The sequence below is a fragment of the Melopsittacus undulatus genome, chromosome Z, assembly GCF_012275295.1.
Source record: "Melopsittacus undulatus isolate bMelUnd1 chromosome Z, bMelUnd1.mat.Z, whole genome shotgun sequence".
In the NCBI taxonomy this organism is placed as follows: domain Eukaryota; kingdom Metazoa; phylum Chordata; class Aves; order Psittaciformes; family Psittaculidae; genus Melopsittacus; species Melopsittacus undulatus.
The window spans coordinates 81,087,524-81,211,491 of NC_047557.1; the positions used below are offsets into that span (position 1 = coordinate 81,087,524).

The 123,968-nt window shown below is 45.8% G+C and overlaps 1 protein-coding gene and 1 long non-coding RNA gene across 2 annotated transcripts; both read right to left on the reverse strand.

The window, feature by feature from the left end:
* Positions 1–62,523: 62,523 nt before the first annotated feature.
* Positions 62,524–63,753, reverse strand: LOC115947030 (uncharacterized). The gene is made up of 3 exons (XR_004081017.2): positions 63,641–63,753; positions 63,440–63,535; positions 62,524–62,786 (listed from the first exon to the last, which is right to left on the reverse strand). It is a non-coding gene; the product is annotated as an uncharacterized lncRNA (long non-coding RNA).
* A 15-nt stretch (positions 63,754–63,768) lies between these two features.
* On the reverse strand, positions 63,769–119,363 carry TSNAXIP1 (translin associated factor X interacting protein 1). The gene is given in 18 exon segments (XM_034073109.1): positions 63,769–63,780; positions 64,244–64,396; positions 99,230–99,339; positions 99,342–99,424; positions 99,757–99,824; positions 100,149–100,306; positions 101,826–101,958; positions 104,367–104,483; positions 104,676–104,865; positions 105,601–105,665; positions 106,253–106,428; positions 107,193–107,325; positions 109,816–110,012; positions 114,745–114,832; positions 117,394–117,476; positions 117,479–117,516; positions 119,012–119,157; positions 119,328–119,363. Coding segments are annotated over 18 exon segments (1,986 nt in total).
* Between the last annotated feature and the right edge of the window lie 4,605 nt (positions 119,364–123,968).

Here is a 123,968-nt window from a genome sequence, read left to right on the forward strand (position 1 = left end):
ACACTTTTTTCTTGTTTACAGAGTGACACTAGTTACCTTTGTTGCAGGTTCACAGTGTACCTGGCAGTCTCCAAGTACTTGAAAGAATAAAAACAAGCAAGTGCTCTGGCACAGCTAACAAAATCTTTGTTTCTGCAAACTTGTTTCCTCTATACTAGGCAACTCAATTTCTGTTATGTTCACTGACCTTTCCCACTCTTAAAAAACTCAAGTCCTTTTACATGACCACTAACTGTACTGTCCTGCTGGGCAAGGGAAGGGAAAGCAAGAGGAAGCTAATTTGACTTTCTTGGGTACCAGCTGAACCTGAGGTCATTCATTTAGTAAACTTGGGCCCACTGTAGGAGAGGATCTGGTTCGAGACCATCTTAAGAACCTGAATGTACACAAGTCCATGGGCCCTGATGAAATCCATCCACGGGTCCTGAAGGAGCTGGCGAATGAAGTTGCAAAGCCACTGGCCATCGTATTTGAAAAATCATGGCAGTCAGGTGAAGTTCCTGATGACTGGAAAAAGGGAAATATAATCCACATTTTCAAGAAGGGGAAAATGGATGACCCGGGAAATTACAGACCAGTCAGTCTCACCTCTGTGCCTGGCAAAATCTGGGAGCAGATTCTCTTGGAAGGCATGCTAGGGCACATGAAAAACAACAAGGTGCTTGGTGACAGCCAGCATGGCCTCACTAAGAGCAAATCCTGCCTGACCAATTTGGTGGCCTTCTATGACGGGGCTACAAAAGTGATGGACAGGGGTGGAGCAGTTGACGTCATCTACCTGGACTTGTGCAAAGCGTTTGACACTGTCCTACATGACATCCTTGTCTCTAAATTGGAGTGTCATCAATTTGATAGGTGGACCACTCGGTGGATAAAGAACTGGCTGGATGGTCGCACTCAAAGAGTTGTGGTCAACAGTTCAGTGTCTGGCTGGAGACCAGTAATGAGTGGTGTCCCTCAGGGAGCTGTGTTGGGACCAGTCTTGTTTAATATCTTTGTCGGTGACATGGGCAGTGGGATTGAGTGTGCCCACAGCAAGTTTGCCAATGACACCAAGCTGTGTGCTTCGGTTGATACGCTGGAGGGAAGGAATGCCATCCAGAGGGACCTTGACATGCTTGTGAGGTGGGCTGATGCCAACCTCATGAAGTTTAACCATGACAAGTGCAAGGTCCTACACCTGGGTCGGAGCAATCCCAGACACAGCTACAGGTTGGTCAAAGAAGAGATTCAGAGCAGTCCTGCAGAGAAGGACTTGGGGGGGTTAGTCAATGAGAAAATGAACATGAGTCTGCTTCAGTGTGTGCTCACAGCCCAGAAAGCCAACCATATCCTGGACTGCATCAAGAGGAGCGTGACCAGCAAGTCAAAGGAGGTGATCCTGCCCCTCTACTCTGCTCTTGTGACACCTCACCTGGAGTACTGTGTGCAGTTCTGGTGTCCTCAACATAAAAAGGACATGGAACTGTTGGAACAAGTCCAGAGGAGGGCCACGAGGATGATCAGGGGACTGGAGCACCTCCTATATGAAGATAGGCTGAGAAAGTTGGGGCTGTTCAGCCTGATGAAGAGACAGATGTTTGAAGACCTCATAGCAGCCTTCCAGTATCTGAAGTCGGCCTATAGGGATGCTGGGGAGGGACTCTTCATTAGGGACTGTAGTGATAGGACAATGGGCAAAGGGTTAAAACTTAAACAGGGGAAGTTTAAATTGGATATAAGGAAGAAGTTCTTTATTGTGCAGGTGGTGAGACACTGGAATGGGTTGTTCAAGGAAGCTGTGAATGCTCTATCCCTGGCAGTGTTCAAGGCCAGGTTGGACAGAGCCTTGAGTGAGGTGTCCCTGCCCATGGCAGGGGGGTTGGAGCTGAATGATCTTAAGGTCCTTCCAACCCTAACTATTCTGTGATTCTATAATCTCTACACCAAAAGTGCATTCTGTGGGTCTAACCCCAATTGTTACTGTTACATACAGCAATATAGTGTACGCAAATAGACCTCTGCATGTTTTGTGTGTTATATGGTTAAGTACAGCAGGATGATTCCGCTTTCAGACAGAGCTCCTGTTTGCCCTCCCTTTAGTATCTGGAATAAACAGTTCACATATGATCCCTTTAATATCTTTGGCCTATTTTTCCCACCAGCAAAAGGGTTAACAACTAACCTTGGCTTTGTGCTGAATTTCTACATGCTCAAGTTATAGTCAGCTGTTCTCCCTTCTCAGACCTAGTCTAAACTGAACATTGGCTAGTCTAAACACTAAAAATAGCCAGTTACTTTTTATAATCTTATTTACACCTAAAAGTACTAAAAGACTTACTCTAGTGAGAAAACTGCATTACTCCAGTATGCAAGAGGTACAATATTCAAGGTTTTGGCTGAGACCTTTTGGCTGTGACCTTATGCCTAAAATGTGGCATGTCTCTTAACTTCACTGGAAGTTAAGAGACATAAAGTGGCATAAGTATATGCCACTATATATAACACTATATTTACATCTGACGCTTTTGTTTGTGCAGCTATTTCTGCCACAAACCTCCCCTATTCATATCCTAACTCAACTCACTTTTACAAATGCAGACATTTGGAACTTCCCCTTAGCTATAAGAAGGCAACTCTTATCCATCAATTTTAACAAATCAATGTATGTTACACAAGTGTAGTTATTATACTCAGCCAAAACCTTGAATATTGTACCTCTTGCATACTGATATTCCTGAGGCAGTATTATCCCAGATTATAATAAGGAAATAAAGACTAAAAGTACTAATACAATAAATGAGAATTAAATTTATAAAATAGAAGCAGAAGGAAAAAATCTGCATGGACTTTACAGCAGGACACCAAAGAAGTAACAGTGTCTCTGACTGCATCTATTTTCTCAAGACGCTAATTGGACAGTTTATTTAGGGAGTAAGTAAGAAAGGGCCCACTGAGACTTCTCAAAGTTTTGAGGCCTTGTCTGAGATGGTTCATTAACATATTGAAATGTAAATCTCTGTCTTTGGGTCTTATCTACAAGCTGGGATGAAAGTTCTTCATAAAGTTATTGATTCCAAGTTTTAATTCTTCTACCAAAATAATTATATAAGGTATTGACTATAGAGTTCGGAACTCACTTTAGCAGGAAGAAAGATGCAGAGCCAGGAATGTGTTAACTGAGGTAGAATAGGGCTAAGTCAACCTTAAAATGCCTAGAAAGGTAAGAGAAATATCTTTGCTGTCACGCTATCATTTAGGACTCCACTGTCCAGGCACGGGAGACAAGGAGATAGGAAGACTGAGCTTACATCATGTGCTAGAAAATGGCAAGAAGTATGTGAGAGCAGGAGCATTAAAAATAGAGTTCTGTGATTTCATGGCATGTGTGAACTGTAGAGGCAAATTAGAAAGCCTTATAGACTTGTTTAGAAGGTGATGTAGCTAAGGAGATATTGTAGTGAATATTTTAACATTTTCTTTCTTGTTTGTTTGGGTTTGGTTTTTGGATTTGGGAAAAATTAATTTATTTTATTGGCAATTAAAATAGAATTCGATGATAAGAAACAAAGACAAAATATTTAAACCACCTTCCCTTTGCCCTTTTGCTTTTTCACAGGTTCAGCTTCATTTCTTTATTCTCAACACTTCTACTTCCTCCCCATGGGTGGTGCAGGGGTATGAGGACTTAGAGCTGCAATCAGTCAATAACTGTTCCTCTCTGTCACTTTTTTCTTCTCACACTCTTACCCTGCTCCAGTTGGGTCCTCCCCACTACATACAGGCTATCACAGACTGCAATAATGTGGGTTGACCGTGGGCCACATTCCTTCAGGATAAACCTGTTCCAGCATGGACTATCTGTGGGCTGTAAAGGAATAAAAATTCCCTGAGCCCTCTTCCACACAGTGCAGGGAGCACTGTGCCAGTGCTTGGAGCACCTCCTCCCCTCTTCCATTGACCCTGCTATCATATATATATCATATGTTTCTCACTTGTCTCTCTCTCAACTGATGTTGTGTAGCATTTTTACCATTTCTTAAATAATTTTTCTTAAAGGGTGCATCTTTTTGGCTGATGGGCTCATTTGTGCCCTGAGGTGGGTCTGTTGGAGCTGGAACCAGTTGTGTCTAGCAAGGGGCAGCCCTGACCACTCCTCCCAGAAGCCACACTTGCAGTCCATTCCATCTACCAAAATGTTGCTTTGTGTACCCAAACCACTAAGATATTGGGTCACTTTCACAGTAATCAGAACTCTAGTATCTCCAGAGATTTCATATTGTACCTTCACTTGAGCTACTCAGGCTGCTTGAAAGCTGATACTCTCAGATTCAGAGAGTAAGGGTTTTTTTAGTGGCTGAAAGTGGCTGGATACACATTCAGGTAACGGTGTAACCCTTGAGCCTCAAAGAGAGCTTGTAATATTTGTGCTAGAAATGGGTAGTCCTTCAACTCACAGCTCAGGAACACAATTCAGGACTGATTTTTGTCCCACAGAGGGCCATGAATGCACAAAGATATGGGTTATGTATATAGATTTAGCAATAATCCCTTCTTGGGGCCATCATTCCTTCTGATTGCCTTAACAAAGTCATAGAATCACAGAATCATAGAATAGTTTGGGTTGGAAGGGACCTTAAAGCTCAACCAGTTTCAACCCCCTGCAATAGGCAGAGACACCTTCCACTAGACCAGGTTGCTCCAAGCTGCATCCAACCTGGCCTTGAATACTGCCAGGGATGGGCAGCCACAGCTTCTCTGAGCAGCCTGTGCTAGTGCCTCACCATCATCACAGTAAACAACTAAATATGTAATCTAAAGTTGGCCTTTTTCAGGTTAAAGTCATTACCTCTTTTTCTACCCCTACATGACCTGTAAAAAATCCCTCTCCAGTTTTCTTGTAGGCCTTCTTTTGGTGACAGTCCAGAAAATGTAAGTCCAGTAGTGCCTTTACTTTTGACTTTGGCTATATATACCAGACAGGAAAATATTTTCATAATATTGTGTATCATCGTTTTGTAGAATAGGAATGAGTGCTACCTTCAGTTTATTTTAATTTCATATGGTATACCAAGAAGTTTGATTAAGAATTTACAATATATGCTAACATCAAAGAAGCACATGCATACATATTCAAAGGGAGAAACTGTTTACTTATTCTGTATATTACTAAATTTTATTCCTCTGAAAATGAGATAAATGTTAAGACTAATAAGGGAGACAGTGCCTCAAGATATGAAGAGAAGTATGTACATGCATCTTACTTCAGTACAGTCTGTTGCTATGAAAAAAATGCAGAGTAGCATTTATGGAAGTAGGAAGATAAATAGTGATTGTGAATTGTTTGGGATCACGCAGCTCATTTTGTGTGAGCTTTTGTGTGAGGCAAGTCCAGCAATAAAGCAAAATCTGCCTGGATACAGGAATAGCGATGGATTATTGTTGATGACATATCCTATGGTGGACAACAGCGATTTACTGATTCCAGAGGAGGGCCATCAAGATGATCAGGGGGATAAAGCACCTCTCCTATGGAGACTGACAATATCACTCCAGTGACAGTGTGACTTTTGTTCACTATGAAATTGGGATAGTTCTGTAAATTTTGAGCAGTTTACACTAGGAAAATATTTGTATTATTTTATTTGGTAGTTATAGCACCATAATAGAGGTCTTTGGTATATAATCCCCTTTTTCCTTTGAGCTTCACTTCTTTGTTGCATTCTTTCTTCTAAGGTATGCCTTGTTCTTACTGTATTGGAACAACTTAAAAATTTAATGCTAAGTTTATGGTTTTGACCTGTTAAACATGTGTGAGGTGTTTAATGACATGTAACACCCAAAGGTATCACACATATTAAAATAAAATTAAAATTTTAATATTGTTGCAACAGTTAATGATCAGTGACCAAACAACATCTTTCTGAACAGAGGAATTGCAAAGTGGCACATTCTCATCAAACCATTATTTTCACATAATGGAAATATTTTTATAATAGCTTTTATATCTGGTGTTTTCAACATTGGTAAGTTATAATGTAAGATACTACTGGCACTTGAACTTTTATTCTCACATAATATAGTTTTGTAGAAATAACGTTCTAACATGTTTTAGTTCACATTCTGAATCTTGATTTTGTCTAGTTTGCAGTGTGCTGTAGATAGAGCATCCGTGAGAATCTCAGCCAGATGCAATACAATTATTTAATTGAATCTTCAGTATTCTTTTAAAGTGTTAGTTTTACATGTCTTTACAGTTCTTTAATCTTAATAATCCAGAGTAGTCATAACTGACTTGTAATAAGCTACAGTTGGTGTTCTATTAAACTGGTTTGTAGGCCCACTAATTCTAAACTGCGGATTACTTGCTTTTATTTTTTTTTCCTACATTGTTTTGAGTAAATATTACAGTAACTCAAAAACTGGAAGATCTTGTTCTCTTCTAAAAGAATAAACTCTGCAGATAATTCCATGGTAGATGGAATAAGTACTAAAAATAACACTGTCTCCTTCAGATTGTCATCATGCATTTCTTGACTAGCTTAGCTCTGAAAAATTACTGCTTTAAGCAAAAGGAGCTACTTCAGCCAAATTCTAAATTTTGAGGTACATTCTTCCTGAAGTTTTAGTACAGGTAATCAGTGACAGTTAGGTTGTTATGGCAAGTCATGTAAGTTCACATGGAGTGTAATTCCATGTCTGAAAGGGAATATAGGATTGTTTCTGATGCATTCTTATGGCATGTCCAGGATAATGAAAAATCTTGCTGTGCCTACATTGCTTGCTCATATCCTTCTAAATGTCACCTATTAGTATTTTCATTAATGTCTACAATATTGCTGTATAGTATTGATCTGTGAGAACAAGGAGAAAATGTTTCAAAGTCACAGAGAGATAGTCTTTAAAAAGTAGTTCATAATATATATCCTTTTAAGTGGAGTAATTCTAAATATTACATTATTTGTGGTTTGGCTAGGGTTTTAGCTGTGACAGCTTTTCTTGCAAAAAACGTACTTTGAATGAAGAGGGTCAAAGGCAGAAGTGTGCCTGTGCTGACAAATTTCTTGCCAGTATCAAACTGGGACTGATTTTCCTGAGTCACTGATTTATGTCTGTCCTATCATTGTGTAAGTGTGCCTCATATACTCTTCAACAGCCAGAATGGTTTTTGGTAGACAGAAAAACAGCACTCTCTTCACCTGTCACCCAGGAGTGGTTTTTGAGGTTTTTGCTTGTGTCCTAGCAAGAGAATGATCCAATGTAAGGATTCCAAATGAAGTTAGAAGTGGCTGGAAGTTTGATACATGGGTTTGGAATGAATACTTGGGAATAGCCACCTTTATAGTTTTTTTTTTTAAGAAAAGGTTGAGAAGCAACTGAATTATAATTATTATAATATTTTCATAATTATAATTTATAATTTTAACTTTATTATTATAATTATTATCTCTATATATGCAAGGACCTGATGAAATCCATCTGCAGGTCCTGAAGGAGATGGCAAATTAAGTTGCTAAGCAACTCATATTTGCCATCATATTTGAAAAATCATGGCAGTCAGGTGAAGTTCTGGACAACTGGAAAAAGGGAAATATAAACCCCATTTTCAAGAAGGGGAATATAGAAGAGTCAGGAAACTACAGACCAGTTAGTCTCACCTCTGTGCCTGGCAAAATCATGGAGCAGATTCTCCTGGAAAGCATGCTGAGGCACATGAAAAACAATGACCAAAGTTTGACTTGCTTCACTAACTGGAAATTTCATGTTTTTTTCTTTTGCTCTTTCTTTTTTCTGCTTAATTACTGTTCAAAAAGGTATTTCCTCCAGTGACTATACATAGTTGGCCTTCCCTTGCTTTAGCTCATGACGAGCTGGTTTCTGTCCTTCATTTTGAAGATCACATCATTAATTCTTGTGTTTTCTGCTGTATAGTGGTGTTTAGGTGGAGCAGGAAGCACTAGAGTCTGATACCACAGTTAGAAATGCTATTTGTGGTACTACAAATATTAATCAGTTTTTATGATTTATTAACAAATGCTCTGGCATTAATTTGGGGTGGAAAAAATATACTGGTATGTTTATTATTCACTATTAGTATTTTTAATTGATTATTATTTCATCAATCAAATTGGCCTGATTCATAATAGTAATAATATCTACAACCAGAAGAACTATTTTTTTTTTCAGATGCTGTGGTAACCTCGTGTCAGTCCCAAGTATTCTAACCCATTTGATCGTATCACAATAGTAGTTGTAGTCATAAGGGAATTCCTGTTTTGGTTATCTTAGGTTTGTAGTTGTGTACAGAAAAATAATCTGAAAGATTGCAAAAATTGCAGAATGGATTTGTTAATAAAGAATACTCTGTGACTACTGACACTTTATATAACTGGAGACTTTAGAAATACAGAAGGCTGACTGCTGATCTCCATACAGCTTTACTCAAAGTAGTTTTAAACCAAGGCTTAAAAAAAGTTTATGAGAAACACACTGGCTTATGTTTGCTGGAACAGTAGATGCTGTTATTTTTATTAGAAGACTTACTTTAATGTCTACCAGATGATTTCATAATGACAGCACAGCAAAAGTTAAAAAGTGATGTGCTGATTCCTGTTTTAGCAGGAATGTGAATGCATACTATTTTAAAGAACAGCTTTCCTGTTGCTGATATTCAGTGTTGAATATTTGTTCTTATGTTGAGATGAACACAAATCTAGTAATTACTCCTGATATTACTGATTTTAAAGTAGTTAGTGCCGCAAAACCGCTAAGAAATACAATCTCTTCAAGGTGATCCATGGACTGAAGAGCAAGATGGTTAAATAGGTGTTCCTTGCTTTTTGGATTAATTTGTCATCCCTCATAGAACACGTAAGAAGTTACATGCAGGTAGATAATAACTACATATACACTTCATATAAAGGCGTGTTGAAACCAGCCAGCAACTAGGCATCCAGCCAGCCACTCATTCCCCTGTCTAACTCTCCCCTGCCTCCAGTGGGATAGGGTAAACAGTTGGGAATGCAAAAGCAAAAGGAAGTTACTGGTTGAGGTAATAGTAAGTGAAGAGATAAAAACCAAGTGATGCAAAGGCAGTTACCATCTCCAACCAGCACATCAATACCCAGCCTGTCTCTGAGCATTGGCTACTTTAGAAAGGCTGCACACACAGTTTTTAATGCTTAGTATGGCATTATATGACATGGACTTTCCATTTGGTTGGTTTGGGTCAGCTCTCCTGGCTGTGTCTCTTCCAAGGCTCTTGTGCACCCCTGGCCTACTTGCTGAGGGAGTCAGAAGCAGAGAGGGCCTTGACTCTCTGCAAGCATTGTTCAGAAATAGCCAAAACACCGGTCAATGTTGTGATCACAAATGTGGAGTACAGCACCATACAGGCTGCTATGAGGAAATTTAATTCTATCCCAGCCAGAACAAGTGCAAGTATACACTGACCCCTAAGCAATGTTTTCAGACTCTAATTCATAACTCTATTATTATGATGTAAATTATTAGACAGTCTTAACATCATTACTGCTTAGTTGCTATTTCAATTTTCTGTAGTCACAGAGCTTTATTAGATCTCTAAAGTGCTTTCAATTACCGTTCTGTTATGCAAAGTAAGTTTCAGTTTCTGTGCACTTCACTGAGATAGCTTGCTTTGAAATTATCCCCAGCTGCATTGTGTTTACACTGAGACTTACACAGTGCAAAGGTGAGTGATAGAGACAACACAGTTGTGTCTTTAGAGGTCTTCTAGACAAGGAAATTTTATAAAAAACAGTAACCGTTAGAAAGTGCTCTTCAGTAACACAGTGGAAGAGCTAGAATGACTGTTGCAAATTGTTAGGCTAGAGCAACTGAACCTGGCACTAGTCATTACTTAGATACAGACACTGATTATGGATTCACAATCCAACATTGTTCAGGTCTGAAAACTGAAGGTATTCTAGATACTAAAGCAAATATTATGTATTTACCTTTTGGTTTTGTTTCTGCTATGATTAGAATTGGATGATGTTTTAAAATACTTTAAACAAATGTTACTTGTCCTTAACTGCTATTATCTGTAGGAAATCTGCATTTTTCACATCCAAATTATTTACATAATTTCCTGAAACCATCTTAAAATCTTATCAAAACTTTGCAAATATATGACTATAAGTTCAAAACACAATGTAATTTACACATCAAAGTCTGCTCTCCACTTTTGAGGAATGCTAACTTAATTTAAATTATGTTAGTTATGGCTGTGCTATCCATTTGCTACAATGGCAAGTCAATGACAGTTAGTTTCTCCTGATAAAGAGTAATTACTTTCCCTACTCTCTTGCATATTCTTTGTCCCTTATAAATGAGAAGATTGGATGAAAGGAAAACTTCATTTAGGTAAAAAGAATTTTAATTCACTAAAACAAAGGAGAACACTCTAGTACAGAGCATCTAAAAGGTATTTTGATGTGGGGAATTAATATTTTCTCTGAAACACAGCATGGCAGTGACCTTGATTAGAAGCCAAGAAGGACATGTTGCTCTCAAGAATAACTAGGTCCTATCTTTTATTTTTAATAGAATCATAGAATAGTTAGGGTTAGAAAGGACATCTAGTTCCAATGCCTTGCCATGATCAGGGACACCTCACACTAAACCATGTCGCTCAAGGAAAAACAAACAAACAAACAAACAAAAAAAACCCGAAAAAAAAACCCAAACAAAAAAAAAAAGGAAAAATAAAAAACTGCAACCCCCCCCAAAACTCCCAAGTCCTCAAATCCAGTTCCTTCAGTTGCTGTATGCCTTATTTTTGCCAAACAGAAGTCTGATTTAGTATTGCAACATCACTGGAATCATCATAGATCCATAAGAAAAAAAGTTGACTTTTTTCACACAATCAAAATGATGGAGAATGTCAGTTATTCAGCATAAAGGCACATTTGAGTATTCTTCTTGTTACACTTAAAATACTAAAATAAGACTGGACTCAAAACTTCGGAAATATTGGTACTTTATACTATATACTGACAGATTTTGGCTCCCTCTAGTGAGAAAATACATAAATAGTCAAGTGGCACGTTGTCTTGTCCGTTCAGACATGACAAGGAAAATCATTCCAGGATGTTTGACTAATGCATTGTAGCAGTTCGATCTGCTACACAAGTCAACTAGCGTAGGACCTTGCTGATGTAAGTTTCAGTATTGGATGATGTAAATTTCTGCACAAATACATGAAATGAAAGGCTGATTTTAAAGACTTCATTGACTGGGTATTTATTTATTCATTTAATTTTTTAAAAGAATAGGGAAACCAAGTGAGAGAAAAAATCAAGGGATTAGCAAAAAGTATATCTAAAGAGAGAACAATAACACTGACAATGGAACAAGACAATGAATGTTGCCAAATGTTCAGCTGAAGAACAGCTTTCAGGATTTTATGGTGTGGTTTAAACTATTTACTTCTCCCAAATGCTCTTTATTGTTAGGGTTGTGAGGCACTGCCACAGGCTGCCCAATGAAGTAGCAAATGCTCCATCCCTGGCAGTGTTCAAGGCCAGGTTGGACAACGCCTTGGGTGACACGGTCTAGCGTGAGGCATCCCTGCCCATGGCAGGGGGTTGGACCTAGATGATCTTAAGGTCCTTTCCAACCCTAACTATTTTATGATTCTATAACAACCTTTCAAAATGTTAATAATTAGTGATAATAATTAGTGATAATAATTTTTCAGATTTTTTTTTAATTTCTGTTTTCTTCTTTTTATTTTCTTCTCCTAGTTAGGGCATGAAAAGTAATACCTCACTTCCAGTTTTCTTCAAAGATCAAGAGAAAATAGACTGTCAAGATTTTTGTTTTCTCCATTCCAACTTATTTAGAACTTAATAAAAGAACATTCTGAGCACTTATTTTTCCCAAATAAGCCTTGGTTTTAAACACAATTTTCTCCAATATTTCTTTAGTTGTATTTTTCAAAACCATAAATAATTTAAAATAAACAGAAGAAAGCCAGAAAGAAGAATTAAAGTAACTGAATATTCCTTTTTATTTTCCTTTAGGTGCATATCTAATAAACCCAGTCTCCTTAACTTACTGTAAATTATCTCAAATTCCAACAGATGATTATTTGGCAGGTGGAAGGGTATGATTATTTTCTGGGTAGGTGCTTGGGTTTTTCTTCTATTGTGAAGTTATGTGAATTTGTGTGTATTATTAAGGTTAATTGCTCTTCAATTTTGATTCCTTTGTAACATACATACATTAGAATGCAGTAGCAAGCTTGAGTTTGAACACTTAAGTGCTCAGAGGACACAAGGACAAAAGTAGAAGGAAGTAAAAGCTGTAATAAAAAGTGTGCTATTGCTTGGCACCACTTTTCCAAAACAAACAGACAAGCAAAGAATGACAACAAACTCTTGTCTCTCTCAAGACAAGAAAGAGGAGGGAACAGGTTTCTCAATGCTCTGTTGATTCTCAGCTTCTTTTTAGTAGGCAGCAACGAGTAACAGTGAAGCTTAAGACCACTGTTTATGACTTATGTTTACAGTCTTTTGCTTCATACCGTCTCTTCAGCACTGAAGAGTGTTTGCACACCAGTGAACATGAGCTGAAGGAACAGAGATGCGTTAATTCATATCCTGATAAAATACTACATTTTTTTTGCTCTTTTCAAAGGTCAAGGGAAAGGATCCTGACAATCATTTTTGTAAGACTTTAGTGGTGTGAATGTTGTGTCATAGAGGGAAGGAAGAATGAGAGTTTGCTATTAAAAGTTAAAGAAATAATGCAGAGTGACAGTCAGATAATTAAGCTGCGCATCCCACAAGTCCACAGAAATCTGTATCAGGGAGAAAAGCTGAGAACTTCTTAAGAAGCTACCATTCTTAGATGGTAACATACCTATCTATATGTGTTTGTAGAGCACATAGAACTGCTTCCAGGAAAGTTAGTATCTTTTCTTTTGCACAAAACATGAGTAAGAGTGAACAAAAAGAAATGTCCAGATAGGATTTTTCTTTGGGTGTTAAAGAAAAGTTTAAGCCTACACTTACCAGAAAACTGATTACTTTGCCTTCGGAAACTGCCTGTCCACAAATGAAGGTGTCAGTGAGAAAGAGCTTATATTGTTTTTTACCTGTGGTTCAGGCTGCATTTTTTTTTTTTTGAAAAAGAGGAAAATTGATTCTTAATTCTACTAGGAACTTGGGAAGGGCATGTAAGATTATTGCCATTTGAGGTAAAGGTGGTGAGCTGTTTGTGACAAGCTGGCCCTTCTGGGTAAAAGCAGAAGAGGAGACTTGGGAACTTGCCCATGTTTTCTTCAGTTGCAGAATGACAGTGCTAAGTTTAACTGCTGTATGAGTAAGAGTTAAGTCAACAGAAGGCAATTAATTTTATAGGAAACAAAAAGAAGCCCAATTGAAAAATTTGCCTGAAAGGACTACCAAGTTATACTTGTTGCTCAGCAGTATGTAGTAGTATACAGCAGAAGAAAGCTGAAAACTAAAATTAAGTTTGTGTTTGATTTCATTGTAGTCAATGATTATAAACATGGAACAAAAAAAAGCTTGTTCTCATAGGTGAGGTTTTCACAATTAATAGGGATCAGAGGATTTTTTTATGTATCATACTGAAATTAGATTCTAAATCATTCAGTAAATACTTAGCTCATTCCATAGGTAGGTATGTAGCTTTTAAAATACCAACATATTTGCACTGTGGCAGCATTTTTAAGAGAATGTCAATGTAAAACTTGCAGAGTACACTTACTAGTGTTTCTTCAATAGTTTTTTGTTTCCTTAGATTAAGATTTTAAAAAGCTTACATTGTATTTTGGATATTAAGTCCTCATTAGGTATTGAAGTGGGATTACTAGCTGTCTTACTTTTGTTCTATGGTTTCTCAGCTGTAAATATAAAATTCCCATATGAGGAAAATGTCTTTCTTAGGTTTTATTTCAAAAAGGAAGCTTGCTCATTATCAGGAGTTGCACTAAAAGGGTGCACAGAGAACAGGCAATAGTATCTCTGCTAGAGTGAAGTGCCTACTTGTTTCCTTATGGGCAGTGAGTGCCCCGTCCCTCTCACGGTTACCCGCCTCCCTCTCTCTCGCCACCCTGCAATACCCCTCCCATGGAGCGCCCCCGTCTCTCCCCGGAAGGATTCTGTGGGAGCGACGGGGAGTCGGGGAAGGCGAGGGATCGCCAATGGGGAGGCAATGTGGATTGTCCCTGATCAATGAGGAGGCAGCGGACCCCCGACCCCGAGTGCTCTCGCCCGCGTGGAAGCAGTGGTCGTTGTGTCTCTCCTCGCCCCACGAATAGGATCCTCCTCGTTAATGTGGCCTTGGTGCAGCTGCGGGGACAGCGCTTCGGGGTCGCAACAAGGTCCTGGGATAGCGCAGCGGACCGCGAGTGACAGGCCGGCACCGCCAGAGCCTGCTGCGGGGTCGGTTTGGTGAGGGGGCGGAGGCCGGTGGGAGGTCCCGGTGTGGCAACCTGGCTGTGCAGGGGCATCCCCGTGTCAGAGCCGGCTGTAGAGCCTGGAAGCGGGCACGGCCCCTGCCTGGGAGGCCAGGGGACACGGTGGGGCCCGTGTGGCTCTGGACGGGGCCAGCGCCCCGAGGCTGTACGGTGCCTCTGACCTTCCTAGGATTGGTAGGTTGGTCATGGAAGCTCCCGGGCTCCACTGGTGCAGGACTTGTTCCTCCTCGCTGACAAATCATGCGCTCACTCTCAGATTGCTGTCATATGGCCTGGTCTCCAGGGAGAAAGACCTCGATGTGGGCCTGTAGACTCACACGGAGTTCGGCAATGTTTCCAAGGATCAGGTGGTGAAGAAGGGAGATCTTGAGCATTTGGGATGGATGAACAAGCAGAACTCTGTAAGGTGGTAGGTGTCATACTCTCAGCTTTGCAAAAGCTTGGAGAAAACTTCCCAAAGATTTTACGCAGGGGTCACACGGACATGCTGAGCTGGTTTGGGACTGGGAGGTTTTTGTAGAATGCAGTGCTGCTGTCAGCAAAAAGGTTGTTTCTTTGTTAGGAAATCGGTAGAACAGAGTGGTAACTGTGGTACAATCTGAAAGCTTAGCCATGTAGCTGGCTGAAGAAAGTTTTGAGTGTTCTCTGCAAAACACATTTTCTCTGTGGCAATGTCTGCAGGCACAGAACAAAGGTTAGCCAGCACAGAAGAGTCTCCCGCCTCAGCTCTGTTCTTAAGGAACATTGTACACACTTCATAACTAACCAAACCATACAAGCAATTGTTAAATTTAACCTAGTTACATGAGTTTTTGCTCTTCAGTCAAATCTGGGATGTTTCTCAACTGGTTTCTTTCTTTTTACTTTACAGATATACCAAAAGGAGAGCAGTAGGTATCAGACAAAGAATGATACACACAGCTGTTCAGATACATCAGATGTTCAGCAGATATTCAGAGCAGATGTTCAGAGACATCATGACTGTTGTGGCTGACAATTGTGTGAATCCTGACATAAAGAGGCTGTACACAGTGATCCTTGTAGAAGGAGCCATGAAGGATATTTACTACTTTGTCAAACCATACAAGTGCACACAGCAGCACGTTCATTTTCTGGCAAAATCAGAAGTGTACTGCTCAGAGGTGTTGTCCTGAGGTGTAATTTTCTCTGAGCGGTCACAGATGGATCAACAGGACCCCATCTTCTAATGCCTGCAGAGGCAGTACTAAGCCAGTAGCAGCAGAATGCTGAGTATAAGCAGTTTCTGAAAATCCTGCTGTTTGTTTTCTGACAATTCAGGAATGAGGAAAGAAGAAAAGGAAGGAAGGAAAGAAAATGTGACATTGGCTGAGCCTGCAGCTATCTCTGCATGTGGGGATGTTCACTCCTGTCTTGCCCTCTGAACTCCATACAGGGCTCAAGATAGACTTGTAGACACTCTCTTGGATAAAGAAAACAGCAGGCTATACCCAGATGATCTTCAACATCGAGGTGCTGATAGTTCTGCTTAAGGCACACAAAATGTGTGCCAGTAAGGCTTATCAGTGAGGCTAATGAGACTCAGTTTAGGTCTGCTTCAGTCTCTCTGTTTCCTCCCACACTTCAGGAGAGCTTACCTTCCTCAGGATGCTGGGATGCAGAGTCTGACCTTTTTCCCTTTAGGAAGTCATGGCTGGGCTGTCACCATGCCTTTGGCTGGCACACAGGGCAGTGCGACCCGCCTGCATCCCCCTGCCAGGCCATCCCCACAAGCATGTGGCTGCCACCCTCTATGCACAGGAGAGAGCAACCATTTTCCAGGCTGGGACCCAGTGTCCCCACTTCCCCTGGCCAGCCTTTCCGCAAGTACACTCACTGTGTGCCCCCAGCCTGCTGGGGACCCCTCGGGGCTTCCCCTGGGCAGCCCTACTTTGATGTACACCCAGTTCCCTCTGGATGCAATATCAACTACCCCATTGCTGCAGGACACTGAGAGTCCCAACCCCCCCTGCTCCTTTTGGGGAGTGTCTTACCTGCACAGGGTACCCCTAACTACCTCAGGGCCTCCAGGCCAGGTTGGGTTTGGGGGATGATATGAGCGGGTGGGAGCTCTGGGATGGCAGCACCATTCTCTCAGCTAATCTTCTGTGATTAACAACATAAATAGCCTGCTTCATCAAAAGCTTGCTTTATTTTTGTGTTTGCATAGTATCATGCTTAAACACAATCTCACAGGTGGATGGGAAGAATGTTAAGTTTCTGAAACTGAAACAAACAGGAATAAGGGACTTTTACACCAGGACGTAGGACATATGGCAGCATGCTTAATTGAACCAATATCTAATCTGGAAGTGACAGAACAAATTATATGATAAGGGCTTTAGGCACATGCACGGGGTTAAGTAGGTCAGAAGTCCATATCAAAGACAACTACTGGCCCTTATCAATTTGCTCTTAAAAGACCTTCCTGGATATGTGCAGAAGAAAGAATGAAGGTTGCATCAGCCATCAGGAGGTGGGATTCATCTTCCTGAAAGTTCTGAAATATGTAAAATACTTGACTATAAGAAACTTTGACTGTACTCACAAGCATGCATGCAGGACACAAAGGCATGCACCCAGTGCTGTAAATAAACTTTTGCTCCACTGACATTGTTCCCAGTTAAATTTTTCTAAAGGTGAGCTCATTTCTCACATCTCCTCTTTTTTATATCTCAGCTGGGTGCTGGCAGAGGGAGGGTATCCACCCTGTTGTCCCTGGCTCTGGGGGCTGGTGATGGAGATGGTGGTGGTGCCCCTGCTCTGCAAGCTGGGTTGATTTTTTTTTTTATTGTATAATTACTACCTTGCATGTTTTTGATTTTTCAATAAAGCCCTTAGTCCAGCCCTGTGGCTCTGGGGTGGGTGACAGGAGACCTGTGTCACCATCGAGGTCGTAGGGCTCTGCCCAGATGGGTGTGCTCAGAAACTCCCCCAAAAAATGATTTGGGGAGATGCCGTCAAGGTGACCAGCGTGACACCCTGGTGATAATGTTCCCTTTCCAGCACTGTGCCCAGAGCCACCCTGCACATCCTCTCTGTTGTGTCTTGTGGGGGAGACCAGGACATGATCCCTGCTCAGCCTCAAGAAGCAGTGGCAGCTTTGGCTTCTCCACCACCCTGGTTGTTCTGTAGGGAGGTGATGCTGCAGGGAAGCCTTGCAGACTACCCTGCCCTTCTCAGCTGGGCAGCAGGGCCATGGCATCGGGCTCCTGCTGCTGAATGGCCCGTGGCCAGGGAGATGTGCAGGGGAGCTCTTACTCTTTCGGCCACGGTCCCTGTCTGGCGGGACGCAGCAGGGCTGTGGAAGCAGCAGGAAGTGAGCAGGCAGCAACCCATGGGTGGTACAGGAATATGGGTGGGGTAAGGACACGGGTGGAACAGGGACACTGGTTGTCAGGGATGTGGGAGGAAAAGGGATACGGGTGGAACAACGGCAGGGGCTCCAGCACGCGGCAGGTTCTGTCACCGGCCGCCCAGCAGCGGCTCTCCTCCCCGCGCGTAGCTCCTGCACTGCATTTCGGACCGGTGGCCGCTGCAACAGCGCCCGCCGGCGATGGCGGTGTCGGGCCCCGTGCAGTCCCACTGCAAAGCCCGCCGCCGCCGCCCGTGCCGTTCCCCGTGCCGCTGGCCTGCCTGCTCCTGCAGGGAGCGCTGCTGGGAGAGGTGCTGTTCGCGGAGGGCATCTGGTATGCGACGCGACCACCCTCTCCCGCGCGGCGCCAGTAGGGCGAAACGCCCCCTACCGGCGACTCGGGAGCGTGCGCCGTCCGTGCTGACACCCCCACGTCGCGCCGCTATTGCCTCGGGCGAGCGCAGAACAGGACTGGGTCGGGTCTGCTTGCGAAAGCCAGAGCGGATGGGGCTCTTTCCCCTTCTCAAAGCCGAATTGTTTTTCACTTGTAGTTCATCCCTACTCGTTTGGGGTTTATCACCTCTGAGGAGCTGGGGTGATGTCCTCCCGGGTCCTGCTCAGGGGGAGCAGGGCAGAGGCTGCTGGAGCCAGGGGTCATCTGAGAGCTGCCCCATCCACCCATGAGGTCCCTACTACTCTGAGGAGGGCTTTGCTTATGGGTTTTTTTACTCCCTGAGTTTTTTACTCCTGAGCCATGTGAACGTGTGTGTCTAGTGGAGTCTAAATTAAAGAAAAAACATAAATATTTAAATGTTTTCTAATGAAATAGAACTTTAAGCTAAATTACTGTTGAATTCCTTCAAGTTTGGTTCAGTTAAGTCACAGACCTCAGAGCACTGTTGGTAGTGGTCAGCTGTGCTGGTCTATGCCTGGTGCTGCCCATGGACTTGGCTGTGCTGCAGAAAGGCAGCTCCATCCTGTGGGTTCCACCATGTTCCCTAGCCTGTTACAGCATCTCCTTATTTCAAAAAATGTGATGTACACGGATGTGACTAAACCTGCTTTGGTGGGTTTTTTCTCCTCCAAGAATGAGGACCACTACAATGCCAAGTGGGTTTTTGGGCCATCAGCAGCAAAACATCATCAGTTCTGACGTTTGTTGAGGATTTTTACAATTTTACTGTTCTACTGTTGTTGTTCTACTGTTGTTCTATTGTTTTGTTGTGCTATTGTTTTACTGTTGTTTTACTATTGTTGTACTATAATTTTACTGTGAATATGCATTTTTTTCCCCCTTGCTTTTTATGTCCCCAGTTTAAAATAAAAAAATTGTGTCCATATCTACCTTGCCCGTGTTTGATTTCTGGGCCAGAGAGCACAGCGTTGCTTCCCAGTATCCTCTGCTTGGGGGTACTTGCTCCCTCTTGTTCAACCCCAGCTGTGTGGTTAAACAATGGTTATTATTATTGCACTTTTCTTCAATTTGCCTCAGTTACGAGCAGTGACAATTTCAGGACAAGACTGCACAAACATATTGGAAAAGACAGCAGTGTCGTGGTTTAAACCAAGTCCCCCTACTCCCGGAGAGTTAGGAAGGAAAATCCAAAGAATGTAGCCCCCACGGATTGAGATAAGAACGGTTTAATAGCTAAGGCATAACACAAAACCCCTACTGCCATTTACTACTACAAATACTAATGATACAGCAAACAGCAAGTGAAAAGAATACAACACCCCACCAGCCACCGACCCATAACTCACTCCACCCTGCCCGGCCGAGCACCATGTGCTCCCTCCTCCATTTTTCTCCAGAGCCCCCCTCCAGCCTTCTCCTTCCCAGTATCATCCTGGGCATCACGTGCTATGGTATGGAATACCTCATTGCCTAGCCTGGGTCAGGTGTCCTGTCTCTCCTTCCTCCCGGACTCCCCTCCTCCACCTGGCTGGAAAAAACCTTGAACAAAAAACACCCTCAAAACATGCTCAAACCATGACATTATCCACCCCTTATTCCATACCATTCACGTCATGCCCAGATCCCACATTTTCAATACACCATCACTCTTAAGTCCACCCCTCGATCATGAGACATCTCTAAGTTGCATCTCTGGACTGATAGCCTGAAGTATCTGGGCCCACCAAAATCATTCACCGTCCCCTTCAGCAGTTCTACAGCTTGCTGCTGGGGACTCCATACAGCTGCCTTCCACCTCCAATGCTTCCAAAGCACTGGAGGGGCCCAGTGGATCAGATACCCGGCTATACTGTCCCACATGCCCTGCCACTCATGGCTGTCCAGACTTGGGGACAGTCTCCTGGTGCTCCTATATCCTTGTCTAACCCTAGACAAGACCCAAACCTGACTCTGCTTAACTTTTGGGATCAGACAAAATGGCCGTGGGTAGAACACACTCTGTGTGTGTGCCAACATGCCGATCACCATTACAATCAGCAGGCAGGTCCCAAGGGCACCCAAAAGCCATTCAAAACCATCAGAACTCTCAGATGATGCTGCTGCACTTGTCACTGGGGCTGATGTAGCTGCCCTGCTTGCCAGCTCTCCCACTATCAGCTTCTCTTCTCCCGAGTCCAGATCCTCCTCCTCTGCCTTGCTGGGAAGTGCTGTGTAGTCTCCTGCATCCTGCTGGGGGTCGGCGGGCGACTTCCGGGGGACACTCTCGGCCGTCGGAGAGTCGGGAACGGCCGCGGGACTCACCTTCCCCGCTGCGTGATCCCCCTGCTCAGCTACCGCCCTGCTCCGCTCCTCCCCCGCCTGCTCCCGCTGCTCTGCCACAGCCGTTTGGCTCCCCGTGCTGCTCTCCCTGGCAGCCTCAGCTGCCGGCAGCTCCCGGGGCCGCTCCTTCCTGGCTTCACGCAGCTCCACACAGACGACGACGAGGATACGGACAAGGACAGCGAAGAGCAGCGGGACGGCCTGGTACAAGTCCAAGTCCACGGCCACGTCCATCCCCCCCTGCTGCCAGAGCCCCACCGTATTACAAGCCTCCGACACAAACACAAACACATCCAATCCATATACAAAGTACCCGGCAAAATCCCGAAACAGCGAGATCCAGAGAAAAACCTCTAAGAGCCAATAAATCAGCATTGTGACAAGAGACCATAAATCCGCTCAGATCTGTTCTTATCTCAAACCCTCGTGCCCCACGTTGGGCGCCAAAAATGTCGTGGTTTAAACCAAGTCCCCCTACTCCCGGAGAGTTAGGAAGGAAAATCCAAAGAATGTAGCCCCCACGGATTGAGATAAGAACGGTTTAATAGCTAAGGCATAACACAAAACCCCTACTGCCATTTACTACTACAAATACTAATGATACAGCAAACAGCAAGTGAAAAGAATACAACACCCCACCAGCCACCGACCCATAACTCACTCCACCCTGCCCGGCCGAGCACCATGTGCTCCCTCCTCCATTTTTCTCCAGAGCCCCCCTCCAGCCTTCTCCTTCCCAGTATCATCCTGGGCATCACGTGCTATGGTATGGAATACCTCATTGCCTAGCCTGGGTCAGGTGTCCTGTCTCTCCTTCCTCCCGGACTCCCCTCCTCCACCTGGCTGGAAAAAACCTTGAACAAAAAACACCCTCAAAACATGCTCAAACCATGACAAGCAGAGAGAGAGAAACTGTGCTCAGGTTCATCCCTTTAGTAATATTGAAAAAATGGTACGTCCAGGCCTGTTTGGATTCTGCTCTGTTAATGGCAATTGCTGCTTCTTACACGGAACCACCAAAAACTTTGTCTTGGAAGCTAATTTTATGATTACAATTGTTTGTACTGAATTAAAAACTGCTTTACAGACAGTGCATTGCTGGAAACCGCTTAATGCACGTGTTTCTTCCTGTTTCCCCATTCGTCATCTTGTGATGTGAGAAAAGAAATGGAGCTTGTAGATCTGCTAGCAACGGGTAAGATCAGTAAGACCACCCTGTAACTCAGTATAACACACTACTAAGTATTTCCATCAACTGTCCCGTAGTTACTAGGTATCAAGAAGCTTTATTTCAGAAAAATTGTGGAGGAGTAGTGACCCATCTGATAATCAAGCTGAGTTTATGAGCTGATTCATGTTTTGGCATCTAAATGCAGGGCCTGATTTTTGAGAGCTTCAATGAACAAGCAAGATAGGTTTTTACACCTCTACAGGATGAAGTGCTTCCTACAACAAATCAAAAGTTTTTCTTTATTGTATTTTTCCCTGCCCTATTAATTTTTCTGACAAATATTCCCAAAGCAGACTTCACCACTTTATTAGGAAGACCAGTGCTGTACTTACAATTCTCAGAGCACAGACAGCTGGTGTGATGCTATGCCAGCCTCTGACAGTTTCTACCAAATAATTTCTGGATTTGTCCTTTCAGTTCCTCATCCCTTATGCTGCACAGATGAAGGACCATGGCTAAGGCTGTCCTTGTCTCCAAAACTGCATGGTACAAGGAGTGAAACCTGCAGGCTTCAGCTGCCCCAGCTACTGCCTCATGCAAGGGGCAAACCCCGCTATCTCTCTCAACTGCTCAGGCCAGCAGAAAGGGCAAACCAAAGCTTGGTCTTGCAGGTGGCCTCTCTGTGCCCTCAGAACTGGAACAGTACACAGACATTCTCTTCTCTGATATGAATACCACACCTTTTCCTTAATAAAGCTACACAGGTTGCAGCTCAAGTATACTAAACAAATTCAACTTTATATGAATCACATCAAATTGCTGAAGTATCAGACACCACATAATGTGGAAAGTATCTGGATTGGAATATTATAAAAAACCTGAAACAGGAAAAAGTATGTCAGAGCTATGATAGCTTAACATTGCCATTTCCTCTGAATGAAATACAGGCTCACAACTGTGAGACAGCCTTTTTACATTTGGTAATGTGCTAGCATCTCTAGCACTGTTCTCCACCTCCACAAAAACTTTTTAGGAATCAGTGAAGTTAAAAATAATGTAAGAGAAAGATTTGGATATTTCTGCATTGTAAATCAAACTAAGCTTTTTATAAAAGTTAACAGGAAAGAAAAAAAAAACCCAACAATTTTTAAAGGAAGTTGGTTTGTTATCACAGCTAATAGCTTTACCAAGTGTCCCAAACTAAGACAATATTGCAACCATAGTGAGGACCCTTTCCTGCTCAGTTACAATTTGGAAATACACAGCCTTTACGAAGAATAAAAATGGTCTTTCACAAAACCATGTCAAAGCTCTTCATAAACACTAATTCCCTAGCCCTTCTTTTATTCTGGCTCTAAGGTAATTATCATCACCTGTTTTTATTTACAGGCCATATTTTCCATTAGTGAGGACTGCCTGCCTCACAAATCTGAGCACAGTGTGCTTTATGTTGCATTTAGATAACGTACATCCTTAAAAACATCATTTTACTGTTGAAAACTGAGACAAATTAAGTAATTCACAAATAAAAGACTGGCACCTTCTGGCATTCAGTCCTGTACCTCAGCTCTCTTCTAACATCCAAAATTACAAAAAAATAGCATACCTGAACAGGTGTTGACTTCAAGAAACACTAAATTCTGTTATCCAATATTTATGAGTTCTACCACATTGGATCTGGTTCTTGATTTATTTAAGAATTTTCTTCTCTTTCTGTAATATTTATTGGAAAAAACAGTAATGAATGAAAAAAAAGGAAACTTCCCTACCAATTCTGTTGTTACTGTTGTACTTGAGTAGATTATAAAGATATGAAAAGCATTAATTTATCCTTTAAAAAGAAGGATGCAAATTTGTTCAAAATTACTTAAAAGTATTTATCAATAATTACTGAAGACAAACTTGCCTCTTACAGATAATTCTATTTGGCTTGGGTCAGCTGGCTGTTAAATGAAAAAAAATAGTTGAACGAGTACACATATAGTTCAGAGAACATGAATAAAATATCTTAATAAAATCAGGGAAATTAAGTTTTTTCCAAGAAAGAAAAAAACACACCTAATTTTTTGTCTTATGATCAGACTCAAATATTTTTGTCTGAGATAAATGTGTGTAACTTATATAGAGTCTGCAGCAAAATATAAAAAGATACCCATTTATTACATTATTTACTACATAAACCTAACACTTTCTGAGTATGGTTCACTGCGGCAGTACATCACCAATTTCCAGCAGAACATAATGTGCACTTGCACAGAATATACCAGTTTGGAACAGCCCTATTCGAACAGCTTAAATATGAAAATGTATTTTTTAAAAAACAATGATGCTATCATTTCTTATTAGTATTGTCTTCAATGTACATGGTATTTTGGGAGAGAGTGGGAAGATGAAGAATAGAGAGCAGAAAGTATGTGTTAATTCCCTAATGATTTTTCTGTTGTTTATGTTGATAGATTATAAATAGACAAGTGCTGGGAAAGCCATTTAATCTTTTTATCACTGTGGGTGAGTTCAGGGCAGATAGACTGCAGCAAGTTTACTGACCATAAGCAGCTGTTTTCCTCCCTCCCATCACCTTCAAATGTGAAGAGGGGAGCTAGTAATTTCCTTTACAATTTTCATCATACAAATGTCCCTTACTCTTAAGATGTTTATTGAATCTTTTCTCTAAGTTTCCCAGCTTCTTTGAGTAACACTTTGTTCAGTCAATTGCAATAGTCTTATAGCTACATAGAATTGAACTACGGCAAGTTGCAGTACACATTTTTAAAAGGTCAGTGAACATCTAGAAACTACTGAGTCAAAAGGAAGTTGCTCAACCACACTTACTCTACCCATTCGTAGCAGAAAGCTAAGTTCTCTGTTAAGGATAGGAGATGTGCGTGCAGTTTAGACACAGTCTAGCAGGGGTTACAGAGCTGCATAGGGGGCAGAAATTCCAACAACACCCCATTTGAGGTTCTTACATGGTACATGTGAAAACTTCACTTGGCTGAATATCTGTCTGGCACAGACACACATACACTTTGAATTATGCAGACGTCAATAAATGGAAACTGAATTTGCTTTATAAATTGCCCCTGCTTTCTTTTCAGCACCACATCACCTGCAAAAATCAAATCAAGGAACACACCAGTGGTACAGCTTGAGGGAAGCGATGGCTCTATTATGTAATTCATATTTAATAGCAATGAAAGTTACTGTTGCACACCATCTGTCAAAATTAAATGGCTCATCATGAACAGCACATAGCCAAGGCTAATGTCACCTTCCAGAAAGATCAAGAACTCCATACCCTACCCCTCTTGCAAGGACGTGCATCATGCCCTGCATCACGTGGTAGTACTGGCGCTGATGGTGCTGTTATCAATGAGTGAGCCAGTCTCGTTTCAAAACGTAAATTTATAAATTTATTAAATTGAGCAAGCGATAGCAAATAAAAAAAATAAAAAAAAAAAAGAAAAACAAAACAGCGCTCGCTGCGCCGGGGAGCCTCCGCTCCGCCCCACACGCGCACACCCGGTCTTTGGGAGGCTGTCCTTTACCCTTCTCAGTTCAAGGCTTCAGCCAATCCTGCTGCCTCCTTTCGCCCGGATGTTGACGTAGCTCTTTTCTATTGCTTCCCTTTGTTGCTGGGAGGGGTCTCATCGTCGAGAAGTTTTGAGAAGTTCTCAGAAGTTTCGAGAAGCGTCCGTTATCAGCCTCACCATCACTGGAACCTCTATTCCTTATATGATGAATGTAACAAGATATAACTTCAAACTACCTAACTCCCCCTCCCTCCACCAGCAGGGGCGCGCTCTGAACTCGATGTCGCTGGCTCCAATCTCAGCACTGGGCTCGGGGCATCCTCTCCCCCTCCAATCCCATGCAACAATACAACTGACCTCCCCTTTATAACTCACAAAGTACAACCACAAAAAAAAAAAAAAAGGAATATGGTTCCACACAGTGACAGTTACAGAGTGTGTCTTAGAGTGTAGCAAGTAATATTTCCCTTTAAACCTTTTGATGAACAAACCCCATACATTACAGTGCTGTTGGTGATGCACAAAAGCTGCTTTAGCTTTTTCCACCAGGCCTAAGATCAGACGTAATCACTGTTTAACTTCACAATGAAAATGATCCACATGCACTAACATGGCACGACCCAAAAAACACATCCTGGGAGGTACTGGCAGGGTATCAGCCCCTTACTGGGAGTGACTGGAACCATGCTGGGAGCAACAGGAATCATGCTGAGAGCCAACTTGGGAGCAACTGGGTTCACATTGGGAGTGACTGGGAGTGTCTAGGAGCACACTAGGGAGAACTGGGATGTACTGGGAGTGACTGGAACTACGCTGAGGGTAACTGGGTCCATGCTGGCAGCAACTGGGAATGACCAGGAGGAACTCAGAATGACTGGAGGTGACTCCACAGGCCAGACTAGGGGCAACTGGGGTCATACTGGGGGTAACTGGGATTAACTGGGACCACACTGGGGTCATTTGGGAGTGACTGGGATGATGCAGGGGACAACTGGCACCAGGCTGGGATCATGCTGGACATTACTGGGTTCATACAATTGGGAACACTCTTGCTTTGTGTGAGACACTGAACTGAAGTCAGAGTCCATCATCCATTGCCTTAGAGATTGGTATGAGAAGCTGAGATGGAACTCCACCGTCGATTGCCTGAGAGATGGGTGGGAATCCTCTGTGCATTATCTCAATATCTCAAGGATTGGTGTGAGCAATTGTTGCCCATTATCGCAGGAATTGCTACAGAAAGTAACAGTTGAAGAGCTGGCTGCAAGGCCAGTGAAACTGGTCCACCAGGAATGTGCAGCACATGACATTAAGAACAGAGGTACTTCATCCCCCCCGCCCCCCCCAATGCATTGTAAAAGGGGAAAAAGCTAATCCCTGGATGAGACACTCTCCTCTGATGCAGACTATGGACCCTGAAGGACTCTCACCACTGAGGGCAATGACTACAGATCCCGGGACACTGCTGGATCCACGGTGGTGACTATCTCTCTCTGCACTCTGAATGCTTGCTTCATTTATCTTTTTTCCAATCTGTCCTATCACTATCCTTTTTTTTTTTATAATAATTGCCTTTTTATAATAAACAAATGGATTGATAATGGTATTTGACCTTGCCTGTGTCTTAATTTCACTTTGGGAATCATGAACAAAATAGGTCCAACACTGGGTTTTCTTCAGTTGGACCCTGACACTTTGCCACATAAAACTCCATCTGTGTACTGCCTCTCTGTGCAGTGCTCTTGGTGTCCTTAAAACCACCTCCAGAAATGCATGTGCCCAGCCCCTTGCTCCCACACCTAAGGTGCCAGACAGAAAGCTGGTGCTGGGCATCACCTACAAATGGTGAGCTCCATAACAGTGTCACCATCATGGTAATCCACCATTGCTTTGCAAACTTAAACACTATATGCATACAGCCACTCTGGGGAGTGCTCTCAGACACCCCAGAAACCAGCTCCCAGTGTGCAAACGTCCGGCTGCTGCTCCTAAGCCTAACATGTCCAGATAAAAAGCTGGTGCTGGGCACCACCTACACATGGTTTGCTTTGGAGCAGTCTTACTAACACGGCAATCCCCCCTTACTTAGCCACCAAAACCAGCATCTGTGTAACTCCCCTCTGGGGAGTGCTCTCAGAAAGCAGAACCCAAAATGCAAAAGTTCAGCCTGCTCTCCTTATCTAAGGTGCCTGAAAAGAAAGCTGGTGCTGGGCATCACCTACAAATGGTTGGATCTAGCATACTGCCACCAGCATGGCAATCCATCATTGCTTAGCCTAAAACTAAAACCCTAAAACTCCATCTGTGTACTGCCTCTCTGGCCAGTATTCTCAGCCCTCCTGGAAACCAACTCACAAATTGCAAATCTCAAGCCCCTGCTCCCACATTTCAGATGCCTAGCAGAAAGCTGGTGCTGGGCATGAACATTGTGACCTCCAGAACTGTACCAACGACATGGATATCCACCCTTACTTTCCCAGCTAAAACTCCATCTGTGCACTGCCTCTGGGCAATGATCTCAGGTGTCCCTGAAACCAGCTCCTGAAGTGCAAGCATCCAGGCCCTGATCCAACACCTAATGTGCCCAGGTAGAAAAATGGTGCTGGACATCACCTACACATGATTAGCTCCAGAACAGTGCTATCAACATGGCAAGCCACCATTGTTTATCCACCTAAAACTCCATCTGTGTACTGCTTCTTTGGGCAGGTCTCTCAGGTGTCCTGCAGCACAGCTCCCAAAGTGCAAATGTCCAGTCCCTGCTCCCTCATCTAAGGTGCCTGGACAGAAAGCTGATGCTGGGCATCAGCTACACATGGTGACCTCAGGAACAGTGACACCAGTATAGATGTCCACCCTTGCTTGTTGGGAGCACAAGTCTCATGTGAAACAGTTGAGGGACCTGGAAGGGTTTAATCTGGAGAATAGAAGGCTCAGGGGGACCTTATCACTCTCTACAGCTACCTGAAAGGAGGATGGAGCCAGGAGGTGGCTCATCTCTGCTCCCAAGGAACAAGTGATAGGACAAGAGGTAACAGCCTCAAGCTGCACCAGGGGAGGTTTAGACTGGAGATCAGGAACAGTTTCTTCCCCAAAGGGTGCTCAGGCATTGGAACAGGCTGCCCAGGGCAGTGGTGCAGTCACCATCTCTGGAAGTGTTCAAAAAAAGTGTAGACAAGGCCCTCAGTGACATGGTTCAGTGATGGCCTTGGCAGTGCTGGAGCAAAGGTTGGACTTGACGATCTTCAAGGTCTTTTCCAATATAGCTGACTCTATGATTTGCAGCCACCCTTTTTATACTGGAAAATGGTGATAAGGTCTCTGCTAAGCCTTCTTTCCTCAAGGCTGAAACAGACCAGCTCTCTCAGCCTTTCCTCATGCAGCTTCCCAGTTCTTGGATCACCTTTGAGGCTCTTCTCTGAGCTGTCTCCAGCATGTCCACGTCATTTCTTTATGGCTGGGAGCAAAACACACCAAAATATTTCAAGTATGGACTGACAAACACCGAGTGAAGCGGAATCATGATAACTTTATCTCTGCTGGTGATGGCCCTGTTGATGTAACCCAGCATCCTGTTGGCTTTCTTTGCTGAAGAAGCACACAGGGTTCTGCAATGGATGGGAACATAGCTGAGAGTTGATTCCCTCTCATGACTAAGAGACATAACAAAGTATGTTTTTGTAACATACAACATAGTGTATTCAGTAGAGCTTATGTTTATGTTAATGTTTATGTTCATTGTGACTGTCAGAAGGAGAAGGAAAACATAGGTGTGCAACTGTTCTATGACTTTCATACTTGGCTGCACCGGCGCACGTGGCTAACACTCTCAATATGGATAACAAAAGAGATCATGAGAAGCTGCATAGTCCCACAAGTAAACAATCTCCTAAAGCCAGTTGTTATTCTAAAGGTATAAAAGTAGGACCCTCTCCTGGCTGAATCTGAAGCATCACCTGCGGGTAGGAATTTTTCCACCATGTAGGAATTTTTCCAGTTACCTGAGATTCCCAGCATCGGTTGCAATGGGGCTTCCCAGTTTCAAGCATGGGCCTGGATGATGATTCAGTGGTAATTGGTCATGTATTTCTTCTTGATCTCTGTTCTGTCTATGCAGTAATGATTTGATGCATTGCTAATTTTCCTCTATAATTTACTTGTATATATATATGTGTATATATATATATGCTTTACTTTATTGTGCTTATTTAGTCTCTATATATAGATATATATCTGATTTGCTTTGGTGTGCTTCTCTGTTTTAGTGTGCTTATGTAGTAAACTGCTCATATTATACAGCTAGCATGTGGTCATTTTGTGGCATACCTTGCCTGTCAGCAGAACAGGGTCCATGGTGACCAGAAAAACCCTTGGGCATTCTGGAAGGCTGCAGGTGAATGTGTGGGTCCTAAGAACCTCCACAAAAGCCCGTTGGGAATTAAGGAAGGTGGAAAAGCCCTGCTGGGCTCCAGCAACAGTGGTGGAAGACTTATCAGGAATTCTGGAAGGCAGCAAGACTCTTGGTGGCCCTTGGAAGCCCCCACAAAGCCCACTGGGCATTCCAGAAGTAGCAACCACCTGGTGGTCTCCAGCAATACCTGTAGAAGCCTGGCAGCTATTCTGAAAAGCAGAAGGACCCTAGCAGTTTCCAGACGTTCCCTCAGAAGACAGGTGTGCCAGAAGGCAGCAGAGACCCTGGCAGTCTCTGGTAAAGCCTGCAGAAGCCTGCCATGCATTCCAGGAAGAGGCAGGACCCATGGTGGGTTCTGTTTAGCTCTGCGAAGCCACTGATAATTCCAGAAGGCAGCAAAGGTCCTGGCAGGCTCTGGCAACACCAGTGGAAACCCACCAGATATCCCACAATGCTGAGTTGTTGTTGGAGCTTCCAGACTAATGATGTCACTGTTGGCTGTCCAGATACAAGGGCAGAAGGGCCCTGGCTTATACTGGTCCTTGTGGTGTTATGGGTAGCTGCTTAGGTGACAGGCAAGTAGCAGGCACCTGGAATCTGAAGCTGCCTGGAGACCATGGTGGTACTCCAGGGACAGAATGTTCCTGGGGTTGCAAGGGGGGAAGAAGAGGTCAGCAAAGATGGGGTCTGGGGCCTAAAGCATATGGCATGTGCAGACATCCTCTGGGCACTTTCCAGTTCCTCACCGCCTTTCCAAAGCAGAAATTCCCACAGAGGGACCCACTAGTCCAGATGTGACCACACCAGTGTTTGAATGGAGGCAGATGAAAACTCAAGATGTCTGGGTTAGCCACACTCCTCCTAACGTAGCCCCATACGAAGGTGACCTTGTTCACTGTGAGCTTGCATCATTGTGTTAATGATAACTTCCTTCTCCAAGTGATGATAAAGTAATGAGGAGAAGTGCTATGCTGAACCTTGTTCCCATTAACAGGGAGGTGCTGATAGGGAATGCAAAGCTTGAGGGCAGCCATACAGGTTTAGGTTGAATTTTGATTTGGACTGTTGCTGTGCTTGGAGGATTCTGTCCTTGAACACCAGCTCTGCCATCATGCCTTGGCAATTGATTCCATCACCTCCACAGCTCTGTCTCCAACAGTAGCAGCTCCAGCTCATCCTGGCTGATGGGATTCCTACACATTTGGACTGAAGCACCCCAGCTGTGGAACCAGGTACATCAGGCATATGAAAACCTGGTACCAAGTGTCCATGACCCCATGTGTGCAAATGCTTTGCTTCACAGCAGAGAACTTGCATAACAATAACTACTTTTCCTTCTTTGCACATTTCCAAGAGTTTATCTTAGGGCAAGAGTTTTTTTTTTTCTCTTGTGATAATCCTGCTTATATATAATTTTCTCAGCTTATACTTTTTCTCTTGAGGCTTGGTCCTATTGTGTCTGACCCTTATGCAACACTGGGTCAAATGTTGCCTGTCCAATAGCAGCTTTTCAGTAAAAGTTCAGGTGTGGTACCCAGAGGCTAGGTCTTCCCTCCAAAGGTGCTACCAAGAAAATGTCCAAGGAGTTGGTCTTTTAAAGAGCCTTTTCTCCGTGTATTCTCCGTGTGTTTTGAGCTAAACTTACTGTTCTATAGGGTTGCTTTGCACCAAATATTCTGGTTTTAAAGGCTCTTGGTGTCCACTAACAATGGAAATGGTTGTTTCACATATAGCAGGACTTACGGCATACAGCAGCATTTCTGGAAATTAATTTGGAGGGGTCAGGAGAGGATGGGGACTCACAACATTTTATAGGGTGGGAGTTAATTGAGACACACAAGGTGAAATACCCTTAAGTGGTGAAGTCCCCCTAAAGCAAAACACTAAATTGAGGTATGCATAAACAAGGATTCTGCAGTGCAATGGGAATCAGTGGGGACCCAGCAGGCACAGGGGAGGAAGACTGAGGAGATGTGAGAGCTGCCTAACCGGCCTCACCAGTGCCCAGTACAGGGGGACAATCACTTCCCTGGTCCTCCTGGCCAACCTGCAGGCCAGCATGCTCTTGGCTTTTTTGGCTACTTTAGGTAGAAAAATATTAAGGGAGACCATGTCAGGAGTTTTGCTGACACTGAGAGAAATGACATATGGCATATGTTTTTAATTTCCTCATACACAACTGCAAGCTATCAGGTTGGTCAGGCATGATTTACCCTTGGTAACACAAGATCTTCCTTTTTAGTTGACTAGAGATCACTCAAGAAGACTAACTGGTGGCACACTCCTCATCAAAGTGATCTTGTACAGCTGGTTCCCTCAGTTGCACTTTTGGCCTCTTTCAAAGGTGGGTGTAATATTTGCTTGTTCTCTCTCCCAAGAGACCTCTGCCAATCATCAGTTTTCAAAAGGGATGTTCCAAAGAAATATTGATCTTCCCTTGTAACTTCCTTACCACTACTCTGCCAGTTGTATGATATGTTTAACTTCTCTAATTTTTATGTATTTTCACCATTCCTGATATGATGACCATTTCTAAGGTCCTCTTTTCAGATGCAGCATGCCCAGGCAAAGACTCTTTCCTTTATTTTCCAATTTTTTCCTTTCCTTACTGTTTATTCATTCAGATTACTCTCACCTTTCCAGTTGCTGCTTTCAGTTTCAGGATGTAAAAGCTTGTCTGTCTTTCAGTAGTGTAATTATCTCTTGTAGACAATTCTTTAATTATGTCTATATCCACCTTTTTGTATCTACCTACTTTTCTTGTAGAAAGGCAACTTCTTTAGAGGCAGCTTGTACTGAGCATATGGTTACAGAATGTGTTTGAAACTTTCATTGTTTATGAAACTTTATCATGCTTTAAGATTTTTTTTCCTTCAAATTGGAACAATCCTTCTGGGGCTGTGTGCAGGCAGTTCTCTAAGGAGAGCAGCTGGGAGATGGTGCAATGGTGCTGTAACATCCACCCGCAGACTTCAGTGAAGAAGTCTGATGTAAGGAAAAGTCATGAAAGTCCAAGGTGGACAATGAGAAAAATGGCGGAGTTGGGGAAGTAAGGTGCAAGGTGGTCCATACAGTGTCATACCTCAAGGGACTGCTTTTCTACTGGTCCAGACCTCCTGAGGAGACACTGCATCATTATCACTTGGACAATGCTGCTATTGCCTTTTCTCTAAATTAAAAAGCACTAAAGTACATCCTTGAAAATAAAAATAATTTTTATTAGGTGCACTTTGAATTCTTCCTCCAAAACTACACTGTGGAACAGCTCCAATTACCTGTACAAATCTTGAAGTTTGGAAGAAAATTAAAAAGCGATAAATAGCTTGTAAGGGCATCTGAAGCTCATTACATCAACTTCGGATACTGAGAGAAGAATGAACAAACCACTCAAGAAGTCAAAGTCAGAAGCAAAGCTCAAAGTACCCTGAAGCATTAATGGACTCCACTGAGCCCATTACTGACAAAGTGTCCCAGGGACTTGTTAAAGAAGGTAATTGGAGGCTGTGATTGTAAGTAGGCAAAGGCATTGGGCAGGTCACTGTAATGCTGCAAAATCCCTCTGTTTTGTTTTATGAGGGAGAAAGGCCAAGTCCTCCCACCCCAGGTCCTGGGAATGCAGACCCTGAGACCCTGAAAATAAAGTTTTACTTCATCAGCCATGGTAGTAGAGGTAACTGCTATAGCCAAGAGGACAAAGACCTCAGTCTTGACAGAGCCCTTGGCCATCTCTACTACATCTCTCCTACACTGTCCTGTACCTGCATCTCTGTCCCTTCAGGTTGGTGACATCCTTCTTCTTTCCCAGCTAGCTCTCCCTGTGGTATTTCTATACCTTCACTGATGTCCCTTTACTCTTGCTGGCTGTTCCTCGAAGCACAAAGCCATGGACTGATCCATACTCCCTCAGAGTGAGCTATTGTAGCACAAGGGTACGCTCTGAGTGACATTTTCTTTCTCACCTCCTGTCTGAACCTTCTAAGATTTTTCTTGTGAAGGTCTTCTTCTTTTCCCACTCCCCAAAAAATCCATTATCTCTGAAATCACCCTTCAAGTAGGTGCACACTCCTGTTGTAGTGCCATAAGCCACCACTTTAACAGCCTAAAGAAGCCCAACCTTTCAGCCTCTCTAAACAGGTTCCAGACCCTCTTCTTGGCATATGTCTTCTAGAGCCTCTTCAGTTCCTCCTCATTTGTCCAGATCAGGGAGCCCCAAGGCTCCTAGGAGCCACCATGTTCCTGCTGCTGGCCTAGCAATATAAACATAGAGGTGACCTCACAGACAACTTCATAACCATGTGCCTCCTACTGTCCATGAGATCCTGAGGCACCAGGTGTGTGAAGGCAGTGGTGCCTCAGGATCTCATGGGACACCACCCACCTCCATCTTGTGGCCTGTGAGCTCATCAGATAAAAACCATTCCTGTTTCAGTGCCATGGGACTGCTCTGGGGCCTCATGATCCTTGCTGTGGCCCCAAGGGGACAAAGAGCATAAGGAAGGGTTGAGGAAAGGTGATGAATATGAGGGTGGTAGATGGTGGGAGAGAGGGTGGTTAGATGTCCAGGTTAGGGTTTAGGGATTAGAATTTGCCTTTCAGGGCTAGGGGTTGGGCAGAAGTTTAGGAAGAGGGTGCTGCCAGCACCTGTGTTCTGTGAAGGGAACCGGGTACACCGCTGGAAACTGGCACCCTGGCTCTGCTGGAGCTCTGGCAGCCTGGGAGGTGGTTCGTGCCTTGGACTCATGACCCTTAGGGTAGAGGCTTTGCTGGGTGGGAGAGGAAGCAAGGGAACTTGCTCAAAGGAAGAGGTCTGCAAATCAAGGACTCTTATGGATATTTCTGAATTCTCCCTGCCAGAGAATTTCTGGTTTCACTTTTCTCTCATTCCTAGACCATATCCCTGCTACCTGTAGGTTTTCTTCTTGGGAGGTGTTCCCTGTCCCATGTCTTTTCCCTGTGATTGCTCACATAATTCATGTCAACCTGTCTGCACCCACCATGGTCCCCCAGAACCTGGGAGGTTTTGAAAGGACTGCCTTGGCATATGTTCCTATTTGAAGGTAAAGTGCAGATCAGACCAAGCCTGATGGATGAGGCTGGTGCTGTCCGTAGGCAGAAGAGTGGCTAAAGAAACTTTAGGATGCAGCTGTAAGACCTACTGATCACTTAAAGTTAGACCTCAAGAGTCTCAATGACTTAAGCATGAGAGCTCCTTTTAATTACTACACCCAAATCCCATCTAAATATGAAACTGAACAGAAAAGCTCATAAAAACTCCTTGTCTTTATAGTAATCCCTGTCTTGAGCTTCCCCTCGAAAAGTCCCCTCAGAAATCTCTTGGGTTGATCTGGAGCTGTGATTAATCCTGACACATACCGCACCCTCTCAACAGAAGCAGCCCACCACCCTGCAAGGGGTCAGTCCCTTCCCCTCACCTCCCCCAGTTTCTGCCATGCAGTGGGGAGCTACCTGCCCTGGCACACAGCCCCTGGGGTGCAGGACCCTGATTGGAAGGACAGCTCAGGGCACCCCTGACTGCGCACACACATTCACACTCTTCAGCCTTTCCCGAGACAAGGGACCTGTCTTGCCCTATCCCTCGGATGGTGCAGCAGGCAAACCCTGCTCCCCAACAGAAAAATGTGCAGAGCTAACACTGTAGCGTTTAATGTCTGTGGACTGGCTGCAAAGCAGTGGGCATATTGTGCCCAATCCCAATGTTTTAGCATTAGAAGATGGTGTTTATGAAAAGTGCAGGCCACAATCCCAAGTCAGCAAGTGCCTATGTGGAGCTCAACATGAACTGAGGATGAAGAAAGCCGTGGGTAAAGAAGCTAAAGTAGCAGTGCAAGCAAGATAAGAAGAAACTGGGATGTGTTAAGACACGAGAGTGAACTGTTAGCAAGTTTTGGAGACTAGACTCTCATATGCTTAATGTAACCAATTGTATCTTAGTTGCTGTGTTAGCTACACTGTATATGTATCCACTAATACAGCAAGCTATTGATTATGTATCCAATCTTAATACAGCCAGTTGTTGTGTATGTATCAAAGTATAATACACTGAGCCATAGTAAGCAGACACAGAGACTAACATGGAAATTCTAGCTTAGCCAATAGCTATGTATAGATAGGCGAGTGGACAAACCAATGCAACCAATGAAAGAGTGTTTAGTAGTACATGGGCTATCAGTAACTATACAAATATAGGCGATCGTGATCAATGAAGTGAACAAGATGTGTAACTCATATTGAGTCGTCCTCTTGATTCCGGTTTTCTCTCCAACATATGTCCACAGAAGTCATGTGATGTACCAGCTCTAGAATATCCGTCCAGGATACTCATCTTAATTTTCCTCCTGCCACAGACTTACTCTGTCAACAGTTGTGAAGATTTCTCTGAGAACAAGTTCAGCTCTGTCCATCCATTCCAGACTACCTTTAACTTCTCTGTCTGGCCTCTCTTCACTCGGTGCCTGCAGCTCCTCTGGACTCCCTCCAGGGGTCCCTGGGACTCCAGGGGAACATCATGTGAACCAGTCTGAAGGAATAACTGATGTTCCCTCTCAGAGCTGGGAGAGACACTGCCTTCCTCCACACCCCCATGTACTTCTTCCTCCTCAGCTTCTCTTTTCTTGACCTGGGCTTCATCTCCACAACTGTCCCCAAATCCATGGCAAATTCCCTCTGGCACACAAGGAAAATTTCTTTTTCAGGATGTGCTGCCCAGTTATTTCTGTTCGTCTTTTCAATTTCAGCAGAGTATTACAGTATCACCATCATGTCCTATGACCACTACATTGCTGTCTGCAAACCCCTGCACTACGGGACACTCCTGGGTAGCAGAGCTTGTGTCCACGTGGCTGCAGCTTCCTGGGGCAGTAGGTTTCTCTATGCTGTGCTGCACACTGTTAATACATCTTCACTACTGCTCTGTCAAGGCAATGCTGTGGACTAGTTTTTCCGTGAACTTCCTCAGCTCCTTTTTAATCTGAGATCCATCCTCCACATTGCAGGAATGAATAGGAAATGGAAACAGGTTTCTGGCTGCACCAGCTCTCTGATGGCTGCTCTGTGTCTATGTTGTACTGCACGGCCAGACAGGGTGAGAACTCTCACCAGGGGGTTGTGGTGTAGAGGCAGGGCTTATGGAAGCCATCCAAGTGCAGGACAGAGGTGGCTTGAGCAGACCCAGAAGGTACCCCAGGTCCACTGTCACCACCAAGTCATCGGCCATCTTTCTTTGGCTATTTCCAGCCCTGGCTGCTTACCCCAGGTTTAAGGGTGAGTTTTACTGTAATGCCATCTCCATCCTCCTGCTGGTCTCAGTGTCTGTATCATGGGAATGGCCAGGTCTGCACAACTTCCCTCCTGGCCAGAGCCTGGCAGACTCTGGAGCAGAGCTGTCTGTGAAGTCCCACAGGTGACATGGTATCTCTGGGACCTTGGAGAGGCAGCCCAACAGGAAGGTCATGGGGTGACAAAACACTAAGTAATGCTGTGGGCATCATGTCAGAGGATCATTCCTCACCCTGAATGTACCCTGTCCTGTGCCGTGCCTGCAGTGTGGGGCTGTGATATCACAGGACACAGCAGTGACAGGGGCCATGAAGCAGCTGTCAAGGAGTGACAGCCAGGACAGGTACAAACAAGCAGTTTATGTACATTTCCTTTGCTCTGCAGGTATGACTTTGGGAAAAGCAAAGCTCATCTGGAATTGGTGCCTGTAAGGAATGTCAATAGCAAAAAGAGCTTCAGGACTTGAGAAAGAAAATGCAGGGCTGCTGCTGGATGAAACAGCAGACATCCATGGGTCTGAGGGACTCGGTGCCTACTTGGCTTTTACAGGAAAGGTCTGTGAGCGATGCGCTCAATGAAGAGGTTCCAGAAGGAGGAGAGAACATAGTTACAGGAGCCTTAGGAAATCCCAGAAGGACAAATTCCAGTCTCTGCCCCTGCACAAGACTCACCTTGGCAATGACACTGCCTGGGTCTATCTGGCTGGGAGTAGCCCAGTGGGTAATGTTTTGGTGTGCTGGAGCTGGGCAGGATGCAGCCATATGACTGCCAGTGAGGCCACCAGCATCCTGACCAAGGACCATGGCCAGGAGACCAGGAGAATGGATGCTCTGGAATACTCCATGCAGATTTCAGATCCCCAATTCAGGCAAAATATTGGAAAGGGCCCTCAGGACCAGAGCATGTTGCCTGTGGGGAGAGGCTGAGGGAGTTGGGTTGTCCAGGCCAGGAAGGGAAGGCTGATGAGGACTTCATCACAGCCTGCCCATACTGATGAGGAGGTCACAGAGAATAGAGCCAGGCTCCTTGCTATTGTGCATGGTGGGATGACAAAAGGCAAAGGGAGAAGGCAAAAGAGGAGCGATTCAGTCAGGATATAGAGAAAAATGTTTTCCCCGTGAGTATAGCTAAGTGCTGCAGCAGGCCACCCAGAGAAGCTGTGGAGTCTCTGTCCTCGGGGGTTTCTAACTTGGACAGAATCAAGCTTTGAACAACTTGCTCTGACCCTGTTTCTGGCAGGTTGGACTGTAGAACTCCTGAGATACCTTCCAACCTCAGTTTTCTTAAGGCTCTATTGCTAACTGAAGCAGAGCAGATATTGATGAGGCATGAATCCTCCAATGCTGTAGGTGAGCATCACAACTAACATCTTCTACCAGCACAGAGAAGCTGACACCTCAGTGTGACTTGCTCTGTGCAGACTGTGGAGTCCTGGGCAGGGAAGATTTTGGGGCATGCAGCTCTGTGAAGGACACAAATGATCTTGTTTTAATGCCTGCAGGCCTGTCAGGCATCAGTTATTGTCTATGAAAATGAAAGTATGCAAAAAATATACAAGCACTTTTTCAACAGCTCAATCACTTGAGTACATTTAAGACCTGATATTTTCCCAAAACGACAAAATGAAAAATTCCAGGAAGTGTATTAATGGTAGGAGAAGAAATACTGATCTTTCTTTGCACTTGTATTACCCCTGCTCTATCTGTAATTTCATCACTCTCATCATTCAGGTGTCTTTGACTCTCCCTATCAAATGGCCATATCTAAAAACTTTTAGCAGACTATCTGGACATATACCCTTCCCATTGCTCTCAGGATTACTCCTTCACTTGCTCTTTGGTCTTCCAGATCCCTTCAACTATCTGCTCTCTGTTTTGAGCTGCAGGAAGCTAGAAACTTGCTTAATCTTTCTAAAGTCCACAGAACCTTAATTGTGTTTATATCTATCCTTTCTTATCTCTCTGTTTAAACTGTTCTACACAAATCACTTGTGAAAGGGAGATCATGCTAGATGCTGCTTAGAACTGGCATACAGCTGAGGAGTTATTATAAAGTGTTTAACTTTTGTTTGTCAGCAGTGAAGAGAAAGTTTTTCAGTTCCTGTGTGCAGCCCAGTTCTCTAAGAAAAGCAGGAGGGAGCTGGTGTAAAGGAGTTGCAACATGCGGCTGCAGATCTCAGTAGAGTTGTGCAAGTTGTGAGGACTTAAAGAAAATTCCAGGAAGACACATGGCTTGTTAGGGCTTTCTGTATCTTAATGAACTCCATGGCCTTTTTGGTGCTGAGTCTATGTACCTCAGCTACTGAGAGGAGACTGAAGAACTCTCTCAAGCAGTCAAACTCAGAAGCAACTTCAAAGGACCTTGAAACATTAATGGGGCCCCACTAAGGGCCATTATTGACAAAGCCTTCCCAGGAACTCACTAGAACAGATAACTGGAAGCTGGCAAAGGCAAAGTGCAACAACTCTGATGGTGAGAAAAAAAACTTGGTTTTCTTGATGAAGGTGGATGGACAAGTCCTGACCTCCAGTCCGTGGTTCAGGCACTTCCAGGGTATCTGGGAATGTGACGCCAAGTGAAGGACAATGGTATGACACCTTCTGGTCTTCCCAGGGGGGTGCAAGAAGGCAATGATGCCCCATGGTCATGATGATGATTTGTCTTCTTAGACCTTTGTGGCAGGGACATCAGCCATAGCCAAGGGGGCAAACACCATCGTTCTGTAAGAAACTATAGACTAGGGTATTGTTTATTAAGATTTATGTTAAGCCCAATTTAAAGAGTAGCCAACAGACACTGATAAGATCACCGCCAGATGCCCAGGAAATCGCTTATGCAAACAGCCAACAGACACTGATAAGATCACCGCCAGATGCCCAGGAAATCGCTTATGCAAACAGCCACCAAACACTGCTTGTGCAAGATACGCCAGAGGCCGAGGAACCGACATGAACACGGAGGTAAAGATGTATAAAAAGGGGCTGTTTGAACTGCTCAGTACGGCAGTTGGCGGAGCGCAGACTCCCGTCGTCCAGTGCTGTTTTTGCTCATATTCTACTTGCTATAATTATTAAAATTTTAATTGGATTATGATCCGTTGTGGTCTCAATTTATAACAGTTCTATCAGGGACCAAGCACCTTGCCAGCGCCCTTGGCCATCTGCACCACAGGCCATGCTGCACTGTCCCATGCCTGTGTCAGATTCCCTGAAGGCTCCACACACCCAATGCTCTTCTGCACCTTTTTCTCATCCCAGTATATCTCTGCCTCTACTAGTGTCTCTCCATCCTCACCACCTGCTCCTTGAAAACACAAAGCCATGGACTGATCCTGACACCCTGTATGTGATATTTAGCACCAAACATTTCTTTACCTTCAACTCTACTCTGGACCTCCAAAGCTGCACTTTCTGGTGATTTTCCTTTCCAATGTTGTTTCCTACAGAAAAAAAAAAAGAAGTTAAAAAATAAGTGCAATCATCTTGGAATGAAATTTTCCATCCGTCTTGAGCAACTAAGCCCAGGACTCTCAGAATCTCCACCCATGATTCCTAACCCTATCTGGGAACAGGGATTCCACACTGAAAGACACTTCTCCAGATGGGGTCACACCAATGCTCAGTCCAGAGGGAAAATTCCTACCCTTGTGAGGATGACCATGCTCCCCCCAGTGCAGCCCTGTGTGCTCATGGCAGCTAAGAAGCCTTACATAGGGCTGACATTTGGGCTAAGCATGACTCAAGGGGTGTGGAAAGTTGTCCGTAGGACACGTGCTGCATACCAGGACTGAGGGACTGTATCAAAATGACGTGGCTTCTGGTTCAATACTTCTTTCAGTGCAAACCCTGACATGGTGTTAAATTCTCCTTTCCATGCCACCCTTCAGGAGGGAGGGTAGCACTCAGAGAGGGCAAGTAGTAATACCATTCTCCAGCCTCTTCTCGGGCCTGGTGGAGCAGTAGGATTGTCAGGACTGCTGGCTTTGGACTGTGACCATGCATTAGGATACTCACTTAGCTTGGAGCAGCTGAACACCAGCATTTTTCTCTCCAAGTGGGTAAGGCAGTGTTGCATCGCCCTTACTGGCAGAAGGCAAAGTGGAGCTTGTGGCTCCTCAAGATGCATGGCACTAACCTGTAGTACCGCGATACATTTGTGAGATGGTAGCGGTGAGCACGAGAAAAACAACATGGCCGACCAGAATCCGAGTGTTGAGTGGCTATAACTCCTCGCATGCCCAGCTGAATATGGCTAATGGAAAGCAAAGTGTCCAGGGACCACGGCTCCCTGCACGCTGCTATGGGCAGTGTTCCCAGCTTTCTGACACTGCAGGGACACCATTGTTGTTCCTCTTCCTCCTCCACAATCCTGCCACTGCACCCGCAAACTGCACTGAGCACAGCCCAGCAATCCCCAGCATGGCTACAGGCAGCCCCCTCCATCCTGCCCAGCTCTCTCCCTGGTATCACCTGCCATTTGCTCCAGTACAGCTCCAGGCAGCCCCATGCACACCCCAGCACTCCATGCCTCTGACAGGGACCCCAGTGATAGAACGGGACTTATTTTCTAGCTGAAACAAACCAAGTTATAGCCAAACAAAACCATACATACATAAAGAAGGAACAAGACAAAAGGTAAAGAACGTTCTTTCTTTACCTATCCAGCTCATTGAACTAGGAACCACTTGCCACAAAGTGCCTCTCCAGTGCATTGAACTAGGAACCACTTGCCACAAAGTGCCTCTCCAGTGCATTGCACTGGGAACTATTCCTCAAAAAGTCAGAAGAGAGGCCAACCTAAGACCATAAAAGGAAGATAATGAGAGAAATTCAACCAAAGGTCAACAAAGGTAAGACCACCAGGAGTTCCAAAGACCCTTGGGAGCTTCACTCAAAATAATCTCTGCTCTAGTGGGTAGTAACCTAGAATATGTGTAAGATATTTAGAATTGTAATATATATGCATGAGATGAACACTCATAAGGAAGAAACCTGTAAGAATCAGCATGCTTGTTAGGTGAAGCTAGCCCACTAAGGTTCATCTGGCACCTTAATAAATAATGCCTGTTTATTAATGCTACATCGGTATTAAGGAGTTTTATTCTCCCAACTTCCAGTGACACTAATGGCCCTACTTCCCTGTCATCAGCCATTGTGCTAGCCAGGGCTTCCCTCCAGTTTCAGCTGACCCGGCGCCAGCTCAACTTCTCTGTCAGTGCAGATGCAGACTGGCAACACTTTGCTGCTACTCTGTTCCTTCCCTGGCTCACACCAGCCCCTCCACTGCCCCCAGGTAAGGTTGTGTCATCATCAGCTTGTGAAATACGAACTCACTCCTCTAAACAAGATAACAAGGTTTTATTGAGGGACAAGTCAATAAAGCTAAAGCAACAGCACTGGGCACATGACCGTAGCCAGAGACGCAAGTGATTAGTATTTGTTACAGGTTTATATACTTTCACTATTGCATTAGTCATATACATATTCATAATTCCCGTGTATAGGCGGGGAATATTATAACTTGCTCCAGGAACTTATTATCTTAAGTCTCCTCCTCTTGGCGTCTGTGCACTTCTCCCCACTGATTGTGGGCAGGGATCTTGAGGATGCAGTAAGCAGTCTTCCTCTTGTGAGTAGGGGTCTCCAAGATGAAGTAAGCAGTCTTCCTCACAGTGTACTTTTCACCTTTAGCACAATTGGATGCCCCAATAATCACAAAACTAGCTGAAACCAGACATATCTGTAATTATTCTGATAACTAGCAAAGATTTAAAACAGTGTGACCTTTCTGCAAAATTTACTGCAGGATGGGCAGGCAAGGAGTATCCCAAGCTAGCAGGTATTTGGAAGGCTCTGTCTCTAAACTAACTGATAAGTAGAAGGATGGTGTGAAATAACTCATTCATGTTCAGTGGGGTCACTAAATCCTGTTATGTCACCAGACTTACAACACAAACACTGTTCTTTAATGCTGAAGATACTTTAGAAGACTAGTGTGAAACAACTCATGTTTAGTGGGGCCACTAAATTCCACAGACTTACAACATAAACATTGTTCTCTTTCTACAACCTAAGTTAAGTTAAAAAGTACTTTAACTCTATATTTTCCAGGCACTAGCTTTTCTTATCTCAAGCCCCCTCACCCCTCCCTTTAACTTTACAGATTCTTTTACTATGTGACTCCGTTGTGCTTAAGAGTTCTGGCCATTTTCAACTTGTCTACTCTTGTGTCTTTGGCGAGCTTTGTTTCTATTATTGTAAACTCTTACAGTTATATGCACATAATCACACCTATGATTTGTGAAAGCCAATACATTCATGTATTTATCACAAGCTTTACTGCCGGCACCTGAGGCTCCTCCAAGCCACAGGGTGCATGCAGCTGCAGCCCAGCAAGAGCAGGGTGCCATGGCCCGACCTCCACTGTGCATCACATCCTCCCCCCAGGCCCTGTCAGAGCCCCTCACATGGTGTGAAAGAAGGGCAAATAAGCCATGAGGGCGAAGGAGACAAGTAGTATTTATTTAGTTAATGCATGCAGTAAGTTGCACAACCAAGCATGCTCTGGAGCTCCAGGCTTGTCCTTGGGACACCTCAGCAGTCATTCACCAAAGCGGCTCTGATAGCTCTGGCAGGGAACAGACGGTCAGTTGGCCAGCTCCTGGAGAAAAGAGCTGGTCGGCAGTGGTGGAGGTCGCCAAAAATGAGCAGTGGGTGGCGGAACAGAGGAGAAAAGTGACAGCCAGCAGACAGGGGCTGTAGTCCGAAAGCAAGACGTAGATAACGGTGAAAGCGACAGGGAGCCTGACAGAGATGGAGAAAGAAGCAGCAGAAACAGGGTGCAGAAGCAGGACAACAAAACAAAAAAACAAAGGAAGCAAGCTAGAAATGCAGAAAAACGTTGGGTCTGACAGCGTGATGGAAGAGGAAAAAAGTCCTGAGTCCACGCACCATGTCCTTCGTTAACTCGCCCACAGCTCAGGCCCCGTCCCGGGCGCTGTACAGTGCCTCAGCTAGCGTGAGAATCCACCCACCCCTGGCCTGGCCTGGCCTGGCCTGGCCCTTCATGTAGCTCCACCCCCAGCCCACAACAACCCCTCCGCAACACAGACTCCAACCCCACAGGTGACCCCACCCTGGCCACACCCCCTGTGGCACCACCCGCCTCCGCTTTGCCCACCCTGCCCTGGCGGCCCACTATGTGTGGCCACACTCCCACCCTAGCCCCGCCCACAATCCGTGCGTAGTGACGCCTCTAAGCATGGCCCCGCCTCCCCGGGGCCACGCCCCAACCTTAAAGTACCCTCAGCCGTTTTTTAGCCGCACTGTCAGTCCCGATCACACCCCGTCTAGTCCTGCCCCTACCTTGGTCGCCCTACTACATGCTCCAACCCCGCCCACACCTGAGAACCCTCCTCTACCCAAGCCACGCCTCCATCACCTACCTACCCACCCCTTCATTAACCCCACCCCGAGCCCCGACTGCTTGTCTGACCCAGCCCTATCCACACCCTAGACCACGTTGCCAGCACAGAGGTGACAGGTTATGGTTAGGTGACAGGTTATGGTTAGCATTAGGGTTAAGTGAGGGGTTAGGGTCAGGTGACAGTTTAGGGTTAGGTAATGGTTTATGGTTAGGGTTATGTGACAGGATAGGGTTAGTGTTAAGGTTAGGGTTAAAGTAGGCCCTGATAGTTCTAAACTAATTCTTCCTGTTCTGTCTCCCTCCTCCTTTTCCATGCAGGGCTGAGAGCCATTCTGGAAGTTGCCATGGTTTTCCTTTAGTTTTTTCTGTGCGTCAGTGGATTTTTTTACCAGATTTATTTTCCAAAGATGCTTTTAGTAGCGTTGTTGTTGTTAGACATTGACCTGCAGGGAAGAATCCCATTTTTATACAGAGGGAATGAGGAGAAAAATAAAAGTGCTTGAACTACTTCGTTGATGAAAAGACATGGTTCATCTTGGGATCATAGACTAGAATCATAAAATCAACTGGGTTGGAAAAGAAGTTTAGATCATCAAGTCTGACCTTGAGCATTGCATCGGGTTGTTGTGGCTCAAGTGCAGGACCCAGCACTTCGCTTTGTTGAACCTCACACGACTGGCCACAGCATGGATACAGCATGTCAAGATCCCTCTGCAGAGCTTCTCTACCCTTTTTCAGATCAACACTCCCACCCAACTTGGTTTTGTTCACAGCCATGCACCTGTGAAACTACAAGAAAACCAGGGAAACTTCCAGAAGTGCTCTCAGCCCTGCTCAGAAAAGAAGGAGGGAGACAGCACAAGTAAAATCAGCTACACTTTAGACCATCCTTGTAAAGTCTCTTGCCCATCTCTTTGTCATACTCACAAATATGTGACGTTTTACTTTTTCAATACACTACTATTACAAAAATACGAACATGTGTTTTTAGACACAATCAAATCAGCAGATAGGATCCTCCTGAATAGCACCTTTAATGTTATGTGGCTATGAAATGCCATCCACTTAATTTGCATTTACCTCAAATGCAGCCTTGTCCTCCGCTAAGTCAATATACCTCAATTAGGACAATGCATAATATTCACCAATACTTTCTAAACAACTTCAGAATACAAATAATGTCACAGCATATTTAAATATGATAAAGTTCTCAACGCTGTGTAGCTTTGCTAGCTAATAAATGACGCACAAAACTGAAGCAGTCAATATGAAAATCATCCAGGTGACTGCCTGTTCTTTGGACAATTTCAAAGCAAATATTCAAGTCAGTTTCCTTGACACTTTCCACAATGGATCCACTAAAGAACTTTTATTTTTAATCAGTGTCCCGTAAAGACATAACCTTATCTGTAATCCTTAAAAAATGATGTATAATGTCAATTAAGAATTTGAGCCATTTATGTTCCCCAAGAACCACTTGCCAGTATTTTTACTTATCTCTTTTCATGTGCATAAAACAAGAGACTTTTTTTTTTTTTTAAGCTGTGGCAGGAGTCTGTATCAGCATGGGAACAGAAACAGTGACACGTTGAATTCACTGAAACTCAGGCAGACCCCCACTAACTTCAAAACCTAAACTAGGTTTTTACCACCAGCCTTTGATCCCCAGTTCGTGTTTCATAAATTATTCTCACACCCTCACATAGGACTAAAATAGAGTGCTATTTTACTTTCAGACATGTGACATGGACTGCATTGGGGGTTTGGAAGTGAATGGTGACTGGGAAGCACAGCGTGGTCTCTTGAATTTCTGTGGTACATAACAAACAGAGGATGTGTTTACAGAGGAATGTGCCAGCCTTATGAACTATCCATGGATCTGCTGCCATAACTCTGATATCACATGAACTCAGTACAGGCAGAGTCCAATGCATTCAAGGCTCCTATTGCTCAGTGTGGCTAGTGGATTTGCTGATCATTAGTAGAGGTAGTTATTTCTGACCATCAGCTACCTAAAGAGATGAGTAAATACAAGCTGCATCTCCTGGTGTAAAAAACTTTACTGGTGCTATCTCCCCTCACTGTTAACTCACACCACTAGTAGAAGTGCTGATCTTCTTGTGATGCAAAAATAATTCAATATCTGTTCCGTTATCTACCTCTTCTGATAGTTGTGTACATCTACAGGGAGGCAAAACAGACAAGCCTGAGCCTGTTGATCAAAATATGATCATCTTCATTATTAAAATGTCCCTGCTAACAGAGGAACCAGATACTAACTCTGCTCTTTGGGGCCCTTACATCCTTGAAGAGAGCAGTGACAGAAGATTACATGAGTGTCACAACTGAGCAGAGTGGGTGCATTGGTCCTGCACTGCTGGGTAAGGTCTTATTTGATTTAGAATCATAGAATCATAGAAGAGCTAGGGTTGGAAAGGACCTCAAGATCATCTAGTTCCAACCCCTCTGTCACAGAGCAGGGACACCTTGAACTAAACCATGTCACCCAAGGCTCTGTATAACCTGGCCTTGAACACTGCCAGGGATGGAGCACCCACAACCTCCCTGCGCAACCCATTCCAGTGCCTCATGACCCTCACAGGAAAGAACTCCCTCCTTATATCCAATCTAAAATTCCCCTGTTTAAGTTTTAACTCATTACCCCTTGTTCTATCACTATAGTACCTAATGAAGAGTCCCTCCCCAGCATCCCTGTAGGCCCCCTTCAGATACCGGAAGACTGCTACGAGGTCTCCAAGCAGCCTTCTCTTCTCCAGGCTGAACAGACCCAACTTTCTCAGCCTGTCTTCATATGGGAGGTGCTCCAGTCCCCTGATCATCCTCATGGCCCTCCTCTGGACTTGTTCCAACAGTTCCATGTCCTTTTTATGTTGAGGACACCAGAACTGCACACAATGCTCCAAGTGAGGTCTCACAAGAGCAGAGTAGAGGGGCAGGATCACCTTCGACCTTCTGGTCACGTTCCTTTTGATGCAGCCCAGGATATGGTTGGCTTTCTGGGCTGCAAGTGCACACTGAAGCCAGATCATGTTAAATTTCCCATCTACCAACACCCTAAGTCCTTCTCTGCAGGGCTGCTCTGAATTTCTTCTCTGCCCAACCTGTAGCTGTGCCTGGGATTGCTCCAACCCAGGTGTAGGACCCTGCACTTGGCTTGGTTAAACTTCACAAAGATGGCATCAGCCCACCTCACAAGCATGTCAAGGTCCCTCTGGATGGCATTCCTTCTCTCCAGCATATCAATCAAACCACACAGCTTGGTGTCATCGGCAAACTTGCTGAGGGTGCACTCAATCCCACAGCTCATGTCACCAATAAAGATGTTGAACAAGACCAGTCCCAACACTGATCCCTGAGAGACACCACTTGTTACTGGTCTCCAGCCGGACATTGAGCCATTGACCACAGCTGTTTGCATGCGGCCATCCAGCCAGTTCTTTATCCACTGAGTGGCCCACCTATCAAATTGATGTCTCTCCAATTTAGAGACAAGGAAGTTGTGTGGGACAGTGATAAATGCTTTGCACAAGTCCAGGTAGTGCAAACCAAGTAGTCCATTTGTGCAAACCAAGACAGCAGCTTCACCCAGTGGCTCTTACCAGAATGGAGAGCTGAAGCATAAAATCCCACAATGGGCAAAATGATGTTGCTCAGGGCCCCCGGATGGTGATATTTAGGCCAGGGGTGCTGTGAAGAAAAATGTCCTATAAAGGCAGAGATAGTGGGGCAGGGGGAAGGGGACACAGTGGCCCCAGGGAGGCACCTCCATCATCCAAGCTGCAGGCTGCTCTAAGCCCCATTGCTGTGGAAAACCCCTCTCACCAGGCTGCAATGAAAGAGAGGGACACTCTGGCTGTGAAGCTGCTCCCCTGGGACTGTCCCCACCTCTGGGCTCCAGCCTGTTCCAGGGGAGCAAGGGAGCCCTTATAGGTGTGTGGGGTGCCCTGGACCTGTTCTTCCCTGGTGCCTCCAGGACTGTCCTTCTTTGTAGGTTCTGTCAGGCTCCTCCCCATCCTGCTTTAGGCAATCTCATGAAGTGCCAAGCTTTTGGAACATGTTGGAAGCACCAACCTGGCTGAACAGGTTCCTTGCACCACTGATCCTGGGCAAATACAGCTTATGAGATACACACACACAGAGGAGGGATGACAAGGAGAACAAACATAGAATCATAGAATCATTGAATAGTTAGGGTTGGAAAGGACCTTAAGATCATCTAGTTCCAACCCCCCTCCCATGGGCAGGGACACTTCACACTAACACATACCATGAAAGGCTTTGTCCAGCCTGGCCTTGAACACTGCCAGGGATGGAGCATTCACAACCTCCCTGGGCAACCCATTCTAGTGCCTCACCACCCTAACAGTAAAGAATTTCTTCCTTATATCTAATATAAACCTCCCATTTAAGTTTTAACCCGTTACCCCTTGTCCTGTCACTACAGTGCCTAATGAATAGTCCCTCATCAGCATCCCTATAGGCCCCCTTCAGATACTGGAAGGCTGCTATGAGGGGAGCACTGCAGTCCCTGCAGTTAGCTCCAAGTGGCTGCCTGAGTGCAAGTGCCCTGTTCATTTTGTCCCTCTGGACAGCCACATCCTGCTCAGGGACAGTGCTGGCTTGGGCCAAGGGTGAGGGCACTGAAGGAACACTCCCTGAGGATAGGGGCCTTGAGAAATGGTGTCTAAGTCACAGCCAGGGATGGGATTGTACTCAGAGCGTTTTTCTGGAACAAAATCACTGAGACCCATCATCTGGGGACAGCTCTGCAGAGTGGGACTCAGGTTATCTGGGTGGGCAGGATGGCCCCAGGCAGGCAGCACTGGGAGATGGCTGTGTTGGGAGGTGAGGGGCTCTGGGAGATGGGGGGATGTCGCTTTATGTTGGAGCAGTAGGTGGTCACCATAGCATGTCTGGCTGTCAGGCCTCCTCTGTCTGTCCCCTTCACCATCCCCAGATGCCTGGGTCCTTCCATGTCCATCTGCCCTGTGCAGGAAGCTGGACTGATGCCAGGGAAGGTGTCTGGAGCCATGCTGAAGGTGGGGGTGACTCTGTGCCAGGGCTGGACTTGTTGCCAGGTCTGGTGTCTCTGCCAAGTCTGGATTTGCCATGGGCCTCTTGGGGAGGGCAAGGAGGAGTCCTGGGAGGGATAAATCTGCCCCTCACCTTCTCTAGCTTCATCCAGGACTCACCACACTGCAGAGAAACATGAAGGCCATAGTGCTCAACATGGCCCTACTCTTCACTACCCTGCTGTGCACCCCAGCAGATGCTAAGGTAATGCCCCGTGGCAGAGCCCCGTGGCAGAGCCCAAGGCTAGGAACAGATCTTGGCTGCAGAACATCGGCTCTCCTGCAGAATGAAATTGTAGTGGTGAGCATGAAACCCCTTGAACTGGCTTCCCCCTTTTCCCAAGCAAGGAGCTCCTCCAGCCCCAGGCAATGCAGTTCTGCTTTGCACAGTTCTGTCTATTCCCACACTTCCCTTCAGGAAGCTCCTGACGCCCAGACCCCAGATTCTTCACTGAATGGTTCGATCTATCTCCTCTGTAGGAGAGTCCTCACTGGTTTCTCTTCTTTGTGCCTCCTAATCCCATCCTTTTGGCCCCTTCAGACATATCCTCTCCAGAATCTCCTCTGTGTCCCATCCAGGGTCCTCAAATGCCTTCCCTTTGACAACTCCCAGCAACTTTCTTCCTGTCTCCCCTCCTCAGTTCTTTGCCTTTCAACTTGTCTGCTGTGGTAGTGTCCCCAGATCCCCTTCCTTGTGCCCCAACTCCCAAACAGTCTCCCAATCCCCTCAGTTTGGTCCTCTGCAGTCCTCTTCCTTTTCCCCCTACCAACCACTATTCCTGAAGTCTCTGTATCCCCTCCCCTCGCTTACATCCCATGCTGTCCTTTCCCTTCAGTGCTGGCAGCCCACTCCCTTGGTGCTCTGTCTTCGGGTCCACTCACCTGCATCCACTTTGGAGGACTCAAATTCCCCAGGCTATACTGATCTCCATCCTCACCCTGGGACATTGGATGAATAAGGTATCCCAGGTGAAATTTGGAGGAATGGGACTACAGGAGCAGAGAGGATATTCCTGCTCAGACTGGGGGGAAGCCATGGGCCTGGGGATTCTGAAGACATCTGTGCCCCGCACACAGCTCCACCAAAGTTCAGTACAGACAACCTCTTTCCTTCCCAAGGCAGTTTTAGAAAGAAGTGGAGAGTTTTGCCTGAAGGCAAGTACTGGGGTAGTCCCCACTGTGGAGAACTAACAGTTCTGGGGAACTGGAGGGCAGTTTGTTTCTCCCTTCCCTTGCTGGTACTGGATACATCCCAGTGACCAGTGAGGTCTCATGATCTCTCTACAGGAGGGACCCCAAATCAAGTGGGGGAAGAGGTCTGAGGTAGGTATAATCAGTTCTCCTGCCCCCAGATGCTCCCCTCTCATGCTCACAACCAACTCCCCACCAAGTCCAATCCATATGACCTCTTTGCTCTCCTTCCCTAGGCACCCTTGCAAGGAAGTGGAAGTTTTAGCCAGGAGGCAAGTACTGGGGTGGCCTTGAAGGGCATTCAGTGTGAGGAACTGGAGGGCAGTTTTTTCCTCCCTTCCCTTGCTGGTACTGGGGACATCCCAGTGACCAGTGAGGTCTCATGATCTCTCTACGGGAGGGACCCCAAATCAAGCAGGGGAAGAGGCCTGAGGTAGATATCATGAGTTCTACTGTCCCCAGACACTCCCCTCTCATGGCCACAACCACGTTCTAGCAAGTCCAATCCATATGACCTCTTTGCTCTCCTTCCCTAGGCACCCTTGCAAGGAAGTGGAGGTTTTAGCCAGGAGGCAAGTACTGGAATGGGCTTGGAGGGCATCCAGTGTGGGGAACTGGAGGGCAGTTTGTTTCTCCCATCCCTTGCTAATATTGGAGACATTCCAGTGGCCAGTGAGGTCTCATGATCTCTCTACAGGAGGGACCCCAAATCAAGTGGGGGAAGAGGTCTGAGGTAGGTATAATCAATTCTCCCACCCCCAGACGCTCCCCTCTCATGGCCACAACCACGTTCTAGCAAGTCCAATCCATATGAACTCTTTGCTCTCCTTCCCTTGGCACCCTTGCAAGGAAGTGGAGTTTTTAGCCAGGAGGCAAGTACTGGAATGGGCTTGGAGGACATTCAGTGTGGGGAACTGGAGGGCAGTTTGTTCCTCCCATCCCTTGCTGGTACTGGGGATATCCCAGTGACCAGTGAGGTCTCATGATCTCTCTACAGGAGGGACCCCAAATCAAGCAGGGGAAGAGGCCTGAGGTAGGTGTCATGAGTTCTACTGTTCCCGGACGCTCCCCTCTCGTGATCACAACCACAGCCCCACCAAGGTCCAGTCTGGGGAATGGGAGGGCAGTTTGTTTCCCCTGTCCCTTGCTGGTATCAGTGGCATTTCATGGTCTCTCTACAGGGGCAAATCAAAACCAAGCAGGGGAAGAGGCCTGAGGTAGGTATCATCAGTTCCACTGTTCCCAGACATTCCCCTCTCATGGCCACAACCACAGCCCTACCAGGGTCCAGTCTGGGACATCCAGTCTGAGGACCTGGAGGGCAGTTTGTTCCTTCTATCGCTTCCTGGTACTGGGGACATCCCAGTGACCAGTGAGGTCTCATGATCTCTCTGCAGGAGGGATCCCAAATCAAGCGGGGAAAGAGGCCTGAGGTAGGTATCATGAGTTCTACTGTCCCTATATGCTCCTCTCTCATGGCCATAACACTTCAGGACATCCTAGTGTGCCCGAGTACACTTCAATGCAACCCACTGCAAACCCAGGGAACAGCCCCTTGCTTACAGTGTTTTCCCAGGGAAGCTCTTTTTTCCAGGGGAAATCTTGTATTCCCATCCATCCTATTACAATGCAGTGTCCCAGGATGCCCCAGTACAGGTGGGCCCCATTCCTAGGACCCCCACTGCTTTTTGTGTACCACCATGCACATGCATGTACCACATTTCTCCCTGAAAACACTTTCCCTATGGACCCCATTGCCCATTGCTTTCCCTTGCCTCCCAGTGCAGCCCGGTGCACCCAAGTGTGTTTCTACCTTCCCATTCTTCCCAGCGTCCTCTCCAGGTGCTGAAGCTTGTCTAACTGAAACACCAGGCTGCAGCTTTTCATGTCTAGGTGAGCAGCATCATTGCATTTCCAGCCCTACAAGGGATTCTGGGACCCAGGGAATCCCTGAAACTTCTGGGATGGGCAGAGCTTGAGTACATGAGAGTGAAACGGAGGGTCTGTCCATGATCCATGACCCAGGGCAAGCTGGACAGAGTTGCCTCCATGCCTTTCCTTGCAGTCAGTGGGGATCTACAGATCCAGAGGGTCATTGTGCAGGCCAGGCAGGGGCTGTGGTGCCATACAGACCCCCAGGACCACTGTGAGGGCTAGGAAGGGTTTCGGAAGGTCTTAAGCATCCTGGGGTAAGGGGCTCTTGGGTGCCATACTGAGGGCTCTGAATCCCTTCTCCTTCCCCAGGTCTCTGCAGAGAGAGACAGAGGGCACAAGGACCCTCTCATGTCCCAGTGGACACTGACGGGGGTCTCATTTTAGGCTCTTTCAGGACTGGAACTGGTGGTGACACCCTTGTTGTGTTCCCCTCCAACAGCATGAGATGACCATCCCTGGAGGACCCCCCTGATCCCCTGGGAGCTCTGGGCCATTTCCCTCTCATGATCAATAAACACCTTCAGCAAAGCTGTGCTCTGTGTGTCTGTGCCAACGTCCCCTCTCCTCTGCCAGTGCCCAGGTGCCTGGATCCTCTCTGGCTGAACCACCACGATGGACCGAGTGGCTGAGGGAGCATAGGTGCCTAGGGTGTCTGTGTAAAGGAGATCCCCTCCCTACACACCATGTGCCTCAGACAGGGGCAGATGAGGGCAAACTGGAGTGCTCCTCTGTCATGGTTTAAATCCAGCAGACAACTCAGCACCAGATAGCCACTTGCTTACTCCTGGTTAGGATGGGGAGGAGAAATGGAAAAATGTAAACCTGGAGGTGGAGATAAGAACTGTTTAGTAACTGAAATAAAGTAAAATAAAATTATAATAGAGATGATGCCAATTGTAACAATATTGATAATAAAAAGAGCAAACAACAAAAAAGGGAGAAATTAGTATCTAGAAAACACAAGTGATGCATAATACAATTGCTCACCACTTGCTGACTGATACCCCACCCAACCCAAGCAGCGATTGGTCCCTTTCAAGTAACTCCCCCCAGTTTGTACCCAAGCATGACATGCTGTGATATGGAATACCCCTTTGGCTAGTTTGGGCCAAGTGTCCTGTCTCTGCTCCCTCTTGGCTTCCTGTGCTCACTGGCAGAGCATGAGAAACTTAAAGTCCTTGATCAGGGTAAGTGCTTCTGAGCACCAACTAAAACATGGGTGTGTTACCAACATTGTTCCCAGACTAAAGCCCAAACACAGCACTGTGCCAGCTACTAGGAAGAGAATTAACTCTGCTCCAGCCAAAACCAGGATCCACCCCTTATTCAATATCATTCGTGTCATGCCAGGTCTTACACTTCCCACCACCACCTTTCCTGTCTTTTGATAGATATATATCTATTTATACACACACGCAGACAGCATTCCTTTAAATGCTTTCCTATCCCTAGAAAAGTTCATTGACTTCATTCAGTCTGTGACTTGAGGTTCCATCTGTCATAACCACCCCTCAGGGCAGAAAAGATGGATGGTGTGTGGTGTAGAATTATTGCATGCTAAGGTCAGTTCTGATTCCATCACTACTGCACTTGTCCAGTTATGTCAGTTTGTTCTTCATTAATGTGGTGATATAAAGGAAATCAGGCTTCCACCTCCTATCCCAGCTGAATCCAGGACAGATCCCTAAATAAGCAGCTTGTACTCTTAGGTTTGGAGCCTAAAAAGGAGTCTTTCAACCACAGAATCAGACTTTTGGACCCTAAAAATGAGGCCTTGGGACCTACAACAGGGGCTTTGACCCCTACAAGAGGGATTTGGACACTGCAGGTGAGGGTTTGGACACTCTGGCTGCCTGGATCCTAAAAATTAAGCAGGGGAATCTGAAAAGGAGACTTTGAAAACTAAACCTGAGCCCATTCCATCCCATCCCATCCCGTCCTGTCCTACCCTATCCTACTCCACTACCGCAGTCAGGAGAGCTAATAAAACAGACTAGACCACTTGAGCTATTGCCTTCCCACTCCATAGTTCTGTTTTCCCAGCCTGGCCTGACATGAGAAACTTTCACCAAAGACATTTATCACCAGGAACTATCCTCTACAGGGTAATTCTCTCCCTGTGTCTCTGGTTTCTTGGTCCTTTGTTTTCTTTCAGGAGATGTAGGTGAACCAACTCATTTGGTCTGTGTGAGTAGAAACTCAGGGGGAAATAATAGTTACCAGAGGGGCTGAGAAGCAGTGTGGGGTTCAAGGAGGTTCAGTGCATTTGAGCACAGTGCAAAGCCTGTTGTGCAGGGATCCTGGGCTCACACATGCTTGGCACCAACAATCTCCAGAGGCAGGACAAGATGGGATCCTGCCAAGCCCCCCTCATACAGATGCCTGCCAGTGGAGAATGTCCAGCTCAGTTCTTGCCCAGCATCTCAGCTCACAGGATTGCCAGAGCCCTCAGCACTGCTGGTGCCCAAGGAAACACCCAGCTCCTTGGCCCTTGATGGTGTTCCCTCAACAACCCCCCTCAGCTTGGTGTTGAACCCAGAAAGGGCTCAATTTCCTCTAACATCCTCACCTTTATGAAGGAACATGACTGTGCAAGCATGTGTTTTGTCTGAGCAAACTTTACAGTGCTCAGTTTGGATCACATACAGGGGGGCCTGCCAGGACAGGGGGCTGAGGCTCACATGGACTCGCAGCGTGGCTAGTTGTCCTGGTTTAAAACCCCACCTCAGTCTCCCGCAGCACCACACCCACCACACCCACCCCTCCCCCCTTTGCTCCCAGAGGGATGGGGAGGAGAACCGAAGGAATGCAACTACCATGGGTTGAGATAAGAACAGTCCAGTAACTAAGGTATAACACAAATCACTACTGCTGCCACCAATAAAAACAATGATAGAAGAGATAAACAAGGAGAGAGAATACGATACCACCTGCCGAAACGAGCCCGACCCAGAAGAGACCTAACTCCCGCCCTTCCGGCCAACTCCCAGTTACCTCCCTGAGCATGATGTGCTGTGGTGTGGAATACCTCCTTGGCCAGCTTGGATCAGGTGACCTATCTCTGCTTCCTCCTGGCCTCCCCTCCTTCCCTAGCAGAGCAAGAGACTCACAAAGACCTTGGACAAATCAAACATTTGAGCAACTCAAAACGTACGTGCTATCACAATGTTCCCAGCCCAAAAGTCAAAACACAGTACTGCACCAGCTACCAAGAAGCAGAAAAAATGGCTGCTACTGCTGAACCCAGGACACCTGTGTGCACACAGCAGCCTAACGGACAAAGCCACATCTCTGCTGGTGGGCTCCCTATATGGAGCTGCCACTCACAGCTGTGCTGGGGGAGAGTAACATCGCCAACAGGGTCTGTTTTTACAGGCAGGGGTCCAATGGGCTGGCCAGATGCCTCTGCTACACTTTGACACTCTGTTCAACCCCTGCGCTACTTCTGACCATTTAAGGTCTACCTGACATTTCCCACTCATTCCCCAGTGCCCCTTTTCTAACCCCACCCACATGCCCACAGTTTTTCTCCTGTGACTCCCTCACTTCTACTCTCCCCCAGTGACCCCTTTTCCCATGCTACACCCCCACTGTGTCACTGTGCAGAGACATGGGGGGGACCCAGCATGATGGGACAGTGAGAGGGCAAAGCTTGCTGTGGTGTTATGTGAGGGCTGTGCTGGGTTGTTCCCTAAATGAGCCCTGGATGGTGATGGAGGTGGTCATGCAGTAGCATAAGGGGTGGCAAGGGGACCCCTGTGGGTGGTGGGAGGGTATGATAAAAGCTCCAGGATCCCGTGGGGAGATCCCTGCTCTGGGGTCTCTCCCTGCATGACTCCCGCATCCTCAGCCTGGGAAGATCTGAGAGGGGACCCACAGCTGGCAGACCCTAACCTTGCTGTCACCCACATGTGCTCTCACCAGCCATGATGGCTCCAACAGGGAAAAACAAGATGCAGTCCCCTTTAGGCATCTTGTGATGAACTTTTATTAACTCCTTGGTGCTGGCTGGAGCCAGGTCTCACTGAGGGACAACTCTAGGGCCTGCATCAGTCAGCAGTCCCCACTCTCCTGCAGCCCTGAGGGATCTGGATTAACACAGGCAGCACTGTGGGACCTGGCCCCAGCCAGGTGCTTCCACGGCCACCCCACTCCAGGGAGCCATTTTCTACAGATCTTCCCACAAAAAGCCAGATCTCCCAAGCAGCAATATCTCAATAAAAGCCCTGTGATCCCTTCCTTCCACAGACTTTAGCTTTACCTGATCAAAGAAAGCTGCAGCAGTCACATGCAGTCTACGTGAGCTGAAAACCAGCCATGGCAAAGGGTTCTTCACCAGACAGGGAGACATGAATCCAGCCTGCATAAGGACTGTGCACAGGGTGAAACATGTGAGGGATAAACATTCACCCAGGAAGGCCACAGACCAGGTCTCCATAAGTCACTTTCATCGATGCAGATACTATTCTTCAGCTCAGCACAGCTTCCCAGGCATGCAGAAAGGGTCCCAGCAGCCACTTCCCTGGGCACAGCCCTGCAGAAGTTTGCCTTATGCATCTCTGCAGCTCTTACTTGGTCAGGATAGATACCCCTTCAAGGCGAGCCAGGGCATCTTCAAGGCCAGTCCACACTCTCCAAGTTATAAGCAGCTCCATCCATTTCCTAGCCACGTATCTGCCTAGCAGCAACTCTAGAAATGAAAGGAAAATCTTGGCAAAAGAAACAAAGCACAAAATCAACACAAACAAACAAAAAAAAAAACCCAATCAACCCAAGTCCAAATAACAGCAACACCACTGCAGACCCAGAGAAATCACAGCAGGTTAAGGGAGGACTTCTCTTTACCAGACCTAAAATACCCTTGAAATACACTTCATAGCCCTCAAGACTGCAACTAATGACACTGGCATTTTGTTCATTCCCCACATGTACTGAAGAAGAAAACTCATACCTCTAGACTGCCTCTATGCTACATACCAACCAAGACAACTCATATTACATTGTCCCACCAGCATTTTGCAAAGAAAGACAGCAGTCATTCATGCGAGAGTCACTGCTCCCAATGGGGTCTGTTGAGAGAGCACAATGCTATAGTGCACAAAGGGTATGTGGGAGGCATACCCATGGACAGCTGTGCACAGTATGAACTGCTTAAGACCTTCCTGCCTGGGAGCTGGAGTTTCTCCATAAAGGAACAGAAGTAAAACCAACCACAAAGAGCATTTTTCCTGGGAGGAGGGCAGGCAAAGTGCTCCCTCAGCCCCACAGAGGCAGATACCTTAGCATGGGCACTGAAGGGAGATCCTCCATCTGCCCCTTTGGCTCCTTACCTGCACGGCTTTTGCTTACACATCTTGGGAAACAGGTGCCTCTGGCTGCTCTCCTTGTCCACTGTTTCACTGGCTCACCTCAGGAGGCTGGGAATGAGGTGGGGAAGCAGTTTCCTGAGCTCCTCAGTGCTCCACAGGACAGACACTATCTTAGAGATGGCACAGGTGATTTGCATAGAAACACCTAATCAAAAAGGCCTTCTCCCACCAACCTGGTTCCCCTGCCTGCCTGGGGCAGGGAGGGTCACAGTCTGCAATGGTCACTTTTGTGATAGTGTCCCATACTCTTTGAGGCTGGCACAGCACAGTGCCCTGGGAATCTCCACAGGCATCCACCAAGGGCAGCTGACTCACTCATTCCAAAGTATGAGTTCCAAAGCAGATGAAAAGCTGCAGAAATGTGTCTGCCATTGAACACACCATCAGAGCCCCAGAGCAGTCTCTGGAGAGGGGAGTCAATCCCCAGGTGGTCATTTCCTGCTCTCTTTACTTTCTCCACTAAGTACCTCAACACTTGTATCCCAGAGGTCATTTGCCCCAGGCTCCTCCACAGCTCCACTGTGTCACTGTTGGGGAGCACATTCACCCCTGAGCACAAGTACTTGCTGTTCTGCAGTGCCCTCAAGCATCTCAGCTGCAACTGCGCTTACAACACCCCACTCACAGCAGACACAAGCACACCATCTTGCAGCAGTCAAGACTGTTCAGGCAGAAAAAAAAAGACCTGTTTCTCCCCATTCAAGCAAACTGCACAATCTCCCATTACAGTGAGGAAGTGGGTAGTACACATACCTGTCCCAGAGCAGACCTTTCTGGAGAAGAATGCTGGTCACAATGCATGATGACAGCAGGCAAGGAGATACACTGCATGAAACACTAAGTGCATGTGGCTCTCCTCTGCTTCACTGAGGTGTAAAGGATGTGCAGGACTTCTGGCAACTGAATGGAAGGAGAAAGAAGGGCTTGGTGCATCTGTTACCTCCTGCAGGGCCTGGACACAGCCATTCAGCACATCAGCAATGCCTGCTCCCTTGACACAGAGTCCAGATCGAGCTCAAAACCCCACCCCTTCCAACCTGCCTGACACTGGCTCACATTTGCAGCCGAGTGTGCTGTTGGCAATTGTGCAGGGGCATGTGCACATGCACAGCTCAGTCACTGCATGTGCCTGTGCCAGCCATATGAGCAGCTGTGTGCCCTGTGTGCACACAGAGGACAAGCACACATTTCACATAAAACACTTGAAGAACTCTTCAAATGTGTCTGTAGTGATGCAGGAACAAAACCAAACATGCTCTTTGAGACCCTGAAGATGCCTTGCAGGGCCTTTGCGAGGGCACATGGCTCCTTCCTTCCAGAAGATACCAATTCTCCAGAGACACTTTTAATTGTGTCTACCCTCAGTCACTGAGTTTCTCTGGGCTGAGTGAGCTGCTGATGGCCCAGGAGCACAAATGAAGCAGCAGCAGAGCATGTGCAGAGGAGAACAGGAGCCTTGAAAGTGCAGGCACAGCATGAGGTCAGAGGCTCCCATGCTAAAAAAGGGCAGCACCTGGCAGCTGTAGAAAATGTAGCCTGCCTAGCAAAGCTCAGAATAGAGGGAACTGGAGACCAGTGAAGAAGGAGCAGCATGAAGTGGGTTTCCAGGCCAGGGAGGCCTGAGAGTGACCCCAGAGGAAGGGGAGGAATGGCAAGGTTGGTGCCTCCCAGGGCCTCACTCATGGGAAGAACCTGGACCAACAGTAGACTTTGGACAAGTGCCTGTATCCTTGCCACCAGCTGGAGCAGATGCCAGCAGCAGGTGCTGATGCATGACTCAGACCATCAGCAGTCCCCTGGCTCTAGTGGCCTTTCTTGAGCTCATGCACCTACACAGTGTTTAGTGCAACAGACAGCAGGAAAAAGGACAAAGTCAAATGGAAGAAAGGTCTCCTTTACCTCCTGCAGCATTTCCTGTCTGTATTCCTTCAGAAAGATACAGACAGTGCATCACTCAGTCCCACACTGGTGACGCATTTCTGACTGTGGCATACTGAAAGCTGTCCACAATGGCAGTCAGAAAGTCCACACCCTGTGCTGGCAAGATGCATTTGCAAACAGTCTGGATAGAAGTCATGAACAGGAGAGACTGTCACAGCTCTGCTACAGCACGTCAGAAAAGAAAGGCATCTTGATGGGAATAGTTCAGCAATTGTAGAGGAGGCAATTTCTTGACCCTCCTGCTCTGCATACACTGCTGTTTACACTGCTGATGCTGCCAATTGATTTGCAAGTGTCTCTCCCCATCTGTTTTTTTACTTATATACCAAATTTACATTCTGGCAAAAGCACTCATGTATGCACATGTGCATGAACACACACATCATGGTATCTCCACTGTGACTAAAGGACTTGTCTCAAAGCTTCCAGCTACTCGCTAACAAACAGCTGTTCTGGACAGCAAAAGACTTGGGAAGGGAGCAGGGAGATGTGCGAACCCAGGAGCTGCAGCCCCACCTTGCTGTTTTGAGGCCAGTTACGTCTGCTATTTTGGTAGTGCTCTCCACTGGAGTCTTGGTGTCTGGGCTGTTCAGCTCTTCACAGAGGCACTTGATCTCATGAGCCAAACGCACCACTTTTCTGGTCTTGAATGGAACACCACCAGAAGAAAGGAGGAGGCACATCTACAGAAAAAAAAGCCTCTGGACCTAAATATGGATAAAGGTGAACACAAGTGGTGACAGTGAAGGCCACAGGGAAACCCAGGGCCCTCCTGAGTTCATTGCAGCAGCATTTCCTGAACCTGAGAAAAGGGCTGATAAATTCTGCCCTTCTTGAACTGGGCCTTTGGGGTTTCAGTAGCCTTTGCTCCTAGCAGCTGTGTCCCCTATTCCCACACTGGCCACAATCACATTCAGAAAACAGAAAACCTCCCCATGTCTTCCTCAGCACACACAGACTCTGCTGTCTGAGGCAGGGGGCAAAGAGGCTGAACACGACCCTTTGCAGCACACTGTAGGCCTGGAGCTCAGGTGCCTACTCCCTGTCAAGTTTGATCTGGGCAGGAAACTGGCTTACTCTTTTGTGCTCAGCAGTAGATTTCCTCCTGGGAAGGGATGAATTTGAAGACTGGGTAGCTGCCTGTCTCTCCAGGCTCATGGGAGGGAGTGAGGGGTAAGGCACACTCTGAAGTGTCAGGGATCTCATCCAGGCAAGCTGTTGGACCACCCTGTGTGTCTCTCCTGAATGTGAAGGGGGGTACATATGGAGGTGGGGGGATGACACAGTCCTTAGCACTGAGGTCACCAGGGACCACTCACCCTCTCAGACAGCAGCAGGGGGCTGGTCCTGACCACCCAACCTCACACATACCCCAGTGGTATGGAACTCAGCAGCCTTGTTCACTTCCTGAAATGGCTGTGGAGGCAGAGAGTAAAACTAGGGGAGTATGTTGCCTTCCCCTTCCCTTCAGGGGACAGAGTCTAGCCCTGCAGAGCCCTGGTGGCACAAGTCACCAATTTGGAGAAGGTAGCCAAGACAGACCCTTGCCTTCTGGTGGCATGGGTCCCAACAGTCAGTGATTAGGGACCTCAGCAGTCCCTCCAGGGAGCCAAACTACTTGTAGGGACATTCTCTCTGCAGAGAGAGCAGCCAGTAAAGAGTCACAGGCAGCCCCAGAACCCACTCACCTGAGCAGTGACTGGGCACAGGGGTAGGCAGAAGGGCTGCCTCATAATCCCAGGAGTTCTGAAACCCAGGACCCAGCCAGGCAAGTCTCCCTTCTGGAACTTGTCTGTTCCTGCAGTGAGCCAACTGAAGAGAGGAAACCCCAGGGGCGCCGAAGGGAGTCCCTACATTCAGCGGATCCTGCAGCCAAGCAGGGAGTGTCCCATCTGGGTCCCCAAATCTGATACTGATACCACAAGGCACAAAAGCACAAAATGTAATCGGTTCTAAGTAATGATAAGTTTGATGGCTTTGTAATGGAAAATAACCATGGTGCATGAAGGTAGTTGACATAGTTTCAGGTCTTTAGAACCTTAGTACAAAAGGTGTGAGAAAAGCAGAATGGAAAAACAGGACCTGGGGATGGGGAGTATCTGGGACTAGCTGATGGCCAGGATGGGAGCACTTAAACTGATAAATAGAAGGACAGGATGATTGCTATGTCTGTAATGTTAATAAAGCTGGGAAACATAAACAACCCTTAAAGACCACCATAGCATTTTTGTATGAATGTGGGAAACTTTATGGAAAATGATGTAATATGCCCGGTGACCATATAGGGATGGCCTGTAGAGCAATAGGGGGACACACGTTAGGAGGAGCTATCCCCTGTGTCTCCTGGTGCCACAATAAAGAATACCTACTTGTCAACTTGAAACTCTGCTGGCGAGTTTGTTCCTGGAGTTTTCTCTGAATCAATACCAAGAAAAGCACCACAAAGAAACTCAAAAGTAAATATAACTATTACGTAGGTATTTGTTTATTCAGCGCTGGGCGGTGGGGGATTGCTCCTCCTACCATGTGTGCTCACTGTCCAGCATGTCACAAATTTATGTATATGTATGTATATATATGTAAAACATGTATATTAGCATAATATACATATTCAGAAGATTTCTGAGAAGAGGAGGGGTCCTTGGAACTCTGTCACTCCTGCTTGAGCATCTGTACTATCCTCTGGTGATGGTTGAAGGTGGTTGTGAAGATGAAGGCTCAAAGTCTTCCTCTAGGTTGAACATTTTATCTTTCCTCTTGCAGTATGGGCAGTACTTTTCACTGTAGTTTTCCAAACCACCAAAGCAGACCTAACTGGTATACATCTTTATCTTCAGCATACAAGCAGTCCCTATTGGCTTAGGCCTAGACAAGAAGTAACAAAGTTGCTTAATTAACTAACTGACTTTACAATTTTATGCTAACTTCTTCTCTTTCTTAAAGCTTCTTTGTCTTAGTGAATTTCCGTTACAAGCACCTGGTAGTCCCTAGTCACCACGAGCACAAATTCCTTCCAAGTGGAAGCAAAACTGTAGGCCTTTTTCCTGCTCCTGTTTTATGCCTGAAGCGACACAGCCCTTCAGGACCTGGGGAGGGGGGTTGGGTGCATCTCTCTGGCAAGCATCATGTTTCTCTCCCTGAGATTCCCCTCTCTCTCCTGCCTTCTCCAGCCCCATTCCAAGCGGCCTTGCCACACCAAGCAATTGGCACTGCAGCCTCTACCACCTGGCTCTCTGCAGCTGCCTCTGCCCTGAGGCACATGTTGCTTTCCTGTCGGTCTCTCCCTGCTCTGGCCTTCCCCACTGCTGCTCTGGCCCAGCTCAGGACTGGCTCTGGGTTTTCCCTCAGGGCCCACTTATCTGCCTGTACCCCATCTCAGTCCCTGTCCCCAGACAAACGGTTTCAGTGAAGAGCCAAGTCCCAGTTCCCTGTAGGGAAGGTATCTACCTCCTGTCACCCATTAAGGCCTTGATTCTGTGTCCCTGTGTCCCTTTCCCTGTTGCCCCATGGCTACTCACATGAAGCACCTCATCAAAGCAAGCAGAGCTCCCCTCTGCCTCCAGAAAGGTTCCTGTAAGTTGCCTCAGATCTTCCATTCCTCTCCTGTGCAGAAGCTAAGAGTAGGAAAGAAGAGCTGAGGTTCTGCAGCATGGTGGCTGCCAGGGCATACTGAATTGGAGTTCTGACCCCAAGGTGGGGTGGGGCTGGCTAGTGGGTACCTGTGTATTTGCCGCTGCCCTTGTGATCTGCCTTCCCTTCTTCATCTGCTCCTTGAAAGGGTAGGACCTGACAGTCTGGCAGCCCACTGCCAGCAGGTAGCAATTTTCCTCCCTTCTCAGAGTTGGCCTCAGCTTGCTGGCTAGAGGGAAAAGGAACAGAAAACAGAAAGGGGATTTACTAGCCCTCTCCAAAGTGGCTTAAACCACAGTTGGATTCATCCAAATCCAACAAGCGCAGCCCATGCCAATGAGCACTGCCTTCAGCTTTGTAACTTCTGTCCAGGAAGCCGGCACCCTGCAGTCTCCTCTTCCCCCCCGGTTAAGGGATCCCTCTTCCTTCAGGAGATAGCTGACATGGGAAATGCCTTCCCACTCCACAGTCACAGCAGCTCCCAGTCCCATGCTCAAGGCCCTGCCTGCTGGGATGAGGCACGCTGGGATGAGGCACACTGGGAGTCCCCAGAGCCTGGGAAACAGACCTCACCTCAGCTCCTCTGGGACCTGAAACACTCCATACAGCAGGGAGTGCAGGCTCCAGTGAGCTGGAGCTGGGGCACCCAGGCATCACTGCCCAATGCTTTCTATAACTCTCTGTGCTCCTACCCTTTCTGTAGCTCTGGAGAGCTGCAGGATGCTGCCCATGATGTCTTCATCTGCACGGATGAGCAGCTGCTCCTTGGGGGAGTACAGTGCAATCCCACAGTAGGTGTGCAGGAGACCAGTGCAAATGTTCTGGCCTCTCTCTATCTTCTGCTGCTGTTGACAGAGATGTCTAAGACATGACTCCAGGGATTTGTGCAGGCTCCTGCCACAGGTCCTGTCCTTGTTTTCCTGGGCATCTGCCAGCAGCTCCGCAAGGCACTCGTTGAGCTGTATGTGAGCTGTGTGGGGCTGGAAGCTGTTCCCATCCCACAGCTTGGGTTCTTGCATGGGGATGAGCAGTGTGAGACATGGTCACTAGGTTTAGGCAAGCCGCAGGCAGTTATTGAAGCAGCTATTTATTTAATGTTTTAGCAAAAATGGGTGTCCTAGCAAGCAGGCACACACAGCAAAAGCAGAACTATGATTTATATTTCCCATCCCGTATGCAGGTTCCCTCCCTTGTTTCCCCATTTGTGACTCCAAGGTTTACAGCCTATCCGATGTGTATAATCAACATGCTAGCTGTCCCTCCCTCTGTTTATATCTCCCCTGACACAATTTCATGCATCCCTTCCTCTTATTTATTTATCTCCTTTTATGGTTTGATTTCATAACTCTTTGGTAGATATGGGGTACCCAAACTTACTGTTTAACTACAGAAGCAGTTTGCACTGGCTTAGTTTCATAGGTTGCACAAAGACAGTATTCTTTTCAACCACAGAGTGTCTCTGTTGCTCAAAGATGACATTGTCTTTACCTACAGAATATGCCTGTTTAAGTCATGGTATTTCATACCCTTTGTTTTGTTCCCTTAGTAATTTAGCCCCAGCCCCAATACTGCAAAGTTTTAGTATTGCAAAGCCCCATCCCCAATACGTGAAAACAACACTTCTCTCACAGGCAGGAGGTGCAGACAGCATGGCAAGCACTGCTGGTCCTTCCCAGGCCAGGCTGTGCTACTTGCCCTGCAAGGCTCTGCACTGCTCAGAAAGGCTTCCTGACAGCGCCTAGGTGTGGCGCAGAGCAAGCAAGACCTCATCAGGCTCCTTCTCCTGGCCCTCAGCTACAAGGAAAGGGAAGTGTCACACTGTATCCCCTGTCTTGTTGCCAGCTCCAGCTGAAGTTAAGTCAGAGGAAGTGTAGTTGCAAGCAAGCAACAGCTGCAGCTGCCCCAGCTCGGTGACTCTGATACACCAAGCATCAAAGCCATCCTTTCCAAAGGCCAAAAAAGAAAAGCCAAATGGCAAAGCTGTTCTAACTTGCTAACATGTAGGGAGAAAGGAATGTCTGGCCGATGAGGTAAGGAACATCACAGGTCTAATAACAGCTAAGGATGCAATAAATAAGACCAAGGATGCTAGCCTTCACTATAACAGAGACTGGAACAGAAAAGAAGCAAGGACATATCAACTGCTAACTCAGCACTAGGACCTTGCAAGCATGCACAAGCACTGGTGTCTGAGTAAACACTGTGAGGAAGACTGTTGGCAACCACCAGAGGCACCCACTCACAAAGAAAGCTCATGCATAGCTAGAATGCAAATATTATAACTAGTTCCTGGAACTCTCAGGAATATAGAAATAATTCCTGGAAAAGCTGTGAATATGCATGAGTATGCTAAATATATAGCCGCTGCTGGCAAGTAACAGGTGTGTTCACAGAATCACAGAATCCCGAGGGTTGGAAGGGACCTCAAAAGATCATCTAGTCCAACCCCCTGCAAGAGCAGGGTAACCTAGAGTACATCACACAGGAACTTGTCCAGGCGGGTCTTGAATATCTCCAACGCAGGAGACTCCACAACCCCCCTGGGCAACCTGTTCCAGTGCTCTGTCACTCTTACAGTAAAGAAGTTCTTCCTGATGTTCACATGGAACCTCCTATGCTCCAGTTTACACCCATTGCTCCTTGTCCTATCACTAGATATCACTGAAAAAAGCCTAGCTCCATCATCCTGACACCCACCCTATACATATTTGTAAACACTGATGAGGTCACCCCTCAGTCTCCTCTTCTCCAAGCTAAAGAGACCCAGCTCCCTCAGCTTCTCCTCATAAGGGAGGTGTTCCACTCCCTTCATCATCTTTGTGGCTCTGTGCTGGACTCTTTCAAGCAATTCTCTGTCCTTCTTGAACTGAGGGGCCCAGAACTGGATGCAATATTCCAGATGCAGCCTCACAAAGGCAGAGTAGAGGAGGAGGAGAACCTCTCTTGCCCTACTAACCACACCCTTTCTAATGCATCCTAGGATGCCATTTGCCTTCTTGGCCACAAGGGCACGTTGCTGGCTCATGGTCATCCTCCTATCCACCAGGACCCCCAGGTCCCTTTCCCCTTCACTCCTTTCCAGCAGGTCAACCCCCAGCCTGTACTGGTACATGGGGTTGTTCTTCCCCAGATGCAAGAGTACACTTGCCCTTGTTGAATTTCATCAAGTCTCTCCCTGCCCAACTCTCCAGCCTGTCCAGGTCTCACTGAATGGCAACACAGCCTTCTGGTGTGTCAGCCACTCCTCCCAATTTAGTGTCATCAGCGAACTTGCTGAGGGTACACTCAGTTCCAGGTCGTTGATGAAAATATTAAACAGCACTGGTCCCAGCACTGACCCCTGAGGGACTCCACTAGTCACAGACCTCCAGCTAGATTCTGCCCCATTGACCACAACTCTCTGCCTTCTTCCTTTCAACCAGTTCTTGATCCACCTCACTACCTGATCATCAAGCCCACACTTCCTTAGCTTATCTATGAGGATGCTGTGCGAGACAGTATCAAATGCCTTACTGAAATCAAGAAAAACCACATCTACCGCTCTACCATCATCCCTCCACCTAGTCACTTCCTCATAGAAGGCTATAAGGTTGGTCAAACATGACTTCCCCCTGGTAAAACCATGTTGGCTGTTCTTAATGACCCCCTCATCCTTGATATGCCTAGAGATGGAGTCAAGAATAAGTTGTTCCATCACCTTTCCAGGGATGGAGGTAAGGCTGACCAGTCTATAATTACCCAGGTCCTCCTTCTTGCCCTTCTTACAGACTGGTGTGACATTTGCCATCTTCCAATCCTCGGGCACCTCTCCCGTTTCCCATGACTTACCAAAGATGATGGAGAGCGGCCTAGCAATGACCTCCGCCAGCTCCCTCAGCACCTGTGGGTGTATTCCATCTGGACCCATTGATTTATAGATGTCCAGATTGCATAGCTGATCCCTAACCCAATCATCATCTACCAAAGCAAACTCCTCCTTTGTCCTGACTCCTTTTGGGGCTACAGGAATCTGGGGCCCCTGGGGAGAGTCTGCAGGAGTAAAGACAGAGGCAAAGAAAGCATTCAGCACTTCTGCCTTGTTTGTATCCTCTGTCTCCAGGGCACCCACCTCGTTCAGCAGTGGGCCTATATTGCCTGTTGTGTTAGTTTTATTTGCTATGTATTTGAAGAAGCCCTTTCTATTGTCCTTAACCCGACTTGCAAGATTGAGTTCCAAGGAGGCCTTAGCTGTCCTAATTGCCTCCCTACATCCTCTAACAACTGTCCTATATTCCTCCCAAGTGGCCAGCCCCTCCTTCCATAATCCATAGATTCTCCTTTTCCACTGGAGTTTGCCCAGCAGTTCCTTGTTTAACCACGCTGGTCTCCTAGATCCCTTACTTGATTTCCTACCCATTGGGACGCTCTGATCCTGAGCTTGGAAGAAGTGGTCCTTGAATGCTGACCAACTATCTTGGGCCCCTTTAACACCTAGTACCCTTTCCCATGGGACTTCCCTTAGCAGTTGATTGAACAGGCCAAAGTTGGCCCTTTGGAAATCCAGAACTGCGGCCTTGCTAGGTATTCTATTCCTTCCACACAGGATCCTAAACTCCACCATCTCATGGTCACTGCAGCCAAGGCTGCATTGACCATCAGCACTTCAACCAAACCCTCCTTGTTGGTGAGTACTAAATCTAGCAGTGCTCCTCTCCTAGTTGGTTTGTCCACCATTTGCCTTAAGAAGTTATCGTCAATGCACTGGAGGAACCTCCTAGACTGTGAATGATTGGCTGTGTGAGTCTTCCAGCAAATATCAGAGTAGTTAAAATCCCCCATGAGGACTAAGGCATGTAGTCGCGAGGCTACTTCCAGTTGCCTGTAGAAAGCTTCATCAACTCCTTCGTCCTGATCAGGAGGTCTATAATAGACTCCCACAACTGTATCACCCGTACCAGCCTGTCCCTTAATTCGTACCCACAGACATTCCACTTTCTCCTCATCTGCCCCTGGACAGAACTCAATACATTCTAGTTGCTCTCTCACATAAAGAGCAACTCCACCACCTCACTTTGCTGACCTGTCTTTCCTAAAAAGGACATAGCCATCCATGAGCACATTCCAGTCATGTGAGCTGTCCCACCATGTCTCTGTAATTGCCACTAGGTCATAACCTTTAGATCGCACACAGACTTCTAACTCCTCCTGTTTATTCCCCATGCTGCGTGCATTGGTGTACAGGCATTTCAGGGAGCGAGCAGAGCACGCTGATGGCACCCTTGGGAGGTGGGAGGCCTTTTGGTCTTCATTAAGAGTAGGACAATACCTCACTAGTTCAGCTACGACCCCCTTGCACTTTGAATTTAACCTGAAGCTCTGTGAGTTAGCTCTGCTAACTCTTGTCTTAGTACCCTTTTTCACCTGTGGGACAGGGTCTAAACTATCCTTTCCCACAAATGAAACAGTAGATTGATAGTCCTCCCTAGTCCGCCATCCTTCAAGCCCTAGCATGTTTCTCTAGGCTTGTCCCTATCAGGCTCAGTTAAATCCCCTCCCCCCTTCATATCTAGTTTAAAGCCCTGTCAATAAACCCTGCTAACCCCTGCCCCAAAACCCTTTTCCCCCTCTGTGACTGGTGTATCCCACCTGCCACTAGCAAACCAGGTGTCTCATACAGCAGCCCATGATTGAAAAATCCAAAACCCTGCCTATGGCACCAATCATGTAGCCATGCATTAATCTGCAGAATCTTCCTATCTATCTCTTCACCCTTGCTTGTAACAGGTACAGAGGCAAACACCACTTGTGCTCCAGACCCTTTAACCAGCCGTCCCGGGGCCCTGAAGTCTCTCTTCATTGCCCTTGCCCTCCTTGTAATAATTTCATCACTGCCAACCTGAAAAACCATCAGCGGATAGTAGTCAGAGGGCTGCACCAGATCAGAGAGTTTCTTTTTAACATCTCTAATCCGAGCCCCAGGTAAGCAGCAGACTTCCCTGTGGGAGGGATCCGGTCGACAAATGGGCCCTTCTGTTCCTCTCAGAAGGGAGTCACCCACCACAATTACTCTTCTTTTCTTCTTGTTTGGGGAAGTTCTAAGGCATGGGGGTGAGTGACAAGCCCTAGGTGACTCACTAGATAGATGTACCTCTCCATCTCCATTTACCTGGCCCTCTAGTTCCAAGACCTCATACCTGTTATTCAAGGGCAACTGGGAGGGAGGAAGGGATTGCGCAGGTTTTCACTTACCTCTCCGAGGAGGGACCTCCCTCCGTACATCCTTGTCCCTTAAGTTCTCTCCTTCTGTCTGATGGTAGGAGGGAAGGGGATCCATCACTTGTTCAACCACTTCCCTCTGCCCCTGCCTTAGTGTGTGGCTCCACCAATCTATTTCACTTTCGCATTCCCTGATGGCTCTCAACATTTCTACCTCCTTCCTCAGTTCAACCACCTGCCTGAGCAGATCATTTATTTGCTCACAGCGAACACAAGCAGTGTCACGTTTGTGAAATGATTTGTGTGTGCGCCCAGTGCTGAAATAAAGAATTTCTACTTTCTAAAACTCCAGATTGAACCTTAGAGAGTTTCTCTGACCAATTTTTGTGGTAACAGGACTGTCATCAATGCCTGAAGAGATATTGCTGTCTTTGTAAGTCTCTGCTGGCCACTTGTGGCTATCATGTGGCCCTGGAGGAGAGCTATGACTGGAACTTGTTTTTTTTCATGCATTCTCAGAGATTCATGTCCTGGGCTGTCCTGAGCAGTGTAGAAGACCTGTCTCCAAAGTAGGGTGTGCAGGAAGATCCATCAGGGGGAGGATGGAAGCACCTGCTCACATGGCTACAGGGCAGCCTGCAGGCAGGGAATGTGGGGGCAGCCAGCAATCCTTGGGACAACACTTTGGGGATCCCAGAGCCAGGGGGTTGTGAGCTCCCCCTTTTAATTTCCCAGTAGTGAGGCTGGAGGAGTGGATGGAACAATTTGGTCTAGTACCTTCCCAGCAAGCAGCCTGTCCATTTGTTGATTAACCCATAATTTTCATAGAAAGGGTGCAGGGAGGCTGGCTGAGTGGCCTTTCTGAAACCACATTCCTCACCCCGTGAACGCCCTCATTCTAGATGTTGCAACTCTCTGTTGGGGTCCTTTTTTTGTCAGAGGGATCAGTGTCGATGGGGAATTTTGAAGCATTTTGCCCCTTGTAATTCTGAACTCCCTTTAACATTTGGAGCACCCTCACCTGTCCTTTTTGACAGACCCAGAAAGGCTGTCCAGTTCTGCAGCTGTTGGAGTATTCCTGTCATGGGCTCCACCATCCAACACTAAGGTTAGGCTCTTTGGTCTCCCAGGCACTGCATTTTGCAACACTTTGTTTTTCCCTCCTCCTTTTTTTTTTTTTGTTGCTACCATGGATGTAAGGAAGTTGTCCTTCTTTAAAGAAAAAAAAATGTTAAAAACACCAGAAGAGAAGGGACAAGGATGAAGAATTTCCCAGTGCTGAGTTGTTAGAAGGTGAGCGAAAACCAAGAGAAGTAGTTACAGCAGAAGACATTGAAATGGACCCTCTACTCATGCTCCCAAGCAGAGATGATGCCACCCACCCTTGCAAGAGAAGAATTTATGGAAGCAGATTCTATTACTTTCAAACTGATGTCTGAAAAGGAAAAAAAAAAAAGAAAAGGATAAGCCAAACAAAAAATTGATGAGATAAAGTGGAAAGGAAGAGTAGCTATTCCTCCCAAGAAAGACAGTATAATAAAACTAGCTAAAGACATAAAAAAGGAAGGAGTTGCCAAAGACACCGTGTGTCCTGGGTTCAGCAGTAGCAGTCATTTTTTCTCCTTCTTGGTAGCTGGTGCAGTGCTGTGTTTTGACTTTCGGGCTGGGAACGGTTGCTGATAGCAAGTATGTTTTGAGTTACTGCTCAAATGTTTGGTTTGTCCAAGGCCTTTTCTGAGCCTCATTCTCTGCCAGGGAGGAGGGGAAGCTAGGAGGAAGGAGAGACAGGACACCTGACCCAGGCTAGCCAAAGAGGTATTCCATACCATACCCAGGATGTAACCGGGAGTTAAGTGGAAGGGCTGGACCTCTGGGGGGATGGAGGAGGTATCGGTTAGTGCTCAGTCGGGCAGGGTGGGGTGAATTATGGGTCGGTGGCTGATGAGGTGTTGTATTCTCTTCACTTGTTATTTGCTTTATCATTATTATTTGTAGTAGTAGTAGTAGTAGTGATTTATGTTATACCTTAGCCATTAAACTGTTCTTATCTCAACCCGTGGGGGCTACATTCTTTGGATTCTCCTTCCTAACTCTCCGGGAGTTGGGGGAGCAAGGGGGAGAGTGTGTGCACAAGCTGTGCATTTTGGTTTTAAACCACGACACCATGCTAAAACATCTTTCTCTTAAAGGGATGAGAATATTTTTATACTATCCTGCAAAGAGTATTTGCCAGTTTGGGAAACTCAGAAGGGGAGGACCTTCTGAACCTCAATGTAATGTTGCAGTGTTACTCAATTTCAAGGCACAAAGGAGCACTTCAGAAGTACTTTACTCTTTTCCATATGTTTCTTTAATTTTGCATTGTAAACTAACACCATTTTTATAGAAGAATTTTAACTTTGCAACTTATGGACATTTTGGGGTGGGGGTGCAACTGCTGAAATAGAATAGTTTCTGGAACATTGACAATGGCATAGCCATTTCTGAATTGCTGAAATAGAATAGTTTCTGGAACATTGACAATGGCATAGCCATTTCTGAATTTCTAATCATTAGGGCTATAGATCCATTCTTTGAATACTGCGCACTTCTGTAAGTTGTAATATACGTATAGAGAATGAACAATACAATCGAATTTGCTTGAATGCAGGCTGTGTAAATGTGTGGCTTAAAGCATGACAGTGAACACATACATTTTTCACTACTCAGCAACTACTTGCAGTGCAATGCAGTGCAAATTATTTTTATTGCAGTAAGGTACAAAAAGAACAAGTCTTAATGCCTATAGTGCAGTATCAAACACCAAGAAAACATGATTTAGCCTGAAGACAGTAAAGCTCAATTTTAAAATGCCAGTTTAAACTACTAAAAGCCACTATTTATTGGTAACTGGTACAGGATGCAAGACACTTGTACTGCAATCCTACATACAGGACTATTTAATCGATACTCCTAGCAGATCTCCCAGAAAAAGTCTGTACATATCTCTAGTTCTAAACAAGGACAGTGACAGGATGTCAAGAAAAATTGTGTCAGCCTCTACTGATACAGCTCAAAGCCATTACTCTAGGAAAGATGCTGGCAGCATTACTAATGGAGAGCTCTTCAGACTCCTGCCCAAGACGTTTTTTGGCATAGAAAACATCAGCTACCCTGAGTTTTTTCTTCACATGTTTATTACCTTTTAAAGAAACTTGTCCTCGTATCAGCTGGGATGGAGTTACTTTTCTTCTAGTTCACCTTATTCCACATATACTCATTAGCATCATTTCTCAAAGTTCTTCACCAGTTCAAGCTTTCCTTACAAACAAGTCTCATCCTAGCCCTGTGACACATCTTGGAACCCCGCCCAGCATCTTCAGGCATCATAGATCAGTAATTCTAGAAAGACTGACTCCAGGGATAAGTAGACAAGCAGTGAGAATGCTGAAAACTTAAGAGTTGCTTTGCAAAGTTTGACAGTGATTAGTAGTTGATAGTGTGGGCACTGGTGATTAGGCAAATCATCTCGTACCTGAGAGACTGTAGGGCATAAGGGCTCTTTGTGCAGGCACACGGGAGTGACCCAATTGGAGTAGGACATGGCATGTGTATGAAAAAATGTTTGTCCTGTAATTCTGCACATTGCATCCCAGCCTCACCTCGATCAGCACAGGCAGGTTGCAGTAGTGGAGGTCTCTGTCCTCCCAGCTTTGATGCCAGCAATGTGATGGCAATGTGGTTTCTCCCATCCTACCCATCCTCTTGGTGGCCACCTCCATCTCAGCTCAGCCACCCATGGGGTGGGCAGGGGCTGCTTTAACCCCCTACCCGCTTCCTTCTCTGCAAATGACTACAGGCAGAGAGGCGCTGCAAAGGGAATACCCAGACCTTGTAATGAATGAAGCAAGAAACAGGGATGTGGGAGAGGGGTGGGGCTGGAGCTGGAGCTTGTGGGTGCAGGACCTTGACTGTCAGTGGTGTCTTATGTATGCAGGTGACCTTGACCTTGAATGATGATAACCATGTGACCTTGACCTGGAATACCAGTCATGACATGCAGAGGGCCTCTTTTTGGATACTGCAGTGATGGTGAGTTGGAATGAGAGTTGGAACAACTACATGACCGAGAACAGGGGCCAGTGCAGGAAGAGCCTGATGTTGACTTGGAGTAGGTATATAAACTCCTAGGGTAAGATGAAATACTACAGGGAAACTTGGACCTTAAAAAAATACACAACACACAAAACCCATAAGTTCATTTGAAACAGTTGTTCTCCCAAAACAGCTGTTCTCCCTATTTGTTTTCCTCCCAAACTTGGTTTGTTTTTTCAGTTGGTTGTGGTTTTTGTTTTTGTAAGGTTTTGGGGTTTTTTTTTTGGGGGGGGGATGGGGTTTTTGGGTTTGGGTGGGGGGTTTGCTGTTTTTCGCTGTCCATGTGATTATGTCAAAGCTTTGTTCAGCTGCTGACATAATGTAACTGCAAATGGCAGAACTAAACATAGCCTCTAGTAATATTACACAAGCCATTAATCTAGGAAGATAGTGGCAGCATTACTAATAGAGAGCTCTTCAGACTCCTGCCCAAGTCCATTTCGGGGACAGAAAACACCAGCTACACTGAGTGTTTTCTTTGCAAGTTTTTCTTTTATTATTTTTCAGAGAACCATTTCACATTATTCCACATATGTTTCTTAGCATTATTCATCCCCTCAAAGTCCTTCACTAACTCGCTGTGCATACTTACTTGATTATCAATCTGCTGTTGTGTAAGTCATAGGTTACGGCCTAGATTAGAAGTAGTAATATACTGAATTTCTATAGTATTCTTAGAGTTCCCAGCCTGGTCTGCCACTTGCTAAGTTTATGGTACTCCCTCTCCTCAGAGGACCTTTTGGAGAGGGGGTAAGATAAAGAAAAAAAGCCCATTCAGCTTATCCAAAGATATTTTTTTAACAGAAATTCTGAAGGGTCATTATTTATCAGTTATTGGTAAATGGGTATTGACTGTCACTATGGGCCAAGAACATGGGGTAGTGCTGGTTGTCTTTATCCAGGAACATGACAGTCCTTGTGAATAGATGCAAACAGCTGGGAAATTAGATCTAGTAAAATTCTGGAGTTAACTGCATATGTGGAAATAAATCTTCTCTTCCAAAAAAACTGCCGACTGACAGAGAGGAAGATTGAGGCAGTTCGGCGCAGTCACCAGAGCAACAGGAGGGAAAACAGTTATGAGTGGCTGTGGAGGTAGTGGTGGCTGTTGCTGCTGCACTGGCTTACAGAGCCTTTTTGTTTAGCCAGCTCCATTTTTGAAGTTCTTCACAGTCTAGAAGCAGAATAACATTTACAAAAGGTAACCTGAAATTTCACCAGATACACCAATAAAAGCCTCTGCAGGATAAAATTACTTTTGTATTTCTGTAAATGCTATCAATCCTAACAGAAATCAAACTACACCTATGATGTGATGGCTTGACTTCCTGAACAAAGATTTGGGAAGGGCTTTACCCATGCTTGCTACAAGCGTGCTGATGACTAAAGCAACCAAGGTCCCAAACCACTTGCATGCAGGGCTGGTCTGCAGCTTCCAGTGCACTTTATCACCTGCTGTTTCATCCCTCGTCTGTTGCTACAGGGCTTTGCAGGTGTGAGTAAACCCTTCGGGCCTGTGCAGTGGATTTTTTAGGTGAGGTGCAGCATGCACAGAACTGGCCCCACCCTTTACACCTGAGGTTTAACTGCCAGGGCCTAGTGAGCTTGGACGGTGACAGCAAAGTCCACAGGTTGTAGGTTTGGTTAGAGTGTCCTTCTCTTAGATGGATGGCCTTACAAGGCTAGACGAGCTCCATCTGCCTAGCTTTGAAGTTAGAGTTGTCCTTCTCCTAGGATCATTGCCCAAAGGCTAGTGAGCCCATCCTGCCCACGGACACACTTTGTCTGACCCTTCAGTTGAAACCTGTCTGGCATGGGAGACCCTACTGGAGGCATATGCTACCACCAGCATAGCTCTCCACCTCACAAGGGCATGCAAGCTCTTTCCCCACAACAAGGGGGTGTCTGTGAAAGAGCAAACTACAACTACATTGTATATAACTACATATATAAATATATGTATTATATATAACAGCTATATTATATATATTAAAAACTGATGTTAATGATTGGTAACTCAGGGTATCTGTACTTAAAGTACTTCAGTGTTAACACCAAATTGAAAGTAAGGTGATTGTGAATTTGCCAGATTGTCTCTAAACAGCTGTCAGAGATTTAGCCTTATTCAGTTTAGCCTTGCTTAAGGAGATATAAATTATTATTTTCTTCCCTGACAGCTCTTACAGGCCCTTTGTACAAAAAAAATTGCATAAAATTTGTTACACTCTGGTTCTCAATTAAAGCATCAGGAAAAACATCTGTCTGATGACATGATGGGCATGTATGTTCCTCAGACTGCAGTAATGCTGTTCTAATACATGTGCATAATTAGAATCATCATATACAATAGGTTTTAGCCAAACTAAGGAAAATTGTTGAGTTCTAATCAATTCTGAAAACACATATATGATTAATGGGTGAGTATGGACTTGGGTGGATAGCATGAAGCTGTAAATGTTCAAGAATGTTAACTAGTATGCAGTAAATAATTATGCAGATGACATTTCACTGTTGCAATGTTTGAAGATGGAGTGTAGGCTGTGTTTTTATGTTTCAACTTGTCCTTTTTCCACTATCCATACAGTAAGAAATTGCAACTGCAATGGTTTTTCTAGATGGCCTGGTAACACCCACTAAGTAACATATGACTTGCATGCAGGTAGTGAAGGAGAAGCTGCTGTGTCAAGCCACCATGGGGACCAAGGCAGGGAAGACACTCATTGTGCAAATGGATGTCACGTGCAAGTTCAGTGCTCCTGTTCTGCAGATGTCTGTCACAGAATGAATTTAAGCTAAACAACATTTATTGCTCAAACTCAATTCAGACTCCACCAGCATCACCTCCAGATTTGGGATATTGCATGGATTTGTCACTACACTGCTGATTCTTAAACTTTATGGCCAGTGATCCAAAATGTACAATCCTTCACCTGATAAAAGGAGGGCTCTGAGCCTCAAAGAGTTATCTTGGATAAACAACGCGACCCTAGGGGAGAGTCTCTGTCTGCAGACCCACTGCTCTGAGGAGGAATAACTCCAAAGGCTCTCCAGTGGGGCTCCTTTTATACCATGGTCTAATCTGTGGTCAGATATGGTCATGTAGCCCCCATGGACTCAGGCCCTCGGCCTGCTGACTACCATGTGGGTGGGACAAGTGCTGTGCAGAGGAAAGCACTCCTCGGCTTTTGTCAGGTCCTTGTCAGGGCTTTTGTCAGGGATGCATCCTGGCATTTACTACTGTGTGGTGACTGAAAGCCTGATGGGGGGGGGAGGGGGGGTGGTGTCCAAAGAAGGAAGTTAACCAGCTTCTCCAAGTCCATGGAGCTTTGGCTATTGATTCTGGCTGAACCAAGATTTTGCCCTGAAACCAAATGTCATTATTTTGCTCCTCTGCAGCTGGGGACAGTCTCAGCAGCTCTGTTCTGCCCTTCTTGATGTGGAGATAGAATTCAGCTGCTGAGCCAGAGGCACTGGGCACCCATGAAAGCAGCATGGGCTTTGCAATGCTACCTTATGTGCTGGGCTGCAGCTGGGAGAGCGGATTGCTCCTCACCCTCCCTGAGGTGCTTGGTGAGTGAGTGGCAATGCTGTTGGGAGATGAGTCTGTTTTCTGACTTCACTCAGGGTCCAAAGAGCTCCTGGAGCTCTTACGCTTCCAGCTGGTGGCTGCTGTAGGGCAGTAGAGCTGCCAGTGGTCAAGGCCATCAAGAAGCTCTGCAGAGCTGCACATTAGAACTGTGCTCAATGGACCACCTCTGCCCCAGCAGCAATTGCTCACAGCCTTGCCTCTCCTGGCTGATTTTGTGTTGGCTTTTCTTCTTTTTCCTTTTTTCCCCCCCCTAAAACTCTCTCCTGGGCATCCTGACACAAAGTCAGGATGAAGCTCTTGTGCTACTCATTGTACTGGGCATGATCAGGGGCATGCCAAGCAGGGCTGGCTGGAATGAGTGTGTTGGAGCTCAGCACCACGAAGGTGAATCCCAGCTTCCCACTGTTCTACAGGGTAACCGCTGCTTCCGTGACTTTGTTAAACACCTGAGGACAGGACAGAGCAGCAGGAAGTTCCTCTTCCATTGAGCTGAAAGCAAAGGAACACAGCGCAGAAACAGAGAGAGCACAGGATATACGGGCACTTGGCTCTCTGGGTTAACCTGAGGAACCTGCAGCCACAGGGTATCTCTGAGTCCTACACAGGAAAAGGTATTTATGGCAGAGGTGCAGTAACAACCATGGAAAAATTGGTAATAAACCAAGCAGGGGACACAAGCCCTCTGCACTTGAAGGTGTCACCCAACAGCAAACTGAAACACATGAGGAGGCATTGAGGCATTTCAGGAGAAAAGGCGCCTGCACACAAGTATTTGTGAGCACAATACAAGCCAAAAGGGAGACAGGGCCAACAGCTGGAAAGAGCTGTGGGGGTTGTAACTGGAAGCAAGTAAAATGGGGGTTATTTGGGTACATTCTCTCCAGCTACAGTGACTGGATACCCAAGTTAGCTTCCTCCCTGGTTATTGTGTTGATTAATCAGGGGCATTAAAAGAGAGCATCTCCTGGGACCTCAGGCTTTAGAAGTGGATCAGCAGATGGATGTCTGAGGGACATGTCTCTCTGGAGATCACCACTGGGATCCTGCCTGCCCCAGGAGGCAGTGTTAGTTACCTCCAAGAAGAGGGGCTCACCACTTTGGTGCTAGGCATATGGAGAGGGTGAAGATGGCCATTAAAAACCAGCTTGGATGAAGAAATTGTCACTCAGAGGTTGGACTTCCAAGCCACAGAGCCAGCGAAGCATCTGGGAAAGGGGGAGAGCCCTAGAGACAGGTGGGCAGCAACCCACCAGTCATGGTTGGAGACAAGGAGCTCTGACAAGAGCAGCGTCCAGTACTTGCAGCCCACAGTTGATCTCAGTGGTGTCCAGGAAGTAGCTGATGTGCGAGGCCTCCCCACACACAGCCACTTCGTAGCTCAGGCCTCCTTCCACACTGCACAGTGCCGTGACCTGCGTGACAGTGTTGGTGTGGCTGAAGAAGGTGAATAGGAGAAGAAGCTTGGGAGGAGGCAGCTGCCTGAACAAGATCAACTAGAAAGTGAACCCAGACTGGTTCCAGTTTTGTATCCTCTCTTGGGCAGAATGCTACAACACTATTGTCAGTCACGTATAGTGATTTCTTAGAACCTAACTGGCTCTGGTAGCCTCATAAAGTAGTGATGCTGCTCAGAGGAGACAAGCAAACAGGATATGGCCTGTAGTGGACACCATGCAGCAGCCTGAAGTCAGCTCTGAAGATTCATGTGTACATGCAGCCAGCTCCAAACCTCAACAGTTCAGCTGCAACCTGCTGCCCCTGCTCTAATGATAGTGTGCCTGGAGCCTTAAAGCTAAGCTCAGCCTAAACTACGTCTTCCTGTACATGCATTGCTCTGGGCTTCCTACATGGCTTATCTAAACTAGACAGAGCTTGGGAAACTAGTTCTAGATGTAGAACTGGCTGGATGGCTGCATGCAAAGAGTTGTAAATAGCTCAATGTCTAATTGGAGACCAGTAACAGGTGGTGTCTCTCAGGGATCAGTGTTGGGACAGATCTTGTTAAACATCTTTGTCGCTGACATGGACAGTGGGATTGAGTGTGCCCTCAGCAAGTTTGCCGATGACACCAAGCTGTGTGGTTTGGTTGATACACTGGAAGAAAGGAATGGCATCTAGAGGGACCTTGATACGCTTGTGAGGTGGGCTGATGCCAACCTCATGAAGTTCAACAAGGCCAAGTGCAAGGTCCTACACCTGGGTCAGAGCAATCCCAGGCACAGCTGACAGGCTGGGCAGAGAAGAAATTCAGAGCAGCCCTGAGGAGAAAGATATGGGGGTGTTTGCTGATGAGAAACTTAACATGAGCCAGCAGTGTGCACTCACAGCCCAGAAAGCCAACCATATCCTGGGCTGCATCAAAAGGAGCATGACCAGCAGGTCAAAGGAGATGATCCTGCCCCTCTACTCTGCTCTCATGAGACCTCACCTGGAGTATTGTGTTCAGTTCTGGTGTCCTCAACATAAAAAGGACATGGAACTGTTGGAACAAGTCCAGAGGAGGGCCACCAGGATGATCAGGGAACTGGAACACCTCCCATATGAAGACAGGCTGAGAAACTTGGGTCTGTTCAGCCTGGAGAAGAGAAGGCTGCATGGAGACCTCATAGCAGCCTTCCAGTATCTGAAGGGGGCCTCTAAGGATGCTGGTGAGGGACTATTCATTAGGGACTGTAGTGACAGGACAAGGGGTAACGAGTTAAAACTTAAACAGGGGAAGTTTAGACTGGATATAAGAAGGAAATTCTTTATTGTGAGTGTGGTGAGACACTGGAATGGATTGTCTAAGGAAGCTGTGAATGCTCCATCCCTGGCAGTGCTCAAGGCCAGGTTATACAGAGCCTTGGGTGACATGGTTTAGTTCAAGGTGTCCCTGCTCTGTGACAGAGGGGTTGTAACTAGATGATCTTAAGGTCCTTTCCAACCTTAACTATTCTATGATTCTATGTACTAACATACAATTCCTGCAGTGTCACAGCACTCAATTCATCGGAGCATGTGGCACCAAGCAGACCACAGGCAGACATTAGAGAGAGCTGGAAAACTTCTCATTAGACCTGACATGCCTGCTCACAGAGTTTTGTGCAGAGAGGAGGAGGCCTTCCAGCAACCCCTTCTTCCCTAGACCTTAACATGGTCTCTTCTGTATTTCCAGAGATGTATGTCTGCAGGTGACCATGGGTCTGGATAGGCTCTTGCACCCTTGGAGCATACACCCACACAGGCATGTTTGGTTGGGGTAATTAATAAGGAATCAGGCCCTTCAACCCACCCTGAGAACCACTGACGTGACACGCTGTGACAGGAGCTGCTGGCCCTTCTGAGAGCACAGGCCCTTCACTCCCCTTCCAGAGCAGCTGGTGAAAGAGCTTTGGTTGTTGTTCCTGGCTCTGGCTAGCAGGAGATAAACCAAGTTAGCAGAAGAGGGAGATGCTGAATGAAAGAGTTCATGCTGAATGGAAGGCAGCCTGTGCTGCAGAGTGCAGCCTTGCGAGGTCTCTGAAGGACATACTGCATCTTGGTGTAAGAAACTCAGGCTTTTGGGTACAAGAAAGCTGGAGGTGGTGATGTCCTGACATTTTCTTATATATGAGAACCTGCCCTGTCTTCTCAGCATCTGTCATCTGAGCCATCCCCCCACTGAACCCTCTTTGCTACATTACCTCCCTCTTCTTCTATGCCCTGCAGAGTTACCTTGAACCTGGCAAGCAGCAAAGTGTATTACCTGCCAGGGGTGCCTGGTGTCTTCTGCAGGGCCTTCCAGATTCAACTGGGTCACCTGGAGACAGAAAAGATCTCCCTGAAAGCAGAAGGGACCTTTCACAGTATCCATTTGGGCCTGCCCGTGAACATCAAAGGTGAGCACTGCCTGTCTGCTGTCCAGGAAGGTCCTCTGGCTTTCCCCCACTCCATAAGCCCATAGGGCAGCTCACAGCCACCTCCACCATGCCTGGAGGTTGCAGGGCTGTCAGACAAACGTTTGGATTTCTGGTTGTTTCCTGAGTGTCTGGCAGATGAGCCCATGTGGGTTTTGCCATCCTGCAGAGTTTGCCAGCACATCTGTCGGAGGTCTGGGAAGATGATGGCTAGGCAGAAAACCTTGGGAAAGCTGTAATAGAGGCTGGCAGGATTTTTGACAGGGTGTGGTTCGCATCATGTTTAGGGGGATGAGACACTCCTGTGTGGGGAGGAAAATGGGTGAGGCTAAGAAGCCCCAGGATCTGGTTTCCCTGAATTGCTTGAATAGTTTGTTTCTGGGTGAGGCCAGAGTGGGGCTTCTCGTCTGTCATGGTGTTTGTGCTGCCTCACTGCTATTGGTGGTGGTCTCTGCTTTTAGGCAACACAAAATATGAGAAATTCCTCGAAGGAGCCAAAGAAAAGCTGGACAAAGATAACCAGAGAGATCAGGCCATTGCTCTGGGGAAGGCTGCAGCAGCAGCGAAGTCCTGCATGGGCAACTTGGGCATCATGGTGAGCAGAGCTGCTGCTTGTCCTGCATGTGCCACCCTCCTGCATGTCACTGGAGCCCCTGCGCCCTGCAGCAGCTGCCAGGGGCCCTGCTGGCACTGGGGACTTCCCTGCACAGCCTTGGCCACAGGCTGTGTCAGCTCAGTGTGCTCCATGGGCTGCCCACCTCTGGGAGTTATCCCTCCCAGAGATTCACCAGCTCCTGACTACCCATGGAGATGCCAAAGGCTGGGCTCAAGCAGCTGGGTTTATGGTGCTCTGAAGGACACTCAGGTGGGTGCTGGGTGGTTTGCTGCTCACAGCCCAAACCCTGCCAGGTTTACAGAGCATAATGCAGCTGCCTGACTGCTCCCTGGGGCTGTGCTGTGTGTTCTGTATCTCCAAGAGGCTCCAGCTCTCTCATGGTTCCCTTTCCAGGAGAGCTTTTGTCCAAGCTGCTTTGGCACTGACTGGGGGCAGGGAAACACTTGGAGCTCTGGAAGGTTTCTGGCTTGTCTGTCTGTCCCGATCAGCTTAGATAACTGTGTAGTCAGAGATGCTAGAATTCATTTCTCTGAAGATAAGGTCCTGATTGAGAGAGCTGGAGCTTTCACAGACAGTGAGCAGTGAGACAAGATGACTCCATCGCCCATTTCAAGAAGAGCAGGGTGGGATCCTCCAGCTGAGACAAGTCTATGTCTTGGGAAGACCTCTGCTAACCAGCTCCTGTTTGTCCTTTCCTTGGTTGGGTGCTTGCTGCAGATGCAGATGGAGGAGATGCTGATTGAGAAACATGCCATGGAGCCGCAGAAAGCTCTCACCTCCTGTCCTCCTGAGGACCCTGCCTTTCACCAGTGTGCATATTGGCAGCTTCTCAAGTTAGCTTGTCTCCAGGGGCCCAAACAGACGACAGTGCAGACTTGCTTCTGAAAGCTGCTTGTGTATCAGAGCTGTGAATTGCTGGGAACTTCAGAAGGGGGTCTGATGCTGTGAGCAGCTCAGTGTCCTCACTTGCACAATGCTACCCTGAGCTTTGGAGGTGCTCCTACTCCCCACAGCTGCTAGGTTCTGTTCTTAGAGCTAAGGGGGTTCAGTGTAGACCATCAAGCCCTTCCAGACAGCACAGACACCACCGCTGCTGAGCAGCTCTGAAAGGGGCAATTCAAAGCTGGCATCTTTGTGCCAACAAACAGAACCCGCTAAGCATAAAGACCAGGAAATGGCAGAGATCCCTTATGTGCTTTTCCAAGTGGGATTGCCTAGAAAAGGACATTCCCAGCAATCTTGTAGGTGTTGATTACTGCATTTACTGGTGTTGCTTTAGGGACAGATCTAGATGCAGAGTGACAAAGATTTCCTGTGCAAGCAAGGGTTACTACAAGGTCCTATAAGCAGTTTCAGTATTGGGCTGTACACCAGGCTTAGCAGTTTCATTAAGATCGGTGGAAGTCCAGTGGACTTATCTACAGTGGCTTTTACTTAGCAGAGGGACTGTATGCACTAGCCATTTAAAACTAATTTCAAGGTCCCGCTGGTAGCTGTTAAGGCCTAGGACCTGTACTCCCCTTGACTTACCCAAGTCTTACTAGCAGGTGGTTAGGCACTGGGTTTCCTGGACTTGAGTTTAATTTTTACAGAAATGAATACAGAAATATCCACTTTATTTACATCTCCCAGCCAATTGGAAATGGAGCCATGCTGGGGTTTACAGACTGTCCCTACTCCTTTCAAAGCTGAGCTGCCCTAGTATGTCCTAGACTTAGCCTACGTCATTCCTGATACCATTCACACACATTGTAAAGGTCACCAATACCAGGCACTTCCTGCGTCCGTCCATGCTGATAGATAGGTCCTGTATAACACAGGTAACCAGTGGTGGAGAGACTTCATGGGAGCTTGAAGGAGCTGTTTCTGACACAACAGCTGAAGCCACTGGACATGAAGAGATTTTGAGTGCTTCCTTTTACAGCTTTCTCCTCCTTAGTACACCCCTGCTCAGTGCTTTAGGGCCTGAATTCTGGCAAGCAGTACCTAGAGATCTGGCCTGCCTGTGGCTGCCCAAAAATCTCATTGCAGGGACTAGATGGGCTTATCACCTTGGTCACCTCTCAACATCTGCTCTTGACTACCATGAGCCTAATCTGAGTTTCTCTGTCCACTCTGAAGGCTTGTGTTGCAAACAGATGGGCCCTCTGTAGTTTGGAAGTGCTCTGTTTGGAGTTCATAGTGTCACAGCACTTCTGCTCAGCCTTTGTTGAAGAAACAGCCTGTGGGATCCTCTGGTATATCAAAACAGGCTTCCAAAACAGGCCTTGAGATAAGACTGCAGTTCCATCACTGCAGTTCCATGTCTCTAAGGGGTTTAAAAGATTAAAGAGGGGTGGTCAGGCATCTGCTCTAAGCTGTTGTCTAGAGAACACCACAGCATGAGGTATCTTAGTTGGAAATTATCATTTGGAGAGATCTGTGCGTCCTTTCCTGAGATGCCAGATGAAGGAGTTTCTGGAGCTTCTCAACTGATGTGTTTTGGTTTTATCATGCAAACCCTGTATTCTTGCTGTGGAAACCATGGCTCTTTGAGCCATGACAAAGGGAGAAGGGCATCTTCTCTGTAGGTGCAAAGGGGTCTTTCATAGAGCTAGCAGCCAGGACACCCCTGTGGCCTTACTGTGCTTCTGATACATTTCCTGTTGCTTGTGGATATCAGCTGCTTTATTTTGCTGTGTTCAAGGCTGGACTGTGTGAAGCACCTGCCCTACTGTGAGACCAAGACATTTGAAGTGTACTTTGACCCACAAAATGCCAACCTGCCTCTGGGAAACGGGGGTGTGCTCCTGCCCATGAAGGTACTCCAGCTTCTGGGGCAGGCAGCAGGTTGGGCTCAGCAACAGGTGTCACCCGGGCTCTGAACTGGATGCTCTGCTCTTCTCTAGGTCATAGGAGGCCCCACAAGCCAGGTCTGCCTTCATGCCATTGTGGCTGAGCCATCCCTCTGCCTTTCCAGGAACAGGCTGGAGTTCTTCACTGTCCAGTGTGGGCAGTGCTAGGAAGAAATCAACCAGCTCCACAATAAGCTCCAGGTCCCCTGTAAATGATCCATCAGCATCAATGAACCTGTTAAGGAGGTAAAGCACAAACAATGCAACTTCTTGGTTGGGTTTTCTTCACCTCTCTTGCTTTTTCTGACCCTCTGGCTGCCTCAGCACTTGGGCTGCAGCTCGCTTGAGGACGCCTTTGAGGGTACAGAGCAAGGATGGTTCGCCTGGGCCTGTTCACTAGCTGGTGCTTCACTTCTCTGCCATCTTCACCCATTCCTGCTCCTCTCAGGATAGTGCCTGCCCTGCCTACATATTTGCCCTCCAGTTCTAGGCAGTGGTGGCCATGTATGGTTTAGATGAGGGTGCTGTCAGCACTGTGGCAGTATCATGCAGGAACCAAGGGTCTGTCCTCACAGACCAAGAAGACCTCACATGACTGATTTCTGTTCTCAGGTTGACAAACATCTGCCAGCAAGGGTGTATCAGAAACTGTTTGAGGAGTTGAAGGCTGAGCCCTCAGCTGGAACCCTTGCTCCAGGACAGCAGTGTCATGTCCAAGTCCAGTTTTCGCCCATGGAAGAAGTGATACTGGTGGGTGTCACCCCCAGGAGGTCTGGCAAGGCAGTGTGCCCAGCACAGGAAATGGGAGATGATCTCTGCCTCTGTGTGGAGCTTTCTGCCAGCCCCATGCCCCCCATATCTCAGTTTCCCTTGTAGCACACTCTTCTGAGAGGTGATTTGAAAACCCCATGGGGAACTTGCACAGAGAGCTTGAGGGCAGCTTGTGGCTGTCTCTTGGCATATGGGGAGGGAAATGTGGCTGTTTCCCATCATCTTCCCCCTTGTGTGGGTCTGTTTGCAGGCTGCAAGGCACTGTTTCAGAGCATCCTGCATGCCTGCTGGGAATGACCCTGGAAGGGCCAGTCAAAGCTAGTCCTGCTGATGGGACCAGCAAACAAAGCATACCCCAGACACCTTCCTGAGCACAGCAGTAGAGTCATGTATAACAGTATGCTGCCAGCAGTGCCCGTGGCCTGCTTGCATGTTTCCATGCAGTTTCGGAGTCAGCTTAAATGATGGAGCATTCCAAAAGCCAGTTTGCATGGGGCCACCATAACTTGGAAACTGGCAGCACGTGACAATATGGACACAAGCGCTTCCATGGCTGGGGGCAGTCCAGGTATATTTCAGTTGTTAAATGTGTTAGAGCAGCTGTCTGTGGCAGGAGTGTTTTTCTGACTTTAGTCTTTGCCTCTTCTAGGTCACTTTGGGAGTATTCAGTTGTTTTCTCAGATCCTGGAGAGGTGTTTTTCTCTTCAAGGAGTTGCTGTTTTGGGTCTAATTACAAGTAGTTAGCCTGAATTTTCTCTATGTCTAACTGTTCTTTAAGTTTGCTATCTAGGGATCAGACTAGATCTTGTGAAGTTTGTATGAACAGAGATTTAGTTGTTTGTTGTTCCCTATCCTCTATTGCAGCAGCCAAGCTGGCACTTGGTATGGCACAGACAATAGATTTACTCTTTCTGGAGTGGGGTTTTGCATCCCTTTGCAGGGCGGTTATTCAGTCTGTTACACTTAGCAAATTCTGCCAAGTTTACTTTGCCCACTCCACACCTGGCAGAGAGGGGCAAGCCTTATGTTTCTCTAGAAGAGCATTAAACCTCTACCCTGAGGTGCAGCTTAACTACTTTGAATGGGGCAACCGCCTCAGGGAGGCAGCAAGTTTGTTTTAACAAAATTTACCCCTTACATCCCTGAGAGTTATGCACATCATACCGTACACTTTACATGAGATTACGGTACTTTTCACTGCAAGGGATCCTGTCCTTGATGCCAGTTTAATGCCAGGGTCTGACTAGAGAAAAACCCAGTGTCAGACCTATTTAATTCAGGATCCCAAGAGTGAAATTAAGCAAGGTCAGGTACTATAATTGATCAGTTGGTTTATTACAAAAAGACAATTATTATAAAAAATGAAATTATTATAGAAAAGAGATGCTATAGAAGGGATGGGAAAAAAGATAGAAATGAAGCAAAAGTTCGGCGTGCAGAGAGATGGTCACCACCATGGATCCAGCAGTGTCCCAGGGGTCTGTAGTTGTTGTTGAAGGTGGTTGTCCCTGTGGAGAGTGTCCTTTTGGAGGGTGTTTTTATGGAGTGGTCCTTCATGGTGACTACCTATTTCCTCTTCTGTTATGACTTGGGGGGAGTACATCTGATCTTAATGTCATGTACCACAAGTTCCTGGTGGATCAGCTTTGCTGGTCTTGCAGCCAGCTCTTCAACTGCACATGTCTGAAGCAGTTCTTGGGATAATGGGCAGCAATTCCTCACACCAGTCCTTGAGATAATGGACAGAAGAGTCTTACCTCAGCTCCTCCCACCCATCTCTTAGGCAGCTGGCTCTCCTCTCTCCGTGGAGTCCCATTTCAGTTCCTCACACCCTTCTCTGAGGCAACGGACACTGAGGTCTTTAGCTCTACTCCTTCCATACCAATCTTTGAGGCAGTGGATGGTGCAGTCTGATTTCAGTTCAGTCTCTCACACTAGCCTAAAAAGCCAGGTTTTCTGAAGGCCCAGAAAACAAAAATTTTTCTCTGCAGCTCCTGGTCCCTGCCTTTGCAGTGCAGAGAAACTACCATGCTCAGCTGCACAGGCTCCCCAAAGCCTGGGCACAACCACTTCTGCCAGCACCACCCAGCTGGTGTCCTTCTGCAGCATGCAGGGAGCAAAAAAGGCAAAGATACCCTGCAGTTTCTCAGTGCTCTTCTGGCTGTGAGCAGTCAGGTGGGAAACGACACAGAGATCTCTCGACATCCCCTGCAGTCATCCAGGAGCTTTGGAAAGAGCCCTTCCAGCAGGCCTCAGGCTGGGCACATGGGGGTGACTAGCCCCTCTCCAGTGTTTTCTGTGTGACCCCAGGGAGAAACTCATAGATCAAAGGGGTCAGTTCAGAAGGGCTCTGGGGTGCTGGAGCTGCCTGGTCCTTGTCCCGCTCCAGCTGATCATACACTAGGCCAGAAATGAGGTCAGAGACTTGTGGTCTCAGTCTCCAGAGAGAATCAGATCTCAGGGCTCAGCAGACCTGTGCCCTCTAGGGCTGCACATGCTCAGTATTTTCTGTAATGTACAGCCTGTGTGAGGAGTCCTGCAGCTTTCAGCTCCTCTGGAGGCAGAGGAGATGCCAGAGGCAGGTGTCTGGGATCCACAGGCACGCAGAATGAGCATGGATATGAGCTTTCTGTGGCTCATGTCTGGTGGGCCCTGTTGCGGCAGCTTACAGGCTGCTCTCTGGGCAGTGCTGCTGGGGCTAAGCCCAGCAGGACTGTGGCAGTGGAGCTCAGCAGAGATGGCTACTCGCTGCCCACGGCTGTCCCTGCATGAGTACAGGGTGGCAGAGACATGCCCAGGTGAGTGAGGCTAGTAAAGGAGTGTTGGGATGGGCAGAGCAGCTCTGCTGCAGGGCCCGTGTCTCCTTGCTTTGCCCAGAGATGCTGCCTCAGTATCCTGAAGCTGTGCCATCCTGAGCGGGTGCAACTCTGGTGTCTCCTTGTGCGTGGGACCCAGCTGCAGTCACAGCTCTGCCATCTGGACGTGCTGAAAGCTACTCCAGTGACAGCCTCAGACATGGGACTGTCCACAGGTGCTCCAGAGCCAATAGCTGGTCCTCGTATCAGAGTAAATTAGTATTTCACTGTATAACTGATACAAAATTAAATTAGTATTTCACTGTGTATAGGGACTTGGACATGGACAGGGCTCCAAGGATTCTTAAGGAAGGTATACAACAAGAAGACCAGATGTCTTCTTGTGTTAATAAGGCCAGAGAAATAGGTAAGCAGCTGCAAAATAAAACAACTCTAGGAGCCTCTCAGGATCCTAAATTAGACAAAACAAGAACATGTAGTTAACTGGAAAGAGTAAATACACATTCTGATGTCCTTTACTAATGGATGCCCATAAAAGGATAAAATTAGTACTTTTTCCCAAACAACCACCACGACCTCTAGAAATCATTCTTCAAATTACCATATGCATAAATAATGAGAATTGGGTGGGCATTTCACAGAATTATAATGAATATGTGTATAATAATGGTATCTGAGCTGTAAACTGCCTCTTCTCAAGTGTGCATGACAGGCAGAGAGATCCCCCATGCACCTAGTACTGTAATAAAGTCACATTAGTTTCTAACCCATCATTCTGTTTGGAGAGTTTATTTCCTGGATTTTGGTGACAGTCCAGAGCAGGAATGCTCACTTATCCTATTTCTTGTCTGTAGGGCTCCATCTTCTTTGCATTGCCAGATGGGACAGGCTTATACTACTGCCTGCAGGGAACTGCTGAATCCCCCAGGTGTTTAGGGACAGTTTCCCAGCAGGTGCTGTGTAGGAGTTCCTACACTGAGATCCTCCTTGTGTTCAACTGGCTACACAGACCACAGAGGTGAGTCAAGCCCAAGAGTTCTGGTCCCATCAGCAGTCCCTGCAGCAGCACAAAGAAAGAAGCTTCCACTGCCTGGAAACTCCTTCCTGAAAGCTTTTCCCTCCCTTGGCCATGTCTGGCCATACCCATGTTCTGCCTGTGCAGAGCCATCCTGGAGGGCTTTCCTCCAAGGGGGGTGAGAGCTGGTTCCATGTGCCTGAGGCACTGAGGATGAGAGGGGCTGTATTGTACCCCCACATGATGGATGTTCTATGGGAGTCCTTCCTGTTGACCTTTACTTTGTCCTTCTCATCCACAGATTCCTGGTGGTTATTAACATGCTCAAACCAGAGAACCTGGAAAGCAGTTCTGTGCTGCAGAGCCTGGAATACATGTGTGGAGGACTACCAGCTCACCTTCTTCTCCTACAAAGGAGAAGTCTTCAACACAAGGGCAAGTGTGGACACTGGGCTGTGGGGACCTTCAAGGAGCTGTTGGCTCACTGAGAAGATACATGCCTGTTTTCATACCTCCATGTGCCCACTGGTGGGACTGTAGATGTCCCAGGTGGGTACTGAAGAGCAGCATCTTTCCACACATGCTGCTTATACAGCAGTTTCTGTGACAGGCCTGCTAAGGGCTTCTGAGGACAGTGGGGTCAGGACATTAGTGAGCTGGAAGCAGTGAGGAACTGGGAGAGTATCAAGTAGAAAGTAGGACTTGGGGGTGTTCAGTGAGGAGACGCTCCCAATGACCCAGCTTCAGTGTGCACTTGATATAGAATCATAGAATAGTTAGGATTGGAAAGGACCTCAAGATCATCTAGTTCCAACCCCCCTGCCATGGGCAGGGACACCCCACACTAAACCATATCACCCAAGGCTTCATCCAACCTGGTCTTGAACACTGCCAGGGATGGAGCATTCACCACCTCCCTGGGCAACCCATTCCAGTACCTCACCACCCTCACAGTAAAGAATTTCTTCCTTATATCCAGTCTAAATTTCCCCTGTTTAAGTTTCAACCTATTACCCCTTGTCCTATCACTACAGTCCCTAATGAAGAGCCCCTCACCAGCATCCTTAGAGGCCCTCTTCAGATACTGGAAGGCTGCTATGAGGTCTCCATGCAGCCTTCTCTTCTGCAGGCTGAAGAGACCCAACTTTCTCAGCCTGTCTTCATATGGGAGGTGCTCCAGTCCCCTGATCATCCTCGTGGCTCTCCTCTGGACTTGTTCCAACAGTTCCATGTCCTTTTTATGTTGAGGACACCAGAACTGTACACAATGCTCCAAGTGAGGTCTCATGAGAGCAGAGTAGAGGGGCAGGATCATCTCCTTCGACCTACTGGTCACGTTCCTTTTGATGCAGCCCAGGATACGTTTGGCTTTCTGGGCTGCAAGCGCACACTGAAGCTGGCTCATGTTCATTTTCTCATTGACTAACACCGCCAAGTCCTTCTCCACAGGACTACCATGAATTTCTTCTTTGCCCAACCTGTAGCTGTGCCTGGGATTGCTCCAACCCAGGTGTAGGACCTTGCACTTGGCATGGTTAAACTTCATGAGGTTGGCATCAGCCCACCTCACAAGTGTGTCAAGGTCCCTCTGGAAAGCATTCCTTCCCTCTAGCATATCATCAGAACCACACAGCTTGGTGTCATCGGCAAACTTGTTGAGGGCACACTCAATTCCATTGTCCATGTCAGCGACAAAGATATCAAACAAGACAGGTCCCAACACCGATCCCCGAGGGACACCACTCATTACTGATCTCCAGCCAAACATTGAACCGTTGACCACAACTCTTTGAGTGCGACCATCCAGCCAGTTCTTTATCCACTGAGTGGTCCACCTATCAGATTGATGACACTCCAATTTAGAGACAAGGATGTCATGTGGGACAGTGTCAAACGCTCTGCACAAGTCCAGGTAGATGACGTCAACTGCTCCACCCCTGTCCATCACTTTTGTAGCCCCGTCATAGAAGGCCACCAAATTGGTCAGGCAGGATTTTCCCTTAGTGAAGCCATGCTGGCTGTCACCAAGCACCTTGTTGTTTTTCATGTGCCCTAGCATGCCTTCCAGGAGAATCTGCTCCCAGATTTTGCCAGGCACAGAGGTGAGACTGACTGGTCTGTAATTCCTTGGGTCATCCATTTTCCCCTTCTTGAAAATGGGGGTTATATTTCCCTTTTTTCAGTCATCAGGAACTTCACCTGTCTGCCATGATTTTTTCAAATATGGTGGCCAGTGGCTTTGCAACTTCATTCAGCAGCTCCTTCAGGACCCACAGATGGATTTCATCAGGTACCATGGACTTGTGTACATTCTGGTTCTTAAGATGGTCTTGAACCCGATCCTCATGTACAGTGGGCCCAAGGTCTAGGTTTTCACAGTCCCTGTGTCTGCCTTCCAAGACTCGGATGCTGTGGTCAGAGCCTTTGCCAGTGAAAACCAAGGCAAAGAAGCCATTCAGAACCTCAGCCTTCTCCAAATCCTGTGTAGCCAGTTCTCCCGAAAGTTTCTGGAGGCGGCCTACATTGTCCTTAGTCTGTTTTTTAGCCGCTACATACCTATAAAATCCCTTCCTATTATCTTTAACATCCCTTGCCAAGTTTAGCTCCAGTTGAGCCTTAGCTTTCCTAACTTGGTCCCTAACTACCCGGACAACATCCCTGTATTCATCCCAGGCCACCTGTCCTTGCTTCCACCTTTTATAAGCCTCTTTTTTCCTGTGAATTTTTCTCAGCAGCTCCTTATCCACCCAAGGAGGTCTCCTGGCCCTCCTGCTGCACTTCCTTCTAGTCGGCATGCAACACTCTTGAGCTTGTAGCAGGTGATCCTTGAATATTAACCAAGAGTCTTGGGCCCCCTTGCCCTCTAGGGCTATATCCCATGGAACCTTGCTAAGCAGGTTCCTGAAGAGGCCAAAGTCTGCTCTCTTGAGGTCCTGGAAAACATAGCGTAATAAACATACCTGTTTCATAACTCTCTTTGAATTGTAGGGTCTGATTCTGTGTATCAGTTTGGCACCCCAGATGGGACCTTCTCTGTCTGACTGCAGGACCTGCTGAGGACAGGACTCCTCTGGGCACCCCTGAGATTTCTCAGGAGGACTCCCCCACTTGCCCAGATCACTGCGGTGGCAGACAAAAACCATCACTGGTGAATCATCAGGTATGTATGAAACCAGATAAAGAAGATCTCTATAAGTCATAAGCAGACTTCCTAAGAGAGGTAAAGAGCACTGGTGCTCACCCCAGGGGTTGGTTTGGGATTGGTAAGGTCAGCTTGGTGCCAGCCACGAGCCTGGAATCTCGTAGTAGGGTACCTGGAATCTCACAGTAGTAGTAGGGTGCCTGAATTGTCTAGTAGGGTAGCTCTGGTATCCATTCTGCACTAAAAGGTAACAATACAAGGGTAACTGTACTAATGGCTTTATGAACATTTGGCAGGTGAACAATGGCTTACGATTTATGTGTTACCAATTATTGGCTTAGATGACATTCTGTATGAAGTGAGTGATTGAGAGACGGGCCGTTGTGTGAATTAGTGTTTTGCGTGAGCGAGACGTGGCACAGCTACAAAGCAAGTGTGGAGTCCTGATCTGCTGTTCTGTGTTCTCCACGAGGGGAACAGCTAGAGACGGACAAAGCATATGACGTCTCTTGAACCTATTGTTGAGTTTTGGTGTCCTATCCACCGTTGTGTTGTGTGTAAACCAATTTTTTTCTTTGAATGTTTGTTTGTGAGAGTAAAGTGTGGGTGGAATTTGGTCAGGAATTTCGGCTTGTTAATTGCCCAGGAAACTGGTCTGATTGGGACTGGATTGAACACTCAGGGGAATTAGTATGAGTAATTTGTGGAAGTCTGGAAGAACTAAAGAACCAGTAGAACAATATAGGGGGTAACTGTCAAAATAGTGTTCAGGCTCCCTGGTGCAGGGCTTGATCTAGCCCTTGTCCTGTTTGTCATCATTGTAGTTTATGTATCTGGGCTAAGTGTCCCGCTTGTTCGAAATATCTCTTTTGGTGGGAGACAAGAGTTCTATTTACAGTATTGTCTGGAATTTAGGTGTATCCATTGTGGGTGCAGCACTCATTTATATGTTTTATTTTGGGTAAGATATTATTGTTCTAGGACTAATTGTATCATATATCTTTGAAGGATTACAGTGGGAGGACAACACAGTGGGGGAATTCTCAAAAGAGCCTGTTAGGTTGCGTTTCAGCTCATTGGAAATTGTGAATAAGAAAACTCTGATCAAATATTGTAATCAGTGGTGGCCTTTATATATATTAGAAGATGGGAAAAAGTGGCCCTTCGATGGAACTTTGAATTGTAATACCTTACTGCAGTTAATGTTATTTTTAAGAAGACAAGGAAAATGGGATGGAATTTCATAAGCTGATATGTTCTTTACCCTTCAGAATCATCCCAAATGGCAGACAGAATGTGGGCTGGGGGCTCCAGAAGACCTGATGGTGTTGGCTCTGGAGAAGGATAATAGGAGGGAAGGAAAAGGGAAATTAAAGAGATGCTGTTCAGCATGTAGTATAGGGCAGAGATGTACCAGACTGGGAAAGGTAGGAGATCCTGGAGCTGGGGATTTACCAGGATAGTATAAACCACCCGTGAGACAAGGACCACCACAAGAGGAAAGTGGGGATTCTGAATCAGACACCCCTCCAGGCAGTCCAGTATCTTCTCATACCCGATGAAGGCGAGGGTGGGAAATATTGCAAGCATTTTTAAGGCAAGCAGTAGGACCAGGGGGAGAACCTGTTTTGATAAAGGTTCCTTTTAATTCATTTGATCTCAAAACATGGAAAGGCACCACTAAAAACTACCACAATGACCCTGTAGGGGTGACCAAACACTTCCAAGTTTTGATAAAGCAACATAATCCCAATTGGAATGATGTTCAGTTATTATTAGACCACCTGACAGAGACAGAAAAGCAATTGATTCTAAAAATGGCTTAAGATCTGGCCAGCGACCAGCTTAAAACCACAGGGGAGGATGTAAAGGAGCACTTGTAACTTTCCATTACAAGATCCATTATGGGATCCCAATAGAGGAGCCCATATAAGATTGTTAAATGCATATAGAAATCGGATTATTACATGAATGGAACGGGCTATTTCGAAAACAGTTAGTTGGGTGGTCCTATATGCCATTCCACAAGCGCCAAAAGAGAGCCCCTTGGAATTCTTAGACAAATTAAGGGACACTATGAGGAGGCACACCCCCTTGGATCAGAAGCTGGAACTCAGCAGTAGTGTCCTTGTTTATAGAACAGTCCACAAGTGATATCAGAAGAAAGTTGCAGAAATTAAGGATGACTTAAAGTAGAAATTTGGAGACTCTATTATAGGATAAAGCATGGAGAGTTTATAGTAACAGGGAGGGGGAAAGATTGGGGAGCATTGGTAGTGGCACTACAGGAAAGCAAAAGATTCAAAACTGGAGAGCTTAGGAGACCTTTGGGAAGGGATCAATGTGCATGGTGTAAACAGAGGGGACATTGGAAAAATGAATGCTCAAAAAGATGAACAGGGAAAGGAACAGTACAGGCTCTCATCAAGGAGGATTGATGGGGACCTGAGGAATCTACCCTAGTGGGTCTACTGGTTGTATTAAAGCTAGGGAAACTACAATGGGGTGTGGAATTTTTAGTCAATACAGGGACAACATTTTCATTTCTAAATCAAGTGTTAACACCTATAGATGATGATTTTGTAACTGTAAAGGGAGCTACTGGCCAGAGTGAAAAGGCGTATTTTTGAAACTTCTCAAATTTAAATTGGAAAAACAATTGGGAATACATAAATTGTTATACCTGCCCAACTCACCGAAACCTCTGTTAGGGTGAGATTTGTTAGAGCAATTGGAAACAGAAATGAACTTTGAAAAGCAAAAAATAGAACTTTGGGTAAGGGATGACCAGTTGGTTGAAGTCCTAAGTCTAGCCCTCATACCGAGTAAGCCTGCCAACTGATTCAGGAATATCTGAGAAAGTTCAGAACCAAGTGTATCCATGAGTATGAGCTTCGGAAGTACCAGGAAAGGCAACAAATGCCTCCCCAGTAATAATCAATCTGTGACCAGGAGTACGGCCTGTAAGAATTAAACAATACCCCCTCAGAATGGAAGACAGGGAGGGAATCTGATCAGTTCATCAAATATGGGTTATTAACGGAGTGTGAATCAGAATATAACACCCCTATTTTACTGGTCAAAAAGTTGAATGGGAATTATAAAATATCAGGATCTCAGGGCTATTAATAAAATTGTTGAAAATCTACACCCAGTCATGGCCAACCCATATATATAATTAACTAAATTAGTACCCAAATTGCCTTGGTTTACTGTGCTGGACCTAAAAGATGCCTTTTTTTTGCTTATCCTTGAGGCCAGAAAGCAGTTGTTATTTGCATTTGAATGGGAAAACCCAGACTCTGGAGAAAGACACAATTAACCTGGATGGTATTACCACAGGGGTTTAAAAATAGCCCCACTCTTTTTGGAAACCAATTAGCCAAGGACTTGGAACAATGGGAGTGGCCACAAGGAATTGCATTGATATTGCAGTATGTAGATGACCTGTTGATAGCCACTGAAACAAAAAAACCTGTGTGGAGTATGAACAATCAGCCTGTTACATTTTCTTGGACTTAACAGTTACTAAGTTTCTCTGCAGAAAGCCCAAGTGGCCTGACAGCAAGTCACATACCTCAGATATGAGATCACTGCAGGCCAGCAAACCCTAGGGACAGCAAGAAATGAAGCTATTTGTCAGAGTCCCCAGCACAAACTGCCAAACAGCTCAGTATGTTCTTCAGGATGACCAGATGGTGTTGCCTGTGGAGATACAACTAGAGACTTCTGGTAAAACCATTTTGTAAATTATTGAAAACAAGCTCAAAGAACCTTGTGTGGAACAGGGAGGCAGATAGAATGTTCCATCAGCTGAAGAAAAGATTAATGGATACCCATGCTTTGGGGCTACTATATATTACCAAACCTGTCTGTCCTCACATAAAAAACAGGGAATAGCTCTGGGGGTCCTAGCGCAAAATTTGGGACCCTATCAAAGGGCAGTTGCATAATTCTCCAAACAACTGGATGAAGTAAAGGATGGACCAGTTGCCCGAAAGCAGTAGCAGCAGTCATGTTGAATGTCCAGGAAGCCTGTAGATTTATGCTGGGCAAAAGATAACAGTGTTGCTATCTCACACTGTATCAGCAGTACTAGAAATAAAAGGAGGACATTGGCTTTAACCACAAAGATTCCTTAAATATCAAGCTGTCTTGGTAGAACAGGATGACATGAAAATAGTGGTTACTAACATTATCAATCCAGCATCTTTCCTCACTTGAAACACAGGAAAGTCAGTATCCCATGATTGCTTGAAAACTATTGAAGCAATCTACTCCACCCGACCACACCTAAAGGAAGAACTGCTAGAAGATGCTGAAGATACCTGGTACACTGACAAAAGCGGCTTTGTCTGACAAGGCATCTGTAAGGCAGGGTAGACAGTAACCACTACTGACCAGGTAATAGAATCAAAAGCTGTTACCCCAAACACCCTGGCACAAAAAGCGGAAATAATAGCTTTAACTCGAGTGTTAGAATTGGCCAAACCCAAGAGGATTAATATTTGGACAGACTCCAAATATGCCATTGGAGTAGTCCACGCTTATGGAGCTGTGTGGAAAGAAAGAGGACTTTTATCCACCCAAGGAAAATATATAAAATGTGCTGAAGAGAATTCAAGTTCTTAGAGGCAGTACAACTGCCTGAAAAGGTGGCTATCATGCACTGTAAATCCCATCAGAGAGGAAGCACTGCTCAGGAATTAGGTAACGCTATGGCAGGTCAAGAGGCCAAAAGAATGGCTGAGGAAAGCAATTTAGAAGTGCAGTCTTTGGTCCCAGACAGTAAAATGCAAATTGATTGTGAGCCCAAATACTCCAGGGAAGATCAAAAGTTAATTGAGGATTTAGGAGGAAAAGTAGAAGAAAGCAGGTGGGCAAAGACTCCATAAGGTAAGATGATAATACTGTTTGTATTATTGTGGACAACAGTCATGGCAGAACATAGGAATTCACATTGGGGTGTAGAGGCCCTGTACAAGTACTTGTGCAAACTTACGATTGCCCAAAACTTATATATCACCATTAATCAAGTAACACAGCAGTGCGAAATTTGTTTGCAGAATAAACCCAAAACAAGTCCTAAAGTTCAGCTCGGTGAAATAGTGAAAGGGAATTATCTGGGACAACAGTGGCAAATTGATTTCTCAGAACTCCCAAGAAAAGGGGAACCTGTTGGTCATGATAGATACCTTTTCACGATGGCCAGAAGCATTCCCTTGTTGAACCAATAAAGCCAGAGAAGTAACCGAAATACTGTTACAAGAAATAATACCGAGATCTGGGGTCCCAGCAGTAATCTCCTCGGATTGGGGATCACATTTCATTGCAAAAGGTGTTCAGCAAGTTTGTAAACTTTTAGGAATAGACTGGCAATTACATACCCCATATAATCTAAGTGGTCAAGTGGAAAAGATGAACCATTTAATTAAGTTGCAAGCTGTAAAACTGGGACAAGAGTCTAATTTGTCCTGGCCTCAATCTCTGCCTCGGGCTTTGCTGAGAATTAGGACTAAGCCTGGAGTAAAAATCAGCCTGAGTCCTTTTGAAATATTATATGGAAGACCGTATGTTGTTCAAGCTGGAACTTCAGCACAAGTAGGGGAAAGAGGTCTTCTACAACTACGTAATGAGCAAAACAAATCCAAGATATAGAAAGACTAGATCTGGGGACTAGAGCTCGAGGTCCTGATGAACCTGTGCATAATATTAAATCTGGAGATCATGTATACATCAGATCTCTTTCAGATTTACCTCTGGAACCCAAGTGGGAAGATCCATTTCAAGTGTTGCTGACTTCTCATACAGCAATTAAGATTAAGGAACAAGCATCATGGATACACCACACCAAGATAAAGAAAGCTCCTAGACCACAGTGGGAGTCAATACCTATTGGACCCCTGAAACTCATGATCAGGCAGTGAAATCATTTAGAGTTATCTTTTATATCTTTGTTACAAGAGGATTGACCTTACCATGGCTTCCTACTCAGCCAGAAGAAAATATTTGGGTGACACTGGGTAACGCAACTGGACAAAACACATTTTGTCTATTGGTTGCCACTCCTATGAATCCTTCTAGCACATGTTTACTGGGACTGCCTTTAGATAACTGGAAATTAACTGTAGTCCCTTCCCTGATGGCTGTGTTGACACTACCCCACCCCGTGGATACATGGGATGGGTGGGTGGTACATCAAACAATGACTTTCCTAGAACCACATGAAATTGATCTGTTAAGATCTATAAAAATGGACATGTGTCTGTATTTTAATTATACAGGACAAAACCAATCACTAGTGCAAAATGTGAACTCTCCTTTAGCTGTTTATCAAAATGCTCCTTTATGGTGTAATTATACTTCTGTTAACTTTTCTCGTTCCTTAAATGCACCAATATCGCTCCCTCAATGTATCATTTTGATCTGTGGAGACTGAGCATGGCCTGGTATACCTTCCCATGTATGAGGAGGTCCTTGTAGTCTAGGCAGATTAACAATGTTAGCCCCAAATATTTTCATGATACTTGATCATACCAGATTCCATCATCTCCACTGGATAAAAACATCGGCTTATGCTTTTACTCATGATTGTAAGGATGAGGTAATGTTTTGGAATCCTGCAGAAATAGTTTCAGCATCTTTTCTCACACCAGGAGTAGCCACTGCACAAGCCTGTTATGCTTCCCACCCTGGGTGAGGGCCCTACTCATCTCACATCGGCAGCAGTCAGTCTCTGAAGGACAGTTTCCACAGGCACAACTTTTTGGGCTGGCTCATCTGTTTGGACCTGATAAGTCAGCCAATATAGGTATCCAGTGTCTGATCATCAATATCAGTATCGATTGTGCAGAAGGCAGTTTTCAGATCATCTGCCTTCACCTCCCTGTTCAAAAAAAGTCAGTTACTGCTGTGCTGTGGTAGGTGAAAGGAACATTTACTCACTGGTGCCACAGTAAGAATCCATGTTGCTTGAAATGCAGAGCAAAGATAACTTTTGGTATTGTTATCTCTGCTTCTACTAGTATCCCTTTGTTTTTTACACACACATGTAATAAAGACTGCTAAGTATGAAATTTCAAACTGAAGGGAAATCAGGAAATGTTACATTTGTGATAATGTGCAAAGACCTTAACTTCGCTCTCTCATGCATAGTGATACCCTTTGCTGCACAACTATATATTCTCTTGCTAATTCAGTGCCCATATTGGGCAGTACCTAACTTCATGGGCATGATCTTCACAGACACCACACAGAGAAAAAACATGAGCTGTTTCAGGAACAACCTTCTGAGAGAAAGAGGCAGTTATGTAAATCTCATAAACAGAAGCCTCTCATTGGAGAGAGAAGGTATGGTATTACTCAAGGTGTGTGGAAGAAATGGGGGTCTTCTAGGAGCTCTGTTAGGAGCAGTGAGAGCCTGATGTGTCTTGCATGCACAAGATTCCCTTCTCTAGTGTGTGTCAGCTTTTACCATCATGAGAAGGTACAGCTTCTCAGGCAGAGGAATGGGAGGTGAAACTGCTTTGCAGTAAAAACACTGCCCTTGCCTGCTGCCAGTGCCATCAGGGTTGTCTGGGCAGAGCAGCGCTGGCCTGTGGGTTGCCTACCTGCCCAGTGAATACAGCAAAAGTTGAGGTCAGAATGTGGTTTGATCAACAGAGCCACATGTTCTCAAAGAGGGTATAAAACCATTTCATGGCAGCAGCATCTCCATACTGCTTCTGGAGGTAGCTGAGAAAGAACTCGGGCAGACGGGATCGCTTCCCTGTCTGCAGGTAACAAGTCCCATAAGCAGAAGAACCAGATCAAGTACGCCCATGTAACTCCAGCTGTTTGCACAGTCTGTCTTTTGGGGATAGGGATCCCACACAGTGCTAACACAGCAGTAGTTCTGGCTGGAGCCTTCCCCCTTGTTAGGTCATTTGAAATGTTTCTCCCAGATAAATGAAACTCTCCCACTGCTGAGGCTACTCACAAAATCTCTCTTACCTACGTTTGTGAAATATGTAGAAACTTACTACCTGTGAGGTGCTACTGCTCCCTCAGATTTAGCTGAGCTTGGCTCATGGGTTGGGAAATGGGAGTAGTTCTTGGAAAAAAGTAGAGTCAGACAGTGACTGCAGCAACCCTATTTCCCCAGGAAAGCAAGCTGGAAGTAAAAGGACAGCTGCCATAGAAAACATTAAGCCATTTTAGGCTTATCTCAGTGATGTTTCTAGGCTTTTAGCTCAAGAGAAGAAATCTGTAAAGCAACTCTGCCTCTCAAGGTTGCTCTGATATGACTGAGACACAGTGACAGGGCTTGACCAGTAGCTGGGGATATGGTCTCGTATTTGTCCCTAATATGGGAAGAATTAAACAGCTACTTTTATTCTCTTTTGAGCTTTGTATCACCCAAGACAGGCCCCTTTGGCCTCCAGTTGTCAATCCCAACCCACCCTTCTTGGCCCACAAAGAAGGGCAAATGCTTTGGGGTTTGCATAACAAACCCAAAGCACTTTTCTATTGGTAAATGAGTTACTGAAAATTAGTTTTTGCCCCTACTCCTTGTTTTTCTTGCAGTGCCACCTGTTCCTCTCTCACACAAACACTATGAAGCTCAAAAACAGATTGGCATGGATTCAAATTAAGCCAGCAAAAGCCCCTGGCAATGCTCTGGCTGTGCAGATATTGCCAAGGTTTCTACCACCTAGGTGCAGATGTTGCATAGTGGTGATGGCACAGTGGTCCACAGTGCATCATCACACCCCAGAGTAGCAACAGCTGAGCTGGCTGAGGTCTTGGACTCATGAGTGTGGCTGATTTGGCTCGGAGTAACTGCAGCAGTTCCTCCCCTGGGCACCCTGTGCTGTGCAGGAGTTCTCACTGACTCCTCCTGTTGCTGCTCTTGCAATGGCTGCTGGGTGGCTGCAGTTTATGGCTCTGGACATGTGGCACTGAGTTTTGGTTTCCTGAATGCCTCTGAATTAGCAGTGGTGGCTGGGCATCACCTGCATCATGAGCAACTCAGCTGTTCTGAGAGCAGGAGCTGCAGAGTAGGCCTCTGGCCTGGGATGGAGCTATGCCAGGTTATCCAGGTGATACTGTCCTAATCCATGAGTCACATTCCTGGCAAGCCCTGCCAGGCACAGGGTTACTGCCAGCTGAGGCCATTTGGTCTTAAAATGTTTTCTGCAACTCAGTTCAGCAATTCAGATGAAATACTAGGCAGGACATGGGGAGACCCTACTTCACAAACTGGATGGACCGTCATAGCAAATGATATTTGTGGAGGAAACTGGGACAAAGCTGCTGTTCTAGTGCAATTTTCTCCTTCCAGACATCCTTTAGGATGTTCACCATATCCTTCTTAGTCAGCTTGCTGTTCGTGACTTCACTTTAATGCCTCAGGTACACAGAAACATTGTCACCTTTTCCCTAAGGAATGGAAAAGAAACAGACATAGGTAAGGCATTCGCCTCACTGACAGTGGTGCAGCACCAAAGCCACATCCTCAGCATCTAAAGTCATTAAAATGAGTCATTTGTGTGGGTCTCATTCCCAGTACTATAAAACACAGATGTCAGCCTTCTGTAGTGTGTCTCAAGTGCTCCAAGGTGGACTAAATGGAACTGTGTGAGAGCTTCTACCCAGCGAATACAGAACAGGAAAGCTCTTCCTTGGAAACCTCTCAGGAATTGCTGGGCAAACAGGTCAGGGTTCTGGAAAGGCTGAGGAAGAGATGTTGAAGGATCAAGAAATACTGCTGTGTCCCTGAGAAGACCTTTGGGCACAGTTGTGCTTTATGTCCTGGGTTGGAGCAATCCCAGGCGCAGCTACAGGTTGGGCAGAGAAGAGATTCAGAGCAGCCCTGAGAAGAAGAACTTGGGGGTGCTGGTTGATGAGAAACTGAACATGAGCCAGCTTCAGTGTGTGCTCACAGCCCAGAAAGCCAGCCGTATTCTGGGCTGCATCAAAAGGAGCGTGACCAGTAGGTCGAAGGAGGTGATCCTGCCCCTCTACTCTGCTCTCGTGAGACCTCACTTGGAGTATTATGTACAGTTCTGGTGTCCTCAACATAAAAAGGACATGGAGCTGTTGGAACAAGTTCAGGGGAGGGCCACGAGGATGATCAGGGAACTGGAGCACCTCCTATATGAAGACAGGCTGAGAAAACTGGGTCTGTTCAGCCTGGAGAAGAGAAGGCTGCATGGAGATTTCATAGCAGCCTTCCAGTATCTGAAGGGGCCAACAGGGATGCTGGGGAGGGACTATTTATTAGGGACTGTAGTGATAGGACAAGGGGTAATGGGTTGAAACTTAAACAGGGGAAATTTAGACTGGATATAAGGAAGAAATTCTTTACTGTAAGGTTGGTGAGGCACTGGAATGGGTTGTCCAGGGAGGTGGTGAATGCTCCATCACTGGCAGTGTTCAAGGCCAGTCTGGACAGAGCCTTGGGTGGGATGGTTTAGTGTGAGGTGTTGCTGCCCATGGCAGGGGCATTGGAACCAGATAATCTTAAGGTCCTTTACAACACTAATTCTATTATTCTATGATTCTAAAAATCCTTATAACATTTCCTTGTCCCCTTAGCATCTGATCCCCCATGTGCTGGGGTGCAGTGCAATCATAGAATCATCGAATCATAAGATCAGCCAGGTTGGAAAAGACCTTTAAGATCATCAAGTCCAACCATTCCCCAGCACCTTTAAGTCCACCACTAAACCATGTTACTAAGGGTCTCCTCTACACAGTTTGGGAACACTTCCAGGGATTGTGACTTCACCACTGCTCTTGGCAGCCTGTTCCAATGCGTGACCACCCTTCTGGGGAAGAAATTGTTCCTCATCTCCAGCCTAAACCTCCCCTGATGCAGCTTGAGGTAATTTCCTCTTTCCTGTCACTTGTTCCTTGGGAGAAGGGATGAGCCACATGCTGGCTCCATCCTCCTTTCAGGTAGCTGTAGAGAGCGATAAGGTTGCCCCAGAACCTTCTGTTCTCCAGATTGAACCCCCTCCCCACCTGGTTCCCTCAGCTGTTCCCTGTCATACTTGTGCTCCAGGGGCCTCCCCAGCTCTGTCGCCCTTCTCTGGACCTGCTCCAGCACCTCAATGTCTCTCTTGTAGTGAGGGGCCCAGAACTGAATACAGGATTTGAGGTGCAGCCTCACCAGTGCCCAGTACAGGGGAATGATCACTGCTCTGGTCTGGCTGGCCACATGGTGCTGATACACAAGCTGGCTCATGTTCAGCTCTGTCAGTCAGCACTCCCAGGTCCTTTTCTGCCAGGCAGCTCAAGACAGTGTGAGTAGAATTATTTTACTGCTCCCACAATAAGTAATTTCCTGTGTAGTCTTGCTACTTCTTGTTAGTCGTTCTAGTGCTTGTCTTAATTAATGTCATCAGCAGAGGGCTAACCTGGGAATAAATGAATATTGCTCTACTGGACATTTCCCTGTCACTGCAGCCAGTGCTGGGGTTAGGGACAGGGGAGAAGGACAAGACCTTTCAGCAGCACGAAGCTGTTAATTTGGCTCAGCCATATAGTGCAGCATTAGCAGGGGCTCTAGCCCACCTGCATGTATGATGATTCATGTGGTATCATTATAAAGTGTGGCCACTTCAGCTGTGTCTTCAGTACGCTCACTCTGTTTCAGCTTTTCTAGTGCACCTGAGTTTTCCCAGCTTTAAAATTTTCGATGGTTACACTGATGGGAAGTTGAATATTGAAGACACCAGCCATCAAAGCAATTCTCCCACCTTTATAGTGGATGCTTATTACCAATTATTCTCAGTGGAAACAGGCAGTGAAGAAAGCTTGTACATACCCATCCACGGAAGCACTCTTGTTCCTATTCCTTCAAGCAGCACATCCACGAGCTCATAGCTGGTCTTCACTTCAGCCTGATGATGCCATTGGTCAATCCCCACAGAAATCACCTCTGTAACAGCAAGAAGACACTGTGCTGGTAGAAAAAGTGTGTGTGAATCCCAGTAAGAGCCTTACAACAGAATCAGATCTCTAGACACCTAATTTGTCTCCAAAGATCAGTAAGGCAAAAGGGAATACTCAGGCCACACCTAAAAGCATCAGAGAAAATGGGCATTGCAGGTAAGAAATGAACCATAGCAAAGTGTTTAAAGATGAGCTGCCTTAAGCAAACCACTACTAAGTTCATTTGGCACCTGAACACTTTGCCATTTTGGCCAGGGTGTGCTGTTGTGCTCAACTTGTGGAAGTTCAGCATGGAAGTTGTCTTGCTCTTCTGCAGTCTCTCTTTGGATTTCCAGAAGTGGTTCATATTCCTTATGGAGCTGATCAAAATTCTTCTGCAGTTTTTGTCTAAAGAATACAGAAAGATGGACTGTAACAAACTAACCAAGGTAACAGAAATTTTCTGTTTCTGACAACAGCGGGACAGCTCAGGTCAGCAGTCATTGTAGTCCATAGACTTACAGGGAGCGGTGTCTGGATCACTGCTTTGAGATCAGAAAGGAAATAAATTATTTATTAAAATTTATTGTTACCATTTACAAAAACTTCTGACAAAACATGTGAGTGACCCTTTTATACCAGTTTTTGTGTTTAAAAATATATCTTAATCCACTAGGAGAGAATTGGAGAAACACAGGCTTCTGTTCTAGAGATTTTTCCACCCCTCTTCTTCAAATCCACTATATTTTATTTAGAAAGTATTTATTTTTTATATGATTTATCTCTGCTGTACTAGTACAAAGGTCCGTTGAAATTCAGAGGTACCCACACCTCTGGTCTGGGTTTTGAGGGTTGTGTTTGTATTTATTATGCCTTGACACAGGGACATGAGCAGTGGATCAAGCTGTGCTGATAGTCAGGGCTTGGATGAAGGTGTCAATGGCCCAAATATATCTTGATCAGCCTGGCACTGCTTTTCTGAGGCACAACCACAGGTACTTCTTTTTTAACTCAATGGAGGTTTTCATCCAACCCTCTTGACAGCTGTGCACTACCTACATGGTGGGATCTGATGTGGTCTTTTTTCCACCCTCCTAGAGCTCAGGTCACTACCACACTGCTGCTGGAAGGTTAGAAGCAGACCCTATCCTGCATGTGACTTGGCATTGCTCCTGTGCATCTCCAGTGCAAGCTGTCAGACACTTATTCTGAAAAGACAGCAAACGGATACAACATGAGGAGCCTAGTCCAGATCTTTTACAGCTGGAAAATGCATAGGTCAGCCCCAAAGCTGGGTTGATGACCTTGGAGTCCCAGAAGACTAAAGAAGTCATTTACTTCTAATGGAAAAGGCAAACCCCCAGCTAGACAGATAAGCATTAGTAGGCCAGCAGTAGTTTTGGACAACACTGTGCAACGTATGTCAGGTGAACCTAGTTCATTTTTTTAGATCTATGGTGACTTCAGAGAATAGTGTTCAAGCCAATAGTCTGTAGGCTCCTGGTGCTCTGTGAGCTATCCTTGCTTTTATTGTACTAACTCAGGTAAACCTGCTGTTAAGGGTCTGTGGTGATGCATTAATTCTGAGTGCTCAGGCAGTCTGTGATTCCAATAAACAGGGAGCTTTGGGAATTAGAAGACAGTGACTTTTCATGTATTTTATATACAAAGAACAAAGAAATGCCCTTATGTGAGCTTTGGGTTTACTGAGTCCCTGTGCCAACCTGAGTACTGAAGCATTATGCTGTGTTTTTGTATGTGTAGTGTAGCTCAAAAATTAAGAGCTTATGCTTACCTCCTGAAGTAAGTTGGAGTATTTTTAATCCAGTGATTCAAAATCTCTTCTGGGCACATAATCTCCATAGCTTGCTTTCACTTGGTTCAGCATTGCATGGACTTTTGTGAGGTCCTGCCGGACTACCTTCAATACCAGAGTTAACTTCACCACATGTTCACCCTTGACAACAGCCACTGCTGAAAGCCCATGTAAAAAAAATTGCAGTTGTAGTTTTCAAAACCATCTATTAAGCTTTTAGGCCACATAACCCTACAAAGTGTCAGCAAGAGTTTAATGGGTGCAGATGGTATTACTGTTGAAAAACTGCAAGTCCACAAGTATATTGCAGTGTTCCCATCCACTGTCTTGCCTTGTCTCCCATAGACACATAAATATGTGAAAGCTCAGGCTTAGTTTTGACTGATAGAAAGGACTCCAGGTGAGTGAGCCCTTTATGCAGACACAATGGCTACAACCAGAGAGTAAGAAGCAGTAGCACTATGGGTGCCTGTAACATGACTGGATCAACAGAGATCATGCACACTGAAAAGTCTCTATCGCTGTGAGTAACCACTATGCCAGATATTTGTGACACCTGAAACATGAATAGGCACAAAGCTGCCACGTGTGGATGGGAAAGATGTGCTGCTAGTTGGCACAGAGTCAAAAAAACATAAAGAACTTTTGCATTTGTTTACCTCTTGTGCTGAGCAACAGTGCACAAGAATATAAGCAATGACTTATGGAATCGGACCACACTATTAGGTATCTGCCTGCTTATTCCCTTTCCTACCTCTTTATGGAATTTTTGTTCATGAATTTCTCTAACTTTCAAGAATCAAAGCATATCTGAGGATATTTCAGAGATACTCTGAATTTCTTTTGCACTGCTGCACCCATGTGTGTGCGTCTGGGTCTCTGTGCAGGATAGGGTCTTCCAGAGATCCACTCTCTCTGCCTTGTTCTTGGTGAGGTCTCATGTCCAGATGTGCATTCATATAATTCAGTTTTTCCAGAAGAAGTTTGCGGGCACTGTGCTTATTGAGATAGCAGGAATACTCCTCAGCTACACTTGCCTGCAGACACTCCACCTGCAGGAAACAGAGGCTTGAGCTGATCAGGAACATGTCAGTGGGAACTCTGGAATGCTCTGGTATGTCAGAGAGAACACTCTGGAAAAGGACTGATGGGATGGAAGTATAACCGAGAGTTCCAAACTCAGATGTAGCATGCAGAAGGGTGTTACAGAAGGCTACTCTGAACGCTTAGCCTTCTAGAAAGCAAGTTATATACATTTCATCATCTGAGTACACTATCTCTCTGATGTACACATGCACCTAGAAAACCTTCCAGCAAGATATTCTGTCTCTGTTGCTGGTCACACAGGAGAAAATAAGGTGCTGCTCTTACAATTTACTCCACTGGAACTGGTGACAAAAATGTATCTTGGATGGCAACATGGGATAGTATTTGCGCTGTATTTTTAATTTTCTGCTGTAATTTTGAATTTTAATTGCATTTTAAATTAGTGTCAAAGTAAAACTATCAGAAATCTGGAAGTCTAAGAGCTGGGTCTATGTGTAAAACCATAGCCTATTCCCATGAGAAGCGTTTCATGATGTGATTACATCCACTCACTGAAAACACCTGCCTAAGCTGCTGGATAGGGAATGAATCAAGAGGGTGTTTTACTTGTTGCTCAGAAGACAACTAGAGTCCTGGGGACCTGTGAGTATTCTGATGAGAATTCTGAATTCTGTTGCTCTCATATGTATACCAGCCCTCTGTAGCAATGCTGGTCTGCCTGTGTCTCTACACCAACTGAGCCACAACCATGCTGCCTCCAACAGGCAAGTCAGCAGCCTAGGTGGCTTCTTCCAAGGAAGTTTTCAGTATCTAACCATGCCAGTTAGAACAGTTGAATGCTGTTTCAGAAATTTAATTCTGGCTTTAGCAGAATTATTCTTCCCAACCTCCTCTACCCGAATTGCAAAACTTAAATAGCCCAAGCTAGAATTTGGATTCTGGGCTTTCTAAGGCAAGTGTAACTTTGTGTAAATTCCCAGTTGCTCCTTTCAGAGAGGTTCTGTATAGCTCGAAGAAGCACTGAAGCCTGCGAGTACCAGCAATTGGAGCTGGCTAGGTCTAGGACTGAGGAAGAGATACTCATGAGCATTTGGATCTTGCTAATGAAACCAAAGCCTCTTAACATTCACCAAGTGCTAGCTAGGTGAATAAGAAGCCCACCTAGTCTGTCTTGAAGCTTGTTCTTTTTCACCTTTACCACTTAAGCTTAGTACTTAAACTAGGGGATGAAAGAAAGTTCAGGCAGTTGCGCCTGCTCTTATCACACCTCTGACTACAGTGGAATTGCTGTAGGTTACAGAGAAATTGTAGGACAATTGTTTCTTCCTCTTGCTGATTTTCCACCAGCATGGAAAATCATGAGGATGATCCAACTATGGAACGCATTGCCCATGCAAGTGGAAGATCACCATCCTGGGAAGATCTCAAAAACTCAGCCAGACAAGGTCATGGCTGAGCTGATGTAATGTAGGTGATAGTTTTGCTTGGTAGGCTGGAGATTCTAGATGTTCCTTCCAACCAACACTTTGATGCTTCCTGAATTAGCTACAGTAGCTGTCAGGGCCCCAAGAACCTTAATTATCCTGATCAGCCTCCGCTAGATTCTCCATCCACCCACCTGCCCACAGCCAAGGAGCTCTGTTAAGCAGGCTGGGGCTGTTGAGCTGTGCTGTAGGTGTATCTGCTTCTAGTCCTTTCTCTGTATACTAACCGTACCTTGGACTGATGTCACAAGTAACTCCTCCTGAATGGATCCTTTTGGATGTCTGTTGCAGTTTTGTCTCCAGTCCTGACTCTGTCCCTGTCTTGTGTTGCTAACTTCGGCCACCAACCATGCATAGACCCTGGGGTTAACTGCCTCATCTGCAACTTCTGAAGACAACTGCTACCAGCACCTTGCTTGGTGCTGTAAGACCATGCTTTGACTGCACTGCAGTCACCCTCATCCCCTGGCTTCTCCTTCCTCATGTCATAGCTCTGCTCTTACTCTTCTCCAATAGTAATGTCATTTCTGCCTGAGTAGCTGAAACTGTTCAAGAGCTGTATAAAGTGGAAATTTAAATTGAAGTACTTAACTAACCTTACCCATAGATATCAGTATGACTGCAGTGGCAGGAAGATAAACAATACAGATTTAAAGATGCTAAGGTTCAGTGTGGTAAAACAGTGGACTTATTTTTACATAAGAACTTACAACATTAGTACCAGGAAGACATTGATTTCCTTCCCCCTTCAAGTGTGACCCTGGAAGAATGAGTTGGCGCAATGGATGCAAGTGAAGACTTCTGACAGTGGCAACACAGCCTGTCTCAAGGGAACAGGATATTCACCAGAGCCAGCCAAGATCCAGCAGCACAACTGTGCCAAGTGGCTAGTGTCTGCTCCAGAGCATCTGTTAATACCAAAAGATCAGAGGCTGAGAGGTAAGAGATCAAATGTATAAAATGCATCCAGCTGCTGTTGGAAAACATGTAACTCATAATCGTCTAAGTTACCTGAATGTGAAGAAAATTCTTTTCTTCCTTTATGAGGCCAATGATCTTTAACAAATGTTGCTTTTCTTGCTCTAGTATTCTTATTTTCTCTTTCTGCTTTTCTTGCAGTGTCAGTATCTGCAGGGTATACTCCTCTGAGGCAGTTGCAACCATTGCCTTCAGGGACTCTAGTTCACAGATCATTTTCTTCTGATAAGCTACAGAAAGCAGAGGTGGGGTCCCATAATGAGCAATAAAGTCTGATTTCCACCCAGCTGGACTGTGGGATATTCAGCTTCAAAAGAGTGCTGGTGGGAATTGGGACGGAAGATAGAGCTTCTGCTGCTTGGCTTGGTGAGAGCTTAGAGGCTGGGGGTAATCTCCTTTAGGATTATCTAAAAGATAATTTTATGTTTATCTAGCTGTTCATATGAACTTAGCCAGGATTTCTGATGTTAGCTCATGATATTTGTCCTGATTTGGAAAACAAAGAATGAGCAGTATTTTATTTTGTGTTCTTGAGAATTTAAGGTTTTGGTAAGACATAATGAGCACTGATGGTTTTGTCATGTTTCACAGGTGGGAAGGTCCTCATCTAAGCACAGGCAGCATGTGAGGCTAAAGACTACTGGTAATTAGCAATATATCCTCTTCTCTGAAGGAACATTCTTTGTGAACTTTGACCTGCTTTCTTGTCTGCAAACGCATGGTCTCATGCAACCTTTTGTATACAAACTTCTTGTCTACCTACTCTCCCTTCCTTTTAGGTATGCTTCTCTTACCTTGCCTTTTTCTTCTAACATCTAATAAGGAACTCCTGGTGCTGCTCTTGGGTTTCTCTGCTGTAACTTGTGCTTTTCACTCTCAGCTATTTCCCCTTTCTCTTGAAAATCTGTCTTTAGGATACTTACTGAGGAACCCAGTAACAGTACTGGACTCGAGTCCCATATGCTAGTTACAGCTACATGGTAGAATTTCATTTGATGTTACCTCCCTCGTGTGGAGACTTCTTTTTATGCCTAGATGGAATTCCACGAGGAGAATAAAATGATCAAAGGTGGGATATGGTGTGATTGAAAGGAGGCTGTGAGCAAGTCTTGTTTTGTTAGTGAATAACTGCATTACTCAGCAACCAAACCCCTTCATTTACTTTCCTGAATAGAAAGATAGAAATGGTGGATGCTGAATTATCAGACTTGGAGGTTTTTGCCTCTTCAGTAAAACCTAGTATATTTGTGTACAAATATTATGCAACAGAGTTTACATTTTAAAAGTTAAAACTCATACCTGAATCTAAGAACAGGAACTACTTTTCTTATTGTACTTGGGTGTGAATTTGCTTCTCATGCCGTAAGTGTACCAAAGGTTTTGCAAAACTCTTTCATTGTGGTACTTGTGTCAGGGTAAGAGATAACAAAAGTTAGAGCATTAGTACAGGGATTCTGACATTGTGATGTTTAGTTGTTCAATGTGAGCCAAGAATGCTGTGTTAAAGCTTCAACAAATGTGTTTCAAGACATAGTTTGAGTGTTTCACAACTGACTCCTGACCACAGGGAGTCTACCTAGAACCCTTTAGTTAAGTGCAGCAGTATTTATAATTGTACCTGCCTAGCAGAAGTAGAGCAAAACTCTTTGGCTGCCAAAGTGATTATTTAGTAGTGTGGGCACTGGCTAGTGCCATTTGAGAACATCAGCTTTCTGACCTCTCATAACTCTCCCCATGCCAAGAATAGACAGACATTCTCCCACTCAGAAAAAATTCAGGCTGCAGTGCAGCTCACTGCAAATACAGAATTGCTGGATGAACCCAGAAGTCTTAGCACCACGGAGTGAATGTGAAGGACATAGCAACCTGAATATTATTTTAATCCAGAAATGAAGTAAGCTGTGGATAACATCACCATGAAGACCTACCCTATCACTTAGCTTTGTCTCAGAGGAGCTCTTAGTGACACAAACTTTATCTCAAATCAAGTTTACAGCTGTAGGGATTTGAGGGCTCTTTCTTCCATTATAATCTTTCCCAAGTATTAGGAAATATATATGGATAACATTTCCCAAGTTCTCTTTAGTACCTTCACATTAATGTGAATTTACACCAGAAACAATGCCATAAAGCCTTAGTGCTGGCCCAGCACAACCTTAACACTCGAAGGAGCTACAGCTCTGTGTACAATTCTGATAGAAGGAAAATAGTGATTGGAAGCAGCCAGTACAGGCTGCATATCCCTGTACCTATTGGAGGCAGCCACCTTCTGCCTGCCTGTGTGCTCAGCTATGCATGAGCTGGCTACCTCAAATGTCTTGCCAAAAGGATGCAACTAATTATACAGTGTAAGCAGTAAGTTTTTAGAACAGCATTTAATAATACATTTTTGGTTGTTTTGTGGGGTTTGTTTTTTTTTTTGTTGTTTTGGTTTTGGTTTTTTTTTTAAACTAGACCTGAAAAAAAGATACTGAAGTGGGCTTACATTATAATACTAGCAGATGAAAGGGCAGAACTCACACCAGCAGTGGGTGTAGTGGTGAGTACCTTAAATGTCATCTAGGCTAAGGTGGTACATGGGACATATGCCTAGGGCAATAAAAACAGAGTAAAACAAAGCTGCTGAATCAGACCACAAAGGTAACAGCTGGTTGGCTGAGAAATTCGATGCTGTGGTGTAAAGCAGGTTAGTCTCAGTTTCAAAGACAGCTGAAATGCTACAGATAGGTGGAGTGATGATATACCTCTCTAAGTCAACTGGCCCATTTGTCACCTCCAAAGCTGTACCTGAAGACTCTGAGCACTGTAGTGAGTGATTATAAGCAGAATGTGAAATGCTGATGTTAGGAGCCCTCACAATGGCCACCTCTCACAGATTTTAAAGAAGTTGTTTTTGTTAAGCACAGTCAGAGATAATTCAGGAATAAAGATAAGTATTTAGGAGCTCAGTTCTATAAATCAGTAAATTTTCTTCCTTTTGTATGCTTTCTGCTTTCAGACACTTGATTTTGTCTCTTCCCTAGCTTGGATACCTTTGTGAGCAAGTCAGCCCACTAAATCAACAGGAAACTTTGCAGCTCTTGGTCTCTGTTTTTCCTGCTGGGTGAATTGACTCAGTGAGTATCCAGTGAGTGCCAGAGCTGGTGCAGTCTAGGCAGTGGGAGGGCACCATTAGGACTGGGAAGCGAGCCCTTCTTGTTTCCGTAGCCAGAAGCTGTTGGATTAGATCTCTGCTTCCTTGGCTAGGCAGGTGAGCTGTTATCTGTACTGGACAGAGAGGAGGAGGCTGAAAATTACTGATAACCCCATCCAATGCCCTTAGTTAGAAGTAGATAGATGTCATGTAGGCCTCATTAGCAGGGTAGTATCTGTAATTAGGGAAATGAGTCCTCAATATTCAGAAAGATGGGAGGATTCCAATTAAGAAAAAAGAAAATCCACTTATTTTCTTCTTAGACCTTCAAATATGTTTGCTACCATGGCATATTGGTTCACTGGCATTCAGCTGATTTCCAAAAACCATAAAAGATATGTTTTTCTGTGTCTACAGAGACTTCAAAGAAAAAAGGGACCTATCACATCCAAGCAAAATGCATAAAAAAGGTGACCAACCCCTCCCAGAAAATAACCAAATAAAAAACAAACCAAAGACTTCAGAAAGCAATACGATATCACCTACAGCATGTGACAAAACAGTAATCTCTCTGGGAGCTGAAGCAAAGAAAAGTCTAGTAAAGAATTCTGGAAGGAAACTGATAAAAGGGATTTAAAAAAAAATTTAGAGAGTGATTAAAATGTGCTTATTCACCTGGTTGGAGGTGCAAAGAACAGTTGTCTGTAATGAGGGCCTGTGATTTGGATAGTCCAGGTAACAAGTACTGTGATAAACAATATATATCCTTTCAGAGTTTGTCCCAGCAGAAGACTGCTGACATTTGATAGCTGCTCAGTGCCCTGTGTGATATGAGCTGCTGGTTACAGTCTATTTCTAGCTCGCTGTGATAGTTTACAAAGTCCTGGTATCACTGTGGCATCTAAGTGCCAATAAAAGTTTAAAGCTCAATAAGAATGGCCTATTCAGTTCTCTACTCTGTCTTCAAGAGTAATTCAAGCTTCAAGTTACCAGTGCAAGTGCCTCCAAACATATTAGTATGATACACCCCACCAGAACTGTGATTGTCCCAGAAAATCTTGATACACTGCTGTTGCCTGAACTGTGTACGTGATGAAGATTTAAAATATCTAAAAACCTTAAATCTAATAATCTAAAGTATTATAGTAAAAAGAAGGCTTCCAACAACATCTTAGGTATGAAAGAAATTACCTAATGGACAAGAAAGAAGGTTTTATCAATTGACATCTGTTTAGGCTGCTCATCCTATGTACGTATCTAACACAACAAAGCTCTGTAAGAACATCTCCATTAGTGTTTGTTCCCCACAAGTCCAAGTCCAAAAGCTTATAGAATCATAGAATAGTTAGGGTTGGAAAGGACCTTAAGATTATCTAGTTACAGCCCCTCTGCCATGGGCCAGGGACACCTCACACTAAACCATGTCACCCAAGGCTCTGTCCAACCTGGCCTTGAACACTGCCAGAGATGGAGCATTCACAACTTCCTTGGGCAACCCATTCAAGTGCATCACCACCCTCACAGTAAAGAACTTCCTCCTTATACCAAATCTAAACTTCCCCTGTTTAAGTTTTAACCCATTACCACTTGTCACATCACTAAAGTCCATAGTGAAGAGTCCTCCACCCCCAGCATCCTCAGAGGCCTCCTTCAGATACTGGAAGGCTGCTATGAGGTCTCCATGCAGCCTTCTCTTCTCCAGGCTGAACAGACCCAACTTTCTCAGCCTGTCTTCATATAAGAGGTGCTCCAGTCCCCAGCTGTCCTTGTGGCCCTCCTCTGGACTTGTTCTAACAGTTCCATGTCCCTTTCATGTTTAGAAAGCTTACCCAAAGTTACTTCATTCCTTATAGTGGACAGCAAGGGTTTATAGGTCTTGAAGCTGTCTATGAAGAACTCAAAGACCTCTCTGTAGGGCTAAGAAAAGAAAACAAGCTTGAGAAAACATTCAGTAGCCCATTTGGTGGCCTTCTATGACAGGGCTACAAAAGTGATGGACAGGGGTGGAGGAGCTGACGTCATCTACCTGGACTTGTGCAGAGTGTTTGACACTGTCCCACATGACATCCTTGTCTCTAAATTGGAGAGACAACAATTTGATAAGTGGACCACTCGGTGGATAAAGAACTGGCTGGATGGTCGCACTCAAAGAGTTGTGGTCAACGGTTCAATGTTTGGCTGGAGATCAGTAATGAGTGGTGTCCCTCAGGGATCGGTGTTGGGACCTGTCTTGTTTGATATCTTTGTCGCTGACATGGACAATGGAATTGAGTGTGCCCTCAACAAGTTTGCCGATGACACCAAGCTGTGTGGTTCTGATGATATGCTAGAGGGAAGGAATGCCATCCAGAGGGACCTTGACACACTTGTGAGGTGGGCTGATGCCAACCTCATGAAGTTTAACCATGCCAAGTGCAAGGTCCTACACCTGGGTTGGAGCAATCCCAGGCACAGCTACAGGTTGGGCAAAGAAGAAATTCATGGTAGTCCTGCGGAGAAGGACTTGGCGGTGTTAGTCAATGAGAAAATGAACATGAGCCAGCTTCAGTGTGCGCTTGCAGCCCAGAAAGCCAAACGTATTCTGGGCTGCATCAAAAGAAGTGTGACCAGCAGGTCGAAGGAGGTGATCCTGCCCCTCTACTCTGCTCTCATGAGACCTCACTTGGAGTATTGTGTGCAGTTCTGGTGTCCTCAACATAAAAAGGACATGGAACTGTTGGAACAAGTCCAGAGGAGAGCCACGAGGATGATCAGGGGACTGGAGCACCTCCCATATGAAGACAGGCTGAGAAAGTTGGGTCTCTTCAGCCTGCAGAAGAGAAGGCTGCATGGAGACCTCATAGCAGCCTTCCAGTATCTGAAGAGGGCCTCTAAGGATGCTGGTGAGGGGCTCTTCATTAGGGACTGTAGTGATAGGACAAGGGGTAACGGGTTGAAACTTAAACAGCAGAGGTTTAGACTGGATATAAGGAAGAAATTCTTTACTGTTAGGGTGGTGAGGTACTGGAATGGGTTGCCCAGGGAAGTTGTGAATGCTCCATCCCTGGCAGTGTTCAAGACAAGGTTGGATGAAGCCTTGGGTGATATGGTTTAGTGTGGGGTGTCCCTGCCCATGGCAGGGGGGTTGGAACTAGATGATCTTGAGGTCCTTTCCAACCCTAACTATTCTATGATTTGTCAAAATTTAGAGATAACTGTTTTGTCTGATGTAAATGGCATCTTATGACAGTAAAGATAATTACAAAAATATTGCTAACACAATGCACTTTGTCTCCCCATCTCTGGTCTGCCATTCCAAATCCTCGCATGAAGGTGGAGCTCTCTCTGCTGTTGATGGGCACAACAGTATGACAGAGAGCAAAGAAAGAGAAGCTTTGATCAAGTCTGTCAGAGCTCAGCTCCAAAATGAAAATGATAAGCATAAGATGGAGCTGACTGGAATTCCGGTTACAATATAGATGTAACTATATGTTCATAAAGGTAAGAAACAAGATCCTGTTGCTGCTTTTATTGCCTATTTTGTGAAGCTCAGTGGCAGAGTGGAGAAGGTCTCTCTGCAGACTAAAATTTGTTCAGAGAGGATAGTCAAACTCACAGGTTGTATCTAGTTCATGCAAAGACTTCACTAGCAGTAAGTAGTATTCTCATTATTAAAAACAACAAAATGAAAACATGTTATGTAAGGCAGTAAAAAAATAATTCCAAAGTGTAAACACACTTATGAAACCTCTACTTTCTCTTGCCATTAGACACTTTGTTTCCTTCCATCTACCACTTTTCCCATCACTACAGGATTCCTTTGGAATGAGAATTTGAATGAATTAATTCAGAGAAAATCAAATGCAAACTTCCCATGGTCTGCATACATGCTCTAAGTTCAGGATGTAACAAAAGCAGGAGTACCCACTTCTTTTAGTGTTTTAGCTTAAAGTGGTGATTCTCAATGTCTCGATGAGGTGTGTCCTCAAATCACCCATAACAAACCTCCCAGGATCAGGTCCATTAGAACTAAGAATGCTGGGGATCCTGATTAGGTTCAGGCAAAAGAAAGGATCTTTTTGTCACACGCAGAAACAGAATGTCAGAAAGGAGAGGTTTTTGCAGTGAAAATTTGAGTACCTGCACCCTTGCTGCTTGATGGATTTAGGCATGAATCTCCAAGAGTTTAGTATGTAAATTCCGTTTCACATCCACTTTAGATTATCATGTCTTTTGAACACTTGGACTTTGACTTGAAAATGGAAACTGTTATAGAAGGTGTGGAAGACATGAGAAAATGTGAACAACCTAATGACATGCAATCAGCAGAAGCCCAATATATAGATAAACTGAATCTTGTGTGAGTTCTCTAGTCTGAGCAGCAAATCCGCTTATTCAATACTACCCATAGGTGCCTACTTCTCCTTTTTCCTTTGGATGGCAAATTTAAGTACCCATCTCAGCGCTTCCTTTCATGTGAAGAGAACCTTGTATCAGACCTGTAACTTCAGTTCTTGAGTGTTCTCTTTAGTCCAGTCAAGAGCCTACAGCTCCTTCTTTAAGCAGGACTCCATTTGCTCCAATATGGTGGCTTTGGAATGCTAAGAAGGGCCTGTTTATTGCTGCAGAGACACAGGGAAAGAATGGACACATGAAATCAAGCCTGTCCTGTACATAAGAAGGAATTCATAATAAATCAGCTCAAGGATCTTGATTTTCTTACTACTGCCTTTATTTATTTTTTTTTCCCCTGTAGGTTTGGGGTTTTTTTTCTTTTAATTCTTGGGTAAGGAAAATAATATAGCATACAATGGACAATTTAAAATTCTTTGATGGAGCAAGAAGCTATTCAAGACATCCTGCCAGTACTACCACTTGGTTTAAGAACTTCATAATGGGTTTTGGTATAAAGAGCCAGGTGAGTGGGATCTCTGTATCAGAAGAACATAAACAGTAATTGCGTATTTATTGGGTCAAGAAAAACAGCCATTTGAAGAGAGAATTGAAAATATACTAAATTTCAGGTGTTTCTAGATTCCTCAGGAACCTCAGAAGGTTCTAGGCTAAGTGTCCTTTTGCTGGAATTTATTATCATATTATCATATGATGATAATAAATATTTACTAGTTAAAGCTCATCTAGTTCCAAGCCCTGTCACACTCAGGGACACCTTCCACTAGACAAGGTTTCTCCAAGCCTCATCCAACCTGGCCTTGAACACTTTCAGGAATGGGGCAGCCTTCTCTGCATATTTCATATTACAACCAGCTAGAATTAAAATTGAAAAGCCCAACTACCCTTATTATATCATCCACAGAGGTGTCTTGTTGTCTGTCAGAGCCCTGAATGCACCAACAGGCTCTACAACTTTTCCCCTTACTCCTCAGAGTTTGGATGCCTTTGCTCAAGGGGAGCTAGGACTATAGAGGGTGACAGCAAGGAAATCAGGGAGCAGGGCACAGTGCTCCAGGGCACAGTGCCACAGAGCTTGAACAAGAAGAGCCAAGCAGTTCACTTGGTGATAGCCCGGGTCACCTGTAGTTCAGTGATGGTCAGGCAAGTCTGCAATGATGAGGAAGGTATGATGTCACCTGGGATGTCAGATCAGCTGGGTAGGGTCAGTGAGATATGAGACACATGGCTACACCATAGCTCCAGCAAGAACCAATGGTGAGTGCACTTGAATGAAGGCTTCTCAAATCTCTTTCTCATGCAGTTTTTTCCACAGCACCTGATCCCAGGTTATCTAGCTGTGTTGCATCAAAATCAGTCTTCAGTCAAGGCACCAAAGAGCCTAGGACTGAAGAAGAGCTCGCAGAGCCTGTTGGTGCACTCAGGGCCCTGACAGAATCCTGTATGATGTTGGTCAATGAATCACTAAATGATAGCATAGTATGGTGATGTTTATATTAAGTATGACTCACTATTATGTTAATACTTGACATCTCCTAGAGAGCTACTAGTCAGAAACAACAATCTGTTCTCTATTATGGTGAAAGCTTGTGGGGTAACCCAACATCATTGTTGTCTCTAACACTGGAGGAGGCTCTGCTTTGTAAGGTTCTTAGTTTTCAAAAACCTTCCAGCAATTCTGGTGACTTAACCAGTAGTACAGACTGAGCTTGTCTCTCCTTTGGGGTGCAGCAGGGTTTGTGATTCCTTAGCACTGTCTGTCCAGCTGCAAATGTAGGCCACATGGACCAACGGCCTTTAATCAAAAACTGAATGATTGAAAGGAGATAATCTTTTTGCTGCAGCTGGCACTACAAGCTCACCACAAAGAGCCAAAATTCAGAATTTGTACAACTGCCTATGAAAGACATGGGCTGAACCCTGAAACTCTTCTCAGAAGGGACTGACCACACCTAAAAAGCAAGTAAATGTTTTTGTTCTTTGAAGGAATCCTCTCCCCAGACTAGAAACCATTTGTTACACACCTCTGAACAAACCCCTGGTAGCTGTTGTTCATGCTGCCTGGATTATGTGATTGTGAGAAATTGTTCACATCTTTGGGTGCAAAATGATTCTTGGTCCTCACTGGGACCATTGGAAAAGAAAGCATCACACAACCAACCAGAATTTTGCAATAATCCTGATGAAACCCAAACTAGCTTTGCACTAGTGTCCCCCCCACAGGAAGGACACACTGAGTTAGGTTAACTCATACAGACTATGAGTTTTAAAGGTAGGTTGGTGACTCTACATAAAGCAGCTGATTTGCATCAGTATAAGAATGTGGTGAAGATAAGGTCTGAGGAACCATAAAAAGACCATGATGAATCAATTTTACTTCAGAAGGTGCAAGCTCTTCTGAAAGCAAAATTTGTTATTAATTTTAAGAGTCTGTTCATTTCTATTGTGGAACCTTGTCAGTGTTTCCTTGTGGGTAGGGGGATGTGTGGGGTGTGTGTGGGGGTGGGGGAAAGCCAGGTATGCAGGATTGCTCTATTGTCTACTTTACTCATTCACAGAATGCCAGACTAGTTTGAGTTGGAACGGACCTCAAAGCTCATCCAGTTCCAACCGACTGCCACAGGCAGAGACACCTTCCACTAGACCAGGTTGCTCCAAGCTCCATCCAACTTGGCCTTTAACACTGCCAGGGATGTGGCAGCCACAGTTTCTCCGAGAAATCTGTGCCAGTGAGTCACCACCCTCACAGGGAAGAACTTCTGCCTAAAATCTCATGTCAATCTCCCCTCTGTCAGTTTCAAGCCATTCCTCCTTGTCCTGTCCCTTTTTGCTTTATAAAAAAGTCCCTTTCCTATTATTAAACCCAAGTAATTAGTGGGTGATTATCCAATACAAATCCCTCCCTGTTCTGTCTGTAAAATTTACAAAAAATTAACCATGGGCAGACAGGAGGGTTTGACTTTCAAAACCTAAACTTCAGGCTGACCAAGCCTTCAAATGGTTAAATGTAAAGCCTCAGAATTTTAAATTTCCTAACTCCAGTTGAAGAAGCAGGAAGATTACACGGGAGAAACGGTAAGATTCCAATTTACAGTAGGCTAAAAATCTTTTGTACAATGAGGAGTGTGCTTACAGAACGTTCCAGCTCCAGGAACAAAATAATACTTAAAGTTCTTGTGCTAATGTTAGCACAAACAGCTTGCCATAGAAGTGGCACATTCTTGACATACAACCAAAACACTAATGAAAAAAACTCACCCAAACCCAACATAAATAATATGTGACTTTTATAGACCTTAAAATCGCATTTTTTTTTGTTGGTCTCTACATTCCCAGAATTCATTTTCTCATGTTTTGGATATATATTTTACTCATGCTAGTTTATTTTACTTAGTAAGACTGATAAATACCGGGGAGCAGATGTTCCTGCAGGATGCTCTTACCCTATGATTAAACAGCATGGGTTTTCTCTTTATGTTTCCTTGTTTTTTTTAACTACATGGGTTGAATTCTGGCTTCAGTGTTTTACATGTATGTCCCCTCGTAAAGTCGCAGCCAAGAACATTTATAGTCCTCTTTCCTCCATCCTTAAACACGCAGTAGTTAATTCACAAAGATGACATCTGACTGAAATTCAGGAGTTAGCTGGCAAGATTATATATATATGAAAGATTTAAGTTATTAGAATCTGCTCAACTTCCTAATAGTTTGGGATGGTTCATGAGCTTCCAGCAAGATTTAAAGGTGCCCAAGTTAGCGAAAGTTTGGATGTTTCACTGGAGTTCTCACCAGGTTCTTCTTTTCCTCAGACAGGATGTACATCAGACACTTGATGCATGTCTGGCAATAGGGAGTCTCTGAGGAAGATTCAGGAGTAGTCCTGTGAAAGAAACTTTTCAAAATACAGAAAGAATATGTGAAAGAAGTCCTGCAAGAACAACTTTTCAAAATTTACAGAATTAACTAAAATTACAGTGGAGATTGAGTGCCTGGCTCACATATACATACGGTAAGCAGCCAATTATCAAGCACCTAATGGATGAAAATATCCAACAGCATAATGTACTGGGTGGGACTGCTGGAAAGAATTGCTTGAAAGAGTCCAGCGCAGAGCCACAAAGATGATTAAGGGAGTGGAACATCTCCCTTATGAGGAGAGGCTGAGGCAGCTGGGTCTCTTTAGCTTGGAGGAGACTGAGGGGTGACCTCATCAGTGTTTACAAATATGTAGAGGGTGGGTGTCAGGATGATGGAGCTGGGCTTTTTTCAGTGATGTCCAGTGAAAGGACAAGGGGCAATGGGTGTAAACTGGAGCATAGGAGGTTCCATGTGAACATCAGGAAGAACTTCTTTCAGTAAGAGTGACAGAGCACTGGAACAGGTTGCCCAGGGGGGTTGTGGAGTCTCCTACATTGGAGATATTCAAGGCCCGCCTGGACAAGTTCCTGTGTGATGTACTCTAGGTTACCCTGCTCTTGCAGGGGGGTTGGACTAGATGATCTTTCGAGGTCCCTTCCAACCCTTGGGATTCTGGGATTCTGTGAAAGATCTGTAGTGCAACTGAACCTCAGGCTTTGCCATCTGTTGACCAGCACACCAATTGGTACTGTCCTCACTGTCCAAGTGAGAACATCCATGAATTACATCTCTTCTGAAGAGGAGAGATGCAAAACAGCACTAGAGAACCTGTCAAGAACCAGGATTTGGGGGCCCAGAAGTGCTTGCAAAGCCAGTTCCCTGGAGTGGCAGTCATGCAGATGGCACAGATGTTCTGACAGCCAGTAGGAACTATGGGACAAATACAACCAAGAAATCTTTCCTACACTAGAAACTGCCATGTATAGGTGAAAGGCATTGAGAAGTAAACATTCAGTTACATGGGCATGGTAGGGAAAATGAATGCAGCTGTGGTACATAAAAGCAGCCCTGAGATTCCAGTCGATTTTCTGATGCTGCACTGAACAAGATGACCACAGAGTCAGCCTGCTCTCTGACCACTGGCTTCAGCTGCCAGCCTGTCTTCACCCTCAGGGGGAAGCAGCTGTTGTACCTTTAACAGTTCTCACTCTCCAATCCTCTTTCCAGGGAGGAGGGCACAGGGCAAACTGCCCTCACTTCCAAGAGCCTACCAAGGGCCAGCACAGCACTGGGCTGAGAGACTGCATCTGGTGGGCTGCTGGATCTCCCACCCTCCTGTACAAAATTGCAGCCTCAAGATGCAGCTCTCCAAAATGCGGTAACAGTGCAGCCACTGCTGGGTGGGGAGGTCCTGTGTTTCCTCCACTACAATGGGCTCCTGGTGCCTGCATAGTGTAAGCTCTACTGTGTGCTGGACAACTCTCTGAGCTGTTTCAGTTTGCTAATAAAAGGGAAGACCTGCAGGTCCCCAGTTTAGGCTGTCTAAAAACCTAAGACACAAGATCCCTTGTGCAATTCTGCAGCTGACAGTGAGGATGGAGGCAGAAACCCTGAACACTGGGTCAGCTTGCGCAAGGAACCCCACCTTTGGGTGAGATTCCCTCAGATGCTGTGAGCTGATCTAGCAGCTCAGTGCTCTTGAAAAGCCATATCCTCCTGCTGTTTACCTTGTACTGCTGTCACGACTTATCAGACCTCTTTATAAGCTGCTTGCAGTCATCACCTCAGCAGAATGCTAACCCAGTGTAACCGCTGAAACTTGCTTAGTGGTCAGCACAACGACACAGAGAAGATTGTACTGATTTGGAGAAAACTTCAGGAACAAACTTGCCAAGTAGGTATTCTTTATTGTGGTGCTGGGAGACACGGGGGATAGCTTCTCCTAACGTGTGTCCCCCTATTGCTCTACAGGCCATCCTTATATAGTCACCAGGCATATTACATCACTTTCCAGAAAGTTTCCCGCATTCATACAAAAATGCTATGGTGGTCTTTGAGGGTGGTCTTTACTTTTCCCAGCTTAATTAACATTACAGACATAGCAATGATGCTGTCCTTCTACCTATCAGTTAAAGTGCTCCCATCCTGGCCATCAGCTAGTCCCAGATACACCCCATCCCCAGGTCCCGTTTTTCCATTCTCCTTTTCTCACACCTTTTGTACTAAGGTCCTAAGGACCTGAAACTATGTCAGCTACCTTCAGGCACCGCAGTTATTTTCCATTATAAAGCCATCAAACTTAGCATTACTTAGAACTGATTACATTTTGGGCTTTTGTGCCTCCTTGCATCAGCACCCAGCACAACTTTCACGGCACAATTACACCGGCACAAGGAGCCGTGGAAGTTTGTGCTGTGCGCCTGGCTACAGGGAGAACGGAAAAGCAGCAGCAACTGAAAGCCATGCCTGACAACAGTTAACTGGGGCGCAGGGCCGGGGCTGCACCACAGCACCGTAGGAAGGAACCGAACGGCTCCGCTCGGCGCTCCCTGTGGCGGACAGGCCCTGTCCCTCTCCTCCTTCGCTCCTCCCTTTCTTCTTTCTTCCTTCCTTTCCTTTCCCTCTTCCTCCTTCTCTCCCTCCCTCCCTCCCTCTCTCTCTCTCTCTCTCTCCTTTAGGCCCAGCCCGAACCTGCCCGGCGGAGAGCGGCTCGGCAGAGAGTTGAGCCTCTCCTGTTTACACCCGTCCCTATGGAGACGATTACCGTGCCAGGACCCCGTCGCACCTCCATAGCTGCCCTAGT